This window comes from Equus asinus, chromosome 3 (genome assembly GCF_041296235.1).
Source record: "Equus asinus isolate D_3611 breed Donkey chromosome 3, EquAss-T2T_v2, whole genome shotgun sequence".
Classification (NCBI taxonomy): Eukaryota; Metazoa; Chordata; class Mammalia; order Perissodactyla; family Equidae; genus Equus; species Equus asinus.
The window spans coordinates 106,754,103-106,898,281 of NC_091792.1; the positions used below are offsets into that span (position 1 = coordinate 106,754,103).

The window sequence follows — 144,179 nt, forward strand, 5'->3', positions numbered from 1 at the left end:
TTGGATCCTAGGAAGGTTAGAACAACAACTTGCACTTTGCTCTACAAAAACTGCATATGGGCTTTTTAGTCTTTTTCCATTTCAGTTTTTCTTCCTGATGTAGTCAAATTTTTGAAAACATTTTATGGTTAACATTATGGTAACATTTGGAAAAAAATGTTCCTTCTCTCTTTTTTGGCTGCAACATTCTCTCTCTCTCTATTATCACATTTATTTGGTTGTTTAAATTCTATATTTCCTTACTTATTCTTTTTATACTGATTTGCTGAATCATGAAAATTGTGTGTTAAAGTCTCCCATTGTGAGTGTGGGTCTGACATTTTTTCTTGGTTATTTCTAGGAGTGCTTGTTTTATAGATTTCAGTAGTAGAGCTCAAATCTTGTTCTTAGGATTTGGGGGTTGCTGGCTCTTTGGGCCTGCCAGAAATTTTTACCGATAAATGTTTGGGTTGGTTTATGATGCCCCTTCCCATTTAAGTTAGTTCTCTGTTTACCCAGTGGCTGTTTTGGTTGTTTAGGGCTTTTCCGTACATTTATCTTTGCCTTTGCATTTGAGAACCTTACTTGTTTTGACTCAGTTGTATTAAAGTAGTATTTTTTATGGTCAGTTTGCTTTGCTATGGAAATTTTTATTGGCCTGGTTTGGTGCTCTTTGGTCATATTTTTATGAAATTTTGATTGCCCAGGTCTTTTCTGAAGCTCTTGTGTCATAGTTTGGCATAGGCCATTTCCCTTACCAGTTAGAGCTGAAGGTGATCTGGGTTGTTTTGAATTTTGCTGAACATTGGTTCTAGAGTAAGGGTTAGAATTCCTTGGTGTCTTTTTAGCCACTGGGACTGGATGTGGAAGTGGAAGTGAATGTGATCGTGGCAGAGGGAGTGGAGGCAGTTGTCGTGGATTGGGAGGCAATGGTGGAAAATAAATTTTTGTTGGTGGCATTTCATGATATGTGGGCAGCAGATATAGCCTTTGGGGCAGTTGATGAGGTAGTATGAATAGAGGATGTTAAAGTGTTGGTGAAGGGTATCCTGCAGTAATATGTTATTAATATCAAATAATATTAATAATAAATAATATAGATTATCAATATTAAATTATATATATCATGCAATCTTTAAAGGTAGCATACATCTAATAATGAAATATTTTTATTTATAAAAGTATAAAAGTAAGGATTCAGAATGACTTTTTCGTAAAATATTATTAATTGGGTTGTGGCAGAGGGAAACATATAGTGAATAAAAAGAGCATTTGAATTTACAGCATTTTGGAGAAAGTTACAAATACCAAGAAATATTGTAATAATTAAAATACATTCAAACCTAGATTCAGAGTTAGTCCTTTATCATTTTTAGAAAACATCTGCTTCATTATTCAAAATGAGAAAACCATGCTAATCACGTGAAAGAAAAATAGATATAACCTTAATTACCTTAAATTCTGATACTATTGTCATTCAAATATCAAATAAACTGCATTACAGAATGGACTATGTTCAACCTTGAATATTGAATTTTCTAAATCACTCTATCACTTCTAAGTGAATTATCAAGAATTGATAGTCAAAATAGATGGTAAAACTATATTTTCCATTGAACTGAAATTTTTTCATTTCATAAACTCTTCGAATGCTACAGACAGGAGGAATGTTACAAATTACCCTTTCTGATCTGTGTTCCCTGTAAGTTATAAGGACACTTTTATCTAGAATAGTCTTGATCTTGTCATATACATAGTCAACCACTCCTTGGGCCCTTAGTAGGTGTTTTAGATACATTACATATTCTCAGTTGTATTCATATTATTTGGCATTAAATGGTTTGGAAGGAAGGTCAGACATGGTCTTTCACATGAGCCATGGCTATTTAAGAAATAGTTGCCCCTTGAGGCCTAAATAAATGCTTTTCTCTGCTACATTTTCTGATAAATATTTGAAAATTGGAAATAACACAACAGCATTTTTATCCTGAAGCATATCTGGAACTGGTAAAATCAGAACGAATATTTCTTTAACTGCGAAAAATGGTAGAATCAAGGCCAGGGCCTGGATCTAAACACAACATAAATGAGTTGAGAATTTCTAAATACTTACATGGGATACTTCACAGTTTCTTTTAAACTTCTCGTCCAGTGGATTGTGGTAAACTCTCCTGTTTGGATATCTTCACAACACAGGGGTAGCTGCAGATAAAGGAAATAAGGAAGAAGGGTGGGAGGAAGAAGAGTTTTTTATTTATAGTTTGCCTTCTCTATTCATTGTGGGGATGGAAGGGAATGTCACATCTAGGTTACATGTTTTGTTCAAGAAAAGAACAGATAGTTGTCCCGATTGGAGTTTAAAGCTGTCCTTTGTGTAGCTGTTTCTGCCCAAGGAACTGCCTATTGTACCTCAGTGAGTCAGGTTCTCTGAATGTGTGAGTTGTGTTCTCTGACTACAGTAACTACATTAACTCTTTTGGACCACAAGTATAACTAGAACTGAGACTTCCTGGGGTCCTTAAAGAGAAAAAATCCGTTATAAAAGTAATGTGCTTTAGGATATAATAGAAACATTAACAAATTTTAGCTCATCGCTAGCATGCCTGAAAATTATAAATTTATAGGAATTTAGAACTAGAGGGAATTTTCTTCCTCTCTCCCTCTGTTCCTTCCTTCATGTTCATTTATTCATTCAGCATTTATTGAGCATCTATTATGTTGTTGTTCGTGTCCCTGAGTTGATTCTGACTCCTAGTGACCCTGTGTATAGCAGAGCGGAACAGTGCCCAATCTTTTTTGTGTCGTCCTTTCACCTTCCAGTGCTGTATTAGACAATGCTCTGCTACTATTCATAGGATTTTTATGGTTAATTTTTCTTGAAGTGGGTGGCCACTTCTAGTCTGTCTTAGTCTGGGAGTTCCACTGAAACCTGTCCACCATGGGGACCCTGCTGGAATTTGAAATACTGGTAGCATAGCTTTCAGCATCACAGCAACAGGCAGCCACCGCAATATGACAACTGACTGATGGGTGGTGTGGTTCCCTGACCAGGAAACAAACCTAGGCCGTGGTGGTGAGAGTGTATAGGTCAAGCTTCCTGGATCCACGCCCTTATGAAGCCATCCATCTCAGGATGTTCCTTTATAGTACCTCGTCCTCTCTTATGTATGAATTTATACTCTGTTTAATTAGGACTAAACAATATTTACCTTTGTTTTTCTTTAGTGTGTTTTGTTTTTGGCACTGGTATCTTGTCTCTTAGACTTGTTTCCCAATTTAAGGAAGAGTGTCTACATGAAACTCTCTCTTTTTCTTCTGAAAGAACTCTCCATTTTAGCAAAACGTGGGTATGGAAGTTTTGCAAAGTTAGCAAATTGGTTTGGAATTATCTTTTGTACTTCTTAATTAAGATGCATTATATATTAGTTAAAATTGTCATAAACAAAAAGGAGATTTTTATAATCTAATTGCTGGGTGATGTAGGGAGATGAGAAGTTTTATGTTGGGTTAACAATAGAATTTTCTGAGAGTAAAAAAAATCCATAAAGTTGATTCTGTCTTCAAGTTGATATCCTTAAGAGTGCTGATCAGAAGAAGGTTAGAGAAACAGTTTGTACTTAGCAGTAAAAGCCTCATTTGATATTTTAATTCCTTCTCTTCTTCTCTTTCAATTAACCTCACAGACAGTTGACATCACCCGTGTCCATGAGAGTTGAAAACCTCTGAATTGACATGTTCCAAGAATGAATTGGGCAATTTTGTTTTTCTTTCTGGATTGCTTTATTCTTTGGAACGTGACATTTGAAATTATTTTAGTGGTTTCTTTCTTGTTTGGAATTGGCAGGCCTTTGCACACTGATCTTCAAGGCTCACAAAGTCTTGTCGCTCAATTGAAGTAGTTTCCTGTTTTTTAGCGGAAGCACCTGGTTAGTACGAGAGCTGAAGGCTGTGCTGTGTTCTGTGGCAGCATCTTGTTTTCCAGCTGAAGGACAGAATGCCTTTCAAATTGTCCTCTGCTTCTTGGCCTTTCAACATATTGTCTCTGTTAGTGTATTCACTGCATTTTTTTCTTGACTTTGGATTGATCACCAAGTATTTTGGAAAAGGACATGAGTGCTTCATCTTTCACTGTGTTTCCTTTCAGGAGTTGTTTGTGGTAGCTGAATAATAGAGATTAGTTCCTTGTCTCTAGACCTCTGGGAATCCAAGACTGGGCTTGGGAAAAACCTAGAAGAGTACCTGATAGCAGTGGTCTCTATGGATTGGGCGATTACATCACTATCTATACAAGGTAATACATTTCCTCTTCACTAGAGCACACAGAGACAAAGGGATTGCCTAGGTAGGTCCTCTCTCTCTGTCAGTTTTAGTCTGTGATGGTCAAAAATAATAACAGAAGAGTTAAGATGGCCACAGTCATCCTGGCATGGTGAGTCATATAAAGAAATCAGTCAACAGATATAGCACAAAATAAAAAACAACAACCTGAATCATGAGATAAAGATCAAAGTTGGGATTGGATCAGGTGGCAAACTGGAGTCAGAAAGGTGGAGACCAGGATCCTGCACACAGACATCAAAGTGTCATAATAGTAGCCAGAAGGTGGGAATCAGGTTGATCAGGAAAAGTTAGAAATGCAAAGGAACAGAGTCAGAGTTGCAAATGAATGTGAAAGTGCAAAATGTCCATTTCATAAAAGAAAGGAGGAATAGAAATTCCATGTCATAGGCCAGAGCAGGGTAGTGTTGGAGGCGTGTATCACAGACAGGGAAGAATGTGTCTGCAGCTGGCTACTCCCTGTGACCTTGATGTTCACTTTTGCTTGGGAACCCAGGTATCCTGGTGTCCTGGCCACTGCAGTGGGTATGCATGTTTACAAAGTGTCAAGTGTCTTCTCTATTAATCCACCAAACTGGATTCTCAAAGTTTAACATACTGGAAAATGGTCCCACTATAATTGATATTTCTGGTATTATGCAGTTTTCACTGGCATCTAACATGGACAATCTTATATTTTGATAAGTAATACTATAACAGATCTTTTCATTGTTTACATCATGTGGAAGGAATATCTGACTCATGAAATAAGTTTGTTCTAAGGAGCAGCTCATTTTATAACAAAGTCTTGCTCTTGAAAAGTTTGTGTGAGTTGAATTTTCTGTAGATTAATTTCTTGGAAATAATGACACTTTTATGGAGGGATATAGAAATTCTTAAGTGTAGAGCTACCTGCTTATTTCATATGCTTTTGAAAATATGAATTTTTGTACATCAGCCTTGCTCAAATCAGAGTGGAAGTTTTAGAGAGAAAATCTGAAGCTAATAAAGGTTAAACTTCAGAGCTGGTCACTTGCACAGATTTCTTCTCACTTCTTGGGAATGACCCCCACTCACCCTTCCACCCGCCCAACTAGTTTGGATGTCAAGACTGATGACACCACACACACCAGGAGGATAGAAAAGGTTTGTTACTCACATAGTGAGGCTTTCTGGGGAGATCAATGCAGGTGCAAGCTGGTCCAGGTGACTTGAGGCAAGCAGAGTGAGTTGGGCCTTTATGGTGGTTAGGGGTGGATCTGGGGAAGAGTTCATGGTGGGCTTGGGGTTTGTGAAGTTTGAACTGCCCTCAGGCTCCAAAAGATGTGGCATATGCATTGGCCTCCTTATCTTAGTTGCCCAGATATGGGATAGGGAGGGAGGAGGATTGGGATTTAAATGCTGTCAATGGTCAAACATCAAAAATGGAGTCAGTCTCTTTATTACAGGAGCATACCTAGCAGCGTGGTCATATGCTTTTGCAATATTTACAGAAATAAAGTATTTAACCATGGTTGCTTAAGACCACTGTCTTTTTCCTCTTCAATTTCCCCTCTGTCTCACTTCTGTCTGTGTCTGGAGATGATGTTGCAGGTATTTTAGAGAACAGTTTATGACGAATTTAATGTGGGAATATATTTAGTTTGGATATAGGAGGATGTATTTATGGGGGTCACAGTCACTTTTAGGTATAGTTAAGTTATTGCTAGCCTTCCCAGTGTGAGAGGCTTCTAGAAACAATTCTATTGCCCACTGTGCAAGTTATCTGGCATTGTGATTAAGGTACCTAGCACCAAAAGAGGAAGAGAAACATGGTTTGAAATGTACAGAGCCAGACGTGAGTCTGTGCAAAATTCTTCACTCATCAAATATGTACAATTGTAAACAGAAGATTTGGTTCTTGTTGATGTCTAGTCAAAATGGAAACCCTTGCCTTGATTATGCAGCATATACAGTTATATAATAGATATTGTGTTATATACAATAGTTACAATACAATTATTATTATACAATATACAATTATAAACTCTCTCATCTCTTTATCTGTGTATCTCAGGAATATCATGAAATAGAATTTTCAGATGTTTTATTTTTATAGCGCGCGAACCAAGCTATTCACACAGTGTGTACATCTGTGTTAAGCCGCATGTTTTATTCATATGGAAATGCTAACATTGTCAAAGATACTATAAAACTCATACTATATCACTACAATTGAGGACATCATCAATAAACTGCCATCATTTCAAAAGGTGTTTAAGATAAGTCACTTTTACAAGAAAACTTGAAATACTCTAAACTCTTACAGCTTATATATGAAAAAAACTTGGTAAAAGTTTTCCAATATTTGACATTAAAAAATATGAAAAATTTACGTCTTTTTCAGCAGTGAGTTATAAAACTTAAATGAAATTGCTAAACTTTCGATATAAAAAGATGTTTTAATCAGCCATGCCAAAGGAAACCTGAATTATTATTTTTGCTTTTTATAGAAAAGATAAAGTCATTTCATTTGAAGAAGTGATCAAAGAAGATACAAAAAAATGCAGGATAACAAGAATTATAGACCACCCCTTAGGTGGTTAGTTTTTAAAAATGTTATTTTTAGGGGATTTTGTCAGCTTTATGAAATTTGTAAATTGTTGGGATTTCTTATATTTTTCTAAATAGATCCTCAATATTGTATATAACTTAGAATTAATAATTTTGTATTCTTTTCCTTAAGAAAACCACCCAAATTGTATAAGACTCAGGCCCCACAAAACCTAGATCTGGCCTTCAGTCACAGCATAGGGTTCTGAAGTCAGTCATCATTTCTCTCTCTTTATGGGTAGACTGCATCATAATGTAACCAAGCACTAAAGATGTGTAAGTGTGGTTACCACTGTTACTATCTTTACTAACAAACAAAAACATAGAAACAAAGAAACTGGTCTTGTTTATCTAATGGTTATTTGTGGGAGGTATGTGAGATTCCATGAGAGAGAGAGTGTGTGTATGTTTGAGTAAGTATGCGTAAATGTAAGATGTTTGGCTCAATTAATTGCTTTGTTGAGATTAGTAACATAGAAAGTGGGCATTTCATAGTTTTAATATTCATAAGTTTATGGCCTATCAAAAGTTTAGATAAAATATGTGACTGCCTAAATCTTGGCTCTGACACTTTTAGGCTGTGTAATGGGGGATAATAATAGTTTTGAGGATTAATTGAGTTAATATTTGCAAATTTCTTAGTGTTCGGCAGTACCATGCAAGTGTTAAATAAGACAAATTGTGCCGCTGGTGGCGCTTGTAGGTTTTCTTTGTTCCATTGGTCAGCACCAAGTTCAGTGGCACCAAGTTTTCTCTGTGTTGGGGGGTGAGGCTCCCAGGTTTCCAAGGCTAAATACAGACAGAGCTTTTTTTTGGTCATTTTTTAATTATTAATTTTTATCAAGGTAATATACTTTAGCTGTCCCCAGTCCTACCCCTCATATCCCAGTTTGTTCTCCAGAGGCAGCTGCTTCCAACTCTTCTAGCTGTTTCTTCTAGTATTTACGTCCATATTTTAGAATCATAAGCTTAACAGCTATTTTAAAAATTGGTAGTCTTTTAAGAAGGTATAACATACTTTCAGTAAAGTATATGCATCTTAACCTTTCCATATGGTGTGGCATATCTTGAATGTTTATGTATGTTACATATGTATATGTCTGTGTGCCCGGAGACCAGATCAAGGTAGAAAAGATTTCCAGCTCCCCAGGGGCTCCCTTTGCCCCTTCCTAGGCAGAACCCTTTCAGCATAACTAATCTGTCACCTTAGATCAGAGTTTCTCAACATCAGCACTAGTGACATTTGTGGGTGGGCACTGTATGTAGGATGTTTAGCAGCATCCCTGCCCTTTACCAATTAGGGTAGGCAGAATAACGCTCTCCCATCCTCAGAGATGTCCATGCCCTAAATCCCTGAAATGTGTGAATATTTGTGTTGCATGGCAAGGGGGAATTAAGATGGCAGATGAAATTAAGGTTGCTAATCAGCTGACCTTAATATAAGCAGATTCTCCTGAATTATCCAGGTGGGCCCAATGGAATCACAAGATTCTTAAGTGTAGAAGAGAGAGGCAAAGTCAGAGAAGGAGATGTGACAACGGAAACAGAGGTGGGAGTGATGCACTTTGAAGATGGAGGAAGAGGCCGTGAACCATGGAATTCTGGGAGCCTCTGTAAGTGGAAAAGGGAAGGAAATGGATGCTCCTCTAGAGTTTCCCGAAGGAACAACCCTCCTGACACTTAGATTTTAGCCCAGTAAGATCCATTTTGGACTTCTGAAGAGACAGAGTTTTCTGGGTGATCCATAATGTTTTTTATTTGGAACTTGAAATTAAAAATTATTTGAGTAAATTATTCTCTGTTCTGGGCTAACAGCTGCTTAGCGAATTTCACCTAGAATAGGTTATTTCCTTTCTATTTGGTCACACAGCTCCCTGCAGTTCCTCTTTTGTAAAACATTTGCAAAAATTTCTTTAATGTGTCCTTCCAGCCAAATATCAAGGTCTGTGAGGACAGCAGCCCTGTATATTGCTGCAACTCAAGCACCAAGCACAGTGCCTGGCACATCGTAGACATTTGCTGAAGTGAATTACATTGAATTGCGTGAAGCATCTTAGGTGAAGCACTTTTCACGTTCTCCCACAACTCTGTGTCGTGGTGACTCCTGAGTTGCATGTATCAAACCTGATGTGTCCGGCCATTGCAGCACAGCTGGTGCAGCTGTAGCTATTTTATTTGACAGAGCTTCCTGTCCCAGGAACCATGCCACCCTGTATCTCACCCTCTCCCCGACCCAGCCAAGTGCATAAGACTCGTGATACACAGGCTCACACTCCATCTGGCGATGCCCTGAAGTGGTTAGGAACTCTGACCAAATTGATAAGGCATTCTCAGTCAACCTATGACTCTCCCGTGTGCTTAAAGAGAAATTTGGAAAATAAGAAAGCTCTTTTATTGTATTTTCTTTTAAATGGAATTGAATGTGTATGCAACATTTCAAGACTTCCTGGACGTATAGTTTAGTCAGTCTCAGAAGGCATGGATAGTCATGATTCAAGAAGACTTTGTGTTCTGTCTCTAGGGGAAATTGCCAACTTTGCAACAAGTCCCATTTCAGCTGCCAGGCTAGGCTGGCCACCTAGCAAAACAACTTTGATAAGGGAGGATACCTGTCCATTCTTCTCCTCTCCCTGGTTTGTGCAGTTCACTATTCAAAGGAAGTTCAGAATCTAGGGACATTTTCTTTTAGTAGAACAAGGACTCCAAATGGCATGGTGGAAGTGTCTTGGTATTTACTAGATAGAGGAATGATGGTCTGGGGAAAAGTTGGGCAGACCTACTGGGTCTGGGTATGGTGCAGCTGGTGAGCAGTACCCCTCCTAGAGAGGTACAGTCTACAACCTGCACAATATAAGGGGCAGCTCAGGAAGCATGAGTGAGGGGGAACAGGCTGTGGGGAGGGCTCTGAGGCTTGGGCGGAAGTTGATTGAGAGAAAATTTAATAATATGCTGAATGTGAAATGAAGCTAATGGCAGACTTGCAAAACGGATGAGCCTCTATGTTCCATTGGACTGCCAGTGTGATGTGACTCAGCAAATTAATTTTACCAAGGGCTCATGGGGAAGTTGGGGGGGAATGGGCAGGTATCCTTCCTTATGGAAATTGTCCCTCCAGGTGGCCAGCCTAGCCTGGCAATTGAAATAGGGCTCATTGCAGAGATGGGAAGGGTTGCCCCCATTAAAAACTTTCTGGGGAAATGAGATGATGGCTGCCAAAACTGAAAGGGATAAAGAGCTCTTTGATGGCAGGAAATATGTTTTTGACTATGTTGGCACACAGGTAATAGTAAAGTGCCTAATAGTATTTATTAACTAAATGAGCATCAAATTGAGCATTAACGTGGAGTTGGCATGAATCTGTTCAGTTGTTGCTAGCAGGAGCAGGAGAGGCAGCATAGAACTGGATAGTACAGAGACTCTGATGGCCTCATGGTGGAAAATTAGTGGGGTGTGGCTTTATCTGTAAGGCTCAAGCTGCATAGAGGTTTGGAAACCAGATTTTGGTATTAAGAACTGACAAGGAGATCGAGGAAATCTGGCATTTAGTACTCTAAAGTAGGAGTTCAGAGCTGTTCTTTTTTTTTTTTCTTTTTGGAGGAAGATTAGCCCTGAGCTAACTGCTGCCAATCCTCCTCTTTTTGCTGAGGAAGACTGGCCCTGAGCTAACATCTGTGCCAATCTTCCTCTTTTTTTTTTTCCCACCCCAAAGCCCCAGTGCATAGTTGTATATCCTAGTTGTGAGTCATTCTAGTTTTTCTATGTGGGATGCCACCACTGCATGGCTCGATGAGTGGTGTGTAGGTCTGCATCCAGGATCCAAACCAGCAAACCCCAGGCTACCAAAGCAGAGCACACGAACCTAACCCCTCAGCCATGGGGCAGGCCTTTGATATAATTTTATAATTTATCTTGCTGCCATCTCTTCCCTTTACTATGCAGGGAGTCAGGAACGCTCAAATTTTTCCTTGACTGCTTATTTGGCTTCAAGGTGTGCTGTTAGTTCCTTATTAGCAATTTACCCTTCTCTGCTTAGCTCTCCACCCTGGGAGGATGACCATACAAACTCCGTCACATGGGTTCCCTTGCCTGTGAGATTTTGGTGGGAGTCCACTGATGAAAGCAATAGGAGAAGGACAGAGGAAGGGGTGTTATCCTGCTCTCTCCCTGCTGTGGGCTGCATTGTCTGGCAGTAGTTACGTCCCTCCATAGAAATAGGTTCCATGGGGTGGCCTTTCCCTCCACTGTCTCAACTCTCATTCAGGCTCTGGTATGGCTATTTGATCCCTTTGCCCCATTAAGCCTAGGCACATTACCCCTCCACTGTGGCTAGACCCTGACTACCTCAACATCCCTTCTTGGTTCATTTAATCCTGCCCAGTCTCTTTAAGAAGATCCTTTATTAAATGCCTTTTTTTCATAAAGGGTGTCTGTTTCCTTCTGGGAAGTAGACTTATCAGCTGTTGGTAGGTAATAAAATATAGGATAGAGTGGGAGTTATCATGACAGTTATCATGGCAGTAGGTGCATGTTATTGCTCAAATACTTTATTTGTTTTGTGTACTGATTACACGGTTGGTTCCATTGAAATAACTGAAGTTCATTTCTCCTAAGAACTCACAGTGGTTTGGAAAATATCATTTCTCATATCTTCCAATGAAAAATGGCAAAGGATTTATTCCAAAAACTCTTAAAAGTTATATTTTTTGATGTAGTTTTGTTGTGGTTGTATTTTTTGCTGGAGTGGTGAATTAATGGTAGTTGTAATTTGAGTAGTAGCTGTAGTAGATGCTGCAGTGGTGGTTGCTGTTGATGTGGTGGTGCTGGGTTCTGTTGCTGAATAAGTCGGTACTGTTGAGGAAGTGGTGGCTTCTGTTGTGGTGACAATGGGTTCTATGGAAGTGCTGGTGGTGGGTGCTGTGGTGGTGGGTTCAGTGGAAGTGATGGCTGCTGGGGTGGTGGAAGGTTCAGTGCAAGTGGTGGTGGTTGCTGTTGTGGTAGTGAGTTCTGTGGAAGTAGTGGTTTCTTTTGTGGTGGTGGTGGGATCTGTAACGGTAGTGCTTGTGGTTGTAGCTGTGGTGGTTGTTTCACATAGGGTTGTAGGGGTGGGGCAAGGAGGGCAAAAAGGAATAAAGGGAAGTTGGCCTTTTGGCACCTGAGGAGGTCCTGGAGGGTAAGGTCTTTGTTGGAATGGTGGTTCTGGGTAACCTGGAAAGGGTTTAGCTTGTTTAATGGGTCCCTGTGGAAGGGGTTGAAATGGAATGCGCCCTGGGCCAAAGGGAGGAGGAGGAGGAATGCGCCCTGGTGGACCAGGAGGAGGAGGTAGCGGAATAAGTCCTGGGCCACGGTGAGGAGGAAGGCGTGATGGATCCCATCCTCGGTAGGGTTGAAGAGCCTGTGGCAGCTGGCCAGGTGGATATGGTCTCCTGGGCACTTTTTGACTCTCACTGGGCTGTGGAGATAAAAACCAAACAAAAACAAAAAACAAGGTTTCTAAATTTGATCATTTAAAGTTCAAACATTAGTTTATATACTTTTAAAAGTCATCTAGTCATATATTTCACTGAGAAAGTGAGTTAGAAAAAAAAGAGAGAATTTCTCTTCCCTTCCTGAAGTCTGGGCACTCAAGGAGAACTGGGATAGTATTAAATGTAAAACAAAAGACAACTTTCTTCTCTGACCTACAGATTTTAGAGGAGGCCAAAGCGCCTTGATTGCCTAATAGAAGAGACCTCCTTTGGAAGTAGTTTCAAGTGGAGATAAATGGAACTATCTGGGAAAATTCTTTCCTACTCCCCATACCAAGAATTCAGTGTGATTCCTGGCTCTGAACCATTGATTAATTGTGGAAGTATTTATTGAGAAACTGTAACATGTAACACACTTTTTTAGGGGCTAAGGAAAACAGAATTAAGGCATGAACCCTTTCTACATTGGTCTGAAATCTAGTAGAAATTATAACCCCCCAAAGTACAATGTAAGACAATACAATAAACAATCTATGGGAAGTACTATATGTAGTGTGTTGGTTAAGATGAAGACACTAGAGTCTGATTGCTGGAGCCAATCCTTCTACTTTTGCATGCTAACTGAGGTGCTACACTCTCTCTGCTTCTGTTTTCTCATTTTTAAAATGGTTCTAGAAATTGTTCCTACCTTATATAGTGGTTGATAGGACTGTATTTAATGTATGTAAAGTGCTTAGACACAGTAAAGTATGGTAAGGACTCAATATAAATTTGAGCTATTTTGTACTCTGTGATTATCAGGCATGGTGGCTGGTATATATGGTAGCAGTTCAAGAAAGAATTGATAAATAGTGCAAAAAAATTCTAGATGCAATAGCAGTTTGGGGGGAAAGTTTAATTTTGGCTAAAGGAAGAGGATTATGGATTGCCTTGTAGAAAAGATAACATTTGAAATAAGGCTTAAATAATAGAGTTGAAACAGGGAGGAGGAATTCAAATTAAAAGAATGTTGTAAGCAAATGAACAGGGTGAGGAAAATACAAACCCTATTCTTGGGACAGTCAGAAGACCAGTTTGTCTGGAACAGAAGTTTCAGGAAGGCGCAAGACTCTAGTCACAACCTTTGACTCCTTGCCTCTGTCTTTCTGCCATATTGCCCTAAGAAACATCTTACTTTGGGATCGATTCTACACAGACTACCTTCTCTATTTCTACTTCCAGGCTGGTGAACATTGCTGGGGAATGCCACAAATCCCTAAATATTAGAAACACTAGGGATTCATAGTATCCACCCTCATCTGGCTCCTCAGCAACGCTAACCCATTCTCCCCAGCTTCCCCAAAAAAGCTATCTTCGCAGCATCTACATTCTTTTCTATGCCTTCTTCCCTCCCACCCCCAAAAGAAGATGATCTTGCCTTCTATTTCACAAAATTGAGGCCATCACATGGAGAATTTGGCTGTTCTGCCCACATACGTATAAAGCTCACTTATATACGGCTGTTCCCACTTTCTGTTTATGACCTTCCTTTTCTCCTGTATTCTGTGTCTATCTCCTACACGAGCTAATGATAAGCAAAATTTTCACTTAACCTGATTCCAGTCTGCTAGTTACTTCCTTGAACAAGGCAAAGAGCACAGGCTCTTCCCCTGAAGATGTTTGCAGGGAACAAAGCCGGAAGAAGTTCTCAGTCTGTTCTCAGCTTGGTTCTATGGCCTCTGCTGCTCAGAGCCTTGCTATTCAAAATGTTACTTGCTGACCAGCAGTATCAGCGTCACCTGAGAGCTTGTTAAAAACGTAGATTCCTGGGCCCCAGGCAGACCTATTGGATCAGAATCTGCGTCTCTGCAAAATCCTCAGGTGATTTGTATGCCTATTAGAGTTTCCAGAGTTTTGAGAAATATTAGCTGGCCTAACTTATTTAATAACTGCTTATGATCAGTTTAGTTCACACAAAGGCTTTTGGTTTATTTTTGATAATTCTTTTTACCATAGTCCATTTCTGTATACTATTTTATTTATATTACCTTTTTTTTTTTTTTTTACTTTTACTCTTTTTGCTTCCTTCAACTTCTGCTTCTTGTACTTAGGGGTTGGAAACTGCCAGACTGACAGCTTAACCAGAGCAGCATGGAGAGTAGATTGTGCTGCAGACAAAGGATTGTGCTGTGTGGAGGATGGCAGATCCTGGCTAAAGTGCTGCCCTTAGCCATCCTGTGTGCCTGGCAGACATCCTCATCAATCATGCACCCTTTGTCATGGAGTTTAGACTTGGCCCATAATCCATCCCTGAGCCATACTTCAGATATCCTGTAAAATGGCATGAGTTAGCAGGTAGGAGTCAGAAACCTATTTGTTTTTCCTGGGAGTCAACTACACCGATGCCCATTCACTCATTCTGTCATTCAGCTAATACTTAATGAGGCCTTACCTCATATCCAGCAAGGTTTAGTTTTAATACAAGAAAATCCATATACTAAGTTCCAGTTTTTTAAGACATGGAATCCTCTGCTTCTTATATAAATGGGATTCTATGATCTTTAAACTAGAAAAAAGTGTGTCTCAAGTTGCATTAATCTTGCAGTCAGGCCTCTGGAATAAAAATGTGCCATTAATTCATAAGAATCTTCAAGATTGATGCTTTGTATAATGTTCCTCAGAAGTTGCCTCTACTCAATATGAAACAGAGGGTTGTAGGAAGGGGAGCAAAGATAGCATTTTCTCTATTATTGTCTTTGAAAAGTACTGTAGTAACAAAGTCATATTTAATTTTACCCAACTTTCCCAAGTTCATTTGTCTAGGGAACTTCCTTTGTTTTTGAAAAATCTTAACCAGAGTTTATCAGTGTGGCGAGAGAAGTCATATTTGTCACAATGCTTCAAAAACATGGTTTATTCTAGCATGATAAATTTGATAATTAATTATAATCACTGGCTTAAGACTTTTTCATTTGATATATTGATTTCAGTTGAATTTACCTTACAAGCTTTGCTGGTATACCTTTATGTAACTATAACACAATGGTATGAGAAATTAATTTTAAAAAAAAAACTATTTGAGTAGTCTCAAACTTCAGCATGCATATGAATTCTCTGGAATGCAAGTTCCAAGACCCCAAAGCCAGATAGGCTTTTTTCCCTCACGCTTGGGATAAGCCCTGGAGATAAACATTCTTAGTAATTGGCTCAGGTGTTTCTGATACAGAAATCCCTTGGAATAAAACATTGTTCTACTTGAACTTCATATTGTAGATGAGAGTCTGAGCTCAGTGAAAATAATTGAGCTCAGATTCTCAATTATTGTCCAAGAATATTTATGCAAACGTCTTTAAATGTATCAGAATAGTAATTCTGCTCTATCTGCTTGTATTATTGCTAGAGCTTGCTGACATATATTTGTTCATTGTGTAACGTAGACTGATTCCTAAATAGTTTCCTTCAGGTAAATACTGTGAAATGAAGGCCCAATCCATGAAGGTCCCAATTTTGAATTCAACGTTGGTTCTTTCTGTGTCATCCAGCACTGGACTCAGCGCACAGTGGATTGCCAGCAAGTATTAAGAAGTGAAACATACTCTGAGCCCTCTCTCTCCTCTCTAACTCCCACCTCAATGTCAACATACCCTAGGGTAACTGTTCTTTCTCTGAGGTTCATATTATTCTATTGAGGTTTATGGCTATGGAATTTATCATTTGCTACTTCTGCATGATTCTTTTTGGATGTTCTATAGAACCTAATCAAATGCTTTTCAAAAGTTTGAATTGTCACAAGTGTTTCTTGAGTGAATAACTTTTCTTTTTCTATTTTTATTTTTGCTTAAGTGAAAAAGTAGAGAGTGGAATAAAGTAGGACTTTACTTACTCTCCAGTCAATTAAGGGGAATGTTTCAGCTGTAACCAATGTGTTTTTAGACATCAGAAAGGTTTTCTAACTTTAAGGTCTTTACAGATATTTTCAATAAAAACTATTGTATAAACAGTGATCTGTGCGTTGATGCATTATGTTGTCCTTTTAGAAAATTTACCTTGAATCTCCAACTTTATCATGTTTTCCCATTTCCTGTAGCCTTAAAACATTTAGTAAGTTTAAATTATGTTTTTCTGACAGGTTGATTATAGTTTTTTGAAAGAAAAAAAAAGGGAAGAGACGTTCTTAGATCTTTCCCAGATTCTGCCTGCCCTCTGTCTCTTCATGCCCATAACTACTGACCAGATAATCATATGTAAAAGAGAAACAGAAAGGAACATAAGAACAAGTCTATAATGATTGACATCTTGACACTATATTATATAAAGGACAACATCATTGACATCAAAACTTTTGTTGAAGTTATAGTTAATAAGAAATACATAAAAAATATTTAGAACTAGGAGAACTTACCGTGGAACATGCAATAAGAGCCAACAGGCTGAAGATGGAAGTTAGTTTTTCCATTCTTTAATGTTGCTCTTGAAAGCAGGTCAGTGGTTGTCCATGGTTAGTCAAATTGATCAACATTATTTTTCTTAATTTAAAATCAAACTTTAGAAAGGATTCTAGTGCATGTTATGTAATATGACAAAGAAAAGCACTACAGCCTTTTAAAGATAGGCTTGCCATTTTGGGGAAAGGGAGCAGCATATATGTACAGTAATATTGTTATGTTTGTGATATTTGATAACAAAGTGATGGGACTTGTATTTTATGAAAGGTAATTCCCAGATAATTGTTCAAATACATTTAGAAAATAAAAGCATTTTTGGAAAGTCCCTGTTGCCTCTGGTGGTGATTACTTTGGAAAGACATAACTTATTTGGGTATACTTTTGATAATCTTTGTTAAAATTAGTCAAAACTTAAAGATTTCTGTATCTGTAGACTCATGACCTGGATAGTGTTAATGTGACTGGACTATTGTAAAAAATAACTTAATACAATCATTTTTTAAAAACAAAAAAGTTACTCTGTTAGATTTATCTGAAGGGAAAAGAATTGTGCAATGTGTATCTTTCCTTCAACATCACTCTACTAAGGTATCATTGCCTTGATATGTTTTTTTCCCAAGTGATTCCCAAAAACCAATTATTATCCATCAATGTCTGAATAGAAAAAGAGGTTCTGTCCTTAATCTGATTATAGTTTTCAGCAATATATCACAATTACATGGCAACCTATGTTCTGGGAGGGCAAAGTTCAAGCACTGTCATGATGACAGGTTGCCTTGGGGTCTGTCATCTGTAGTAGCTTTAAAAAGGACATAGGAAGAGAGGTCCACAAATTCTACAGTTGTATATCCCTTTTAACATTGCTTTCTCTAATAAGCTGTATTTTTTTTTTTATTGGCACCTGAGCTAACATCTGTTGCCAATCTTCTTTTTTTCTTCTTCTTCTTCTTTTCCTCAAAGCCTCCCAGTACATAGTTGTATGTTCTAGTTGTTAGTGCCTCTGGTTGTGCTATGTGGGATGCTGCCTCAGCATGGCCAGATGAGCGGTGCCATGTCCGCACCCAGGATCTGAACCGGTGAGGCTCTGGGCCACCAAGGTGGAGCACACGAACTTAACCACTTGGCCACGGGGCCGGCCTCTCTAATAAGCTCTCTTTAAAGGCAGTTTAAAAACACATAAAAAGCCAAACTCAAACAAAAACAACAGAAATGCAAATCTATCCTTATATGTCTGTACCACTCCTACTCATGATTGACTTTAGAGACCATTAAAATATATCAGCAGAAAAGAGTCAATGGATTGTGAAATTGGATATAAACTGCAACCAGTCAACATGAATGTTCTTCTTAACAGATTCTTTCAGAGATTATAAAGATTTGGTGAGCTTTACCACTGGCATTAATTTTCCTTAAAATACGTCTGAGTATTTTAGGTAGCATGACTATTTTTATTTTTTCTTCAGCTTTATTGAGGTGTAATTGGCACATAAAATTATAAAATATTTTAAAGTGTACACATGATGATTTGATATATGTATACAATGTGGAAGGATTCTTCTCATCAAGTTAATTAATACAACCATCATCTCACATGTTGATCCTCTCTTTTTGTTTGTGAGAACATTTAAAGACTACTGTCTTAGCAAATTTCAATTATACACTACAATGTTGTCAACTATAGTAGTCATGTTATACATTAGATCCTCAGACCTTATTCATCTTAAATTGAAAATTTGTACCCTTTTACCCTCCTCTCCCTATCCGCCCCCCCTCCCCCCCGCCCCCCCCCCCCCGCCCTGAGTCCCTGGCAACCACCATTCTACTCTCTGTTTCTGTAAGTTTGGCTTTTTTTTTTAGATTTCACATATAAGCGATACTGTGAAGTATTTGTCTTTTTCTGTCTGGCTTATTTCACTTAGCAGGATGCCCTCCAGCTTCATCCATATTGTTGCAAATGACAAGATTTCCTTCTTTTTTTTTTTTTTAAAGGCTGAATAATAATCCATTGTATATATTTACCATACCAGGAGAATGATATGCTCAAGAATATGAGCAATGGTTAGAATTCCAAGAATCCAAATCCTCCCCTCTGTGTTTTTAAGTACCTACCTTGGCAGGAGATGCTTCTTTGGAACAACCGAACTGTTGATTAATCTTACTTTTTGCAAGATACTCAGTTTAGGTTGCTGCAATTTGAAAATTCAAGAAGTAAACTAACTTCCACAGAAAAATCTGCCTTCTTAAATACCTCTCTCTGGATTTCTATTGGAGTTGAGAAAAACGTTGAGGAAAGGTCATCTTCCGAGGTGGTTTTCTGTACTCAAACAAAGAAATGTTGTGGTTGCCAGTTTGGCAGCTTCATCCATAGAACTGTGATCCAGTCACTAACAGACCCTGGAGAAATATGCAAAATACTCTAATACAGTGGTTTTCAAACTTGACGGCACATTAAAATTACCTAGGGAGCTTTAAAAAAATTCCCAATTCACAGACCTTATCCCAGACCAATTTATCAGAATGTATGGGGCAGGAAAACAGGCAAAAAAGGTATTTTTAAAACTCCCCTGCAGTGATTACAAAGTGAAATCTTGTTTGAGAATCACTGCTGTAAGATGGTCTGGATTCTGGAGTTTCCGCATGTTTAGACGTATATATCGGAAGTGCCGTGTATACAGGAAGAGTTGTGGATTTGGGAAGAAGGATTTTGAAGAGTGGGAAAAGGAGGCAGTTGACATAAATGCCGTCTCTCAGTTTTGGAAGAGGAAAGATCTAGTAGTGGGAGGGGGAGAACTAGGAAATAGTCTTTATAGTTTCTTGATCCTAATTTGATATTTCTTTCCTAGATGTGTAATTTTAAGTTACTGTCAATAGGCATTTGAGCTACTTCAAATATCAAACATATGAAAATTGCCTAATAAATTTTCCTGTAGCTAATGAATAGCTGGATACTTAAAGGGTAAGAAAATACTCCAGGATATATTGGGTTCTGTAAGTATGTGGTGTTATCACCATTATCTGAACAATATGAATGGATATAATAGCAAAGATGATAGGTGTCGGAAAGTTACATGATCTATTTTTAATTGATGGCAAGTGGATATAGTAAGTTCAACAATTTTATGATTAAGATGAATCTAGGTACTGAGAAGTTTACCCATATGAGATAACGTTTATTCAGTTGAGAAAAAATTATCCCATGCTAGAAGATATTATACTTTATTCTCTAACAGCTATAATTTGTTGAGTCCTTACCGCATCCTAGACTGTATACTAACCGCTTCACATGGATTAGAGCATTTAATCCTCACAATAACTCCTTGCAGTTTACATTGTTATGGCCAGATTGCTGATTAGAAAATGACTCATAGGAAAGTCAAGTAACGTGCTCAAGTTCACACAAATTTTGAAGATAGGCGTTGATCTTAAATTTGACACATTTCAGAGCTTGAATATTTTTCCACTGTACTATTTGGTTCCCCAAATCCAATTGATTTCCAACCACTTAACTAATTAACATACTTTTTATAACAGCACTTATTGAAGTGTGGATGCAACCCATTAGTACTCTGTGATATCAATTTAGAGAGTAGTAAACAGAACTTAAAGAACGGATAGAACAGAATAGAAAAAAATAGATTAAATTACATGTGTCTTTTCAAGAAATAGTTTATGGTTATACATGTGGGTGCATATTGGGTTATTACATAAGTTTTATGTCTTTGAGTTGCAGTCAGAAAAAATGTGAAAGTCTTTGTTAGAGGGTAGTTAAGTGGTGTGTGTGGGATGAAGTCACTTAGCCTGATTGAAATCCCAACTCTCCTCCTGTGTTGAGCTGTGTTGTATGGCCAGTGACTTAATCATATGTGTCTCAACGTCGTCATCTACAAAATAAGGTAGTACAAATCTATTTCATAGAATTGTTCTGAACTTTGAATGAGGTTGGACATATAAAAGTTCTGACCCATGTGATTAGTAAATGTTAGTCTTTTTTTTTTTAGGAAGATTAGTCCTCAGCTAACATCTGCTGCCAATCCTCCTCTTTTTGCTGAGGTAGACTGGCCCTAAGCTCACATCTGTGCCCATCTTCCTCCATTTTATGTGTGGGACACCTGGAACAGCATGGCATGATAAACAGTGTGTAGGTCCACGCCTGGGATCCAAACTGGTGAACCCCAGGCTGTTGAAGCAGAGCATGCAAACTTAACTGCTGTGCCACCAGGCTGGCCCCAATGTTGGTCTTTCAGTAGGAATGTCTTTCTTATTTCATTCAATTTTTAAAATATCCTAGTATGATGAGTTTCTAGGAATTGAGGAGTAATGCATATTTAAATTTTAAAGGTGATTTAAAAGCTTTTGGTGGTGATGGGAGAATTGAGTTGAAATTCATCTTAAGCTACCAAGTTTTCTTTGCCTTGTCATTTCTTTGTTAATGATTTTGTGTAATTGACAATTAGAACTCATGCACAATCTGTTAATTTGCTAATTATTCTTGACACAATTCCATTGCTGTACATTTATATGATCCAGCAAATCTTCTAAGTTTATGCTGAATACTTTATGAATTGTTACCTTTTCTAGTCACATACTCTATGAAAAAGATTACTTTAGTTTCTCCTTGGTGCTGTAAATTGTTTTGATGCCAAGATACTTTTTCAGCCAAGTGTTTTACATATAAGATGTGATTTGCAATCCTAATGGAACATTGGCTATGAAGGATCTAGGATGAACATCATCAAAACTGAAACAATTTCCGCATGGTTCACAGCCAACAAAGGACAAGAGCATTTGAAGTAGGTGGAAGCACACTTCCTTTATAAACAAAAACTGTTTACTGAAGTGAAATTTTAATTAAAACCTGACTTTAAAAGATCTTGACTAGAGACTTTCTAGAACAATACCTAAAATAGCAACTGTCTTTTGAAACAGGAAATTCAAGTTGTGGGTGGAGTCTCGTTGTTAGTGAATAAAATTATTTAATAAAATTTTTTTCTAAAGAAATCTGTATTTAGCAGAATTACATTCAGTGATTTATGTTTGCTCCCTGTTATAATAACACTTTTCTTCCTTTAGTTCTGTCAGTTCTTGCGTCATATACTTAGAGGCATGTTTTAAAACAAATTTAAAATTGTTAACTTATTGTTGAATTGATCCTTTTGTGTTAGGAAATGTGCCTTCTTATCTCTAGTAATACTTCTGGTCTTTAAATTTATTTTATCTGCTGTTAGGATAGCTACACCAGCTTCCTTTTCAATAGTGTTTTGCATGGTATACTTTTTTTCCCTTGATTCTCAGTGTCTCTAGTTTAAGGGGAATAGCATGCAGACAGTATAACATTTTTAAAAATCAGGTCTGGCCATCTTTGTCCTTTAGTTAGATAATCTAGTTCACTTACATTAAATGTTAAGTACTGGTGTCTTCATTTTTAAATTTATTTTCTTACTATTTGTTTTCTATGTGTCCTATTTGTTATGTTTTCTTTTTTTGCCCTCTTTAGGATTAATCAGGTAAATTGTTCTTGTCTCACTTTCCTTCTATTCGTTTCTTAGCAATAAATTCTTTTATTATTATTTTAGTGACTATCCTAGAGATTAAAGCATGCATCTTTGATTTTTTAACGTCCATTTTAAATTAGTACTTTTATTACTTCCCAGACAATGCAAGATTCTTACAAAAATTTAGCTCAATTTACTTACTTTCAACTTTTATGCTATTATTATAATGAATTCTAATTCTACATATAAAATGCATGACGTTAATATTTTTAAAGTATTATTTATTTAGATATACCCATATGATTATCCTTTCCAGTTTCTTTTATTTCTTCCTGCATTTCATATTTCGATCTGAGATCATACTCCTTATGCTTGAATATCTCCCTTTAGAATTTTTTTTATTGTGAGTCAACCAGTGACACATTCAGTTTTATTTTCTGAAAATCTCTTTATTTTGCTTCATTTTTGAAATACATTTTTACTGGGTATAGAAGTCTAGGTTTCTAGTTACTTTTTTCCAGCACTTTGAAAATGTTGTTCCCTGTTTTCTGGCACAGTGCTTGTTAGGGCTTTTTGGATTTTGGAGACAACATATACCACATTTGAGTGAGCTACCCCTGATCTCAATTTACCGAGTACACATCAAGCTACCAGTTTTGAGTGGGGACCAAAGCAACAGGAGGCTCTACAGCACATCTGGGGTGCCATACCAGCTGCTCTTCGGCTTGCACCTTTTAAGACTCGACTCAGCAGATCTGATGATAAAGTCTGTGTGGCAAATGGAGATGCTGTATAGATCCTCTGGCAAGAAAAAATAGCAGCATTACAGTGAGACTTAGAATTTTGAAGGAAATTCATTCCTTCTTCTGCAAATAACCAATGTCCTTTTGCGAAACATCTCCTGGACACCTGATGTTCAGTTGATTAAATTGTACCCCACCCATCATAGAAGGGGAAGAGATTTGCCTGCACTGGAATAGACATCTCCCCTGAATACGGATTTGCCTTTCTATCCATGATACTTCTGCTATAATGACAACATATGGACTTACAAAATGCTGTGTTCTCTGTTGGTATTCTACCACAACGTCTTTCGGATCAAGAAACTCGTTTCACAGCAAGAGTGTGGAATGAGCTCCTGCACGTGGAATTCACTCTTCTTACTACAAACTCCTTCACATAGAAGCAGGTAGCCTGATAGGACAGTGGAATGGCCTATTGAAACCTTTATGATGCCAGTTGAGAGTACATACCCTCCAAAGATGGGGCTCTATTTTACAGGATGAATATATGCTTTGAATCAGTGACCAACATATGCATCCGTCTCTTCCATGGCCAGAATTCATGATATCAGTGATCAAGGTACAGCAGATAGTGGCTCTTATCACTATTATATGTAGTAGCCCACTCACAGAATTTTTGCTTCCTGTCCCTGCAATTTTGAGCTATGCTGGTTTGGAGGTCTTCGTGTCTACCAGGCCCTTTTGGTCTCATGACACTGAAAAAAGACAAATAAGGGGGTTACCCTAACGGCTAGATTGGTTGATCCTGATTTCTAAGGGAAAAATTGGGTTGCTGATGAAAAACAGGAACAGAAAGGCCTATGGAATTCAGGGGATTCTCTCAGGAACTGCTTACTACGTTCATGTTCAATAGCTAAATTTAAAGGGAAACTGTAGGACCCCTGAGGATTTGGGTCAACCCATTAGGAAAAGAACCTTGGTCAGCTGTTAAACTCAGTTTGCAGTTTTCCCAACACTTAGAGAAACAGCCTCACTAAATCATCTCAGAAATGCCAGGACCAGCCTTCCAGCATCCCTCCATACCAGACAGGGTCTTGGACCAAAAGGATCGTTCCTCTAAACTCAGAGACACCAGCACCAGCCAAGAAGTTCTGCTTTTTCATTGGTTTGCGTTTCACACTGCAGGACCCTTCTTGCAAGCTTCTAAGTTTTTATAATTCCGAACACTGCCTTTCTTCCCTTAGCCCTAGGAGTGTTAGCTTCTTTCTGCAGTTGGTATTTCTGTGATACCTTAGTGTTCTCATTTTGCCTTTCAGTGACTCTGTTAACAAGTCGTAACACCTAGTTAATGATACTTGATATTAAATTCTCTCTATTAAAAATAATTCACGTTGTTTGTATCTCCTGACAGGACCACGACTGATGCAGTGACTCAATAGCTGCAACACACACTCTGCTTGACTAGCCGCAGTGGTCTTGGGTTCAGGAGGATGTTCAAACTCACAAGACAAAATATTCCTCACCATGTTCAAGTTTACTTAGCATTCACTTAGAAAGTATACAAAACAGGTAACAGAACAGCATACTTGGCAATAGCGTGGTGGAGATTTTGTGAGTTTTAGGCTTCCTTTCCAGTCACACCGAACCTGAGATGTGCATGGTCATGAGAAACAAGTCTGGATGTGAAGGGAATACCTAAGTTCAGAGAAGCCTTAATGCTTATTGATTGCAGGAGAATCTGATGTAGTTAAAGAGCCGTGGCTGGGTCTTCTGGAAGCTCAGGCTAGAGGGATATTTTTGTGTGAATACTATGGCCCACTTAAACTATGCCAACATCTCACTCATAAATATGGTCTCTTTTGTTACTGCCTTATAACCAGAATGCCCAGAATCAAAGCTAGAATGTCGTATTTGGAAAATATTGCTATTTCAGCCTCTTACATAGCACATGTTCCTGTGAAGCTAATTTTGTTCAATTCTGCATACTGACTTTCTGCTCATTGTAGTCACCCCTTCTCATTTCTTTTGTCAAAGCTATTGTTACTTGGCTAAAATCATCCTGGATGACTTAAATATTCAACTGGGTGTCCCATCCATCCAGTGTCCTCTTGCCTGTGACTTTCTCATTTCCAATGACCTTTCTCTTCTCTACTTCAGCTGTTCATTGCCACAGTCAGACTTTCAATTGTTACCATAATGGATTTCACTTCTAAATCTCTCATTCAGGCATCTCACTCAGGGATCAGAACCGCCTTCCTTTTAAGCTTAGATGTTCAACTCTTCCCACTTACATCTCACCTGGAACACCAGTCCACTGACCCTTTGACTCTTTTGCAATCTGTCAGCAATCTTTGTTTGTCCTTCCCCTCTTTAGTCAGCATAGATTAATGGTAGGACATTAAAGTAACCTTCTTTCTAATATCTTAAGTCAGTATTTAAAAAATTTATCATCATGAATAGCAGTAAGAAATACATGGAACAATATGGCCGAGGATGCATATACATGCACGTATTTAACAAAACAAGGGGTTATGAAGTGCAATGCACTGTGTTCCATCCCATTCCATTCCATCCCAGATTATCTATCTTATCCAATTATATTTCATCAAAATTCCTTTCCATCCTAGATGGAGAACATATTCTCTGATCTAGGATAAAGAGTAAAACCCCTAGACGTTTTCATAATCTGCTTTAGTGTGCAGAAAGTAAAACGATCACTTATTATTTCTTTAGTTATGATTATCTACTAAATACCAAGGAGGATTCAGAAAATAATATATGTATGTATCTCAGAGTCTATCATCTAGGAAGTTACAACATATTTAGAAAAGACTTTATGAAAAAGTAAAATATAAGAAAAACACATTTAAAGAATAAATTATGTGACAGTATAAATGTTGCAAAGGAGGTGGGGAAAGAAAACTCTGGTCTTTTCTACTTGTTACCATGCACAGGGCATGATCTACATGCTGCAAGGCAAAAGCCAATTGTCAAGAGGTAGGATTGTGGCAGAGAAAGGGCATTTATTAAGTGATAAGCCAGCAAATCAGAAGATGGGGGAACTAGTGTCCTAGGGACACCATCTTAAGGGGGGCACAGAATCTTGAAGCAGTTATGTAAGCCAGTGGGTTATAGGGGAGGGAGTTAGGAATGTTGACCCTCTGGTGTTACGGACTGGGAGTCGCCACACTGGATCTTTCAGTTGTCATTGACGATGGCTTTCAACATAGACTCTTTGTCCAGGGGTCATCACATTCCTAAGGAACTCGACATCGCAGCCGAGAGGTACGTACACAAGCAGGGGCCATAACATCTACAGAGCATGTATATCTCTGGAGGGTGCATTTCCAGCTGGGTTAGTTAATCAGAGGTCCATTCAAAGTTACAATATAGTTTATTTTCTACAATATGGCTTCCCTTATGTCAATCTTGTGTTGAGCCAGTATCACAACCACTTCCCTAAAGTTGTAGACTCAGTACGCATATGAATGGTCTGTCTTCCAGGTTATTGCAAGTTACAGTTTTACCTAAATTTTGTCACTGCATTATATGCTCTCATTCTTTTCATCCTATTAATTCCATATCCCCACTACCCACTAACTGATTGTTAAAACATTTCTTAGTCTCTTTTTCTAATTTCTCTTTTGTTAGTGCAGCACCCTACTTCAAAATTTCTCTGTTACCATTTTCTTTTTGTTAGAGTAGGCAAGACTTCAGGAACAAATATACCCAAAACATAACAGCTCGATACAGCAGAACTTAATTTCTTGCTCATATAACTTTCTATTGACATCATAAGTTGTCACAGTTAAGATTGGGGAGGCTTGTTTACACAGAGTCATTGAGAGTACAAGGATGGTGGCAGCTCTGTTATCTTCAACATGTGATTTTAAAGATTTCCCTGGGGATCGTTGTTCCAACAGTAGGAAGGGGGAAAGATCATGAGGGAACACATAGGAAGGACTTGTGGCTGGGTTTAGAAGTGACTCATCACTTTCTGCTCCCATTCCATTCCTTAACTGGCTGAAGTTAAGGCACATGGTCACACCTAATTGCAAGGAAGCTTGGGAAATGTAATCTAGCTGTATGTCCAGAAAGAAGAGGGAAATGGATTTTTCTCTGACACCTTAGGGTTCCTGCTATAATCCAAATTTCTTTGGCGTTTAGACTCCTCTCCTCACTTTAGGAGTTCTCTGAGAGACTTGACATTCCTTCAGAATGACTCTTTGGAATAAATATTTCCAGAGAGGTCCCTTTGATATATATATATGAAGGACTTCCTAGATATTTGTGGATTTCTTAAGCCCACTATTTAATGATACGTTTCTTCAATAGAAACTTGAGATTGTTGGGCCTATGAGGATATTCTGAAGCCTCATCCATCTTGGTGTTGCTACATCCATATTGTTTCTAATTGGCAGTGATGGATGACATCACAGTAGAACATAACTCCATGTGGAGAAGCACACTTGGAAGGCTTCCATTATGAAGTAAACATTACCCAGCAGAACTGTCAGTCGTGAAATAAGGAATACCTAACAGGAACCAAGGTGAGATGATTTTTCATCCTTATGAGTGGACTCAGCAAGGTCCTGTGTACTCAGCTAGGATAAGAGGAATGGGTATATACATGGTGTCTTCTTTATATTGTCATTTCATCCTGGCTCAAGATGTAATTTTATTTTCATTTACAAAATAGTTGAGATTTTAATTCCCATATTTATAAAGATGAATGATCTGTACTTTTTCTCTTGGGATGCTCGCAAGATGAGGGAGTAGATAAAATGGACTTATTGAAGTAAATGGCAGGAATGTGTAGCCTGTCCAGACAGCATAGATTTGTGATGTCCCTCAGCAAGGTTCATTGACTTAGGAGTAGGAGCAGAGAAAGTAGACAGTGGGAGTTGCTCATAACATAGAACTCTAAATGGGAAGGCTAGAAATTGTAAGCATTGTGTAAAGAATGTGGGTATCAGAATTAGATCTGCCTGAGTTGGAGTCCTGGCTCTGCAGTGAATGAGATGCTTGTTCTTAGCCAAGTTATTTTAACTCTCTGAGCCTCATCTGAAGAAGGAAAACACTAGAACATGTCTTGTAGAACACTATAAATACAAATATAAAATCTATTTTTATCTATCAGTATCTATACTTTGCATAGTCAGTTTCAAGCTATAATTAGTTTACAATACTTTACTTGGTAGTTATTGTTATTAAATGTCATGGCCAATTTATTATTCACTCAAAAATATTTACTGAGTGCCATCTATAACTATAATTTTTTCAACATTAGGATCCAGACAGAAAGTGGAAACAAGTGAACTCCAAATGGCAGTCGTCTACTGAGAAAGCAGGAGGACTTAAAGAGCCTAGTGGGACTGAAGGGGATATTTAATAAAGTGGGAGGAAGGGCAATTTAGAAAGACAGGAAACTGGGCCAGAGAATAGGGTTCTAGAGTCCCAGGTTTGAGATGCAAGAATCTTATGGATGTCTCTATCTAAGAGAATGGTCTTCTGGTGATTGGCTTAAGTGATGTTGGCAGGTCATGGAAAGTGATGTGGTGGGAAGCTATGAAACTAGGAATCAACTGGGGTGAAAACAAGGGGGTTAACATGGTGCAGGATGGGATGGGGTGGAGCAGCGTGGAGGAAAATGGAGCAGGGTCTAAAACTCACTGAGGAAGCTGGGAGCATGTTCTAGAGGTTAGTTTGTGTCTTAGGTGAGGAAATGGAGGTGATACATGATGGTTGAAAGAGGAGACATTATTAAATAAGGACAGTAGTAAAAGAATCTGGGTGTGGCTGAGGGCAGCAAGAAAAATTTCCTGCAGACATATAGTTTATAGGGAGTGGGATAAAGAGTATTTTTTTGTAGCAAAGATTGTATGTGCTGTCATGAGGAAGAAGCCAGTTTTAGTTAGTTTATGATTCAAGGGAAAACCCTAAGACAGAAGGAGATTTGCTCGTAATAAGCACTCTGTTGAGATGGTGGAAGGGGCTGATACTATATTGAACAGAGAGTGGTCTGCTATCTGTTGATTTTATCACCTACTCCTTGTTTTCTAGCTTTCTTTTCTACTGGTCAGGGTTTTATCCCTTTCAAGTAGGAAGGGAGTCCACACAGATAACCACAGTTTACAAAGCATTGGAAAGAATGATTGAAGGTATGGAAGTCAGGGGGCTTCCACTGCCTATTGGCTTTAAGGCTGTATGGTTATAGTTGTGATTCAGAGTCGTGATACAAAGCTGTTTCTGCTGCTACTGCTGTAACCGAATTGCCTCATGCCCATGAAGCAGCAGTCACCTGCCTCCATGCATCTCTTTCCTCTTGCTTGCTAGTAGCCAAAGCAGCAAGAAGATGGCTTCCACCTTACTTCTGCCTTCTACATTGCCTGTGAATGTATCCCACTGGATTGAATTCAATCACATTCAGAATACTAGCTGTGCCTTGGAAATATAATTTTTTGTTTTTCCCCTTCTGACATATAAGAAATTACTTATAAGTTATCAGGAATTAAAGACAAACAGCAATAAAGCATATTAAATACACTCATGTATTAATGTCTTTTTTTGTTGTTGTTATCTAGCTTAGATTATATAGCCTGTTCCTATAATCTTTTCCTTATATCCTCTCATAGGCCACATCCATGCTTAGTGCTCAGAAACCTTGATTTGACTTCGTGGCACATTAAGAACTAAAATATGAAAAATAGGCTAAATAACTGGTTCAGCAAGAAATTCCTTAAAAGTCAGTGTAGTGGACCTTTCAGTGCTGACACACCCCTCCCTACCCGTGCCTAAAACAGTTTAAAGGTCAGTTCTGGGTTCTGTGTTCTGGCAGATTCTTCAGTCTACGTTAGCTGAGACGTCTAAAATTTGGGTGTACCTACATGGGGAAGAAAGGAAGTAACAGGAAGTAACAGGAAGCCACACGAAGCCACACCAGTCGCTCACTCACACCACGGTTTCTTGGTCTCTGCATATCATTATTCCTGCTCATTCACATGTTTGATGATAACACGAAGTGAAAGTATGCTTAGCCAAGTCCGAGTTGTCATTATATCCAGTTTGTAGGCCTGCATCAACCTTTGTGGTATGGCTTAGCTCATATAGAACCACAATTCCTTGAGCAGCTCCTCTTCCTCATCTCTGTTTCTGTCGTTCTCTCCTGGCAAATCCGGGATCCTAGTTAAACTCAGTCTTCCCATTTATTCCGCTCTCGCATATATCCTGCCTATTCAGTATCTTTACTTGGAAGTTGTTGTAGGCAGATTTCTAAGAATGTCCTCCTCAAGATTTCCATCCCCTAGTTAGTTAATCAAACACTGATCTAGGTACTGCTGCAAAGGGACTTTCCAGATGTTATTAAGATATAGATGTTTAAATAGATTATCCTGGATCATTTCAGTAGGCCTAATCCAATCATTTGAGCTCCTAAAAGCTGGTATGTTTCTCCTAGTGGAGTCAGAGAGATGTGGCAGAAGAGTCAGACAGAAGAGATGTGTAGGAGAGGTGAAGAGGCCTGGAAACATTCTCCCCCAGAGCCTCCAAAGAGGAACGCAGCCCTGCCAATACCTTGAGTTCAGCCTTGTGAGCCTCTAAGCAGAGGAACTAGCTGAGCTGTGCTATTGTGTGGACTTCTGATCCGTAGAACTGTGAGGTGATGCATTTGTGTTGTTTTAACATGCTAAGTTTGTGGTAATATGTTATGGCGGTAATAAAAAATAATGCAGAAGTTCAAGACCTCAAACTTAACATATCCAATGCAGAACTTAGGATATTCCAAATCCTTCCACATTGGTTCTTCTCTGGTCTTTCCTCTCTCACTAAATGACACTATTATTCACACACTTGCTTGGGCCCAAAATATCAGAGATATTGTTAGATTATTTCTTTTCCTTTAAAACCCAGATCCAACACTTCACCAAATATTTTTGAATATTTTTCATCTGTTTCTATATCTGACCACCTACAATAAAGTTTAATTTATAAATTAGGCACAGTAAGAGATTAATAATGACTACTAATAAAATAGAACAATTATAACTATACTGTAATAAAAGTTACCGTAAATCTTAGAAATCAGTATATGATTTTTTTTCTTTCCTTATTAAGTTGAGAACTTTCAGCTTTTCACTTAAAGGAAGAAGTTTGTGGCTTCTGTTTGTCATATCCAAATTGCCAGCATCACACCTCTTGTGCTTCAGTTCCATTATTAAGTAAAATACGAGTTATATCAACACAAGCACTGCGATCCTGCCACAGTTGATAACCCAGACAGCTACTAAGTGACTGATGGGCAGGTAGCATATACAGCATGGACATGCTGGTCAAAGGGATGATTCATATCCCGGGCAGGATGGAGCAGGGTGGTGTGAGATTTCATTATGCTACTCAGAATGGCTCACAATTTAAAACTTTAAAACCTATTATTTATTTCTGGAAGTTTCCACTTATTTTCAGACTGAGGTTGACTGTGGGTAACTGAAAGCGTGGAAAGGGAAACCTCAGATGAGGGGGCACCAATGTAAACAAATTTAGGCATCTTTGAGAAGTTTCGATTCATATATGTTTGATGACAATGTAGTTAGCTGTATCCTGAAAGAAAAATGCAGTTCTATACTTTGTCAAAAATTTATGAAAGGTAGAGCTCTCATGGTATAATGAGGCCGTTTCCCAAATAGTCATATTATACTTCTGATTAAAACCTTAACTAATAGTTGTAAGCAATGGAAACTTGGAAATGTTGACCATCAGCCTTTTATTATTGTTATCTGAAACCATCATCTGTCTCTTCCTTAGGTTTGAAAATGATTTTTTTATAGCAAATTCCAAGACTTGTGCGTCATATTTCATTTAGATATTTAGATTTCCTAGAAAGACATTTCTACTTTGGAATTGACTAGATCATATAAAAGCCTTTTTTTTTTTTTTGTGAAGAAGATTTGCCCTGAGCTAACATCTGTTGCCAACCCTCCTCTTTTTTTGCTCGAGGGACATGAGCCCTGAGCTAACATCTGTGGCAGTCTTCCTCTACTTTGTATGTGGAATGCCTCCATAGCATGACTGATGAGTAGAGTAGGTCCATTCCCAGGATCCGAACCCGCAAACCCTAAGCTGCCAAAGTGGAGCATGTGGACCTTTAACCACTCGGCCATGGGGCCAGCCCCTGTAAAAGCATTTTTATAAGTGATAATCAGGGTGGTTCTCAGAAATTTTTCAGGGTGCATGCTGTGGGGAAAGCTAAGATTATTTAATTTTGATATTTATTAACATGTTATTTTGTGTTTTGTAGTTGTATGATGGATTGTGGTACTCAAGAGGGCATCCCGTTGCTTCCTCTTCTAGCTTCGTCATCCTAAGTACGAGTCCAGCTATCTTGCTATATTTTTCCCTAATTACCTTTTTTGGCCTCATGGTACAAGGCCAGACTTCTGGCAGCAGTATCTTCATTTGAGTGGCATAAGTGGGGACAAACTGTTGGCTCTTATGACAACACTAGAGGTTTCATATTGTTGCTCAACTTTTTATTTTCACTTTCTTGGCGTAATGTTTGTGTGAGTTGTTTTACAATTTCTTTCTAAGATTGTTTCTCCCCAAAGCTCAGAGCTTTTGGAACATTTCATCTTCATCCCAAAATGGAAAGGATTTTATCTAAAAGGCTCTGATAATTTTCAGTTTGGGTCGTAGAAGCAGTTGTGTATTCTGAGTAGTAGAAGCAGTAGTTGTGGGAGAAGTGGGGTCCATTGTGGTTGTAGTGGAGACCATTGTAGGAGTTAATATTTGAAGTGCTGAATTAAAGAAGGGAGGATAAATCGAAGGCTATGCAGGGAACAGTGGAGGTCCAGGTGGATAAGGTCTTGGTTAGAAAGGTGGATATGGATAACCTGAGCCGTAAGGAGGAGGGGGTGGTGGAATTCTTCCTGGACCATTGGGTGGAGGAGGGGGTGGAACAAGTTCTGGGCCAAAAGGAACAGGTGGTGGAGGAGGAGGTGGAGGTGGCTGTGGTCCAGGTGGATATGGTCCCCTGAGGCCTCTTTGACTCTCACCAGGCTAAAGGAAAGAAGAAATAAAGAATTTTAAATTAGATATTTCAAACTCAAGTATAAGAAGGTATACTGTCTGTGGCAGGCAGAATTCTAAGTTGGCTCCCGTGATTCCTTCTCCCTCCTGGTGCATGCTGGCCTGACCTTGTCGAGTCAGCCCTTTAAAAATAGGTTCTACAGGTCAGAGACAGAAGAAATTAGAGAGATGTGAAGCTGCAGCGAATGCTTTTCTATTGGCTTTGAAGCAATGAGTCATGTTGTAGAGAGGACCACATGGAAGTAAATAGCAGATGGGCAGTAGGAGCTGGGAGTGGCCCTGGCTCATAGCCCATGAGAAAGTAAGGACCTCAGTCCTACAAACAAGGAAATGAATTCTGCCAACAACCATGCAAACTTGAAACAAGAACATCCTGAGCTCCAGAAGGGAACACAGGCCTGGGAACCCCTTTACAGCCTTTTGAGACCCTGAGCAGAGAATCTAGTCAAGCCAAGGCTAGAGTTCTGACCAAAGAAAGTATGAGATAATAAATGACTTCTTTAAGCTAGTAATTTGTTATGCAGCAATAGAAAACTATTACATGTATCTAAGTCACACAGTCTGAAAATCTATATCAGAGAAAAGGAAGAGTTTCTCCTTTGTCCTCTGAATGCCTAGGCTCTCAATGAAAGCTGACGTAGCATTGAATGGAAAAAAAAAAGATTGTGGGTAAAATTACATCCTTTCCTTATAGTAGAGCCTGTCGTTGGAATCAATTCCAAATGGGGAAAATGCCTCTTTATATCTCATTCAAGAGTTCAGAATTGTTCGAGGCTTTCAACACTAATGTCAAACATGTTATTGAGCACCTGTTTTGTGCAATATGCTGAAGTAGGAGCTGTGGGGATACAAACACCCCTTTTGTTAGTCTACAGACTGAGTAGCTACAATATAAGGCAGTACAAAAATGGCCCAAAGGGGAGGCAGGATGATAGTCTCTGGAGTTTCATGGTGCCACATAGTTCATTTAGATATTTAGGGCTTGAATTCTGTCTCTGCTACTTAGAGATTGTGTGAATGTGGAATCCTTTTTGAACTCTTTTACCTCATCTGGAAAATGACGTTCATAAAATTACTCAGCTCCTAAGGTCATTGTCAGATTTGTTGTGAAATACCACCTGTAAAGTGCCTAGGGCAGTGCTCGGCTCAGGTATAGTACTCAATAAATGTTATGGTCTACTGTTATGTTCACACCTAATATAGTGCTTGCAATTTTTGGAAATGCAATTTTTGGAAATAAAACTAGCTGAAAGTGGTGCAGGAAGCAAATACATTAGGGATTTAGAGTGATTAGTTTTGGATAGAGGAAAGATTAAGGATTGTCTCATTGAGACGGCAGCCCTTGAAAGGAGGCTTAAATAATATAAAATGGGGAGAGGGCGTGCCAAACGGAGGGAAAATATGTGCATGCTCTTGGGTATGGAAGGACAAGTCTTGCTCTGCTGAGGGTTTATATGGGACACACAACTGCATTCCCTTCTGGCTCTCCTCAGACCCTTCCCTTATTTGTTTGTCTGACACTTTGTCCTTGCTAATTCCAAACAGTAGGGTTATCCTAAATCATCTGTCTCCTTAATTCCTAATTGCAGGTTCTTGAACAGTAGTGGCAGAGGTCAGAAGCCCTGTGCCATCACAAGTTTACGGTCCTTCAGCACTGCCCTGCAGTCCTTTCTTGTGTCTTAGATTTGCTCAACCCCGTTCCCCAGAGGCTTATAATTTTCCAAGTTGATGCCAGTTTTGTTAAAGTTCTCCACCTCTTCCTGAGCCCTCATCCGCACCAGCAGGATGGCTTTCCTCCTACTTCTCCAAAATAATGCAAGCAGTTAGAAATGAACTTCACTGATTTACTGGCCACACAATTGTTAAGTCACTGATATCTAGATATTTCCTTTCTTTTTACAAATGTTGTCTCACGGCTCTGTCATTTTTCCCTCTTCCCTCCTGCACTTCAATATGTGCCTTTCAACTGGCTTGTTTTCCTCAGAAAACAAGGATCACTTATGTTCAATTTATGTTGTTTGAAAAAGGTCCACTTTCAACTGTGCATCCCCTTGCTGTTACCACTCTCTCTTCACCTGTTTCCTTGATTGCAAAGCTCTCTGAAAGGGTCGTCTAGGTTTGCTAACCCTACTTCTCACTTCTAAGTAACTCTTCAACCTAGCTGCTTCCCCGACATGCCAGCAAAACTCTTTTATGGGGATCACCAATGAAACAAGAAAGGCCAAAGCACTTCCGTGGAAGAGTACTCAAGTTTGCCCTCTCCACCCAGTGACAGGCTATTGGCTTATGGATGGCCTTCGACCAAGGGCTTACAATCCAAAGGCTAGGCAGGGTGTTTGAAAAGTTCAGGACTTGACTTTTAATTGGCAAAAAAATCAAATCCTTAGTTTGAGAAAGTATTTCACATTATTTTCATTGTTGAGACAAAGAATTAGCTAAAAGTATCCTTGTCTTCTAAGGATATCCTGAAATCGAGCTAAAAGTATAGTTCATGAAAAAAATCTTAGTAGTAAATATCTGTTCTTTTCCTATTCTCTTAACCCAATCACAGTGATTAGCTTCCTTTCCACAACTGGACAAAGGTAATGAACTTGGTGAAAATGATGAAAATACTATGACAGAAAGAAAAACCAGCCTCTCAATAGGCTCTAATTGGAGCTAAGGAGCATTTCCTGGTTTGGGAACAGTCCAGCTAAGACATGGATACTTTGAATCTAAATTTATTTACATTTTAATGGGATTAATAGTAGTCCCTTTGTCAGATTTGCTTTGAGGGTTAAATGAGATAATGTCTGTAAAGCATTTGGAAAATTACCTATAACGGAATGAACACTCAAAGGACTACAAGTGGAATATTACTCGTTATCCTGCCCATACGCAAAGGATGTTCTACCCTTTCCATTTCTTTTTTATTTATATTTTATTTTAATTTTTATTGCAGTATCATTGGATTATAACATTATATAGCTTTCATATGTACATCATAATATATTTAAAACTCTGTGTGGATTACCTCATGTTCACCACCCAAAGACTAATTATAATCCATCACCACACATGTGCCTAATCACCCCTTTACCCTTTGCATTTCTAACATTCAGTAGTTATTAATCATCATGAATCTCATATGATTAAGTTGGAGAAAAGCTTATTTCTACTTAAACTACTTATACTAGACTGCTTGTATTATTGAAACTCTTGAATTTATTTTGCAAAAACAAAAAAATCATTGTTTAGATAATCAAAGCCTGATGCTTTAAGAAAGTGTTTTTTATCTTATGTTCTGAGGTTAATAAAGCATTGAAAATCATCTTTAAGAGCAGGTCAATAAGACATAATATGACCTTTTAAATATGTCCATATATTTTATTGGCTTATCAAAAATTACGTCACATCTATAATGCACTTAGTAATGTGGCCAAGGTCAGGTTGCCGGACTGCTCTATCAACTAACCTGCTTCTATTCAAGTTTCTGAGAGTAGGCAGAAGAAGCATTATTTCATGTTTCAGAAGGATGTAATTTTACGTTACCTGCTTTGTGGAAGTCAGAGTCTTCTGAAAAACAGTTTTTCTCTTTTTCCATTTGATATAATAGATTTTGCAGTTCTTTGGTAAAATTACTCTGGAATTAATTTCCTCTTCCAAATACTGGAATTAATCTATCCCTACTTCGAGACTCATTATCATTCCACTACTTTCAAAAGAAACTTGGGTCGGCCTGGTGGCTTAGTGATTAAGTTCGTACACCCTGCTTTGGTGCCCCGGGGTTCTCAGGTTTGGATCCCAGGCATGGACCTAGCCCCGCTCATCAAGCCACACTGTGGTGGCATCCCACATAAAATAGGGGAAGATTGGCACAGATGTTAGCTCAGGGACAATTTGCCTCACAAAAAACCCCACTAAAAAACAAAAGCTAAAAACTTGTGGCTTTTTTTTTTGTCTTTTGCAACTTTGAATATTTAGTAGCTTTCATAGTGCTTAACCTGGTCCTTCACATGTGGTTAATATAAATGTTTATTGTTTCTCAAAAGTTAGCATGCAAAGATTCTCCTGAGTCTTTGGAAAAATGCATATTTCCAGGTCTTATTCTGAGACATTCTTATTCATTCTGGGATGAAGGCTGGAATACTGTGTGTTTTTTTGTTTGTTTTTCTGTGGGTTTTTTTGGTGAGGAAGATTGTCTCTGAACTAACACCTGTGCCACTCCTTCTTCACTTTTTATATGTGGGATACCACTGTAGCGTGGCTTGATGAGCAGTGTGTAGGTCTGCACCTGGGATCCAAACCTGCGAACCCTGGGCCATCAAAGTGGAGCATATGAACCCAACTACTATGCCACCAGGCTGGCCCTGGAATACTGTGATTTTAATAAGTAAGTCACAATGCTCTGAAGTAGAGGATCCATGAACTCTATGTTGAGAAAAACTTTCTTAACTATCCCATTTTATAGATGAGGGAACAGAGTCCAATCAAATTAAAAAACATATTCAAGGATATTTAAATACTGTCTTTAAGTATATTGGATCAAAAATTTGCACTTAATTTGTTTTACCTACCTGTGAAATTGCTACTGTACAGGGACCTGCATTTATATGTGTCTGTATAATGCAGTCTGATGTTATAGATCTAAACTGTCCAATACAGTAGCCATGAGCCATGTGTGGCTTTTTTTCAATTAAATTAGATTTTAAATTTAAATTTAAATTAAAGCACTAGATGCATCAATGTCTGATAGCTACTAATATATAAGGAAGGGTAACATCATTAATGTGAAAAGAAATCTGAAGTAATAATAGTGAGAAAATGTGAAGACATGATTAATGAGACTTACCGAGAAACATGCTACAAAAGCTAAAAGGCCCAAGACCAAGCACAGTGGTTTCATCCTTATGGTTCTCCCTGAAAATAAGCACAGTGGCTGATCAGCACTCCTTTTCTTTTCTTTTTTGTTGAAATAATTTTTGGGAAGTGTCCCAACCCTTGGTATATGAAGTAGTGCAGGAATAGTACTGAGGCATTTTAAGGAATTTGCCTAATGTTATTTTGGACTTAGATTAATGTGGAACAATATTGGTAGGCTTATACCATTTAACTATAAAATGGTGGAACTAGTTTTCACTTTCGACTTGTGAACTAACACTGAAGACAATGGCAAGAGTTGTTCATAAAGTGTTTTAGACAATAGAAGCTTTTATGAGTAAGATTTTTGATTTCAGAAGTAACAACTTTGAAATGGACAGTTATTTGGATTTGAACATCTTGGTATTTTTAAAGAGTGGTTAAATTATTTTATAGATTACTGCAGACTTGTATTTGAGATGGTATGTTTTAACTAGATCATATGTGTATGTATATATATATATATATATTTTTTTTTTTTTTTGCTGAGGATGATTCACTCTGAGCTAACATCTGTGCCAGTCTTCCTCTATTTTGTATGTGGCTTGCTGCCGTAGCATGGCTACCGACCAGTGGTGTATGTCCATGCCTGGGAACCGAACCTGGGTCATCAAAGTGGAGTATGCCGAACTAGGCCATGGGGCTGGCCCTAGATCATATATTTTAAATTCAATTTCTTGGGACATCTCAAAAATAAGAAAAGAAAAAAAATCACTCTCCTAGATATAGTTTAAAGAAAAATTGTCACATAACGTATATCCTAGTTTTAACAACATTCTATTAAGTTATCGTGTCTGTGATAAGCAGTCTCAAACTACTTCAAAAAAATCCATGTATAGTACATCAAAGACCAGGGCAGAGAAAAGAGAGATGTCTAGATATTTTACTCTTAATTGGCTCAAAATTTACAATATATTTCAAGTCATGATAGCCTGAGTTTTGCGAAAGCAACTCCATGCACCTTTGTGCAGACCGGTTTTCTGACAGTCAGCTCTGCCCATCAGTTGATTGTGTTGGCTGAACAATTCAAGTCTTGAGAGACTAGGAACAAAATTTCACTGAATATTCAATTGCACACCATATGGTTATTTCTTTAAGCATCACTTTTCCTATGACAAATTCTTATAAAAAGTTTTTAAAAACAAAGGCAGACCTAATAATAAAAATACTCTGTAGAACAGTTTTCCCAGAATACATCTGAGAGTATTCTGGGCATTATGAAACTCAAAAAGCATTAAGTACACCAAGGAGAAAAGTTGATTGAGTCTATATTTGGATGGATTAATTGTCCCAGCTGCCCAGCATGAATGCTTTACTCTGACAGAATTTCTCAAAATTTAGTGTGTTTTATAGCTTACCAAATTTCATGTAAGGCACATTTTATTCTCTTGGTGCAAATGAATGTTCTATAAAGAGCCCATGAAAATGGTATCTTTGAATATCAGAAAAATTTAGTATTCAAAGTAAAAATCCTTCAGTTCATTTTTCCGTGTACCTACCGTTCTCAGGGCTGATTATTCTGCTGGTGCAAATGACTCCTGCTGGTTAGCTTTTGAAAGATGACAAATGAAGGTGAGCAAGAACCAGAAATGTCAGCTCTTATATATATTGTAATGGATTTCTATTGGAAAGAAGGAAAAGGCCAGTCAGAAGATCAAATCACTTCTGGGTTGATGTTCTTTAAACAAAGATAGGAAATTCATTGTTGCCAATTTGGCAATCTTTTTCTGCATGTTTTCTTTTCATTTCTGAGGAGCTTTGAGCCATTCTATATTTGGTGTTTCCTGAGGAAACATATTTTATACAGTGAATTATAATGTCCTTTGTCTCAATGAAATAATCTGGAGCTTGCGGTGCTCTATTGCCTCTTTATTTTAAAGAAAAAACATAAACTATTCTATTTCAAATAGTTTTAAGGGGTCATCTTTTGTCATGTATTACTATCACCATATACCCTATTTTATCTAAAAGTTAACTAATGTGGGAGATAAAAAATCAAATTATTTTAAAATTGACCTCTAACACAATCTAGGGAGAATTGGGGAGAAAAACTTAGAATTAAAATTAGAAGTTACAATTTAATGGATGTTGCTAAATACCACACACACGGTACCATGGCCAGTTATGTACAGAGGATCTAACTACATTGCCCGCCTGTTTAGACCACTGTGCCATATCTTGTGGGTTTCATGTTTCCATTCTTTTTTCAGTTGAAATAATGAAATTGTATTACTGTTTTATACTTGGGCATTTCCACATATCTGATCCTATGTATATTTCTCCCATTTATGTAACATTGGCTTAGTTGAGTAAATATTTTTGAAGGATGAGAAAAATGAGTGTTAGGATTAAGATTTTCATCTAAATTTTGGAAACGGAAAAAAGAGAAAACTTCCACCCTTTTAGTGGTGGAAGAGGGAGAATAGAAGATTCCTGGAGTTTCTCCATCTTTGCTATATTTTAATTCTCTCTGTATGTATTATTTCAAGATGTTTAGATTATTGAAAAGGGGGCCGGCCCCATGGCCAAGTGGTTAAGTTTGCAACATGCTCCAGCCCAGGGTTTTGCCAGTTTGGATCCTGGGCACGGACCTAGCACCACTCAATAAGCCACGCTGAGGCGGCGTCCCACATGCCACAACTAGAAAGCCCCACACCAAAAATATACAACTATGTACTGGGGGTTTTTGGGAGAAGAAGGAAAAAAACTTATGAAAAATTATGAAAGATCCTTAAATGGACATTTTTAGGAAGTTTCCTTTTGCCAATGAAGAGCTAAAACAGTAGTCTGAGCTCATGTTTTAAAAAGTCACATGTTGCTGGCCATTGTTAATTTGAGAAATTGAAACAAAAATATAATGACATATAAAGTTTTTGATTATGGGGAAATTATACAGAGATATGTCCACTCTGAAGTGGATATCTATGAGGAAGTCACTGTTTTATATTTTTGATAAACCCAGGCTTTGAGAAAAAGTTTTCCTCTCCTAGATTATTCTATAATCTCTACTTTTTACAAATTATTGTGTAATCATAATAGCTATTATTTATTAAGCCTTTACTGTATACCATGTGGCAGGATGAAATGAATTCTACGATCATTCTGTTTTACACATAGATACGAATGAACCTGTCTGCTCACTTCAAGGCCTGAGTACTAAGTTAACCAGTATTCCATGTTGCCTCCCAAATGTAAATAACCTTCATAATCTTAACTAACGTTATCTGTACATTGCAGAGATTTATCAATTATGGTCAGGTCATTTTACTTCAAAGCCCAATACCAGCATTTATTTGCTGGTGCTATCAGACAACCTATTTCACCTCATTGTGCCTCAACTTTTTCATTTGAAAAATGTGGATGTTTATAATTTCTGTGCCATGGCGTTTAGTTATTCCTTTGTTCATTTTTTTCAATCGTTCAACATTTATCGAATACCTACTGGGTATTAGACATAGTGCTAGTTGTTAAAGTCACAGAATATTTAAATATTTAGTGTTTAAAAAACTTTTTGGGAGTCATATGTGGTATAGGAAAAAGAAGCCACACTTTGAGAATTGATCTTAGTTTTAAATTATCGTACTTAATTTCATTTGCTTTGTTGCAATTTCATTGCCTTAAAAAAATTCTCATGACAAAATCAAGTGTAATAAACTCTACTGTTTTGCTAGTCTGAACCCTCGTCAGTTATTGAACAATTACACGCCCAAACAGTGAAGTTCCGTTTCTAAGTTAACATGGAAAGTTCAATAAACCACTTTCTTCTCTAACAATAATTGTTCGTCAAAGATGAATATCTTTTTTTTCTTGTTTTGATGCCAATGTATTTATCAGCCAAGTGTTTTAAATCCAGGTATGATCTACACTGTAATGGTTTGTTGGCTCTGAAGGACTTAAGAGGGACGCTGGCAAAACTGAAAGACACTTTCTGTGTGGTTTGTGACCAGCAAAGAACTAGAGCAATACGAGCCAGCGGAAGCACACAGCTGTTAAAAAAACCAATCACTCAACTTAATCTTTAATTAATTCATGGCTTTAAAAGATCATGAATGAATACTTTCCAGAATAGTACCTAAATGAGCTCTGGTCACAGGAAATTCAAGGTGACAGTAGAGTCACACTATTGTTAGTGCAGAAACGTGTGTGACAGATGAAAAATATTTTCCCAATATAATTAGATTTAGCAGGATTAAACTCAGTCATGCAGCAGTCTGTTTAAAGTCTGCTGCCCAACTGTGCAGCAGTAATGACTCTCTTTCTTTGGCCCTGTGGAAAGCATATGAATGTGTTTTTCCTAGATTATTTAGAAACAGATTATTTGGCCTCTGGGTTAATAACACCTTAAATTGCATCATGCTTTTGAATTTACAAATTTCTTTAAAAAATTTGTATGGAAATATTCGTTGTATGTGGTTAGTCAATGATGCCATTGGGCCCTGAGAGAAAACTTATTCTACTGGACTGAAGAAATCTAGCATGATGAGATATGATTAATAATACGGCTTGCAGATTGAAGAAAAGCTATAGCTCTAACTTGTACAGCATGGATATTGCGTCAGACTGAGACCAGAAAGTTCTGTAACTTTCTGGAAGTTGGTTACACATTTTTCCCTGTGCTTTCAACTAGCCAAAGTTAAAAGAAAAATTCAATCAGATAAAAAAAAATTTCACAATGTCCATAAAATAAAATCACAGTAATGCTATTGTGCTTTTCCACTCAGTACCATGAGAAAATTTTTCATTTGTTTTCAAGCAGGAAGTGAATTATTCTATAGTAAACATGAAAGTGATCTTCACAGTATAACCTGAATGTCTCCAGTCCAGGAATGTAAATAAGTATACAGTTGCCCTTTAATCAGAATTTTGCTAGATTGATAACTCTGATCATATAACCAAATTTAGCTCCCCTTTCAAGATTTCTCTTGAGCTATATTCCTGTCTTTATCTTAATACCCAAAATATATTTCCTTTGTCACGATTTTATTTTGTTTTTCAAAAATCTGGTTGTATACAAGTTTTCTCTGTAAAATAGATCAAATACTTCTAAAAATTTAAACTGTAAATGTAACATATTTGTTAGTAGACAAGTCATGTTATATTTATTTTCCCATTTAATATGTAAAATAACTCTAAGGCATGGGAAGAAACTAACATCCTACTTTTGTAAATGAAGAAAGGGCTGAGCGGCAGAGTTAGTACTAAGACCATATCAGGCTTGTTTAATAAGGTTTAGTCCTTAAAAAAAATTATTCATAGTCTACTGGTAAGAATTTGTTACTTAAAAAATAATGAACGACTCTAAAAAATAAAGTCTATTAAAAAGTAATGAAGGCTATACATGTCATCTCTTAAAAGCTAGTACAAATACCTTAAATAACAACTTTATATTTTGGGGAAAATGGTGAATTGTTTTCTGAAATGGAAGTCAAAGGACATCCATTCCAGAATTGACTTTGCCACCTGTGAATAGTACGGCATTGGGAGAAATTTCATTAACCTCTCAGGGCTTTATTTTCTTCCTTTAAAATGATAAAGTTAAACTGAAAGCTCCCTGTCATCACCATTGCAGGTAGATCTAGGTTTTGAGGGGCCTAAAGCTTATATAATTTTGGGAGCCGACTATAAAAAAAAGAATACGAAGTCATAATTACAAAATACCTGCAGCCACTCCAAGGCCTTATAGGAGAGACTGAATACACAATGGTCTGAGCCATCCAAAGTCCACCTGTTATGAGGAGAGATGTGCCCAAGGATAAGTCGGAATAGTCAGAGAAGGCAGTGTTAACCAATAGTAGTTTAAATATCTTACTTTTGCAAGTTAAAGAAAAAAACCTGTGACTTTTGAACGTGTTGCTGTAGCCCCTTAGAGGACCTTAGAAGAATCTCAGCAAGGAGGTTGTTCAGCTTCAGTTTCATTCGCATTGTCATTAATCTCCTTCTGGGCTCTTCAAGTTCTCACGCATTTGTTCTAAAACTTAATGTGCATTATAGCCACCTGGAGGTTGGTGATAGCTAAAAATTCAGGGACCCAGTGGCTGAGGTTCTGATTTATTAGGTTTGGTGTGGGGTCCAGGAAACACATTGTTAGTAGATACCATAGATAATTCTGACACAGATGTTTCTTTTTTAAAGATTGGCAACTGAGCTAACAACTGTTGCCAATCTTTTTTTTTTGTTTTTCTTCTTTCCCCTAAAGCCCCCCAGTGCATAGGTGTATATTCTAGTTGTTAGTGCCTCTGGTTGTGCTATGTGGGACGCTGCCTCAGCATGGCCTGATGAGCGGTGCCGTGTATGCGCCCAGGATCCAAATGAGCAAACCCACGGGCTGTCAAAGTGGAGTGTGCAAACTTAACCACTCAGTCATGGAGCCGGCCCCCGGATGTTTCTTAAAGTATACTTTGAGGAGCACTTCTCCAATAGAATCCAACCTAAAGGCTGGAAAGAGACAATAAAATCACCTTTTCCGTTTTAACTGAAAGCTGTTATTGGGAGCAACTGATGCTTTGGGAAAAAGATAACGAAAGGCTATTAAAGGCTAGTTGTGAAGGTCAGAAGGCCTCCCTCACAGTGTGTAAAGAAGCTCTGATCTCCTGTAGTTAGAAAGGCAGAAAAATTTGAGGCCCAGGCCCAAGCCTTAATTATCAGAACGGTAGACTTCCAGGGAAGGCTGAACTCGCAACCTAGGCAGATCTGCAAAACCTAGTTTGGGGCCTTGATTGGGGAAGGATGGGAACCAGAGATAAGATTGATCTTAGGTCTCTTGGTCTATCAGTTAGCTGTTTCTGTGTAATCAACCACTGCAAAACTTGTTGGCTTCACAAAACAGCTGTTTAATATTTCTTATAAGTCTGTATGTTTGCTTGCATGTTTTCCTGGTCTTGCTAGGCTTGGTTGATCTTAGTTGGGCTTGCTTATGTGTCTGTGTTTCTCTGGTGAATTGACTGGGGGTGGTTGGTCTACAGTGGCCTTGGCTGGGACAGCTCAGCTTTTCCACATGTCTCTCAAATCCCTCAAAGAGTCTGGCATGCTCTCCTGGTAATGTGAGAGATTCAAAAGAAAAAAGCAGAAATGTGTAAATATTTTTTTCAAAGATTTGCTTTTTTTTCAAGTTTTATTGATACAGTGTTGTCCCACTGGCCAAAATATGCTAATGGTCAAGCCCAGATACAGTGCAAAAAGGTATGGCCAATGGGCTTGCATAAAGGGAGATGTGAAAAATTGGTGTCATTAATTCAATAAATCTACCACACTTGATGTCCCCCACTTTCTGCCCCAGTTCCTAATTTTAGAGAATCTAAAATTGGGCTTAGTAGTCTACAGGAGGGTTTCTCAATTTTGACACTTGATATTTTGAGCCATATAATTCTTTGCTATGGGGACTGTATTGTGCATCCCTGGCTTCTACCCAGTAGAAGCAGTAGCCAATAGCATCCTTCTCACTGTAATGACCAAAAATGGTCCAGACATTGTCAAATGTCCCTTCGGGGGCAAAACCACCCCTGGTAGAGAACCAGTAATCTAGATGAAGGAATAAATGCTGTTTCCAGCACCTGGTTGACTTACTCAGGTTTAGTTCACTGAAGGGTATTTCTGATTTTGCCTACTTTTCCTGTTAGAAAGTCTTTACACTTGTCCAGATGAACTGGTGTAGTGGCAATGGGACCACCAAGAAGAGGACAGAATCAAGAGATATTCAAGGGATGTAATCAGCAGCTCTTTTTGAGGGACTGGCTATAGGGGGTGAAGGAGAGAATGATGTCCAGGATGATGCCCATGAATCAGGTAAAATTATGGGAAGAAGTTGGTAATTGAGACAAGAGGATTGAACTTGATTAAGAGATATGGAGATAATTGGCAGTCTGTTTCAGGACAATAGAGACATATGAGCCAAGATGATGAAGAGAAGGAGGGGCAGTATGTTGTTAAGATTTAACCCAGGCTGGAGGATATAACAGTAGTATGGGTGAATAACAAAAACAGGGTTTCTGGGGGAAACCTGGAAAGATAGCAACAGATGGAACTTCTGCTGTAAAAAAAGAAAAAAAGAACAAGAATTGTCATGAATGTTTAACTTTAGGTGAGATGGGTTTGAGTCTGTAGCTTTGTTACATGGAGAATACTTGTAATGGACAAAATGGAGAATCAGAGGAGAAACCTAGGGAAACACAGTAGGATTGCCGGGCAGATCCGAGGGCACTGTTGAGCTTGGGGGCCTTGAATTTTAGTGGTGTCTTTCTCTCAAGTTGTGTATTTTTCCTCAATAGCACTGGGTAGATTTTGTATATATTCAGAGGAAATAATTGTTTCTATTAATCGAAGATTGGGATCTTACCAGATTGATGAGCTATTAGAAAAAAAATAAAAAGAAAGTTGAAGATATTTGCAGGCTAGTGTTTGAATTGGTGGACTATAAAATCTAAGCTAGATTCGAAAGAAAATTGAAGGGGGACTCTGGCAAGGTGGTAACTCGTCAAGGAACTGGAGATCCTATTGAGTTTAAAGAGTTGCTAGAGTGAGAAGAAACGCAATATCTGGGAGTATGGGAAATTTTGATCAAAGACGTTTTGATCAGTCTATGTTGATATATGACTTTATAGGTGGGGTCGATCTGTGTGAGGACAAGGTCCAGGTTACTTGTGTAAGGGAAGGGAAATAAAGATCATTCAAGATGAGGGGGCCAAGGAATGGAGTAATCTGGGTTTTAATGGATTGTCAATGTGGACTGTGACATTTCCCAGAACTGTGGTGGCACTTGGGATAAAGGTTGTCAATCCAAAGTTCTGCAGAGAGCATGAGTGGTGACTGAGAGCCTGATTGATAACAGCAGTAAAAAAGAGGAGAAGGAGGAATGCTGAATGGCACAGACTTCATTTAAGTGGGACTTGTTAAGAAGATTGAAGGAGGAACAGTCTCTGTGTTGGTTGGCTTTACTGTAGTAACAAGAACAGCAACAAAAGCCTCAATGGTTAACAAAAACAAAAATTTATTTATCTCTTGTCACATGTTGGCAACTGTTGTCGGCATGTTTCCGCAGCTCTATCATGTGTCTCTTCTCATTCTAGGACCCAGGTTGAAGAAACAGTCTCTGTTAAGGATGTGTAGCTCTTGCAGAATAAAGGAAAAACAGCAAGAGAGCAGGAGTGATGGAATTCCTGTTTTCAATTTTCCTACTGTGACTTGAGCTCATATTTCAATGCCAAAGCAAGTCACAGTGCCAAGCCTGATGATGAGACAGGGAGGTATACTCTGCATAGAGCGAGGGATGCCTTGCAAGCCTTAAGGCAACCAGTGGAAATGTGGACTCCTCTTGTTATAAGGGAGATGGGAGTAAATGATTGAGAGCACTAGTACCATCTACCACAGCTGGGACAATATGAATTACATTAGTGTGGAGTTTGTACAGTCCTGGTTCAATGAAACTTTTCCCTGTAAAACTCCAGGATAAGCAGGACACAAAGCTGACTGGACCATCACAATCGATTCCTAATTTGTTTCTCCATTCCAGATGTCCTGGGCATTTTTGGTGGGAGAAGTGAAGAGCACACAGGCTACACTACCCAGGTTTGAATGCCTGCCCTTCATTCACCTACTGTGTGTCCTTGGGAAGTTGATGAACCTTTGTGTGCCTCAGTTTCCCTATTTCTAGAGTGTCAGTAATACTGGGAATTATCTTATAGGATTGTGGCAAGTATTAAATAGTTATTTGCCAAGCCTTTAGAACAGAGTTTGTCACATGTAAGAAATCAAATGTTTTTTATTATTCATAAGGTATATTTTCTATAATAATCATCTGTGGTGAAACCTTTATTGATTTTCCCTTTTCTATAGAATTACTCCAAACTCCTAATCCTGGTCCTTGATAATATCATTATAACTTCCTGTTCTGATATCCATTTTTCTTAGGTATGTCCTATATTCAGAGCTGACTTCTGTTTCATGGGATTAGGAGCAATTTAACAGTATGGTATGTATTTTATCCATCCTTATATTCCCAGAATCACAGTCCTGGCAAGTTGTGTACAGGCCATAAATGTTTGAAGGGTGTGGATGTGAATGCCGTTTGCTCTCTGAACCCCTTCATCTGCTGTTTTTATCCAGCAGCGGGCCTCCTCCCTTTGTCCTGCCTGTTGAAATCATTCTTTCCCTTTTCATCTCTTCCATGAAAACTTTTTTTTGGTATCTCCTCACTGAAATTCCATACTGCATTCTGGGGGTCATTTTTTTATGACCCTAATCATAGTTATGTGTATTCTTGACCTTTACTTCCTACTCTCTCAGGACTACGTTGTGTCTCATTAGCTGTTGAAGTCACTTTCAACCCTTTGATACCAAGATTTTATGATTATCTTTGTCTCCTATAATAGTTTATCCATTATAGTTTTTCCATAAGTGTTTGCTCCCCCTAAAAAAGAATAAATATCTTCTTCTCCTGTTTGCTCATTATTGTTTGCGCGTTTGCATATAATATTTACTACAGATTCCTTATGTGGTCATTTAAAGTTTATCGCCTTGTTTCTATCTTTGCTGCTTGAATCTCTGAGGAGTAGTGATTGAGTTACTTATATTTGTATTCTTCTGTTCCTTGACCTAGATCGAGGTGAATTTTACAAAATCACTTGGATGAATTAATTTATCAACTAGATATTGATCTAATATATTTTTGAATGAAATGATTCATGGAATGGTGCAAAGTTTCAGCTGAGTAATCTCTAGAGAAAATACCTCTTTAGATGAAGGAATAAGTGTTTGAGATATTCAGATCTGCAGAAATTTAACTTTTTTATTCTTTATATGCTTTTTGAAAATATGTCCTACCAGACCTTGATCGCTTCCAAGGTAGAATTTTATTGTACCTCTTCTTTGTAGCTTTTATCATAGTTGTAATTTTATATATATGTATATATAGGATTACCTTTTACATAAATTATTTTATGTAATTATTTGGTTTTGAATAAATGCACTGAAGTTATATCACAAAGAAAAGTCATTTCTAAACTTTATTATATTTTAACATGATGTTATATGGGGTAACTTCAAAGGATTATGGGTTTTTTCAGCCTGTGAAGCATTTACATTTTTTTCCTGGACACACTTTGTGTGTTATAGTGCCATCTGAAAGAGTGAAGGTGCTGGTAAGACTCCTATCGCTCTACAGAGAAATAAAGAAGAGACAACACATGTGATCAAATGCATAAATCAAGTTATCTTTGAAGATTTTTACAGCTAGAAAAGCTAAAGAAGAAGAAGTAAGAACCTACATCCATTTATTTTTGTATATTTTCTTATATTTTTGTTAAAGCTAAAATGATGAGAGAAGGTGATCACAAATATATCAATATTCAGTTTTTCAGGATCTGTAAAAACAAAACAAAACGAAATACCACAAGCCATTAATTAAAAGTACATAAACTCTTTCTTCTTGAATTATTTAAAAATGGCCGAATGCTGGGTAGGACAGAAGCTGAGACTCTGGAGTTAAATGGATTTGAGTTTGAAGACTCTGCCGTTTATACTTTGTGGTCTTTGGAAAATCACATAAATTCTCATAGCCTCAGTTTTTTATCTTTAAAAAGGAGCCATTGATATCTACTTTACAGTTTTGCTGAGTATTCAGTGAGATTCAGTGCAAGAAGTATTTAGTGCAATAACAGCGTCAGAACTATTCTGTGTTCCACAATTGGCATCTGTCATTGTGATTTTTATATAATGAGATAATTCTCACTTATATTCATAATCAGGAGGACATATATTCAGAATAGGAGCAATATGCGATATTCTCTTATTTCTTCAGTATTCTTTCTTAAGGATCATCTTATATCATGAGGTGTGTATTTCAGTCAAGGCTTATAGCAAGTGGGCTCTTTTATGGGTTGTGATTTAGTTTATATTTCTATTCTCAAGCTAATTGTAATATTTGCCAAATTATATCATCCTTTTTTGCTTTGTTAGAGTTAGTAGGTCCTGAGAGAGTGAGGAGAGCATTCCTCTATGTCAAAAGCACACTTTGTGAGATTTAGTAAACTTTGAAGTATAAACTAGCTTTTATTTGCTAAGGCCCTAATTAAAAGTGATTATTTCAGGAAAATTAAACACACTGGGAGCAGAAGGTCAAAATACATACACATTAGGTGAACCTTTAAATGATTTCTTTCTCTTGTAGGAATATGCCAGCACTGGGTTTATAGATATAACCTATCCACTCAAGGAGACCAAATTTAGGTTTTGAAATAAGAGAGGAATAAGAGCTGCTAATCCACATGGCAGAGTTGGAAACTATTTATCTTTCTCTTTGACGTGACAAAAAAAACACCTGGTATTATTTAGACGCATCTCAAAGTCACTCATTTAGATAGAAAATATTTTGGAAAATATTGTTTACCTTAGTTTGCCTTTGTCTTCTTGTGGTTTGGTACATTTGTAATCTTAAGATGGGAGTAGAATTTACTAAAGCCGTTGTTGCTAGTTGGCAGCTGTAGTCTCCTGGGCACAGGTAGTAATAGCTGCTGCAGGAGGGGTAGTGTTAGCCACTGGGGCATTGGGGGTGGACTCAGCCCGGAGCTGTGGTGCTGGACACACCAGCACCTGTAGTGTTGTTGGCAGAGGCAGCGGAAGTGGCAGTGGTGTCAGCAGCAGCGATGGTGGTGGTAATTACAGCAGAAAGAGTATTAGAAGTGGCTGGTGGTGCTTGAGGACTAGAGTTCACTATTCCCCGGTGGTGTAGGTCTGGCTGATGGGCTGAGTGGGCGGTGGGGGTTGTAGAGATGGTGGGGGAGGTGGGGATGATAGAGGAGGTAGGGCTCATAGGGGAGGTAGGGATGATATGGGAGGTGGGGATAGTACAAGTGGCGACCTCTGTAGGGTTCCAGAAGACCATGGTGACCACGTGGACTTCCAGGAAGTTGTTCAAGTTTTGCAAAATATTTTCTCGACTGCTCAGAATGTATTTGTTTAAGTGGTTTAAAATGGCCTTTGGGCCTTTCACCAGACTTAAAAGAGAAAATACAAAATACGGTTGATTTCATATAGATGAGATGCATGAACTAGCCTGAAATCAGGCTTTAGATATATATCTATATTATCATTTGAATTCATGTAAATATTCTAACTTTATTCTACAAGTAATTTGACGGGCATGCCAACCAAGTAAAGGGTTTTGAATTATGACCTTTGGCGAAATATAAAGTAAACTGTATCTCTGCTCTTCTCAAAGCCTAATAGTTTTATTACAGATTTTCCCAAAATGTGTTCCATAATAGGTGCTATTTTGAAAAGATTTTGGTGGTCAAATAACTATGGAAAACATTTCTTTACTACAAGACTTATTGGAGTTGTCAATATAATACACCAATGAATATTTGGCATATCCAAGGATATGTGATATGTCCCACACTTACTTCACCATGGAAATGTCACGTGTGTGTGTTTGCATGTGTAGCATTTCCTCATACTAGTGTTTTAGCATTTCATGGAGAATCTTTGGGACATATTGTTTTAATTTCATTCCTGGAAAAGAGTGTAATGCATTTTACTGCTCTGAATAAAAGGAGACTATAGAAGCTTTGCATGGCTCTCTGTTCATAGACCCAAATACGAGATTCATAGAGCATTCCATGAATCTATGTGGCTGACTCATTTGCACAGAATCACAGATATTAAAAGCTAGAAGTGCCTTAGATCAGTCAGCATATATCTACCCAGTGAAAGTCTCATTTCAGCAATGCCGTGAGCAGTTTTAATTGGCTTTAGTTACATGGACTTTTAAGAAGACATTCTCCTAGGATTTTCATTTTGGCCCTGGTCTCTCATTTTCTCTTCACTGGCAGACGTTAATCCTTGGGATTCTAAGTATGAGAATCCTCCTGCCTCTTCATGAAACATTAGTCTCAAACTAGATAAATTCTAAGGAAGAGATACCTGACTTTAAGAAGAAAAAATAAGTTGTCAAAATTATCATAAACTTTCCAGTTAGGTTTGGAATTATTTTTTTTTTTCTAAATATCAGCACAATTTGGGTCACTAAACCTAGATAACATCTACTCCACAGCATTAGAAGCAAGATAACTTTTTTGTTTTGAAGAATTCATTTAGAGTACTTGTCTTGGAGTGGGGAAAAAAGAGAGCCAGGGGATGTGACAGGATGATGGGACAGATATTTTCAGGTAACACATCCTACTGTGAAGCTCACCTCCATTCTGACATGGTGTGGGGATTATGAAAATTAGAAATGGCAGGGTAGAAACAGGGATTTATAATTTTGAAAAGTCTCTCCAGACAATTCTGAATTTTCTCTCCTTTTCCATTGAAAACTGCTAATATTGAGAAAAGAAACTAGTTTTTGTATTTTGTGGGATCAAAGGAAATGTGCTTTATTAAAAAGCCATCAATATTTATAAGGAAAAAGACATTTACACTGAACAAACAAATGTAGATAGTTTTTGGTACTGAAGGCTGGATAAACTCTGCTTTTCGTGTGCTAAGCTGTCCTATTTCCATTAATTTAGATTAACACATATCTGAGAGGCAGGCAACTGGAAGCAAAGTTTTGGTGCTCACAGAACTGTTCCTACTGGTTGACTCTGGCTCTCTCAGTATGGGCTTAGGTTGAGAATAAAAGAAAATATTTGTACCTTATCAACTCCTTAGACATAACTGACTTTTGCTTATGAATGAAAATTTCAAAAGATAACCAGAAATATAAATAAAACTTACTTCTCTGTGACTTTTTCGTTTATGTGCACCAGCAGGCTAAAATGAGGTAGAGAAGACAAACATATGTAGAAAAAATTAGACCCAGAGCATATATGGCATTTTAAGGACATTGATTATAAATTATTTATGGATTAAATGTAGTTGGGTTAGGATTAATGGAATGGAATACAATTTTAGAATTTTAAGTGTCATCATTAAATGTGAGGGACCCTTTAACAGTTTAAAGGTACACTGTTCATAAGATAAAGGTGATGAGTTTTTCTGAAGGTCTTCAAGCAGAACCGTCCTCTCCTTCCACATTCTCATGAGTGTGTTGCCAGCCAGTCTCCAGTTTCCAGGTAGTGCTAGATTTGGCTCCTTTTGTCATAATAACTACCATTCGCTCAGGTGCCAAGCCTGGAGACCATTATGGAACCAACATCTTTATGAACTTGGTATAAGGAAAAATCAGCTTGTCTTCTGTAGGAGAGAAAAATGGGTGATCAAAGAGCTCTGGAATAGGTTTTTCACTGGATAGGAAATCCTCCTTGCTACATTTTAGCATGGGACAATAGGAGAAGAGGCATTTCCCATAGTTAGCAGTGCCCAAAGACACTGGTTGTTCATGAAATGATTCTGAATTATGTTTGCAGCAATAAGTTACATTAGACAATGTAATTTACCCTTTAGATAAGGTAACTTAGGTGTAGGCATTAGGTTGATAAATCTAAAAATGTTAGAGGGCACCAAGCACATGCTCTTGATTGGAAGTTATATATCATGTCTAGAATTTCTTAATTTATTTGATCCTTGTGAAATCTTTTATGTGGTTGCAAATTTGTAGTGTTCCTTATAATCACTTTTCTTCTTCACACGTCTTTCTTTTTGGAGAGCCTACCAAAGACTAAATGTTATCTAGGAGTGCTACTGCAGAAGTACAATCAGAATACACAATTTAAAATCATGACACTACAGCATCTTACTTATCACATCTTGGGAATTCTAGAGACTACCAAACTGTGTGGGAAAAAAATAAAAATATTGATTGCATCCCAAGGTCAACAAAAGATCACAGAGAAAGTTAAATGAAGTTCTTAGGCAGAAATAAAATTAAAACAAAGTGTGTGTAGTACACATTCATGTTGATGTAAAACAGTGAATTGAATGTACACTTTATGATTAAGAACTAAATAAGAAAATAAATGTGTAAGATACTCAATATTTACCGAGAAGTAAGCAGTGAAAGTCAAGATGACAGCAATCAAAATGAGTGTCTTCATCTCGTCTTAAGTTCTTCTAGAAGAAGGTGGGAAGAGATGCTTCATTGGTAGTGGGAAAATAAAAGAAATGCCCTTTTGTTTTTGCTAAATTTTAACCAAAAGAAAAACATTTATGCATGTTATAGCACATCTATGGCATATATTCTATCTATGACATAATAAAACTTTTCAAATTTATAAGAAAAATATTGAGTCCTATAGATATGTGCAAAGGTTAAGAATGAATTGACACCAGGCTCAACAAATCTGTCTGGGCCAAAGGAATAAGGAATGTCCCATACCATATCCGTGTGCAGTTGTCCAGAAAACTAATGAGGATGAAGATTCACCAAGTAAACTCTATATGTTGGTTACCTATGTACCTGTCACCACCTTCAAAAATCTACAGTCAATCTGGATGAGAAGTAACTGCTGATTGTCAAATACAGTTATAAAACTGCCAAAAAAAAAAAGAACAATCAATTCCAGTTTGCAGATGGCATGATTTTATATATAGAAAACCCTAAAGAATCCATCAGAAAACTATTAGAAGTCATTAACAGCTACAGTAAAGTTGCAGGGTACAAAATCAACTTAAAAAAATCAGTTGCATTTCTGTACTCTAATAATGAGCTTACAGAAAGAGAACTCAAGAATACAATTCCATTTACAATCGCAACAAAAAGAGTAAAGTACCCAGGAATAAATTTAACTAAGGAGGTGAAGGACTTATACAATGAAAACTATAAGACATTATTGAAAGAAATAGATAATGACATAAAGAGATGGAAAGAGATTCCATGCACACGGATTGGAAGGATAAACATAATTAAAATGCCCATACTATCCCAAATAAGCTACAGATTCAATGCAATCACAATCAGAATCCCAATGACATTCTTCACAGAAATAGAACAAAGAATCCTAAAATTCATATGGGACAACCAAAGACCCCAAGTTACTAAAGCAATACTGAGAAAAAAGAACAAAGCTGGAGGCATCACAATCCCTGACTTTAAAATGTACTACAAAGCCATAGTGATCGAAATAGCATGGTACTGGTACAGAAACAGACACACAGATCAATGGAACAGAACTGAAAGCCCATAAATAAAACCACACATATATGGACAGCTAATCTTCGACAAAGGAGCCAAGAACATACAGTGAAGAAAAGATAGTCTCTTCAATAAATGGTGTTGGGAAAACTGGACAGCCACATGCAAAAGAATGAAAGTAGACCATTATCTCATGCCATACACAAAAATAAACTCAAAATGCGTCAAAGACTTGAAGATAAGTCCTGAAACTGTAAAACTCCTGGAAGATAATAGGTAGTACACTCTTTGACATCGAACGTAAAAGGTTCTTTTCAAATACCATGTCTTCTCAAACAAGGGAAACAAAAGAAAAAATAAACAAGAGGGACTTCATTAGACTAAAGAGCTTCTGCAAGGCAAAAGAAACTAGAATCAGAACAAAAGGACAACTCACCAATTGGGAGAAAATATTTGCAAATCATATATCTGATAAGGGGTTAATCTCCATAATATATAAGGAACTCACACAACTGAACAACAAAGAAACAAACAGCCTGATCAAAAAATAGGCAGAGGATATGAAGAGACATTTTTCCAAAGAAGATATACAGATGGCCAATAAACACATGAAAAGATGTTCAACATCACTAATCATCAGGGAAATGCAAATCAAAACTACATTAAGATACCACGTTATGCCTGTTAAAATGGCTATAATCTCCATGACTAAAATAACAAATGTTGGAGAGAGTGTGGAGAAAAAGACACCCTCATACACTGCTGGTGAGAATGCAAAGTGGTGCAGCTACTATGGAAAACAGTATGGAGATTCCTCAAAAAACGAAAAATAGAATTACCATGTCACCCAGCTATCCCACTACTGGGTATCTACCCAAACTTGAAATCAACAATCCAAAGTAACATATGTACCCCTGTGTTTATTGCAGCACTATCCACAATAGCCAAGATACGGAAACAATCCAAGTGCCCATCGACTGATGAGTGGATAAGGAAGATGTGGTATGTATATACAGTGGAATACTACTCAGCCATAAAAAAGACAAAATCATCCCATTTGCAACAACATAGACGGACCTGGAGGAAATTATGCTAAGTGAAATAAGCCAGACTGAAATAGACAATCACCAGATGGTTTCACTTGTTATGTGGAATATAAACAAACACATGGACAAAGAAAACAGTTCAGTGGTTACCAGGGGAAAGGGGGTGGGAGGTGGGCACAGAGGGTGAAGGGGAGCACTTATGTGGTGACAGACAAGAAATAACGTACCACTATTGTGATGTAAACTATTGTGAACTCAAAGAAAAAAAGAATAATGAATTCCAATAACATTATAAATAGTAGATAAAAATGTAGACAAAAGTTAGTCCTTGTTTTATTAATATGAAAACATATAGAATTTCTTTTTGAGCTACTACTTTATAATTACTAAAGAGTTATTTAAGAAGGTAAAACCAAAATTTGATCCAGATTGTGGTGAAGTTTCTATCTTTACATGTAGCCATTGGTTATATTAATTGAGATAATTCTTTGAAAAGCAATATGACAATATGCAAAAGAAACATGAAAATGTTCATACTTCTCACTTAAAGAATCTCAGTATTTAGAATTATTCTTGATAAAGTAGCTAACCAATAGAAAACAAACAAGAAATGTTCATTCCAGTGTTACTTATAATTAAAAAATATGGATACCGATAATCATGAAAATTTTGTAGAAATTTGAAAATGCTTATGTTATAATGATAAGTGAAAAATTTAAATACCATACTGTATGTAAATTATCCAAATAAACAAGGCCAAGAAAATGTAAGCAAAAATTAAAATGTGTGGTATGATGGTTTAACTTATATGTGTTATTAAAAAAGTATTGTCTTTTGTTGATTTTGTAATTTAAACACATAAAAGAAATCAAGAAATTGCCACTAAAATGGTCTTCTGGCTCTGACTTTTACATTGCATATTTAAGATGCTAGACAAAAAATTTTAAAGATTAACTTATAATTAAAAAATTTAGTTAGAAATATGAAATATTTATATTAATCTTGTCATGAGTATTATTTTTATTATGTATGAGTAACTTTTCGAAATTTGACATTTCTGCTAAACTTTTCTTAATATGGTCATTATTGCTAGATTCTCTTATCAAAAGGAAATGGAAAAAACAAACAACAAAACCTAAGCCTCTCCAATTGCAGATCTTTGAGGGCTATTATAAAATTATCCTTTCTCATAATTCTGCATTCATATATCGTACTTCAGTAATGAATCAATGTTTTTGTCACTATTTGCGTAACTAATTCCACTTCTGAAGAAGAAAAGTGAGGAGTTCATGGCTAATTGTTTATGCTTACAAAATCTCAGCTTCAAATGTGACTGCTCTTCTAATCTTTAAGTTACAACATTAAAAACATGATAGCCACAACAAAATTGATGGAGAATTACTGTCTTTTAACAATGACTTTATTCAATAGGGCATCTCCTTGTGATTTTATGCGAAAGACTGCTGAATCAATAGTCATGAGAGTTGAACTTTATTTGACAAACCTGATCACGTTAATTAAGCGATCTGAAGCCCATTTTTCTAATTTTAAAATGAAGTGATTAATTTATTTGATGAAATTGTCACATCCTAATACTCCAAGAATAAGAATAGAAAACTAAATCAATAAGTGTATCTCCATGATGTAAAACAGTCACAATCTCAAGCGAAATACAAGACACATTTAGATATTTATATGCCCTTCCCTTTTAATAAAAGAGATAAATAGAATGGAAATATTCAGTTAATAAAAAATTAGGCCCAGTGATTTTTGGCCTACCTTAGCAAAACAGTTAGATGTTTCTGCAACTGAAAACATTTTCATTTTTATAGACACAAAACTAAAATATTGACTCATCTCTAAAGAGGGCCATTTGAAATTACTCAGGATTCCAGAGGATAAGCTATTTTTATTATCATGTTTACTGACATTATTAACATTTTACTAATAAGAGTAGATTGAATTTATAAGCTGATGAATTTGTTAAAGCATTTCCATTTTTTTCCTATGTGATATTTCCTTTCAAATGCATTGTCTATTACAACTCTGTGGAAACACAGTTTGAGATCTCCCAATAATTGCACTAATTAGAAACTGGATATAATCAAAGTCTAAAGGAAATTGGTTTAAGTCTTTGAAATTTTAAAAATGATCCCGTAATAAGGGATCCTCTCTCTGCTTGTCCAGGAATGTCAGTCTTGCGTCAGCTTCTGGAGTCTGGAAACTCAGAGAAAGAATACAGATGATTCACGTCTTATAAAAGATGTTTTCCTCTCTCCTTTATCTTTTCTAATTAGTGCTTATTGCTAAGCAAAATATTATTATTATTTTAACATGTGCTTCTGGGCTGATCCAAACTATTTCCTGAAACAAAAAAGTGGTGTTATAATCTTCAAAAGTTGACATTTGTCCTTTTCATTTTTCTTAGAAACATCATGGCTAATTATCTGTGCGTCAGAAGTGAAGGTTTATTATTTATAGTTTAAAGATAATACTTTGATTCTATTTCTTTCCTTTATCTTGGATATTTTCTTAAATAACTTGACATTTTGGTAACAAAGCAATAATTATTGAAATTTGACTCCAAACCCTACATCTAAGGAACATTTTCATAAATAAGAATACTCTGCTATTTACAATATTTGCCTTTCTACTATGTGATAATGTCGTGGACTCTGAGCTGGCAGAAAGGATTTGAAGATGATAGCCTCTTTTGTGTTCATCTTTAGCTTTTTATTACAGATAAAGTACTTCATTCCTGAAAGTTAATTTTTAGAGAATATAAAATAAATTCAATTTAAGCATTCATAGTTGGAGGGCAGCTGCAACATTGCGTTCGTTTCTTGCCTTTTCTGGACATAAAAATGAAAAAAAAGATGACTAACAAATCATTTTGATATCCTTTGATATGCTTTTTGCTGCTAGGCCAATAATAATTCTATAATTATATTGTAACGAAAGACATGTTGTGCACCATAGTAATTATCTCGCTCAGAAGAAATGTGCCAGTTATTGAACAATACAAAATGTAAGCATTGTAGTAGTTTGACATTTGCTTTGATGTCAGTAAGTTTTATTTTCCCTGAAAATGTCTCTCATTGCCAGAAAGATCAAAAACATCATGTACTTACACTTGAGGGTCTACTGACCATAATAGGATTTGTGACGCTTTTCTTCCAAGTTAGCTCTCAACAACGGGCTATCTTCTTGGCAGTAATTCATCCAGTGATGAATTGAAGATCAGATGGGGACCCCCAGACTTTTATCCGACAGGTGAATTTGAGGTCACTGGATCCAGTGTCTCCTTGGTTATTGGTTTTTCAATTTGTTCATATCCTTTTTTTTTTTCAAGATAACTTATTGCAATGAGAGCAACCTAAAATCTAAGTCAAGATGCAGACTTAGATCCATTTGCTTTTACATAGAAAGTAATTTTGTACATGAAGTGACAGGGACTTGAGAAAATAAGTGACTAGCTCACAGTTTTGAGAGAGGGTATTTTAACCCAAATTTGTTTATCTCCACAGCTTTTTCTTTCCCCTACTCCAAGACACATTTTAAGTATGTTTCACTTCTGCTAAAAGAACTTTTGATTACTTACTATAGTGAGTAAGCTGTAAACAGAAAAACTCTGTCTTGGGCATTTTTATATCTCTTTCAAGTAGAAGATTTCCTGGCATAAATTTAGATGATAAATAATGCTTTTGACGAAGTAGATATAGATGAACTTCCTTTCCTTTTCTGACTTCGTTGTAAATTATCAAATTTACAAATAAAAATTTACAAAATTACAAATGTAAAAATCCAAACTTCAAGAGAATGAGAGAAATGTGGGGATTTCAACTCACAAGATCCTTGCCCTCATTAAAGAGAGGCAGCCAATTTGGTTCAGAACAACTACCGCTCAGGCTGATACTGGAGCTTTCAGATTTCTACATAAAATTTCCCTGTCAAGGAATCCATGTCATTAAGCTTTTGCTTATTTTATTATCATTCTGGTTAATAGTGTAAATGGAATATACTGACATATATTGGAATATATTGATAATTATTCTTATTGATTCCTGCTAAAATTTCTTGTGTCTCTTCCTCTTGCTTCTTCTTTCATTCTCAATCCAACTTTTACTTGTTCACCAAAATGATCTGTATATAACATAATCAATATATTAACCCCTTGCTTAAAACTTTTGATGCTGGGGCTGGCCCACTGGCGTAGTGGTTAAGTTCACGTGCTTTGCTTCGGTGGCCCAGGGTTCGCAGGTTTGGATCCCAGGTGCGGATGTACACACTGCTCATCAAGCCATGCTGTAGTGGCATCCCACATGTGAAACAGAGGAAGACTGGCTCAGATGTTAGCTCAAGGACAATCTCCCTCAAGCAAAAAGGAAGATTAGCAACAGATGTTAGCTCAGGGACAGTCCTCACCAAAACAAAAAAAATTTTTGATGCCTCCCATTGTCTACATCAGCATTTCCCAAACCATGTTATACAGAGCACTAGTTCCTAGAGATGTTTACTGGAGCTCTATGAAAATAGAGCTCCATGAACACTTGGTATACATATCCTCATGTAAAGACTCCAGGAAATTCGCCCCAATATTTTATCAATGCATTTTACCCTGAAATTCTTTTTGGTTCCTACAAAAAAACCCTTATTAATTCCAGTGAAACTAGCTTAGGAAATATGAGCTGTTAGTTATGTGAAATTTTAACCCTAAATTGCTACACATGGTGCAATGGTTACTTTTATGTGTTAAAATGGGTAGGTTATAGTGCCTAGTTTGGTCAAACACTAGTCTAGATGTTTCTATGAAGGTATTTTATAGATGTGATTAACATTTAACATTGGTTGACTTTGAGTGAAGCAGAGTTCTTTCTGTAAGGTATAATCTAATCAGTTGAAGGCTTTAGGAACAAAGACTAAAGTTTCCTAAAAAAGAAGGAATTCTGCCTCGAAACTGAAACATAGAAATCCTGTCTGAGTTTCCAGCCTGCTGACTTGCTTATGGATTTTGGGCTCAAGACCGCAATATCGAGTCTTAACTGAATTTCCAGCCTGCCAAATTGTGCTGTGGATTTTGAACTTCCCAGTCTTCACAATTACATGAGCCAATTTCTTAAGATAAATCTCTCTCATCTATCTATCTCTCTATCTATCATCATCTATTATCTATCTATCTATCAGTCATTGATTCCGTTTCTCTGGAGAACCCTGCCTAATATACATGGTCTGGCACAATTTGATTATTTTTGCTTTTGTAAGGCTATAATGTCAGTTATAATTTAGTATATCTGTTACCATTCTTACCCAAATCCACTCTACTCTAACCTTACTTCAGTGTTACTGAGCACACCAAGTACTTTTATGCTTCTGGATCTTTGCCCTTGCCCTTCCCTCAGCTTAAAACCAGTGATCCCCTTCTTGTCCTGGTAAACTCATATTCATTTCTAAGTATCCAGTTCATACCATCCTTCCTCTGAGGACATTCATAACCTACTAAAATGAACTCATCATTCGTGGTTTCATTTAATTCATGCATTTAACAGATGTTTGCTGGGCATCTGCTGTGTTCAAAGCTCTCAGAATTGAGCAGTGGACAAAGGGGCTGTGATCTCTTCCCTTAGGATGGAATGACCAGCTCTTTTTACTCAGGACACTCTAGTTTACGTCTGTTGTCTTGGAGTCATCACTAATAGTTCCTCCTTTCAGTCTCAAAAGTGTTCTGGTTTGGGTGATGAATTATGTGATATTCTTAGTTATCAAGTATATAATCCAGTAGGGAGGATAAATATTAAACAGGTGTTATGGGTTAAGTTGTATCTTTTCCCTTACCCCAAAATACATTGGAGTTCTAACTCCCAGTACCTGTGAATGCTACCTTATTCAGACATGGGGTCTTTGCAGATGTAACCAATTTAAGATGAGGTCATACCGGATTGAGGAGCCTAACTCAATGACTGATGGCCCTGTAAACAGAGAGAAATTTGGTCGCATAGAAGCACAAAGAGAATACCATGTGATGAGGGAGGCAGAGATTGTAGTGCTGTGTCTTAAACCCGAAGAATGTCAAGGATTGCCAGCAACTAATAGAAGCTAGGAAAGATCCTCCCCTGGAAGCTTCAGAGAGAGCATGGCCCTGCTCACACCTTGATTTCAGACTTATATCCTTCAGAACTGTGAGAGGATAAATTTCTGTTGTTTTAAGCCATCCAATTTTTAGTAATTTGTTACAGCAGTCCTAGGAAATTAATGCAACAAGCAATTTAAAAATTTTGAGTGTTACATAAAGCAAGATATTGTGTACCATGGGACAATGTAATGGGAGAATACAGGTGCCTACATGGTTGGAGGAGATGACATTTAGGGGAGTTCAAGAATGACTCAGGGTGAGTATAGCATATTCAGTTATCCTGAGACAAGACATAGCTTCATGCTCTAAAGAAACCAAAAGAAGATCTATATAGTTGAGATTTAAGAATAAAAAATAACAGTAGCGTATCCTGGCTGTGTCCTGATTGTGGAGAACCTGACAAATATCATGAAGATTTTGGACTTTATCCTAACATGGATGGAAAGTCATCAAAGCATTTTGAGTATGGTGATGAAAGTTGCATAATCAATTTGTGCTATAAAATGTCAGTCTTGCTTGATAAAACTTGGGATAAAGAAGTGGCAGTGCGAATGGGGGCAAGTGGATTCCTGAGGGCCCAGAAGTGAAAACTTTGGGGTTTTTTTTTGCGGGAGGATGAGAGAGAGAGAGATGTGAAGGAAGAGTCCCAGTTTCTGGCTTTGACAACTATGCAGATGACATCTCTTTCTGAGATGGAGAATATTAGAAGAAGAGAAATTTGAGAGAAAGGAGAATTCTAATTTCAATTTACACTTCTATTATCTTTGAGGTGTATGTGAGAAATCCAAAAGAACATACCAGTACTGTTGTGGAAATAACTGCAGGCTCAAATTAATTCGTGTATAATTTACTCCTGATCTGCAACAGGTAGAAGAATTGGGCAACACACACACCACACACATACTGCTCCAATTCCCCAGTCTTCTTGGTACTTTGAACTTACAAATGTTCTTTAATGCATCCTCACATAGAGCGTCTCTTTGGGAGAACTGCTTTTCTTTGTAGTTAAGAGTTGTTTCATATTAAAACTGTTCTCTCTCTCTGTCATATGGTGGTCAGGAATTCCTTATGACGTAGAAGAGAGTTTTATGTCTGAGGGTAGGGGTAGCTGTGGGTAAGGGATACAGTGCAGATTGTGAACAGGAATTACCTTAGGACAGAGGCATCTTGTGTCAGAGGGAACTATGGACAGGATTATCTTGTGACTCAGAAGTATCTTTAATCAAATAAATACAATAAAGTATTACAAGTGATGTTATTAAAGAATGTATATGGTGAGTGGAGTGCACAACAGGTTGTCATACCTGGGGATGGTTAGAGAAGATAACACTTGAGGTGAGTCTTGAAAGATGACTAAATGTTTACCGCCTGAGACTGCAAAGATTTCTAGGGACAGGGAATATGATGAAGGAAGACACAGGGACTTGAAATAGCTTGGGTCCTTGGCTATTAGTAAACTTTGATTTCAGCCAATGGAAAACTCAACTCAAACTCATTTAACTAGAAGAGAAAATGTATTGCCTCATGTAAACAAGCAGGCCAGGTAAGTCTTGATGTACGATGTGACGAGAACTCAGTTCTTTCTATTTCTTGGCTCTTATCTTCTCCGTGTTGGTTCTATCCTCAGCTCTCTGCCCCCTTGTGGTCCCTAGATAGCTCCAGAAGCTCCTGGCACTACATCTTTCCAGACTGAGGTTTCTGTCAGAATCTTATTTCCCAGAAATATGTCCTCTTTGCCCTGACTGGTTTATGTGCTTATTCTTGAATGACTGTGACAAGATGTATGGGAAACAGAGTGACTAGTTCATTGCTAAAGTTGGGGGTGGGGTCTATCTCACCTAAATCACACGTGTGAAAATGGAGGAATAGTAATACAAAGAAAATCTAGTTGTATTACAAAGAAAATTTTATGGTAGGTGGGCTTGGAAGCTAAATTAAAAACAGTAGATGTTAACCACATTAAGGAAACTTAAATTCCTCTCATTTCTTCATTCATAAACATTTGCTATCTACTACCTACTAGGTACTCTCTAGCTCAATAGTCATGGGTCCCAGCTCTCAGGGAGCTTACATTTCTCCTTCATGTAGACAGAGTGTAGTGTAGTGTATGAAGGGAGGGCAGGAAGAGTAAACGTGGGTAGTGGGCAGAGTAAGAACATGCAGGGGCTTGTGCGCCTTGCTGAAGAGTTTGGACTTTATCATAAAGACAGTAGGGAGCAAGTGAAGGGCTTTAGAGAGAGGTGAGTACTTAGGGGCATAATTAATTGGTGGGATGCAAGACCAGAGGTGGAATGGCCAGTTACAAGACTGCAGGCAAGCTTAAACAATGGAGTGGCAGAGGAAATGGAGAAAGGGTCAGGGTTATGATAAGTAGGTAGAATGATTCATTGTTCAACAGTTCACACAAAGTGGTGTGACTTTGAACTTGGGCTTTGGTCTCATGTACATCTGGAGAGCTGAGCTTTGCCACTTGCTGGCTTGCTTATCTTGGTCCAATGACTTTTCTCTGCTCTCACTTTGGTCATCTGTAAAATGAGACTATTACAAGTGTCCACCCACTGTAAGCCCCAGACTCCTCTCTCGGGTCATGACTGTTTAGTATATTTGGGAATAAAGACTCTTTCTCACATCCATTGTTTACTTCCATATCTTAGCTGTTTCTCCTTAGGCCCACCAATTCATTTATTTCCTCCAGAATTGCGTATTCAAGACCTTGCTTCTTTCAGATGTTTAATGAAATTTCAGGATAAGGAGAAACTTGACTTTGAAATTGCACTATTTAACATTGATTATTAGGCATCCACTCTGTGAAAAGCCTGATGTCCACTGGCTGCCAATAATCTCATTGGCCACTCTTCTTTCTGGACTCTAGCCAGTTGCCAGTGTCCTCTGTTCCTCTTATCTTTGACCAGCTGCAAATTCCCATTTCTTGTGTTATAGAGCATGTTATCTTTTCAATTGTTTAACTATTCCAGTCCAGTTTATGCCTCAGGGCCTCATCTCCCTCACTCAAAGGGTACTATCAAGATATTTTTCTAAGTAAAGGCCCAGAAAAGAACTATGGTTGCAGTTGATAAAATGACACTTTTCACCTTGCCACCTATCTCAGTACTAAGGTGGTTTTGAGGATAAAATAAGTAAAACGTTTAGTAGCTTTCAAATATATTCTGAATGAGATTGAGAATGCTCAACAAGCACCACATGATTTGTCTCCTGTCTACTTTTCCAGTTTCAACGTGTCATTTTCCAACTGATGACACGTTCTAACGACATGGTATGTTCATTTCCTTCAAACACTTGAGTCGTTTCTAGCCTCAGGGCTTTGGGCATGTTGTGTCCTCAGCTCTCCACATTTTTCAATCTTTAGCTTAAATCTCACTTTCTCAGAGAAAACTTCACTGGACTTAAATTTTTGTGAAGTCATAAACTGTAGTCTTTTATTGGTTTTGTTTGTAATACCCATCAGAACCTGTAGTTAGGCATTTCTTTATGATTATTGAGATTATTTAATATTTATCTTTTCCAGTGGATTAATTTCCATGAAGGCAAGGGCTGTGTCATGTGGTTCACTACAGTGTCAACAGAGGCTCTTATGGTTCTTGGAACAGAGTAGGTGCACAATAAATATTTTATAAATGAAAATGAATACAGTACTTAGTGTCTGACATATAGGAACACTCAATAACTACTAGCTGATATTTTTATTAGGTGTGTAGAAGATATAAATTGACTCTCAAGTTTTCCCTGGCTGATGGTGTTGACAATTATTCTTCCCCTTGGTGTACACTTTATATTCTGGATTTCATGCATTTGTACATGAAAGCACAGAGAAGGAAACAAAATCACCGGAAGTGGCTTCCTAGAGATAGTCTCTGTTAAGGGATTGTTATATGTATGTATCTATCTATATATGGCATACATATTACTGTATAAATTTTGTTTAGGAGTTTCATGTGAAGATTTCCCTAAAAACTCTTTTATAGACCATTTAAAAAGATACACACTATTGCTTCATATGGGTAAATAGCAAATTCTATGTCATGAGAATTTTAATTGCTCTTAGTGTTTCTCCTTTATAAACATATAAAATCACATTCTTGAATGTCTTTGGCAACCTCCTTGTATTTAAAACTGTGAGAGCCAGTACAGCATAGCGATTAAGACAGCATGAGCTCTGGAGGAAGAGTGCCTGGTCTGCAGCCTTCTTTATTACATATTAATTATGAGGCTTGGGCATGTTACATAGATTTTCTGACAGTTCCTTTCTCTGTAAAATGGGTGTAATAATATTCTTTCTTATAGTGTTGTTATGAAGAGCAAATGTTATTCTAAATGCAAATACAGCAAAACCTGTAGTAAGAGCTAAGTAACTCTTAGCTACTTTCATGACCTCTAATTCTTAAGAAAATTCTTAGGTGTAAAATAGCTAGGCCAAAAACTTTAACTATTTTTAATGCTTGCTTTATATATTGCCAAATTGCCTCCCAAAAAGGTTGGAGGAATTTTCATTAGTCAACAATGAATATTTAGAATGATCATTGTCACTTGTCAAATGGATAAAAATATATGTATAATATATAATACATCTAATAGTTTTACTTTTTTTGAATACTATGATCATTGAATATGTTTCACGTTTGCTGGAAATTTGCATTTCATGAATTATCTGTTTATCTCTTCTGCCCATTTAAAATGCTCTCTCTGTAGGATCTCTTCATAAAGATAGGAATCCTTTCACTGCTTTATATAATGCAGTTATTTTTCCCTAGTTATCATTTGCTTTTTAATTTTACATTAATTTTCTTTTGTATTTTTTTTTTTTTTTGGTAAAGAAGATTGGCCCTGAGGTAACATCTGTTGCCAATCTTCCTCTTTTTTTGCTTGAGGAAGATTGGCCCTGAGCTAACATCTGTGCCAATCTTCCTGTATTTTGTATGTGGGATTCTGCCACAGCATGGCTTGATGAGCGGTGTGTAGGTCTGTGCCCGGGATCCGAACCTGTAAGCCCTGGACTGCAGAAGCAGAGTGCACAAACCTAACCACTATGCTACTGGGCTGGCCCATTTCTACAGAATTTTAACTATTCGTGGTATCAAATCCATCAATCTTTTTTGCCATTTCTTATCTGCTTAGATAGATTTCTCATCTCCATTTGGATAGATATACGCTATGTTTTCTTCTAAGTTTTTGCATGATTTTATTTTGAAATTTTTGATCCGTGTAGAATTTATTTTAGAGTATGGTCTTAAATGGCAGTCTAGCTTAATTTTTTCCCAGATACTCAATTGTCAAAGCAGGATTAATTAACCATCATACCGCATGGTTTTGAGGTCCACTTTACCATCTACTAAATTTTTATGTTAAAATGTGTTTCTGGGTTTTAACATGCCAACACAGTTATTCTTATCTATAGTCTATCTAATGGTGTAACTCCTTACCCCTCCTCCCTTCCCTCCCCCTCATCTGTACCATTTACTATTTCCAGTGTTTTGTTTTTTTAAATATAATAAAATTATGAGTCTCGGTAGAACAATTCTATTCTTGGTGTCCAGAGTTAAGTTATTCTTTAAACAAGCAATGGATTTTCATTTTACTTCTCTCTCTCCTAATTTGATAATTTTGTACTAGAATATCAAACACATCCATACGCAGTAAATCAGTTGCCATCAAAAAGATTTATTGAAGAAAAATCAGCAAAGTGAAAACAGACCCATTTTAAAAGCCTGTGTCAGCAAAGAATGAAGATCTATGTCCTTGAATTGTTAACCAAAAGCATAAGAAGAGTGCGATATCAGTGCTTAAGACCTGAAAAAAATGGACAAAAATTCAAGAAAGAAATTTTAAAGAAAGAAAATCACATTTTTCATATGTTTACCCATAATATTCTTTTGGACAAATGCACATGTTTGTAAAATATCATTTTGCCTTAGTCTGCATCCAACATGAGCCAGGAATATTTCTTATAGGTGGGTGCTAAACAATTACTGAATAGCCTTAATTCTTACGTATGTTTTTTAATAGAAGAGAACCATCAGTTGAATACTAATGAAAAAAATCTGTTTAGAATAAACATTTCAGATATTTTAATACTACAACAATTTTTTTGAGATATGTTAATTTCATTCTCTCCATCGCTTTAACTCATACTAACATATGCTATTGAGAATTAACTAAAATAACATACACCATTAAATGTAGCAAGAAGTGAGCTTTCTTTATTGCTCTCTCTTCATATCCCTAAAGCTGGGATTAGAAGGTTTTATATTAGGATAAGTAATTATTGGATAACAATTAAACTTTGTGATACTAGGGGAACTGTTGTATTGCTGAGTTTTCTAAGTTTCCATAAATATATTCTGCTGTATGAGCTCTATTTCTAAGCATCCACATTTTCTAAGTCTAATACTTGCCTTAAAAGCCCACATTCTCTAATTTATTGAGATTTTTGCTTGTTCAACAAACTTCTCAGATGTTTAAGCTAGCTGTCTAGGCTATTGTACAATTCTACTTGACATCTCCTTTGTTGCTTTAAATCAGGAACTCATCTGGTTCTTCTTTCAGTAGTTTAAAGACACCCGTTTCAGTTGTACAGTTGTCTTCTGTTTGGTTTGGGACATCTAAATCGGGAGTAGTTCCTGAAAATGCCTCAGTGTCCTTACTTACAGATTCCATTCTATTATTTTCAGACAAATCTTCTTTTGTCATAGTAGATGAATCTTCCTTGATGTTCGTCGCTACAGATGCAGGGACAATGAAGTCATATCTGGATTCAACAGCACTTAGCAAAACAGGATATTTCTCTGCTTCATTTGCAATCTCTCTTTCTGTCCAAACATTGACTTCCTCCATAGACTCTTCATCAGTCAGCGGAATATCTTCTGGGTTGTCTTTGTCTCTTTCAACAGTGGTAGTGAGTTCAAACACAGTGATGAACTTTTCCTCATCAGAGTCAGTTAGTTTAGGCACAATGTTAGGGTCACCCTCTGGAAGAATTAAGTCAATTTCAGTTATTTTCTCTTCTGTAACGGTGGTTATGTCTGGAATAGTGGTGACGTTTTTTTCAGTAGCTGGAGAGATTTCAGCCTCAGGAATAGAGGAGTCAGTGATCTGGACAGCCTCATCAGCAGCGACATTGGATTTAGCTGAGGAGCTATCATTGTTAGCTGGAAGGGCAGGGGTGTCAGCAGTGTTGGTGGTGCTGTCTTTTAGTGTGCCAGAGACTTCAGAAGTTGTTGAGGCATCTTCATCCCCTGAGCCAATAGTATCCAAGAAAACATCTTCTTTTGCCCTGTTAGTGGAAAAATCTATTAAAGACACAGTAGCAACAGGTGATGAGATATTACCAATTTTCATTGAAATGAAATCTTCAGTAATACAGTCACTAGCCATGGAGTTTGTAGTGCCTGTCAGAGTGGTAATTTCTTTCTCCAGATGAGTTGATGATTTAAGAATATGGGATTCAGCATCATCTTCTGATTTTAGTCTTTCCTTTAGAGATGTAAGCTTGTTGTATGTAGTTGTCGAAAAATCACTTTCTTGCATATGGTCATTTACTGAAGTAATGTGGTCTCCTTCTGAAGTAATAGTTGTTTCTGATCTAGGAATAGTGTTTTCAGCCCCAAAGAAAATGGTTGCTTCCGTTGTTGTTTTACTGCTTTCTGTTGGAGGATGAGAATAAATTTTTGGCACACCATCTTCAGCCATGGGACGAAGTGGCACTATGCACACTCAGAGGTCTTTCCCTGGGCCCAGTGATATCCCTAGGCAGGAGAGTAGTATTCATTATAGTGATGGAAGCACTGGTCATCAAGGTGATTGTTACATCAACCACAGGGCCAATGGCATTGGCTCTCTGTGGAGGTTGTTTCTGTGCTCTGATTGGGCACCTGGTTGCAAGAGTATTGATATTAGATAAAAAGACAATAGAGTCCTCTCTGGTTATGTAATCAAAATTCACAGCTGAATATCAATTGCAAAGAACTTGGGATTTAACATATTTCTGAATATAAAGGATGTGCCTTCCAATATGGGGCTTGTGTCACTTGAAACAGACATAACAGCGTCTGCCAGTGTCAATGGAGGAAACTCCAAGAGCCACAAGATTATCAGCATCATCTCCAAGTTGCCTGTCCTTCAAGTTAAGTAACAATATCTTTTTTGAGGTGTTTGAGGTGAAGCATCTTCTCTTGAGATTCATGGTATTTAAATGTCTAAAAAACTTCATGGCCCTTTCAGCAGTGAATGTGGCTGCAGAAAGTGCTCAGGGAGCAGGGATTGTAGTTAGTTCTCTTCTTCAGGGAGGAAATTCTCCCTTTTTCAGTAGGGATAATAAAAAATATGTTACTGACCTGTTAGAGTCTTTGTAGTTTTCTTCTTCCCTGTAATTCTTACTTTTTCTTGAATTAACTTGAATAACAGTGAGAGTGTCAGGTTTTGTAGGTTTAATTTCTTTAGAAATGTTTTCCTGTAGAGAGTGCTATTTCAACCTGAAAAGAATTTTCTGGCAGGAAGTTGGTGGTAAATGTCAAAATTCACCCAGAAACAAGATCAGGCTGTGGAATAACTGTATTAGCCTTAAGAATTATATCCTCAATTTCAGAGGGAATATTTTGTCTAATGATGTTAGTTACATCAGTCATTATTATTTTGTTATCATCTTAAGATTTAGCTAATTAGATAAAAGAAGATTGTAGTCTGGTACTACTCTTTTCCTAGGGTCATTAGAAGAAAGAGAACTTTCAGACTCAGACAAAACTAAATCTGAAAAAGGGCAGCAGTTTCGCCTAGAGTAGTGGTTTCCATCTCAAGGGCAAATGCTTATTCTTCATTAGATATGGACTCAACCTCAAAGTTTACAGTGTCTTTTCTTAGTTGATTCACCTGGTACAGATATATCACCACTCTCTGTAGAAATATCAGACAGGTTATAAGATGAACATTTTTCATTTTAAAGATATGGGCAGCTTCTCCAGAAATGTTTTTGCTTCAAGGGGCCGTCACTATCATGGGCTCCCATGTCTCACTGCTCCAGGGAATGCTGTCAGCATCAGAGACAGGGAAGGAAGTCTCAAGTTAATGATAGGCACAGTTTCTTTATTTCTAAATAAAAATACTCTCGGTTCTAGTGACAGTAAAGGAAATCACAGGGTAAAGCCATTCTCTGGGCTGGCTAACTTAATGGGCAGTTTTTAACCTCTACATTTTTCCTCATAATCTAGTGTTTGTGAAGCTTAATTCAGGACAAGGCATGCTATAAACCAAAGACTTGGTGTCCTTTTGGGGGAATTTTTTTGTGTACAAAAAGGGGAAAAAAAGATGGAAGTATTAGCTATGTAACTGCTGGAAGTTATCTTGGAGTACTTGGTATCTGTTATGGTGAATAGAGTTAGAATATGGAGGAAAATTTTCATTTTTATGACTATTTTTTTTAAAGATTGGCACCTGACATAACATCTGTTGCCGATCTTCTTTTTTTTTTTTTCTTCTCCCTAAAGCCCCCAAGTACATAGTTGTGTATTCTAGTTGTAGGTTCTTCTGGTTGTGCTATGTGGGATTCCACCTCAGCATGGCTTGATCGGTGCCATGTCTGTGCCCAGGATCCAAACCGCTGAAACCCTGGGCCACTGAAGCAGAGTGCAGGAACTTAACCTCTCGACCATGGGACCAATCCCCATTTTTATGAGTATTTAATCTGCACTTAGAAATGTCAGGTGAAATGATGATATCATCTTCATAGATACTAATTTGTCAAATAGTCTTTAATTTCAGGGTTTACTTTTGTGGTCTCACCAACTTTGCTTCTAGTAATATAGCTATGAAGTGGATTCACATTGATTATAGCATAATAAAGCTTTTTTCTCCTATGGAGAATATTATTACCATTATTGTGTTTTTTAAACCATTGGGCTCAAAAAGGACACTTCAGATGGAGAGTGTGTGTCATCCATCAAAGAGCAGGAAGCACACGGTGAAAATCCTGATGGGACTTCTGGAACTTTAGCAATCTTGAGGGTGGAACTGGAGTCATCTGCTCTAGGGAATATAGTATATTCTTATCTGACCGATAATTACCATTAAAAATATTATCTGTCTTAATCTCTGTATGACTCCACTCATATGTGGATGTTAAACATGTAGACAAAGAGGACAGGTTAGTGGTTACCAGGGGAAAGGGGAGGTGGGGTGGGCAAAGGGTGAAGTGGTGCACTTACAACACGACTGACAAATAATAATGTACAACTGAAATTTCACAAGGTTGTAAACCATCATAATCTCAATAAAAAGTTAAAAAAATATTATCTGTCTTAAGGACAGAAGATCAGATTCTATAGATAAGTTTCATTTTATCAGAATTGTAGTTTCTTCCGTTGTTGTGGTATCTATCAATCTAATGAGAACATTTTGTCTTTTCTCAGGAAAGTATCAAGTTTATATCCATTGACATGTCTTTTAGAGTATATAGCTTCCTTATTTTGGTAGCTGTAGCAGGAGTTTTCTTGGGTTACATTTCGTACTTGCTCTAAATTTTGAGGTGTTTGACTCAGTGATTATGCCTTCAAGTAGCAATTTCTTCAGCTTCATGATGAACAGCTGTTTTTTTTAAATGAAAAAGTGGAAACTGCCACCAAAAAGGGGAGATTTCTCAGTAAGGCCCCAGGAAGGTCATTTGGCACATTTATGATTTTCAGGGATACTTGACTAAGAAGAGTCCTCAGAATCAGACTTTGAAAGTGCCGATGTCATAGTGATGTCCACCATTGAGACTTTCTTTGTATGGTGCATATCTTAAGATTTATCAGAAGAAATGTCAAGTGCAATTTAGAAAGAATCAACTGAGACGAGTGGTATCTCCTATAGAAACTAGAATTCCTATTTTAGAGAGAGTCTATGTGTCTTCAGATTTTATAAATTTATTGGAGAAAATAGAATTTAAACCTTAATTGAGTTGATTATAATTATTACTAGAATGTAGTTGGTGAGGAAGTTTTCAGGTGCAATATCTCCATTCACAAAAGAGTTCCCACCTTTATAAACAGTGAAGGAAGTGAGAGGAGCAATTACATTTTGATATTTGGTTATAACAACATCCACATTTTTGTCCTCTTTTCCTCCAGTGATTAGAACGTTGGGTGCATGAGTAAGGAAGTTGTAATTGAAAGATGTGTTGGCCTCTGGGGTCACTATTGTTTTGTCTTCAAGAAAGATGGCATTTACATCTGCTTTGTTGTTTGTGACTGAGGAGTATCAGCCCTAAAAAAGTGTTTACTTCAACAACCTTTTTAGCTTGTGGTATAATAGAAATTTCTTGAAACATAGGTATTATTTTTGCTATTCCAGCAATGGATTCATGTGTACCGTTTGTACTTTCTGAAGTTTAAAATTCAGTATTTGTTGTTTTGAGATTGGCTACATTAAATTCCAACAGAGAATTTCCTTCTAACTCAGAAGTTATCTCCGTGTAAAAATGAAGATTTTTCATCAGTAGGAATAATGGTATTTACTTCCGTGAGCAAGTTTGAGTTCTCAGCCATGAAGTGGGTTTCTGAGGAGCAGATCCTTCTGGGAGGAAATCCTTGGGTATATGAAAGCTTGAATAAGCTGCTACAAGGACACTGTAATAATCCTTACTGACTGACTTATTACCAGGATTGACATTTTTATTCACAAGATAAGGCTTTTCAGCATCTTTTAGAGAATTTGTTTCCACCTGGATAACTGGATCGTTTCCTATTTCATTATTTACATCTGTAAGGTGATTCACTTCAAATTCAGTAGCTATGTCTTTCATGGTAGAAGCATTATTTTCCTTGTAGAAGCTTGGTTTACTATATTCATTAGGAAAACGAATAGAAAACGTTGTTGTTGTTTTCTTGGGTTCTGAATTTTGATCACCAGAGGCATCATTATCAAAAATTTTGTTCTTGGTGACAACAGTAGAAGATGTGTTAGGTTTGACTTTGGCCATATTGTCTGAAGAACCAGTGGAATCAGCTTGGAGAACAGTATAAACCAAGGGGAAAGCCTTTAGGACTCTTTGGCTTTTAGTATTTTGTCTTTCTGAGACAATGCCTTCATTGAAGTAAGGTGAGTCTACAGACACAGGCTCTGATGCAGCTGATATTAACACTGTTGGGTAAGATAGGTTTGGACCTTTTACAAGTCTGGGGCCTGCAGTTTCTTTAGAAGGAAGATTAGAAGTTAGGATGAGAGTTTCAGGTAGTCCCATAGATGTAAGTCTTAGAGACATGACACTTTTTGATGATGGAAAGTTATAATGGCCAATGTTATTTTTGTTCTTAGTGGAGATAGCAGGAGCATATGGCATAATGGCAGAAATCTTTTTCAAAGGATTAAAGGATGTAAGAGCTGTGTTGATTGCACCTTCTGTGTTTTCATTAACATTGGACATGTCCTCACTGGAAAGGTGAGCTAAAGAAAAGCTGCTGAACCTTGGATCAGATACTGCAGCTCTACCTGTTTGATCTTCGGTAAAATCAGAAATACTGGATGTGGTAGTATCTGCTCTTTTGGGTGTAGATGTCTTATAAAAGGCAGGTGATATGTTTTTCCTGAGGAAATTGTCACTATTTTTTAAAGCATGATTAGTAGTATCAGTTGTGAATATCCTGCTGTCAACTACGGGTTTTGTGTCTGGAAAAAGGAAATGCTCAATTATTTTATTTTCTGAGTCAAAGCCTTCCGAGAGAACTATGGTATCACCATCATCACTGATGGTGTTTTTTCCCACAGATGTATTGTCAGAAAAATTAGAAGGAAAATTCTTACTTGCATCAATTAGGAAGTGAGTTGTGGGTCTATGAGCTTTGGTATTGACATTGACATTGGAATCTTTGAGAGCGATGGAATTGGTGTCTAAGTTCTTGTTTTCCTGTCTAGGAATCATAGCTTGGTAATTCTCTTTAGTGTTGAACTCTGGGGGTGTTGTTTTAGATAGACTGTCTGAAGCAGCAACTGTGGTATATGCTGCATGAGACACATGTGTCTTGGGGGCATATATGAATGTACTCCATTTTGCAGGGGGATTATTTGATCTATCCTCTACATCAAAGGCATGCTTATCTGAGACATATTCAGAACCACTATCGTCAGACTTAATAATTATGTAGTCTACATATGCTGGAGTGATTTTGCAGGCAGAAGAAATGTCATCCACCCTTTCTGCAACGTCTTCTGTAAAATAAATAGATTCATATTTAGGAGTCGTCTCTCTAAGATCTTTGTGGTCAAATATGTTCCTTTTAAAAGTACTTGCCATGTCTTTTTCAGAGGTAATTATAATAGGTAAAATAACTTCATCAGATGGAATAATTAGTTCCTCAGGTAGAATGTTATAATCAATCTTTTTGGTGGTATCTTTTCCCATAGTAGTAACAGGAACAAGTTCAGAATATTCGGAAGTTCCCATGGATGTTGTGAATTCAGAAGGAGGAAAAGTTGACCTCGGTTGTAGGCCATATAATTCAGTCAGGGTGTTTGTGATAGACCTTCCGATGTTAGTGACTTTATTGTGAGAGGCAGGCCTAGATGCTTCTGGAAGAGTTAATGTGGAATCGGCTAAAAAGATTCCTTTTAAATTGGGAAGTGTTTGAGGTTTGAAGGAAGCAGGATCAAATTTAGCAGTGAAAGAATCACCCATATTGTTGTCACTCTTGGAGAGAAGATTGGGCTCAGTTGCTGATGGCAGGATTTTCCCTGTAGCTGGGATGAAAACTGTTGTATTTGTAAAATGACTTAATTCCACTTTAGCAGCTGGATCTTCTTGATTGAAAATATTAATCATTTTCCTTCTCTTGTAGTCACTATTTTGAGAATCTTCTCTAGGAGAAAAGGCTTTCATCATTACTCTTTGAGATTTGGAATATATTTTGTCAGTCTTAGTTTTATAATTATCAGGTGTATCTCTATTCAGAGAGAGAAATGAATTAACTTCACTATCTGTGATACTATCTGAAAAAGTAGTTGATCAGTTGGAGGAACATTCCAGGCCAAAGGATAGGAATGGATGTCAGCTTGAGTTGTTATGACCTGCCTCTCCGGAATATCACCTCTGTTAATGACATCAGCATATTCAGTTGCTGTCTCTAACTCTTCTGATCTAGTTATTAAAGATTCAGACAAAGAGTTATCTGTCATTAGGCCAGAGGTTTCAGGATTTTCAGGTAAGGAATTAGGAATAAACGTGGCAGATGTTAATAGAGATGAGAATCCTCTAGATTTAACATTATCTTCTTCAGGTAACATAGAATCATTTTCTTCATAACTACCTTCAGTGGAAAGAACAATGGAATCAGCTACAGTGCTGGCTGCCTTATTCAGAGATGAAGAAAAGATGGAAGCTCTGTTGTTTATTTTGTCAGTATTTTTACTGATGAAAGAAAGATCATTATCAGGAATGACACTGAACTCAGCCAAAGGAATAATGTCCTGTGAATGGGGCGTATCTGCTAAGTTTGGTTTATGTTCATTTGCATCAAATCTGGATAATATGATGGTTTTTGCTTCATCTGGGGCAGCATTAGTATAAAAGCAGATGAGACACCTCTCCTGCTGAATTCGTCTTTGTATTCTAGAGGATTGGTGATTCCAGCAGGATCAGTGGAATGAGTCGTGAATACCCTGCTCTCTTCCATTCTTGTCATTAATTCTGGGTCTAGAACAAGTGGGTACTCTATTCTTTTGTGTTTAGGGAGAATGATGATGATGTTATCTCCAATTAGAGAACTATTTTTCACAATTGTTTCATCTAGAAACTCAGGTAAAAAATCCAACCTGAATTAGTAAGAGAATAAATCATGGATCTGGGAGCGTTGGTGTTAAAATTGACAGGGGTTGAGGGAAGCGTTTTCTCCAAAGTTGGAATGAGGACTGTTGCATTTGTAATGTGACTTAAATCAAATTTTGCAGCTGTGTCTTCCTCAGCAGAGAGTTTAGCCGTTTTCCTTATTTCAGAAGAGAAAGGGCTTATTCGTCTAGGTGAAAGGACTTCCATCGTTGTACCCAGAGATTGAACACCTTTCTTAGCTTTAGAAATGTTAACGGTTTCTCTCTTCACAGTGGATGATGAATCAGCCTTATTATCTGTAGAATTCCTGGTAAAAGTTATTGAATTAATAGAAGGAATACTTGAGTCCAAGGAGTGGGGCTGAAGGTCTGTTTGAATTTTAATGTCCTGATTTTCAGAAATATCATTTCCATGAATGAAACCAAGGCATTCACTCACTGTCTCTGATATCACTGATACTGACTTTGAGGAGTCAGTCAAGGAGTTATTACTCATTGGGACAGAATCCTCAGTTAAGACTTTAGGCATGAGAATGATACTTTCAGTTGTTGGTAGAAATGGGAATTTTCTAGGCCTGACATTGTTTTCATCAGGTTGCATGGAATCACCCCCTTCATAACTGTTCTCAAGGGAAGGAGCAGTAGTGTCAGCCATAGGGTGAATTGTCTTCATAGATGAAGAAGAAGTTGATGCCCTGCTTTTAGTATTCTCAAAATCTTCATCAAAAAAGGAAAGTTCATTATCAAGGTTGACTTTGAATGTAGCTGAAGGAACAGTGGCATCCTGTGAATGGTAACTCTCTGCCTTGAAAATTTTGTCTTGATTATATTCTGACATAGGTGACATAGTGGGTTTCCTCTGGTCATAAAGACCAGTGAACGTGACCTTTGTCCTGTAGAGTGGGCCTTTGCTTGTTATTGGAGTGGTGCTCAGGGTGAGTTCTGTGATTTCATCTGGGAATGTCCTGCTTGCTCCCACAGTTTCCGTTGATTCTGGGTCTGGAGCATTGATATGGTCAATCCCTTTGCCTTCTGGAAGAATGATGATATCATTTCCACTTAGGGTGCCTCTTCTCAGAGTTAAATCATCTGGAAACTTGGGGGAAAATTTTCTGTTTCCATCTGTTAGGGAGTGAGTCACGGTGCTAGGTGACTTACTTCTGAACTTGGCAGTATAATCTTTGAGAAAAGGGCCATCTTTGTCGGAATCAGGGTTTCCTTTTCTGGGGATCAGCATTTGGTATTTTTGTTTGGTTTTGAGATCTATAGGATTTTCATTCAAGAGACTTTTAGTGACATGTGCAGTGGGGAAGGAAGCATGAGACCCAAATCTATGGAGCCCTTGAATGAAGGTAGCTGTTTTTGTTGTGGGGCTTTTTCCTTTTTGTCCAACATAAAAGGTATTTTCCTCTGACACATATTTAATAGTACTGTCATCAAGTGCAATGGTCATTAGATGCATATTATTTGGATTGTTTTCCCCTGCCAGGAAAACCACATCTGACTCTGCTGAAAAGTCCTTTGTAAAAGGAATTACTTCATATTGAGTTTCATGATATTTTTCTGCAGAATCTACATATATTTTTCCGTTTATAATGTTCCTTGTGTTGTCAATAGAGATAATACTGTCAGGTGAAATGATTTCTTTGTCAGGTAGGACAATTATATCATCAGATGTAATAGACTCATCAATCATTTTTATGTCACTCTCTTCTATACTGAGTGCTGGATCAAATTCAGAATTATGGGTTTTAATAAAGTCAGCAACAAAATCAGTAGGAGAAAGAGGGGGTAGATGATATAATGTATTATAAGAGTTTGTAGTAGACCTCTCTGAGTTTTCATTATCAAGAGAAAATGAGCCCTTAGCCCTGGGCTTTGTCAGCTTTGTTGTGCTCGTTGTGGAATCAGGGTAAAATGTTTCTTTTAAAGTTTCATGTGCTTTCTGTTCATCAGGCAAAACATCAGGCTTAAGAATGAAAGGATCAATGTTCACTGAATTTACCTCTCTTAAGTTCACTGGAATTTCCGCTTCAGAAATGTAGGATTCATCCTCTACAATAGCCTTATCTTTACTGAGGAATGCATTAGCCTCAGTTCCTGAGGTAGTGATTTCTTTTGCAGGTGGGTTGATAACTGTTTTACTTACATGATGACTTGCAGCATAGTCAGAAGTTTTATCTTTCTGCCCTTTTTTGTGGATTACAGGTTGAATGGCTATATTAGGTGCCAAGACCATGGCATCAGTTTTATCATTAATGCCCCCATTTTCAGTGTTAGGTGTGTCAGTGGCAACATTTATGGGATTCTCTGAAAAAGTACAATCTTCCAGAGGAACAGAAGAGACCATGGAGAAAGGCTGAGGGTCATTTTGGACCTTGGTGACTTCCCAGTTTTGGTCAATGATAGTAGAGTGTTCACCCAATGGCTCTGATACCTCTAAGATCACTGATTTCTCAGGTCAAGAATCATCATTCTCACTAAGAGCACCTGCAGTTCTAAGTCTCTTCTGACTGGAAATTAATAGAGATTTAAATTTTTTGGACAGGACACCATCTACCTCAGGCACGATCGAGTCACCATTTTCATTGCTCTTCTTAGAGTCAAAAGCAAAGACATTAGGTAAAACGGTGATGGCATTTGTTGGCATTTTGGTGACATTAACAGGATTAGAAGTTACTGAGGCTATTTTGATTATACCCTTAGTAACTTCACCAACATAGGATATATTCTCAGCTTGGGAGGCAATGTCCTGAGCCAAAGTGTTAATGTGATCCTCTGTAGGCATCACTTCAGCTGAATGCATTTTGTTTTCACTGACTTTTGATTTTTCTGATGTAATGGTGTCTGCCAACTTCAGGGCAGCTGTGTTATGAACGTTGGATGAAATACCTCTCTGGTAGAAATGACCTTGTGTTTTTATGGGAGTGGTGATCACAGCATGATCAGTGGGGACAGTGCCAAATTTTCTGCTCTTTTCCACAGTAACAATTGTTTCTGTATGTGGTACAGCGAAATTCTTGATTTTTTTATTTCCCAAATCAGAAATTTCAGGGAGAAGGATAATGGTGTCATCTTTACTTTGAGCCTCCTTTCCTGCAGATGATCTTTCTGGAAACTCAGGGGAAAAAGTCTCACCTCTATCATTTAGGGAGTGCCCCATGGTTTTCAGATGCTGAGAGTTGAAATTTTTGGTGTAATCTTTGAAAGAAGTGGTGACAATATCAGAGTCAGAATTTTCTTTGAGAATAATAGTTTCAAACTCAGGGTGAGTCATCCTATACAGAAGACTCTTGGAGACCTCATTTTTAAAGGAGGGTGTATGAGATACAAACCCATTGGGTCCATGTGTAAATTGAATAGGTTTTTTATAGGGCTATTTTCTTTCTTCTTTAATTCAAAGCCAAGCTTATTTGAAATATACTCAGAATCACTTTGATCAGGTTCAGAGATGATCAAGTCCATAGCATCTAGATTATTTTCCTTTGCCAGAGTAGTCCCAGGCCTAAGACTAAAGGAATCATCTCTCAATGTATTTGTATATTCCAGTGATAGAGGAGTACCTATTCCAGACACAGGATAATAATTTTCCACATTTATTTCTTCAGAGGAGACAGGAAGGGAGTAGGTCACAGGTATAACACCTGAAGGAGAATTTGTTATGCTACCTGTAGCAGTTTGGTCTTTGTCTGCCCATGGATCAGTTTGCTCATCAGTATAGGTTGCATAGTTTTTGCTGAAAGTTCCTTTATCTAACAATGCAGTCCTTTCCAGAGCAAAGTTTATATTATCTTTCATTGGAATCCTAAAATCTGGTGTTGTCAAGGTAGATCTTCTTTCAGGCAAAAAGATATATCCTTTTGGGACATTTTCTTTCATCATCAGAGGAAGAATATCACCACCAAAGAATGCATTATGTTCAGCACCACTATTACTTTGTTGTATCATCATCATTTTTCCTTGAAACTCAGGAGTAAATTTTCCAAGTGGAGGTTTTGAGACTTCAGCCATATAGGATGATGTAGGATTCTCAAATTCAAGTTGTTCAATTGTGATTTTGGGTGTTCCTTTGATTCTGTTGGAGTTATGTGCATCAGAGTTAAGAAAATAATGTTTAGCTGCCAAACTGTTTCCCTTAGGAACGTTATCACCTGCAATAGGTATGCCATAAATATGATCCCTCCTATTGTCTTCAAGTACATCTTCCTCTGCCGTAATGCCAGTGTCTTTTGGGGTGTCTGCTTCATAGTGTTTTCAGATTCGTGTCTTGGGATATAAAACATGGTATCACCTTCTCCTTGAGGATCAGTGGTGTCAGCTACTGGCAAGCTGCTGGGATAGACTTATAATGAAAAGTTTTTAGTATTATAATATCTGCCAAAGAGGTCTTTTTTACAGGGTTTGTTGCTTGGGGATGATTGAAAGAGGCAAGAGACTTCATAAAGGTAGAGTAATCAGCTACTAATTGAGTGCCATCATCTCTAGACACATTGGGATCATCTCTGGAAATGGCAAAGTCATCTCCTAGTTTATTAGGTTTACTGTTAAGAGTATTAACTTCATTCATGGTCAGAATGCCTTTCTTTCTGGGCGAGATGGCAGCTATGGAAGTCAAGTCTGTTACAACTTCAGTGTTTTTATGCTCATAGGAAATATCATCAGCCACAGTAGTAATCCCAAGAGGGACATGTGTCATTTCAGTCTCAGCCCTTTCGCCTTTATTGGCCAGTCTCTTAGCACTGTTTGAAGCGATGGCAGCAGGGGTTTGATAGCCACTTCTGTGGTCAGTAAGATCTGCATCCTCCATTGTGGAGAGTGATAGTCTATGTTTCCTGATGTTCTGAGGAACATTTGGGTTCTTTTTGGTGATAGTAAGTAGATTATCAGTGATTACATTGTAGTATAAATTAGGGTTTATATGGTCATCCATTCTTCCAGTTTGGAGGAAAGAATTGCTAAGTGGAAGGAGTTCAGTGCTGTCTGCTGCTTCTACGTTCTGTTTCACAGCTTCACTTTCATGCAAACCATCAACTATTGTTTTGGTGGCCATTGTCTTAAAATGTGTTTTGTCATTTGCAGATTTAGTGACATCATATAGAACATCAACATTTTTTTCCCCAGGAATGGTAAGGCCTCTGTCAGTTATCGTTACTTCAGCAGAAGGTATACTACTACTTAATTGGAAGAGAGACTTTGTGTTATCAATAGCCACAAGTGCGTTCCTTTCAAAGCCACTGTCTCTTGATTCAAAGTACTTGATATTATGTGCGGGTGGAAGGTTTTCTTTTATCTTAAAAACATCACCTTCTTCCACTAGCCGAAGAGCTGATTCTTCTTCATTAGCCATTCCTTTGTCTATCAAATTTCCAAATCTTTTTCTTGGTGTAAGAATACTAATTGCCTTTGCAGGCAGGAAGATAATAGCTACAGTAGGCCTTCCTTCTGGCATGGTGGCCTTGTTAATCATCTGTTCAGAGCTGTCAGTCATATTTTTGGTCCCCTTACTTGCACTGGGAGTGGTATTGTATTCATCATTGGGAGAGGTGACATCAGCTGTAAGGAAAGTAGATGCCAATGGAATGTTCAAAGGATCTGCTGATACTTTATTGATTTTCCATTTTTGTGTAATGGCATCATTAACAAGACGAGGATTTTCAGCCACAGGATCTGATACCCAAGCACCAGTCAAGGAATTGCCTTTAATTAGCAGGGAGTTTTGAGCTTGATTATTTTGGGCATTGGGCTTAGGGTAGATGATTTAGCTACTGAGAGGAGAATATATTCTTTGTTCATAGGAAAATCTGTTTCAGAGTTGAGACCTGCACCACCATCAGCATGGTTGTCATTAGTAGAGAGACTAATGACTTCATCCACAGAGTCAGTAGATTTTTCTGAAGGGGTGATACTGACCTTTGAAGCTGAGGTCTTGTCAGCTACACTGTCTTCCCTGAAATGGACAGATCCAACAGTTACCGGGTGGCCAATGGAAACCACAGGGGTGATATTGCTCTGGAAAGTGGCTGTTTTAAACACAGTAGCTCTTTCAACATCCATTTTGGCTTTGGCATCATTTGCAGTAATTGTGGTGGGGGTTCTCTGGTCACCTCTGTTGTTAATGAGGTTTGTGCTGTCCATTGTGAAGGGTTTTATTTTATATTTGAATAGGGGGTTGAATATAACAGGGGTGTAAGAAGAGAGGATGATTTTGTTTCCTGCTGTTTGGGCATAATCTGCATCAGGGCTGAGAGAGTAAGCTTTTCTTTCACTTTCTATTGTGGAAGTGTCTGGATGAATGAAGATGACTTCCTTTGCAATTCCATCATCTTGGTCTATATTTGCGATTTCTTGGACCACAGGAATAACATTCTCAATTCCATCAGTGTTCACAGACTTAAAATTGTTCCTATCGGTTTTGAGATGTTCATTGGCAGGAATGTTAGAAAGGTACTTAATTATTGAATTGTCTACTTTAGATCCAATTGCGTCAGCGATATTGTTATTGTTGGTTGTTGTGATATTCTCCATCTGAATAATGTGTCTGCCTTCTGTTATTGCACCTTCCTTTGAAGGCTGAGTTATTTTAAAGTTAATGTTAGAGGTAGTCATTGGCTCTATGGGGTTAGGGTTAGCATAATGCTTTGTAGAATTGATGTGATTTGTTTTGGAAATAGTTAAATCCTCCACATGCATAGTATTTTTAGCTATATCTAAATTGTTTTGGTATCATTGGAATTACTAATAGCATTATTGCTTTTCTTATACATTATATAATTAAGAAAAGAATTTGTGGTGTTAATGGGATTGATATTGGAAATAGTTTCATCAATGTTACTGGCAATCGTGATAGATTTGGTATCAGCCTTGTTGTAAGTACTCAGATTAGGAATAGATCGAAAGTCATTGCTGTTTTTTGCAGAGGAAATGTTAGTTTTTTGAGCATTAACTGTAGTTCTGCCGTGATTCTTCATGTCTGTGGCATTGATTATAATAGAATTGTCTTTCTGTGGAAGATCAGGAGCATTGCCCACAGTTTTGCCATATCTTTCCAGATAAGTAGTATTAGTTAAAATTATGTGTTTGTCCTTCATGTCAGGAACATCAAGCAGAGTTGTATAATCTTCTAGAATGTCTGTGGCATCAGTTTTTGCTGTACTGTCTTCTTTCATAAGGGTTGTACCGGTAAACGATATATTCTCTGGTCCTGCTTCTTCCTCATGAGTAGTGGTATAAGTTTCAAAGAGTTTGCTTGCATTTGATTTAGTAATGGCACTCTCATCTGCAGAGGCACTGAATTCATTCTTAGTGTTTTGGATGTATGCAGCAGGATTTAGGGCAAAGAATAGTTTAGATCTTCCAGTGGATGGGAAGAAGTGTTCAAGATTCTGAGTTTCTTTGGAGTCTGTCTGAAAGTGGGGAATAGCAATGGAATCAGACTTATACTGGTTTGTGGTCATGGGTAGAGGTGCTAATATGTTATTTTCCCCAGAAATAGTCATCCTGCTCTGTATTAATCTGGAGTTGGGTACAAATCTGGAAATTGTGGTACTGACAGCAGGAGTATCTTGAATAACAGCAGATGAAGGTGAGGCATTGCTCTTTGGTGCCTCTGCCTGAGTAGAGTTGTCTCCTGTACCCTCATCATAAGCAAAGTTAGCTGAAGTCTGATTAGTCGAAAGGTTACATGGTCCATAATCCCCAAATGAAAGAAAGTTATATATTCTAGCTTGAAGAGTCTCTGAGTAGTTTCTCTCTGAAAAAGGTCCAGAGAGCCTTGTTACTCTATCAAGAGACTCAGGGCGGTTATTTGAAGTGTCTGCAGGTGCAGAATTTTCTTTTGTTCTTAGGATGCATGAGAGTGACTTGCTATGCAGCTGTCTCATGAGGACAAAGGTGGATTGGCAGACTAATGTTGATTTGCCCAACTATGTATTTCCTGGCTCCCATTAAACTAAAGGGAAAGAAGTTACAACATTTTTGTGAGGTTCCCCTTACAGATTATATTTTACTAAAAAGCCTGAAATCAATAGTCACAGCATTAAATTTATCAAATAAAGCAACATTCTGAAGGTCTCTGCTTTCCTCTTTATTGATAGGTTGTTAAGTTAATCAAGTTAGAAATACACAATATCGATGTGAAAAGGAGCAGCTAATATGTTAGGGTTAAGTGCCCTCTGTAAGTATAAACCCAGAGGTCCCATGGCAAACTTTCAGAAAGGAATCTTTTACAGTATAAGAAGTATAGAGAAGCCCCTTCAAATTCTATACTGTCATGCATTATAACTTCTGTTATCTTTACTTCATTATGTATATGATTAATTTTAAATGAAAGAAGTTTGTAAATAGAAAATAGAATAATTAAAACATGATGATGGCTTTTTGGGTTTTTTTTTTGAGGAAGATTAGCTCTGAGCTAACATCCACCACCAATCCTCCTCTTTTTGCTGAGGAAGATGGGCCCTGGGCTAATATCTGTGTCTATCTTCCTCTATTTTATATGTGGGCACCTGCCACAGCATGGCTTGATAAGCAGTGCATAGGTCCTCACCAGGGATCAGAACTGGTGATCCCTGGGCTGCTGAAGCAGAGCACACAAACCCAACCACTATGCCACTGGGCGATCCAAGAAACACGATGATGTTTTGTTTAGCATTTGTTTGTTTATGTTATCCTGCATTAAACATATCCTGGTGATCTAAATCCATTTTTTTCCCTCCATGTAATTTTTAGTTCCATTATGATATGGTTATCCAAAATACTGAAACTTACCGGGAAGTAAGAGACAAAATTCAAGATGGCCACAGTCAGGATTAGGATCTTCATCTTCTCCTACTTATTCCCTGCAACTGAGGTACAAGATTGTCCTATGTTATATTAACTCATTGACAATTTAAATGACAGACATCAGAAATAATCTATTATATTGGAACATTATTGACATTAACTAAAATGGTGGGGTTTAATTAATAAGATAAAGACAGTGCCCAAATAATTCTAGTGCATTATTCGAAATGATAATATGCAGGATAGAATACTCTGTTTGCTAAGGTCAATACCATTTTAATCAATCAGTGAGAAGTGGAAGAATTTTGGCTGTTTTCTTTAGCTTATAGAGAATCAAGGAGTAAACAATCTAAGTAGTAAATACATTTTGAACAGAATATTTCAGTGAGGACTTCATCATATAAATTCACCCTTATTCTCACATTAACAATTATCTATTTGTTGCATTTTTTTCATGGACTATTTAGAGAAAAGTTAATTTATTGAATCTATATTCAGCCAGAGTTTAAAATCTTAGTAGATCCCTTATACAAAAGGATTATAAGAAAGAGTAGGTATTTGAAGAAGGAAAGAATGGCACCAAACCTTCTGATTTATTCAGGCATTTACCTTGAGAAGAAATCTTTCCATTCAGCCACTTTCTGACTTTAACTTGAGCAAATCAGCCTGGTTCAGCAAAGCAGGAAGATGAAATCCATGCTGAGAAAGTCTAAATCTAAAAACGAAACACAACTGCTCACTCTCCCTCCTTCTTTATTTCAATGGGGAGAGAAAAAAGTTCACATATAAAGGATTGCTTCTGAGCTAATCCCAAAACAAAAGAAGGGAGAGGAAGTGTCCACTGGCTTTTGTGCATGCATCTCTCAGGCATAGACTGAACCTTTTAGCTTATCTTCAAATTGAAAGAGGCAAAGCTTATATTTTAAATGTTATTAAGCCTTTTAGAAATTAACTCTCTAGCTTACAGTGCCATTTCCTCCCTATTCTCCTGTTATTTTTTTTTAATTGTTCCTTCCTCTGCTTCCACAGCAAAATTTTGATTCACTATAATAGCATTTAACATGTATTGCCATTTATTAGTTTACATTGGGATTCACTCTATGAATTTGTGGGTTTTATAAGGACAAATTGTGTTTGGTTGAGTGTTTGAAAAATATGTTTTATAATTTAGGAGAAGAAGAAACTAGAAAAAAATAACATGCCCATAATAGTCTTTTTTTTCTTTCTATTCTACATGATTTATATAGATACCATGCTGATCTCTCAGGAATCCACTTCCTTTGGTAAACTCAACACTGGCTGATATAGCAGTTAATGCCAGTTTCTGAAGCTAATTGTCTATTTACGTGGAATCCACCAAAATGTATCATCCCTATTGTATCACTTGCTGAGGCGATTCATTAGTATATATTTCAAAACCTCCATAAAAATCTGAATTTGAATTGTTACTGACTTTCAGTTCATGCTGTGCAAAGCATGGTGCAACAGTACGTTATCAGACAATACGGAGACTTGATCTGAACTTAATTGGCTTGCTATCTCTTCTCACTTGAAAACACCTAAAAATTTACTTACTGGTGATTACAACTCTTTTTTTCTTTTTACCTTGGATACTTCTTTTATTTTGTGTAACCCTAAAATTCAGTAATGATCATGATGTATGGTTCTTGCTGTGTAGAAAGACAAGCAAAGTCAAACTTTTTGTAGTTTTTTTCTTCAGGCTTCCTCAATTTTTTTATCCTCTGGCTCATCTTAATACTTTTCTATAGCTGACATTCTTTTATTGGAACAAGTTATTGGAACAAATATTGAATCCCCAAAGTTTTGTCCAAGACTGTCACTGGATTGTTCTTTTAATCAGGCAGAGTATTGACGTACAAAGCATCTATGTACATGATTATTGCCTTTAGATCAAAAGCAGTGTGTCATGAGTTGAACAATTATAATGTTATCACTTTAGTAGTTTGGAAATATCATTCCCATGACATTAAATATTGCTCTTCAAGGCAATGGAAGTAATTGTTGGAAAGCTAGTGCAATAATACATACTTAAGAGTGGAATGTTCGTTCGGTTAGAGATGATATTTTCAGGTCTTTTCATTTCAAGTAAGCTGGCAGATTCAGAATCAGAATCCCTGGCTGGCACTAATTCATCTTTATGAGATCCAAGATAGGTAAGATTTCCGCCTCATGGTTTCCAAAGTTGAACCTGGGACAATAAAATCAAGGCTTTGTCTGTTAAGAAACTTCATCTTTGAAATTCTTTTTTTTGTAGCCCAAGAAGTCCTGATCCATTGTCCCCCTTCATCGAGGTGAATAGTTCATTTATTTTTCCACATGCCTTCCAGTTTATGATCTAGTCACAATTTCTGGAAGTTGCTTTCTATGTGTAATTAGGCTAACACCAGTGTTTTCCAATATACGAAAATGATCATATTGAAGGAGGAGCTACAGATTAGAAAATAGGTTATTGGTGTCTCCATGTAGCTATGAGTCTTACGTGGCAAAGGTGAACCCTATAGGCATAACCCTAATTGATTTTCAGTGCTTGAAATTGAAATGCTGCAGATGCTTGTTTTACTTTATTGAATCTCCAAACTTATCAGCACCATGTGCTTAATGGATGAGAATATATATCAATTCAACAAGAACTTATTGAATGTCTGTGAAAGACACTGGTGGAAAAACAGGAGTGGAAGATAAAACACTCTCAAAGAATTTATATTCTATTCTAGGAGGAAAGGAATATAAATGATAGCTGTGTTCATTGCTATTTATTTATTTATTCATTCAAGTATTAATTGAGTGCCTGTTAACTTAGGTTCAGCTCCAGGATCTGAGTGACGTAGGAGGAGCAAGATAGGCAAAATCTGACCTATACGTTACATAATCAAAGAATTATGAAGAAATAATTTTTTTGAGAGATTCTTGGCTTTCAATTTTGGGTAAGTTTTAAGACTGGAGTTGAGTTAGGGGGAATTGTTATGTGTAGGAAAAATCATAAACAGGGGCACAGAAACAAGAATTGTCAGGGCTGATGGGGATTAAGAAGAGGGAACATATGATCTCTATACATCTCCCTAGCATCCATGGCCTGGGACAAGAGTATGATCAGTAGACATCTAGAGGAAGCTCTAGGAGCTCCAAAGTCAGCAAACCCTCCCTTCCCCATGTCACTACACTTGCTGGGGTCAGGATGGAATCTCATACACCTGGAATAATATTGGCCTTCAGTTTTGGGGCCTTCAAGTCTCAATATATAGGAGTGAATTCAAGGCCCCAAGACTTCAAAGCCTTCCTGGCCCCAAACTCAGCACCATTATATGCCTTGAGACTATGAAGACTAATCTTATTGTGCCTTTTATTCCTTATGATGTTCAAAACTTAGCTCCCCCAAGCTGAAGATATGGATTTATCTATAATTGTTTTAAGTTTTGCCTCTTTTCTTTTCTATACCCCTTGTACCTTTGAACCTGGAGGTCAGTTAAGAATCTCCCTTGCTCATTATTGATGCTTCAGATCATTTTGTGTCTCTCTCCAAACTTTCGTCAGTGTGGACTTTTGTGTCATAATATACCTCCCACTACATGTCCAATTAGTCATCTAGTGTCGCTCAAATTACTCCCCCTCCTCATGTAAAGATTTTATATTAGTCAGGGTTCTCCAGAGAAACAGAACCAATAGGTTATATATATAGGAAGAGATCTATTATGAGGAATTGGTTCATGTGGTTATGGAGGCTGAAAAGTCTTATGATCTGCCATCTGCAAGATGGTGATCCAGGACAGCTGGCGGTGTAATTCCAATCCAAGTCTGAAGGCTAAGAACCCAGTAGCTAATGGTGTGAATCCTGGTCCAAAGGCAGCAGAAAATTGATGTCTCAACTCAAGCAGGCAGGTAGGTAGCAAAAGGAGGCAAATTCCTCCTTTTTCCATCTTTATTCTTCTATTCAGGTCCTCAAAGGATTGGATAATGCACACCCACATTGGGGAGGGGGATCTGCTTTACCAAATTCAATAATTCAAATGGTAATCTCATCCAGAAACACCTTCACAGACACAAGCAGAAATAATGTTTAATCTGGGTATGCCTTAGCCCAGTCAAGTTGACACATAAAATTAATCATCACAGATTTTATCCTCTGGCCCACTTTACGTTTTTTCAAACCACTGCTTTCTCAATTCTTGGTGATTTCAATGTCCACATAGAAGACCCTTTCTATGTCTTGTCCTCTCACTTCCTTGACTCCGTTTTTCCTATATGCTTATCCTGTACTCTGTTTTAGCTACGCATTCCCATGGCCACAGATAAAATATACTATTACTAATAATCCGTATTACAAACAACTCACCTTCCAACCTCCCTCTGCTACCCTGATTCTAACAATTATTTAACCTCATGAACACCTATAGTCTACTGATCCTACTAACTTTGAACCCTTCCCAACTCCCTATGAGTTCTTACTGTCCTCTTATCCAGCTCACATTCTGTGAACAATTATTATAATCTCTCTTTTCATACACCATTAGCTCTCTCGTCCTGCCCTTGCTTTAGTGTACCTTTCTTGGAAAAACATCAATTCAGAGTAAATATAACTCTCCATCCACTTTGTTCTTACATCCAGAGAAAGCCATACTTGATCACAACTTCTAGGTGCCTGTTATTGTTGACTGGTAATCATAATAAAGTTCTTTAATTCATTCACCTTCTCAATCTTCTTATAGCTTCTCCTCCCTCTTCAAATTTCCAAGACTTCCTGCCCATTCTCACTCAGTTGATGACCTTGCTCCTTATTTCATGAAAAAATAGATAGATAAAATCAAAAGAGAACATTCACAAGTTCCACTACCAAATTTCCTTGTCTACTATAGTTTGAATTCATGTATGCTGTCTTCCTTCCAATTACTATAGATGAGTTCTCTGAAATTAGGCCTAAGGCCACCTCCTCCATTTTAGACTAGATCTCATGCTCTTGCCTATTCAAAGACTTTATTTTAGTAACTCCCTCTCTCCTGTATTATTTTACCCCTCTTTGTTGGCTCACTATCATCAACCTACAGACATGATGTTTTTTCTTCCACCATAAAACAAAAAATAAAAATGGATCTTTTTTTTCTCTTCACTTCCCTCTCCAGATACTGCCCCATTTCTCTGCTTTTCTTGTAACAAAACCACTAAAAAAACTTGTCTTCAGTTCCTCTGTTCTTTTCAACCTACTTCAGAAGGCTTTTGCCTCTGCTACTCTACCTAAACTGCTCTGGTAGTTCACTCTTTCAAACTGCTCATGCCTTCATGTTGTTGAATCAAGTTTTCCATTTCAATACCTTATTTTACTTGACTTCTCAGTGCATTTGACACAGTTGATCATGCTTTCCTCCGAGAATCACTTTCTTCCCTTGGTTTCCAGCGTACCACATGCTCTTCTTCTTCTTTCTTCTTCTTCTTCACTAGTCTCTCCTTTTTTGTTTGTCTGTTGATTCTTCCCCATCTCCCCAACTATTTGGGGTACTCCATGGCTCATTCTTTGAATGTCTGCCCTTCTTTATGGATACTCGCTCCTTTGGTGGTTTCATTTAGTCAGATACCTCTAAATACCATCAAAATGATAACAAGTATCAAATTAATATCTCTTGCTCAGACATTTAGCCTAAATTCCAGACTACTATTTCCAAGTTCTTATTTAACAGAGCCAATTGGATGTCAATAGACATGTCATGGCCAAACAAAACTTTTGATATACTCCAAATAACACCTAACAAAAAAACTTCCATGGTGTTTCCCATCCTGTTTGTTGACAACTGTTATGAACTGAATTGTGTCCCCCACAAGATTTGTATGTTGAAACCCTAACCCTCAATGTGGCTGTATTTGATATACAGCCTTTTAGAGATAATTAAGGTTAAATGAGGAAGTAAGGGTGGGGCCCTAACCTGATAGGTCTGGCCGCCTTATAAGAAGAAAGAAAGATCATTTTCCCTCCATGTGCATGCTCAGAGGTAAGGCCATGTAAAGACTTAGTGAGAAGGCAGGCATCACAAGCCATAAAGAGAGTTGTCACCAAGAATGGAATTGGCTGGTGTCTTGATCTTAGACTTCTAGTTTCCAGAACTGTGAGAAAATAAAGTTCTGTTGTTTAAGCCACCCAGTCTACAGTATTTTGTTATGACAGCCTAGGCAGGCTAATAGAGCAACTCAATCCTTCCAACTGCTCTGGTCAAAAATTTTGGAGACATCTTTGACTATTCATTCTGTTTTATACCCAACATCCAATTCTTGATCAAATATTATGGTTCTGCCTTAAAAATATATCGAGGACCTGATGACTTTTCACCAGCTGTACCACTACCACCTTGATCCAAGCTTTCATCAACTGCCACCTTGATTACTGCTTTCATATTTTAACTAGTTTCCTGCTTCCACTTCCCATTATCATTAGAGGCAGTTATAGTGTTCATTTTAAATATTAGTCAGATCGTGCCACTTTTCTGCTCAAAGCCTCCTGTGACTGTTTATCTTACTAAAAATAAAGCTAAAGTCTTAAAGGCCCTACTGAATATTGTCCTCCATTACCTCCCAGAGCTCATTTTCTGCTTTCTCTATAGCTTACTCTGTTCCAGCCATGTTACCTTGTGGTGGTACCTTGAATATTCCACTTGTTCTTGGCCTTAACAATGAGGAAGAGGAATGAGAGTAATTAGAAGCAGGGAGACTAGTTTGCAGACTATTAACCCCAGTCTAGATCAGAGGTCATAAGGCTCTGTAAAGTATAAGGATGTGTGAAAGAAAGTATCACTTACAAAGAGACAACAAAATAAACGGGACAGAGCCAATAGGATACGGTAAGGATTAAGAAGAGTTGAAGATAATATTAAGATTTGTAACTTGGGCAACTGGTGGATGATAAATGATAACAGAGATGAAGACCATAGGGAGAGAAGGCTGGGGAGGCAAAGATAACATATTCATTTGAGATACTTCCATGGTATCTAGACAGATATTTTCAGTTCACAAAGCAATTGGAAGTGGGAATCCGCAGCTCAAGAATGAAGTGATGAATGTCAGAAATGGGGGTTACCTTTTTGTCAAGGACAATGACTAGAAGGGAGCATGTGGGAGACTTTGGTGTGCTTATTATGTCGTATTTCTTCATCTAGGTAGTGGTGGGTTACATGGTATGCTCCCTTTCAAAAATCAATTGGATTGGCTCTTGTGGTTGTGCCTCCTTTTTTAAATGTCCCTGCCAACAAGGGCTAGATGTGAATTTCTATAATTCAGGAATGAGTGTTACAACATGTTCCTTTTCATGTGTGATTTAGATGGGAACTTAATAGAAATAATTCCTGCATGTTTAAATACTAGAAAAGGAGTACTGTTGCCTTCTGTTATACTGAATAGGTCCTGGGGTCAGATGATCTCCCTTCAGAACCCTGGGGATTGATATTGATATTCCCAAAGACAGTCATCTAAGTTTATCAGATTTTCAGGAAATGGGATTTCTAAGTAAAATTTCCTAATGCTGTTTCATTTTTTCCTGAAGCACTTTCTTTTACATTCAGCTGTCTTTTTTAGGCCTTTGGTGGAAGGAAAATATCCAATGTTCAGTATAATCCTCTGAGCCATGCTGCCATGGATTATGGAATGAAAATACCTTAGTTTATAGGCTTATTTCTTTCAGTGGATTTCCAACTTCTTCTCATGCTCTGAGCCAGCTTTTCTATGCCAAAGATGCTACCTGCAATTAAATTAGTCGTGTGTTAACTCATTTATTTTATGTTACTTCTAGATGGAATTTTGTAAATGTGAGATCTATTGCTTTCTGGCTCTTTGACTTTGAGCAAAACACTTAACCTGCCCAAGCCTCATTTTTCTTGTCTCTAAAAAGGATCTAACAATAGAACCAAATTCACAGGGTTGTTACTAAGATTTAATGGGACTCAATGAACATATAAAGTGCTTAGCACGTATTAGCACTCAGTAATTGTCAGCTATTATTATTGGTACTGTTTTGGAATATAAATGCTAACCTTGAGAGTACTTTAGATATGCAGACAAGCTGGGCAATACTTCAGCCTCCAGGGTGTCCATATTATTCCTGTGATGTTGATTTATTTGTGAAGAGGGTGTCCCTGGGTCAGGCTTGGTCCAGTGGCTTCAACAGTGTGATTAATACTTAAATCCTGCTCAGTGGGAAGATCAGCTCAAGATTCATGAAGGTTCCTTTATAAAAATTGTCTACATGTTTGTTATTTTAATAAAAATGTGAATAATATGACTTGTTCTTGGTCCTTATGCCTTTGAGTATCACCTCTGTTCCTTTGTCTTTATTATTTTATTTGAAGGGAAAAGGCATTCTCAGTCTATGCCCCATGTCTCTTAAATTCTTTTTAATCTTTCGGACTCAAATGAATATAGCACATTGTTTCTCGTTTCCCTTTGCCTGTGATCAAAATTTTTTGAGTCCGTGGCTTTCTGAGAGTCCCAGGTTCATGTGGAGAGAGACTGTTCCAACTGTTTGTCTGGAATGGGCTCAATGCCTATTTTTCTGTCTTCATATAGGTTTTAAAATTCAAGCTCCCGGATTACCGAGACCAACTACATCCTTCAGGGCAGCCTCAGAATTGAAACACGTCTTCCCCTCCCTGGATTTCATTTCCATTTTATTTTTGAATTGTGGGGGTTTCCCTTAGTTTTTTTTTCCTTCCGAAGTCTGCTATACACTTAAAAGTATATTTATTATACTTAATTTAGAATTTCTCCATCTCAAAAATTTAATATATATTTTCCATGGTCTTAAAAGTTGGCAAAATGGGAAGGACGTTTCAAATTACAGTCATGCACCACATAATGATGTTTCAGTCAATGACAGACGGCATATATGATGGAGGTCCCATAAGATTAATGCTGTATAGCCTAGCTGTGTAGTAGGCTATACCATCTAGCTTTGCCTAAGTACACTATGATGTTCACACAATGATGAAATCGCTTAATGACTCATTTCTTGGTAAGTTGTGTTAAGTGGTGCATGACTGTGTGTTAGTGAGGATGACCCTCTGTTTTCATTCCTTTGACATTTTCTTATGTCTTGGCTGATGGGAGTTTTAACCCACCCTTTATTTATTTATAATTTCTGCATTCCACACCTTGTCAAAGCAAAAACTTGCAGGACAAAGTTAAACAGGCAAGGAAGACTTCATTCAAGACTATTGTAATAGTCAACTCTGCTAAAACAAAAGGTGAGAGGTTTTCTGTGCTGGGGCATGCTAGTGGAAAAGTACTGGAGGATGTTACGGGGATGCTGATCAATAGGATGTGTTGAGCGCATTGGGTAATTCTTGAGTTCATAGATGTTTTTCTCTGTGATCAGACCATCTGTTGTTTGCTAATTTGTGTTTACCCAGGTTAGGTTCCTCCCCTCCCACAGAAACTGGGAGAAAGGGGTACTATCTTCCTTGGCACCCAGATCTTTAATAAAGACATTCCTGGGTTGTAAAGTTGGAGAGAGGCTTTTAGATTTACATCTCAAAGGGGTAGAGAAAGAATTTACAACTGTAAATTTTCTAAACAAGTGTTCTAAGATGCCAGGAGCCTAGATTCAGGAAGAAACCTGTTCAAAGTTAAGTCAAGAGTAGGGGAACATTAAGGTCTAGGTCAACCTTGTATTTAAGTATTACTTATTATTAGGAGCTTTTTAGAAGGCTAAGCATATTAATTTTTAAATTCATTTCCAAATGTATCACAGTGATAGAAATGGATGCAGGGAACAAATGGTTTTCAAAATGATTTATTGAACAAAAGCTGAAGAAGTAAAAATGAACACTTCTAAGAAGTGAGAGAATGAAAGAAGCAGAATTTCTAGAATAGTCTCATTTCTGATGTGCTATTGCAATCAATTCTTGAGGCAGTATTGGAAAGTTAAGGTGAGAAGTTTAATATTGTAAATTAGGACCTAGGAAAAATGTTGAGAAATATAAAATTAATTCCTACAGTCCTATAAATATCACCTACTTGTTTTAAAATTGCTATTTTCTATTTCTTATATGAAATTAATTCCGTTCTATATGCCCTCCACCTGCCCCCAGAACCACTCTTTTATTTTCCTGACAGCTCATAATTCTATTTTAGAGTAAAATGTGTCCAGTTAGATGTATTGTTTAGAGTAAAGCATAGCTAGCCAGATATGTTTAAGCAAGCAGGCTTTTTATTCTGCCTACATATTGGAACAACTCCAATCCAGTTCGATAATGTGTTTATTGTCAATGTAATTCTTGTCTTACAGGATGGCAATCTCTCTAGCGTTTGACAAGGAGTCCTTCCCTCTTTGCTTGGCTTTTGTGAAACCACCTTATCCTGGATCTCTTCATACCTCTCTGAAGTTCTTTTTTAGGTTCGTTCATGGGTTTTCTTCCTTCTCTACCCACATTAGGTTTCTGGCGTCATCACTATTTTTCCCTCACTCTGTAGCAATGTCCCTGTGTGATCTCCTGCATCTCCTTGGAAACGGCATTCACCTGTAAGCTGACTTCTAAGTTTATCGATCAAGACCCTTATATCCAGCTCTTTTGTGGACATCTCCGCTTGGTTGTTAGCATGGCACGTTTAACTCAGCCTGTCCAAAGTTGAACTCATTAGTGCCCCCTGGCCACTTCTTGATTAAGAAACTAGGTGTTAATAGAAAAAAGATGATTCTGGAGTAAAAGTGCCCTGGAAATATCGTCATTATCCACACAATTACCTTGAGAAGGGTGTCTCCTTTGGATCTTGGTCAGGACTTTCTTCTTCTTGACCCGGCCAGTGCCTCTATGACTTCATACCTGCAGATGTAAAGAGAACTAGTTGAATGGTTCTTCCATCTAATAGCCAACTGTGCCTTCCTTTTGTACCTCCTACTTTTTGTCTATTGGATGTGGTAGGGAATGGGTGCTAGGGAAAAAAATTGCATATGTAGGATTATTTCGGTTTAATCTTTAAACATTTGCCCTTTGGATTTTTCTGTCCCTGGAGCATTGAGAACTCTATCATATCTTTTACTTGCAAGGGTAATGATAAAATCTGATGGTTAAAAAATTAACAAATTAGTACTTTTCTTTCTATGTATATCACTCACTTTTAAAAAACTATAGTTGTGTCTTATTTGCAGTTATAGAATAGTTTATAGATTATCAAATGTTCCCAAATTCTTGGAATTTGATTAACTTCATTTTTATAGTTTGCTTCAATCTTTCAAAGTTTAATAGAATTGAAGATAAATGTCTGAAAGAATGTAATAAGAGGACATAAATAATCTTTCCTCCATTGAGCTAAGACACATTTAGGCACATAAACTCAGTGTCCATGTTATGGAAATTTGTGAAATATGTCTGTCCCACCACATCCCCCTCAAATCTTTGGACTTAGAATTCCCCAAATTTTGGAAAGCTCACATTAAATTATCTAGTAATCTACTTTCTGAATACTTTTTTAGTTGTTATGACTATGCAATGAGAAATGTAGATAATTTTCATTTGGCATACTTTTTAAAATTAATTTTATACCGATTTATTTACGGTTTTTACATATTCATCTATGTTAAATCACATACCAGAACAAATGGCAGATGTGCTGATTCTGAACGAATACAGCTGTAAGAAATCACCAGTGTATTTGGGAAAAAAATGCAAAAATGTTTTAAAGGCAATTCTAGAATGGTAAAAAGAGCACTGAACTTGGAATCAGAAGGCCTAGGGTTAACTCCTAGCTCTGTCATTCTTTTACTAGATGAGCTTGGTAAACTTATTTGTAAATGCCATTTTCTCATCTATAAAATGAGAATCATCTCTGTTCTATTTAACTGAGTGAGTTAGAATTAAATTGGAATATTCATTTACTTTGTAAACTCTGTAGGACTCTGTGACAATATTGTTCACAGTTTAACTTATTTGTGTATTGAATTTTCCTAATGACTTATTATTGATAGATATATTTAATATAAATTTTAATCTCAGCATTATTGGATTTGAAAGAACAGCTTTGATTTATTCATTCATTCAAACGATACTTAATGGACATCCTCTCTATAGAAGGCACTGTGAATTCAGCAGGAACAAGACAGGCCCAGTTCCTGCCTTCAGTGGCTACAGATTTATTGGAAAGAGATACAACACAAACAGAAAAGAGTGTTGATCCACTGATATGTGGTTAACAGAGCAAGTGAACTTCCACTCAACTTTCTTTTGGACAAACTTTCTTCATTCACCTGTTCTCCCAAGAAGCTCGTGAAGATCAGAAGTCAAGATTTGGCTGCACTTGAATCACTGGTGCCTACGTGGTAATTAGTATCATAATAAAGGCTGTGCAATAATAATACACAATATTGTCTTATCTGAGAACTGAGATAATCACTTTAAAGTCAATAAAATTATAAATACTTAGGACTGATGTGGTGATTTGATAATAAGACTTGCCTCCTTTCTCTTTTATGTTTGTCATTACTGTGAAACACTAATCGTAACACTCTCCTTTATGAAGTCAATATTATTTTAGGTGTTCCAATTTATGGCTTTTATTTGATTGAATATTAAAATATAGTAGAAAGGACTTTCAAGGCTAAGGACTTTGCATATTCCCTAAATTTGAGTTTATACTTAACAATTTTGTAAGGAAGATCCTTATATGAAAATTTTATCATGTAATATTATAATCTCTATGTTTATGTAAAAATTATTCATGCCTTCTCCAATGTGAACTCAAGGATATTCAGGAAGTTTTAGAAAAGTAGACTAAGCTTCTGTGATCATCAATAAAATGAATTACACAGTTAACATGTTATTGATATGGAGGAAAGAGATTATTAATCATTTCACATTTAAATGCTTATTGAAATTAAATAAAATATTAAATACTTGGACATATGACTATCAAATTCTTGGGTATTAACATGATCTTAGATATATTTATGTTGGATTGTCTTGAAAAAAGTAGGAGAATAATGGCTGACACATGGTTCACATCCAGTAATTGGAGAAGGGAGTTTCAGACCAACTTGCCCATCTGTCTTAAAATAGAATGTTTAGAAAATCAAGGTAGTGTAAAATTATTGCCTAGCAGAAAATTTGAAAGGAAAATAAATATGTCGTATATATTTTTGAAAGAAGGATAAGAGTGGTTGAATAAATAGAAATTGTATTCTTAGATTAATTCCAAATAGCAGCAATTCAGAAATAGGTGAGAATTTGCAGATATTGTGTCATTTGAGGAATAATAAAATGTATTAAATAGATATATCTTTATTATGATATGTGCATATAAAAATTCTAGAAAAATATTTTTATTTCAATTAATTTCAGTGTGCGATGTTTTTCATCTTTTGCATTTGTAATTATCTGATAATGCTTATGTTTCTTTGCTTACAGTTACCACCATTCAACTCTGCATTATCACCAAGATCAACCTCAAAATGATGGCATTTTCAAGAACTGATCAAACATGATTCCCCCCAATAGTTTACAATTTAAGCAAGTAAATGTTTGTTGAATGAATAAATAAGTTAGAGTTCAAACATGTATACTTTTACTCTCAATATGGTACTTTTTCTGAAATACTAAAACACCATATTTCAGTTATAGATTTTTGGAATTATTTGGGCTCTTAATTCAACAATATTGAAGTAAAGTTGAATTTATTGATAGTAAAGTAAAATTTACTTTAAATTTTAGTAAATAAAAAAATCCATTATTTTGCCAAAATCCGTGACTTTATGTATAATGACAATAATAGTATAGAGATTTTTTTAAAGATAAATCTAGAGTTCATTTTATTAACTCCTGTATGGTTACATTTCTCTTGACAGAAGAATTGTGTAGCAGTAACTGGTTCTATGTTAATATGTTTTTCCAATACATACTCTTTTCTTGTCCTGTCCTCTTTACCTAGGTAATCATCCATTCACCCATTCTTATTTCATCTCCAAACTCATGAGATAATCAGGGAGTGAGTTCCTCCCTTAATTCCATGCTAGTGCTTGCTAATTAGCTGAATCCAACAAGAAGTAAGAAGGCAAGGAGTGTAGTGAGTCACTTCACACAGTGAGCATCCCAGGGAAGAGAGCAGAGAGCAGAAGGTGGAGAGTGGGTCTGGAGGCACTGATAAGAGATTCAGCAAAAGCCAGCAAAGCCCGGTGAGGGCCCTGCAAATTTCCAGTGCATTCTAATGTACATACAATTCCATGACACACAGAATAATTATTTCCCTACTTTTATTTGAATAAATACTAGTTTACCAAGAATCAAAATGCCTGTGGGCCGTTTGTGGCTAAGGGGAACCAGTGCTCTTGCTTTCAACACTAGTCTGGAGAACCCAAACAAGAAATCGCTACTTAGAGCATCCAGTAATCAGGCGATCCACAGCTCGGGCACACAAGAGAACACTGGAGATTTTAAAGTAGGAGGAGTCTGAGACCTAGATGAATTTGAATTAGAAAACAAATCTAATCAACAACAGCAGCAGACTAGACTTTGGAGATCACTGAAAAAATTTTGTCTTGATGTTCTCTAACATAGGCCCAGGCACATTTTGTAAAGACTAATAATCTTTATAAAGAGTGCTGTTTTCTAGAGATGCTACTTTTTAAAATAGATACAGGTAGGATGGTTAACTCAACTAAAATTTCAGAATTATCTAGGCAGATCTCTCTATCCTGTCCTGGGCCTTAAAAACTGGGTTTCTCATCCACCCATCTCATTGGGACTATTAGCTTAAAATTTAACTGCAAACAGTAATGGCTGTTTAAGGCTGGTGCTTCAGTCCATTCTCCCTTTACGCATGAATGATTGTTCTGTCTTCTTCAGGTCAAGCTGGCAATGTTTTGCTAATATACTTTTCTCAAAAATTTTATGAGTCTCTTGTGAATCTCATTAGGATTCACTCTTTTAAGTAAGAGTATCACCCACAAAGTCTTTAAGATAAGCCAACCCTACTTTGATTTCCTGCTGAGACGGCTGAGGGACAACACCCTTAAGCTTCCTAGAGGTCTTATTGTTTGATTGAGAAGATCTGTGAGACACACACTTAATCTTTTAAAAGGCTCTTTGTGTGAGTGAACAGTGTTTCGCAGTACTTTTGTGCTTTCTGAGGTCTCAGTAAAAATTTTAGAGTTCTACCCTTGGCTTTTTACCTAGACATATTTTCCTGACAGTGCCTTGTCTTTAACTTTGCTTGGAAGCCATTTCATAAGTTTAGCATATCTTGCTGTCTGAAGAGGCTGAGAATTTTCCAAACAACCAAATCCTGTCTTCTTTTAACAGTCTGTCCTTCAATTCATAATGTATTTCCGTCCTTTTGCATTTTATTGTAAGCAGCAAGAGGAAACTAGGCATTCTTTTAAGTTTTTTGGGAAATTTTCTTAGCTGGATCATCCAGTTCATTATGCACATTTTATGTTTTCCCAATGGCATCAGGAGACAAAGATACCTTCCTTTAGTTTCCAGTAACTTGGTCCTCACGTCCTTCTGACCCATCACCGGTAGTGTCCTTAAAGTCTATATTTCTACCAAGAGTCTGTTCAAGGCAATTTAGAATTTCTCTAACATGCTTCTTAATATCCTGTAAGCCTCGGTTCACTGCCTTGTTCCAAAGCTACATTTTTATGTATTTGTTACAGCAGCACCCCATTTCCAGGTACCAAAACGTGTCTTATTTATCTATTGCTGTGTAACAATAGGTGCCTGATCACTGCTTCTACACAATATTATACTTGACGTCCTAGCCAGGGCAGTAAGGAATGAAAAAAGAAATACAAGACTGGAAAGAAAGAAAGAAAACTATTTGCAGACAAACATGTTTTTCCACAAAACACTTATCAAATCTAATGATAGGTTCTAGGTCTGCACTGAAAACTATAAAGCTGTATTGTAATTGCTTTCTATTCTGCTATAACAAATTACTGTAAACTCAGTGGTTTAAAAAAATTATTATATTATAGTTTTTAAAGTCAGAAATCTGGTACATGTCTCACCAGACTAAAACCAAGGTGTCAAGGCTTCATTCCTTTCTTAAGTCTCTAGAGGAAAATCTGTTTCCTGCTCATTTGGGTTGTTGGTAGAATTTAGTTCCTTGTGGTTCTAAGACTGAGGGGCCCATTTTCTTTTGGCTGTAAACCAAGAGCTGTTGCTAGCTTTTCAAGTCTGCCACTTTCTTTGGTTCATGGCCCCCTTCCTCCATGTTCAAAACCATAGAGTCCTTTTGGTGTCATATCTCTCTGGCCCACTGTTCTGCCCTCCTCTTTTACTTTTCAGGATTATGTAATTAAATTTGGCTCACCTGGATAATCCATGATAAACTCACCATTTTAAGGTCCTTAATCTCAATCACATATGCAAAGTCTCTTTTGCTACAAAGGATAACATATTTTTAGGCTCTGGGGTTTAAGGCAGAGATATTTTTGGGGGTTGTCGTTCTGCCTATCACAATTATTAAGCAAAATTAAAAATGACCTAGTAAAACAGAGAGATCTACCATACTCATGAATTGGAAGACAATAGTCTAAAAATGTGAATTCATTTTTATTGTGAGCCAAAGCCTTGTGTGAGGCTTAAAATGTTGTGGAAATAATTCTCTAAGAAATGAAGAAAGCAAACAAGTTTGAGGTGTCCACCCCCTCCTGATGTAGACTTCAGAGAACCTCACCACCCATACGTGCGTTTGAGATGGGAGGATACAGAAATGGAAGGGAAGCACGGGCATTGCTAATCTGTTTCATAAATTTAATTCCTCCTAACCTGCTTGGAGAATTTCCCAAATCTTCTCAATGCTTTCTCTCCTGCTTTTCCTTTGAATTCTCTATTTTCTCATCCTTGATTCTTACTTTTAATCCTCCTCTTTTTCTAGTTACGTATATCACTGCAGATATGCATAAACCTGTTTCTCTTTACTCAGATTTCACTCATTATGATGAATAATTAAACTTGTTGTGGGTGATCTTTTAAATTATATAATATCTGCTTCATTCATGGTTTTATATTGTCAGCATTTAAACGTATTGAAAACCTTCCCTGTCTCCAACCTACATTCTACCTGTATTTACTGTCTCATCTCTCTCCTTTGCTTCATAGTCCATCTGCTTGGAAGATATCAGACAATAATCTCAATTTCTAACCTCTTCTTCCTCAACCCACTATAATCTGGCTTCTGCCCTCACCACTTCACTGAAATTACTTGTCAGATTTGAAATTCCTTGTCAAGTTTGTCAGTGACATCTTTATTTCTAATACTAATGGATATTTTTTAGTTTATGTTTTACTTCACCATTTTGCAATAATTGATGTTTTGACCAGATCTTCTCTTCCCTTTTATCCTCTGTTAAATCCCCCCTTCCTGGCTTTTCTCTTAGTTCTCAGCCACCTTCTTGGTTCCATTCCCTTCTTGGTTGGTGTTATATAGGATCTACCTCATTTCTCCTACATTCTCCTGTAGAATTCCTGCATTTAGTCATACACCCCCTTGGTATCTGCACCTTCTATATCTCATGTCTTCCAGATTTATGTGAAGGATTCAACAGCTTAATGAACTGATTCTATTGTATTTATCATAGCTGCTCAAACCCACTATGCCCCCAATTGACCTCTTCGCTTTTCCATGCCTCTTTTCCTCCTGTGAGGAATTGGTAGAGAAGTTAATAAAGAGAGCTGAAGTAGGAATGCCCTAGAGCTAGGGTTATCCAACTGGATACCTTGGTAGGGGTGCTTTCCCTGGATCCTGATCAAAACATTGATTGGGTTCCCTTTTTAAGCCTGAACGAAGTGCCCAAATGCCTTAATGCCTTTGGATGATTATAGAGGACTAATTGAATGATTCTTCATTTGATAAGTAATTTTGTTTTTCTATATCCCTGCTACTTTTCTTGGGTAGGGGAATGGTAGTGTTGAGGGTAGAGGAAAACATTTCCTGTAGATAGGATTGCTCCAGGTTAATCTTGAAACAACAGCAACCAAATAAATAGGTATTTCCTGAAAAGGAGAATTTTTTACTTTTCATATTCTCTTTCAAGACCAAATGACTCTTTACATTTGTTCAATACAGAATGTGATAATTAATAGTATTCTTAAGAATCTATGTTTGATTTCTAGGCTATCATTCCTTTTTGAAAAACTTTGTCAATGGAAAACTTTATTTAGTATCTTAGTATTAATCATAAAGTAATTAATATATTGCCATGTATTCCTACAATTTTGGGACCTCAATTATCTCTATTTTTGCATAATTTACTTCCATCTTATTTTAGTAGAATGGAAATAATGTATGAAAATATTCAAGGAGAAAATATCAATCAAAATTCTTCCAATTGCTTAAAATGTGTTGAAACATTTTCTTAAATAATTTTATTTGGAAAAATATGAGGAACATCTTTCTTGTCAACCTGTTTGAAAGCGAATATCAGAATTACTTTATTTACAAGTACTTTAGAGGTTTCTGAGTGTATTCTTAATTACATATGAAGTTTACTTTGCCTGAATCTTTGTTATTTTATTCTCAGTCATTTACCATTTTTCACATGTAAATATATGTTACAGCACAAGCCAGGACAGATGGTAAAAATTCTGTGCCTGGGGAAATGCAGATGTGAGAATTGATCAGTGTATTTGAAAATTCATTCAAGTAATTATGATCAGATTGTTCTCGTATGGTAAATGGAGTTGTCTTTGGAATTAGAAGCTCTATATTTAAATCCTAGCTGTCACTTAGCAATTTGACCATAGAGAAACCTCATCTGTGGAAAAAGGATAATATGTTCCTCACTCTCATTGTAAGATGTTCTTAGATTTAAATGAGAACTTTTATTAATGCATATATTAATGCATAAAATGCATTGTCAAGTTACTTGTCAGTCTTCTTAACAAATTAAAACCTAACATTTATACACTGAATTGAATTCACAGCTGTTTACCTTAATTGACTTGTAAGTAAAAATATTACTTTAAATCTCCTATTTAAAGCATTCATTATAATAAATTTCATTTATTCATTCATTAAAAATTATTAAACAGCTATATATTCTTAGCCTCTGTGGTTGGTACTGAGAATCAATTAATAATAATAATAATAATAATAATAATAATAATAATGGTACTAATGACAGATCAAATGGAGAAGAATGTCGTTCTTTTTCCAAGGACCTCCTTTAGTAGATCCAACATATTTCAACTGGGCAATTTCTCTACAGTTAGAGGAATGTGTCTTCTAATTCACCTTTGCTTCAAGGAGCCTCTTGAGTTGACCGTCTGCTAGATAATCAGCAATATAGTAATGTGCCAATAACAGAACAATACGTAATGCTGTCTTTTCATGAGATTTGAGGTCATCGATTTCAAACCAGAAAGGCCACATACACTTAAGAGTGTTACACTGATTTGACTCATAATGAGATTTTCTTTCTTTCACATATGTTTTCCATTTGCCTCAGAACACTAACACTATATATCCCTTCATGAAGTTCAAAATTATAGTTTTGTTAGCCAGATGGTGGGACATAGCCAAAAGAGTGTTTTAAGTGGAAAGATTCTTGTCCTCAGACATCAGGAACTATATTCCATTTTGTTTAACAACTTTCTAAGGGAAAGATCTTGATCTTTGCTTTAGATGTTCCCTCTGGGGAGAATGCTTTCCCTTACCTGGTGTCCACTCGGCTAATGTTTTTTGGGAAAAAATTTCTTGTATTAATGTTATATGTTTATGTTTGTTTAAACATTTTTATATCTTCCCTAATATTAACACAAGGAGATTCAGAAATTTAATCAAAGAGAACATATTCAGTTTTATTATTAATAAAAATAACTAAAATGATAACTTCTGGTTTTATTTAGAAGCTCCTTGATGTTGAGGTGCCGCAGGGCTTGGTGTTTGACTCTTCTCTTTCTTATCGACAACTACTCCCTTAGTGAGCTCATCTGGTCTCATGCTTGTAAATGCCATCTCTTTGGTAGTAGCTCCTAGATGTATAATCTTGCTGTTCCTGACCTCTCTCTTATACTTCGGACTTGAATATCCAACTGTACTTGATATTGCCATTTAGATCACTAACAGACATCTCAAATTCAATGTTTTTGAAATGGAACTCCTGATTGTCCTTACACTGAAACCAATACCTGCTATATTGTAGCGTTTGCCATCTTTTCCGTTTTTCGGGCCAAAAATTTTGGAATCATGTGACCGTCTTTATCTCACCCCTCACATGTAGTCTATCAGGTAATCCGTGAAAGAATATCTATGGTCCTACTTCCTTTTGCCTCCCTCATCCAAGCCACCATCGTCTCTCCCCTGGCTTATATTAATGGTCTTCTAATTGGTCTCTACCACACCAAGTCTCACAGCAAGGTGTGATGGTTTTAGGTCAAACCATTTCACTGCTTACATTTGGCACTAGCCCTTTACAACTTTCCCGAAATTAGCAGTTGGCATATAAAATGTTTTGTAAAGTCTCTGTAGACAAGTGTCTGTGTGTGTAATGATGTACTGCCTTCAGTTAGTTCATGTCTAGGAATTTATCCCATAGAAGTAGTTGTGGATCTCAGCAATGTGTATCACAGAGCTGTTTGTAAAAGAAAAAAGGACCCCGTGGCCGAGTGGTTAAGTTCGCGCGCTCCGCTGCCGGCAGCCCAGTGTTTTGTTGGTTCGAATCCTAGGCACGGACATGGCACTGCTCATCAGACCATGCTGAAGCAGCATCCCACATGCCACAACTAGAAGGACCCACAACGAAGAATATACAACTATGTACCGGGGGGCTTTGGGGAGAAAAAGGAAAAACATAAAAAAACCTAAAAAAAAAAAAAAGAATAGAATTATTAAAAAAAAAAAAGGAGATAATGTATGTTTAAAAATAGAGAATTGGTTACATAAATTTTGATAAAATAATAATGAGAATTTTATGTGTGATACTGTTCAGTGAAATTGCCCCTATATGTAGAGAAAATATCCTATAACACTGTGAGATGTATACATCTGGATTAGAAGGCCATTTCTCCTCCCTCTGAGTAGGAGGATAATTGTGTTTTGGTTTTTTTTCTATTTTCTCAAATTTCAAAATAAATTTAGATCACTATTCTAATAATATTAAAAATTAAAATATAAATGACATAAAATATTAATGTTAGTTTAATCCAGTCACTTAAAATTTTTTAACTCAAGATTGATTTGCTTTCAGAAAGTTTTATTGAAAAGTAACGACTACTCTTGCGAACCTTGAAAGTACATTGACAAGATGCAGGGGACAGGTTCACGGTCCTAAAAATATATAACATTCAATTAAAGACAGGTGCTACTGAATCTCTGAGAAAAATTTATCAAATAGCAGAAATGCTTGATTGAGTGTGAACAAGACCTGAAAGAAAAGATAGAAAAAAATCATTTATAAATAAAATTGGAAATATTTCCTTATGCTTTATATTGCTTATGTAAGTTCTTTTAAAGATTCCAATATTGATAGTCTTTTTCTCCCCTCTTGTTATAATGTATGATTTTAAGATATTTAGATAAAGATTACAAGATCTTTAAATGCATAGCTTACTATAGCATATCTATAAATTAGGAGATACTAGTAAATTTTCTTAACCTAAAATTACTACAGGTTCTTTTACTTCCACATCTGAAAAAACAAACAACTCAGAATATGCATTTCTTTTTATATCTTTTCACCCTCACTACTTTCTTCTTGCCTGCCTCAAACTAATTTATAAAATGTTTTAATGTTCTCTCAACAATTTCCAATTCTGTTGAATAACTTGCAACTTTCTAATGATAATAGATTTTTCTAATGCAGAAAGTTTCACATCTCTCATTATTTATCCAATGTTGCCTACTATTTTATTATTCAATATTTTTATTCTGAAAGCATTCTCTGGGTTACATAAAAGAATCATGGAAAGCTCAACCAATTTGCCTTTTTCCCCAGTACATAGTTTATGATACAATTGCACTCAATTGAAAGAAATTTTGTTTACAGCTTATATCTCTATAAAATGTAAAGAGTATTCAAAACCTGAACTGATATCAGAATGTGAATATTTTCAATTCGATATTTAGGTTCAGTGGCTGTGCAGGGCAGTGGTGAGACACACAGACTACGGAGCCAGACCTACTTGAATTCAATCCTTAGCTGCTCTACTTAGTAGCAGTGTGTTCTTGGGCAAATGGCTTACTTTCTCCATGCCTCAGTTTCCTCTGTAAAGTGAGAATAATGATAATTCTTATTCCATAGGATTGATGTAAGGATTAAATGAATTAACGTATGTGAAATATTTACAACAGTGCCTAGCCCATAGTAAGAACTACAGAGGTCTTAGTTATTATTATTACTGTTGTTGATAGTAGTAGTAGTAGTAACAGAAGCAGCAGCTGCTGTATGTTCATATGTTCTATCAGTAGGGAGTTGGAGAACAACAAAACTTTGGAATAATGGCCCCCAAATCGAAAAGCACATTGGCAGATGAAATTGGAGATCAATGTAGATTTTACTAGCTACTCCAAATCAGTATATGCTTGAAGTTTTATAGTATCTCCTCCAATAATTCATCTATCAAGTATTTTTTTAAAAAATAAGATTGAAATTATTGCTAAGTACAGCAATAGAAAATTACAGTAAATTATTTTGCATGACATTTAATCAACATAAAGCTCAAAATGAAAGCTTATTTCTTAATTAATTGCTATGGTGCTACATATTTGTTTCTGTAGCTTGGTCCTTCACATACATTCATGCATACCTTTTTTCAAGTTTTGATTATTCACTGCATCTAATATATTGAGATATCTTCATCATCAGGATTGTCACCATTTGGAGAAGTAGCAATTGTTTCTTTTTCAAAAGTTGTGTCAACTTTAAAGATGGTGTCAAAATCCATTTGATCATCAACACCATGAGTGCTGAGCTTATTAAGTTTCAGGGAAGTTCCAAATTTGCTACATTTCTCATTATCCAAAGAAGTCTTAGGTGCAACTTTTTGTCTCATACCCAGTTTGTCTGTAGATCCATTAAACTTAGCCTCAATTTTGTTGATTGATGCTAATGTTATAATGACCCACGTTCTATAAGAAGGAGACATGGTGGGTACCTTTAGCAGCATCTTGGTGATGGTTCTCGCTCATGTAGTCCTGGTGGAGATGGTAGGTTTGGGAGCTTGCTGGGGAGTGATAGCAGCCGTGGGGCTTCAGAAGGGGGTGATATGTGCTATATTCTTGGAAGTAGTGTAACGATAGTATTTGTGCTTAGAGAAATGACAGAAATTAGCAGATTGTGAGTGGCAAAGGTGCAAGTACCAGCTATTATACCTGAAAAAAAGGTTCATTCGAAATTCTGTGATTTGAAACTTAACTCCCTTTTCTAATCTTATTTTTCTCTCCTTACTTTCTACATGAACCATATGCTCTGGATTATGTAAACCACATTCTGTTTCCCTTAAAGGTCTTTTACTTTTCTGATACTGTTCAATCTGTCTGGAATGCCCAGCCTTGTAAGCTAAGGATCTACTTGACCCACATGTCCAGATCCAGTATCTTCACCTCTCGGAAGCCTTCCTATATGCCCAGTGTGAAGCAGCTTTTCCTCCACTGAAACCTCATAGCACTGTATATATTCTTTGATAAAATTTACCACTCTTATTTTTACATAAAACATGTAGCTGGCTAATATTCAAGGGTGAATTCTTAAATTCCTTGATGTTGTAGTCAATATCTACTTTATTTTCTTTTATGATCTTTTCATTTAGTGTTATACAACATTTCTAATATATTTTTCTTAAAAAAACGTTGATTCATGAGAGATGTGAATTCAAATCCAGAGCAGCCATGACCCAGCCTTGTGACTTTGACAAATTTCTTAATATCTTTGAGTTTCCCCATTTACATAGTAGCAAAAATAACAGGTTAGAGTGAAGATCAGAAAAATAGCATTTTTGTTCAATTCTAGTATAAAGGATGAAGGAAACTTCCCTATATTTCTAAGTTTTTCTGGCTGGTCTAAGAATTAAATTGACATGTGACAGGATGACAGGAAAAAATCAAACAAATTTAATGATGTGTATACATGAGAGAAACCCAGGAAAATTGAGTAACTTGCTACAATGGCCAAAGCCACCACTTTAAATATTGTCTTCAGCCAAATGCAAAAGAGGATGTTAGTGGTGGTGGTTTGGGACCTCAAAGGGCAGGAAGGCAATTCACATGGAGATGGAAAAGCAAATGTTTGGTAAACAAATGTTTGCCATGCCTTGCAGGCACAATGGGATGTGGAGAAGACTCAGGTCAAATAGGTCTTGCTAGCTGCCTCCCTGTCTCCCACACCCAGTTCATAGTAGATATAGAATAGTATGAAAATGGGCCTTCTGTCCTTATATTCTTTTAGGCAGTTAGAGAGAAGATCAAAGGTTTTTTTCTGAGTCTTTTGTTCTTAAAAATAATCAAGCCAAAGAGACATATTTTGGGGTGGCAAATTCTGCTCACCTTTATTTCTGCCTTTCAAACTTCTCCAAGAAGTTTCACTGTCCAGATGCTGAGTTGACAGATTGTTCCATCTCATTGAATCAGTCTCTTGGTACTGACAATAGGTCAGTCCAGTTAAATTCATTTCAGGAGGAGGTGATGCAAGTGGGCTCCCAAAGTTAGGCCTACATTGTGTAAGTAAGCAATCATGTATTTAATGAAGGATTTCTATGGAAACAAGAAAAATAAAGGTTAGTTATTGGAGCAAATTATAAGCCAGTTTCTAAGCTCAGGGGACAGCCCATCAAGATTTCTCAATGTCAGTATTGAAGTATCTTTTGCAGTTTGAAATGTCTCTGATGACATCATGGGGTGTTCAGGTATCTTTCTGAGTGGCTTGCATAGCAATAGGCCTGAAGATTGTCTAAAAATGGGCTATTGTGGTGATCTCTCTTAAGTTTATATCAAATTTTTCAGCTTCAGTTTATAGGGCTTCAGGAAAAAGGGTGGTTTCAGTTCTCAATGATTCCAAATAAAAAAGATGGGAAAAAATTGAAAATAATAGTTTGAAGATTTGTAGCCAGATATCTGAGGAAATTAAAAGCATTTAGAATCCAGTCCAGTTAACAGGTAGAAAACAAAACCTCAAAGACATTAGCAGAACTAGAATCTACTATCCACAAATGTGTGTTATGGTTTCTATAGAAATATAATTTATCTCTAAAATCACCCTCATTTCTACCAAGGAGAGCCAAATTGAGACCAATTTGTTTCCAAAATGTCTAGTTTAAATAAACTTTTCCTGTTTATTACATAAATGCAGCAAGAATGGCAATTAATTATAAAGGTTCTTTTAAATCTACTTTGCTGGAACTTTCCATAAGGAATCTCGGATTAAACTTTTAAAGGCCTCTTGAAGCCAAGAAAGCTAAGCCAAAGACTTGTCATCAGACTCCACCTGCGATACCTATAGATTTGGGTGAATTCCTCTCTTCTCAAGGTCCCCCAAATATCCTGAGTTTCTTGCACCTGCCAGGCAGTGACCTTCTTTACTTCACCTTGTAAGCTCATTGGGAACTGTCCTCTTATAGGGAGTATGGATTCTTATTGAACTTATGTAAACAACTATTTTGCCATGAAAATAAGAATACTCAATAAGAGTTTCCAAATTCTAGAGGAATCAGGTAGGGAGAAAAAGATGAATATTTCCATCCCACTTACAAAGGTATAATGTATCAAATTGCTATAAATCATAGTTTAAGAGAAAACGAAGCTTAAACCGAGTTTAAGTTTAACTACATTTAAGGTTATAAATCAGCCTAAGAGAAAAAGCTTTCCTTAAATCTAGAAAAGCAAAACATTAAGAAAAGCAATATTTCAAACAAAAAGTCATAAGAATTTTGATCATCCTCATTAGTTCATTCAGTCTTACATAATCAATTCTTGATCTTTTGTTAGCAGTTTTATGAAGCCATCAGTTTTTCCATTAGAATTTTGTAATTTCTTACTCAGTTCAGTTTTATGATCTGAGAGTTTACCAGAAACCTGTATTCTAGAGTAAGCATTACTCTTCAGTAAGAGTTAGTAAGAGAGATTTCATCAATCTTTCTGAAGATGAAATGCATTTCCAAAAGCATCTGACTAAGGTAACAACAGTCTGTAAATGAAAAAAGACTTAAAATGGCATGACTAAAGATCTGATTACAATACAATCAACAAAGAAATTCAGTTATTTCTGTAATACACATTTTAAGATAACCACTAGAATTATACCATGACCTATCAGGTTTTTAAGAGTTTTACATAATTTTTAGAACATTTACATTAACATTTACTCATGCAATATAACTTCAGGAGGTTTATCATCACTTATTTGACAATGCTCTCCATGCAATTTAACATACCAAATAAGCCTAATTAGTTTAATATCTCCCATTTTATAGGAAGAGAGAACAAATTCTTTGAGAAGTCCCAGGGGCCCACTGAAAATTCTCAGTTACTTTCAGGTCAAAAACAAAGAAGACTTCATTCAGGATTTGAATTTTTGGAGTTTTGTCAAAAGTAAGAAAAAACGTTTAAACGTTTGGTTAAACAGCATCACATGTCCACTGGGAAACAATGCTTAGTCATCCATTTATCCAAAGTGACAATAAAATAGGGTAAAGGCAAACACAATGAGTTAAACAGTTAAAAAAAGAAAAAACCATGGCTCTCAATAGGAAGACCAACTTTTTTGAACATAAGAAATGATTTTGACAAAACATAGAATCCTTGCCTTTTAGGTAGATTTCCTCAAAAATAAGGAAAAACTTTTCATAACTTCTTCATCAGGAGTAGATTAAAAGTCCAAGAAAACTATCCTTTTAGGAGAGAGAAAACCAAATTCTAATTTTGTACCAGCTTACTTTTGATATTAAAACTCATTTACTGAATTAAATTCGTTTCAATCTTAGCCAACTTGACCGTGCACAAAACTCTTTTCTCAGGGTTCCTCTTCCACTCACCTTCTATAACTTTCTTTCTTACACTCAGAATTTGTCCCATGCCTTCTCTCCTTCTTAGCCTCTCCTTAGGACAAAAATTACCTTTATTCTCCTTGACAAAGAATCAATCTCCATTCCTCACATCTTCCTTTACTGAAAGCATGGACCTTACTTTCCCTGCATACAGAGATCTTTCCCTCATTAATTTTTAGTATCTTTAATCACATGTATTAATTAGAAATCCTAACCTTTAGAAACTTTAATTTTTAGTGAAAACTAAGAAGTAAGCAATTATGAACAGTCTTTTACATTAGCATTCTGTGGAATGGCAGACTTATAAATACTTTCTAGAAACATGTGCTTTCTCACAGAAAATTTTTGTGTGGCACAAAATCTGTTATTAATTAACCCAAACATGTTTAGTTTCTCTGTAATAAGAAGACAAAAGTAGGTAAACTTAGACTTGTTTAGCAAATAACATTTCTGTATTTTACCCTATTTGAAAATGATCTAGATATTCAATGAATTTTCCATCATTTAATTTAACTTAGCAAAACTCTGAGATTTCAAGTTACCAAAGAGATTTGTGCAAATTATTTTAAGTCCACATGACCTTAAATATAACTTTTCTAAAATATTTATCTATAAACTCTTACTTCACTTACATTCAACATAAATCACTTGCTTCCAACAATTGTGTTTAGGGTACCAATGAAAACTTCAAGAGACATCAGACAAAATTCGCTATCATTCTAAGTTACTATTTTTGTTGACAAATTTTGTAACAGAGATGACATGAGCTTATTTGACTAATAAGCCCAGGTAGAAAAATGGCTGCATGTCTGTATCATATACAATGCTGATAACTCTGAGAACATAACCTGTCTCAATGAAACCAAGCAAGTGAAATGTTTTTATTTAGAAATGGTTATTCTATATCATGATAATTTGAAAAACATTTGGGTTAGTTTCTATTACATTAGAAATGATTTATATAAATGCTTACTTTAAGCCAATTAAATGAAGCTCTTAATTTTGGCCATGCCATCTTGAAGTAAAAAAAATCTCCCATTTATAACATATATATATGTATATATTTATATACACATATGTGAACACACTGACATAGAGACCTTATAGTTTCAGTTAAATTTTTGCTATGAATTAGGTACAATACCACACTCATTAATTTATAAAAGAATAGTTGAATCCAAATTTTGTTTTAGCAGTTGGAAAGGGTTAAGTTGACCTGCTAAATGTTCTTGCTAACATTTGTGGAGAGGATATTTAAGATTTGTTTTTGCCAAATTTCCAAATACTTTCTCCTTTTGTTTTTTTAATAGTTTCTACCAATTGAGCTAATCAGGATCAGTTTCAGGAAATCTGTCGGCTGCATTTACATTTCTGATTTGGTAGAAATTTGCAAGACAAAGATACTTGCTATCAATTTCTCAAATACTTGGGTTGTAGCCTGAATGATATGAAAAGGCTGATCTGCTCATCCAACTACATTTTCTTCAATTTGCTTCATTATGTTAGGGAGATTTTTAGCTAAGAAGCACATTGAAAGATTTTTGTGTTCTAAAACTTCAGGACAGTGTATGACACTGCACAAAGCCTTTAACTGAGGCTCTCTTTCTGAGTGCATAATTCAACCCTAGACTAATTCACCTTTTGGAGGGGGAACTTCCAGTATCCTTTCTATTAGCCCTTGAATATCATCCTCCAGTTTCCATCTTACACTGTGTGGACTCAGGCAACCCTCTTGACCCCCTTATCATGTTTAACTAATGGTGCCTGAAGGGCAGATTAATATGCTCTCCATTTTACAATATCAGGCAAGGGAAATATTCCCCAGTGAGACACAATATCCATCCCCGTCATACAACCCATAATACAATCAGGCAAAAGAGATGTAATCACTTCACATAAAGCCCATTCAAATACACCAATTCTCCCACAAAATTTCATCTTAATTTCATCAATTCTTAAACCTATAACCACAGCTTCCATTAGGACCTTATGGAGAAGTCTCAATCTTATAATTTTGGGCAGGGGAAGCGTTCCTGGCCAGACATATCATCCATTCCTTTAAAATATTCAGGAAAAGTTGACATAACCTCTTCATATGATACTAGCTCAAACATTCCAAACTTTATAATTCTATCAACCCTTATACTTTTACATTTTCTCAATCTAATTGTAGCCTGAATCAGAGTCCCATGAATGGGTCTTGGTACCACAGCTCATGGGATTCCTGAATCAAAGAATCTTGGAAATTTCTCTTCTCCATCTCCTGGTCATTTCATCCATTCTGCCATGAGAGGTCGAGCCAGGGGACTCTGGCCCTATTGTCAGTCTTTAAGATGATTAACTTGTCTAACTGCTACCTCAAGTGATTGTTGGTGAGGTTTCTCATTGTGATCTCTGCCTTCTGGCTTTTAAAATTTCTCCAAGCTGGGCTAAATAGAGAAGACTTGTTTGGAGCCCTTTAATATTGGGAGGGCCAGTAGGGAGCCCCTTTTGCCCACCCAACATTGGGTAGTGCTTTATGTAAACTCTTGTTTTAACTTCATCAATGTCTGTTCTATTCATCTCATTTTTAAATAATCATCTAAAGATTTCCATGCTATTGGGAGGAGTCTCATGACTCTTCCCTTTCTGATTCCTCTTTTGCCTCACTTTAATATTTGCTTTATTTACCTTGTTTCCTAATAACTATTTGAAACATTTCAACCTTGTTGAGAAGAGTCCCTTGACTTTCCCTTTGGTTTCTTCCCATTCTCTTGTTAATGAACTAAATGTTTTGTTAGCATCTGTAAGACCATGAGAGGAAGCTGAGACCCAAATTAGATTAAGTTCTTAAGGCTAGTTGTTATTTCTATGTCCACCCCTTTAATTTGGTCTTTTCATAGATATTAATAAAACAGCAGTTTATAAGGAGAGCTCTCAAAAAAAGTTTCCAATTTAGAAGATTTTCCAATTTAGAGGACCCATCATCTGGCCGTTGATGAGTAGGATTTTAATAGTCACCTAAATCAATAAGCCTTTATGGCATAAACATGGACCTAAGTGGCATCCTCAAAAGAGAGTGCAAAAGAAACAGCCCTTACAAGATCCAGAAAGTTTGCTCCCCAAAATAATCTAAGAAAGCAAAGGCCTTCATTGCACAGATAGTAAGGATGGTGTAGTGAAAACAGTCTCTCTGGTGTCCCACATTCCTGTCACAAACCTACTAATCTTTGACAACATGCAGGCTACTGCAATGGGATTTTTCCAGCACTAACAAGCAATGAAGGTTAAGATTATAAGGGCCTCTTATGGGCTGGGACCCCTTATGACAAACTCCCCTGAGAGCTGACACAGTTGGACAAAGAGTGCGTCTCAGAACCTCAGTCTATTTGCCTGGCTGCCAAGATGCACACCAGTACATGCATCCTCTGGATGGCAGGGAGGATATCCTCACTGGTCACAAAGCCAAGCTATCAAAACACAGAACAAGACAAAAGGAAAACCTCATGTAGGTTTTTTTGTTTGTTTTAATGTGCACATTAATAGCTGTAGCTAAGCCTTGGGTCTCTTGGGGTCAAACTAATACCTGAGAGGGATTTGCCACAGAATTGGGGATTGTGTACTGTTTTTACAGTGTACCTCTTTGCAGGAAAGTTTTATTGAGGTTGTCAGGTGACCTGTCTCCATCTAACCTCTTCTGTGACCAACTTATCCTATCACAGGAGACCTCTTGGGATGGTGAGCACCCTAATGGCTCTTAAATGCTGGACTTGTGCCCACCAATTTTACAGCTTGGCTTCCAAGATGTCCCTTAGTAACAGCTTTTACCTCGTGTGCTCATTAACTCACAGCAAGGTTTGTCACCAGACTGTAGGGCCAGTCCAGACAACAGGCTGTCAACGAAAATAATCCATAACCAATCTATAAATGAAAATTTGGGTGAGATTATTCTGAGCTTAAATCTGAGGATTATAACCCGGGGCCTTTCTTCCTGAAGGAAGAAAGGGCACCAAAGAAGTGGGGTGCACAGAGTGGTTATGTACCCCCAGAGAGGATGTTTCACATAGGATTGAAATGTCCCTTTTACAATAGTCGCGAGACTGCTCTGTTGGCACAGCGATCGATGGAAACAGCAGGTAGGTCTTCTGTCTCAGTGAACACAGCAGGGTGGCACTCTGTTGTCTCCAGCTGAGGTCACAGGTGAGCTGGGTGGTCAAAGGTGAGTGCAGCAATCAGTTCCTAGCCTAAGGAAAAATGCTTATCCCTAAGGAAATGCTAATGTGGGGGGGAAGTTGCACCTTTATCTCAAGGGCCTTTGTTCTGGCCATAGGAAATGTCTAAGCAGATATGCAATGCGTGCTCAATAGCCACTGTCAGGCCCTTTTGGAAAAAACAAAGTCAGGCTGAATTAGGTTTATACCAAATGGCTTCCTCATATGCTCCAATATATCCTATTGCTTGCCATTTTTATTTGTCAAGGCTTATAGGGCCCATGCCTGTGTCCTGCCCTATGGTTTTTCATTTTGATGACATACAGCACAAAAGACAGAGATAGGGAAAAACAGTGACCATCTCTGGGAGGAGAAGGACCAGTAAAAACCAAAGAGTGCTCTACCAAAATTCCCAGAGTCCCTGAGTCCAGGAAGCTAGTTTCACAAATATTTTCCCTGGCTAATTTAAATTTAGAAGAGGAAAAAACTCACCACTCTTTCTTCCGCTGGACCCTGCAGGCAGAGATCTGGGACACGGACATGGTAAGAACTCTTAGCTGCTGCCAGCTCTTGTCAGAGGTCCAGGATCTGTCAGCTGCAGTAGTCCCAGAACAAGCAGCGTCCAGCCAGTTAAGTTTTATCCCATCCTCATCCTCAACTGGAGGGGAGAAAGGAATTTCCCCCTACCTGTCTATGTTCTTCTGGCTGCTCTAAGAAATTGACATGAGACAGGATGACAGGAGAAAATCAAACAAATTTAATGATGTGTATATATGGGAGAATCCCAGGAAAATTGAGTAACTTGCTACAATGGCTAAAGCCACCACTTTAAATATTGCCTTCAGCCAAAGAGGATGTTGGGGATAGTGGTTTGGGACCTCAAAGGGCAGGAAGGCAATTCACATGGAGATGGAAAAGCAAATGTTTGGTAAACAAATGTTTGCCATGCCTTGCAGGCACAATAGGATATGGAGAGGACTTAGATCAAATAGGTCTTGCTAGCTGCCTCCCTGTCTCCCACACCCAGTTCATATTATAGTATAGTAGGAAAACAGGCCTTCTATCCTTACATTCTTTTAGGCAGTTAGGGAGAAGATCAAAGTTTTTTTTCTGAGTCTTTTGTTCTTAAAAATAATCAAGCCAAAGAGACACATTTTGGGGTGGCAAATTATGCTGCCCTGCATTAAGATGTCAACATTATATCAAGAACCATTGAGTAAATAAGAGACTATTTGTCGATAAAAAATATCATTGACATGAAGGAAATCATTAATTGTAAAGCAATTCAGTTTAAGAAACTTTAATGTATAGAACGCTGTGCAACTGAGAATTAAAAGATTATAACTATATAAAACTTAGACTCTAATATACAGAATGTAGGATTTTAGACAGGAGATGGACTACTTTTGTACTGTAAAAAAATAATCCTCTAAATAAATCATTTAAAGAATATTGCAAAGTAGACACAACTATTTTACCTTTGTGAGTAAATAGTTTGCAAGTAGTATGAAATTATTTTCATGTGTGAAATTATTTCATGTTGCATCCTCTTCACACTGTTACTTATGCGCTCTCCTAAGTGCTGCTGCTGAAATTCTTTGAATCAAGACTTCATGTGGTTAGTGGACGGGTAGTGAGTCAGAGTCCAGTTGCTGTCAAAATGTCATGAGGCTCATATTCAAATATTTAACATGAGAAATACCCTCCTATCTTTTTCTTCTTCACCCATTGTCTCAACTTCAGTAAAGAAAAGGAGTGTGATTGACAGTCTCTTCCAGCTCCAGTTGCCCATTATGTTTGGAGTATGGAAATCAACAGGGAAACCAAATTCATGACTCTCTCCTTAAATACTTCCTAATTTACATTCTTTCTATAGCTACATGCGTAGATGCTGTCACCTATATTTTTGAAAAGAGTGATTTTGAACTTGGAGTACTACCCACAATAAATTCTTGGAATGATTTAAAATGATTTATTTTATTCTAGGAAATTTAAGAGAGAAATCAATTTAGCAAATCAGATCTCATTGGGCAGGTTTCTTTTTTATTGGACCTGCGGCAGCAAATTTAGCTTAAAGATCTCCTCTCAAATTCTGATAAGGCTAACCAAATAATTAATTACAAAATTTTAAATGTTTATAATAGCAAAAGTGATTTTGTGTCAAATATTGATTCAATAATTTTATATTTTGTGTGCTTTATAAACCTTTATGCTGCATTGAACTCCATGTATAATCAATGTATTTAACAATCTTATTTTATTTTTTAAAAATGTGAATTCATAACTATAGTGTTGAGAAATTCTGAGAGGATAAGGCACAAACCTATTTATACAGGCTGGATGTGTTAATGGAAGGATGTTGGAAGATTTTACACAAAAGAATAGTCCCCTTTACTTCACAGCTAAATTCTCAAGGTTTTCAGATCATCCATAAGCAACTTAACTGTTTTGATGACCCTGCCCAACTTACCCAAGTGGGAGCCTGTCTATGCTGACCCCTTTGTGAAGCAAGTTGCTAATTTACCTCCAAAATGTAAAAACATGATTTGCTGTGTCCAGACTGCATTTTTTTCTCTCTTCTTTCTCGTCATAATTCTCATTTTTCCCTTCGTTTGCCGAAAACAGTTTCTCCATTTACATGCAAATAACTAAAAATCTTGCAATTATTCTTTGTCAACTTTTTCACAATTTTTAGAGCTATGTATTTCTTCCGGCTTTGGTTTTTGTTCATATGAATTTATTGGTGCTGAGTTATTTGTTGAAAATATGAGCTGCAGGATAATTTTTCCTTTGGGAAATATGATTTCAATTGTGAACATCAGCTTCACTATATGGTTTCAAAGAAGGCTGTGGATTATAGTTTAAAATAATTTATGAGCTCCACGTGGTGTAAGAGGCCTCTTTAGTTTACCAATTTAATAAAGTAATTTCTCACTTATTTGAACAAGACCCCCAAATAGCTCCTGGTAATCGGTAGGACATCATTAAAAAATACCAGTGCTATAAGTCTCACTTTTTACTTGTTTGATGTCTATTTTCAGTTGTTTTTAATTAATAAATTTTACATATTTCTAAGGTTTTTTATTTTGAGCCTTAAAGTAAAATTAAAAAATAAAAATTTGAAAGAAAAAATTTTTAATTAATTTTGATTTTCTTAAAAAAGTTAGTAGGTTAATTGTATTCAATTTTTAACAGTGACTATGTGAAATAATTCTGTATCATAATTTTTGACACCCAAAATATTATATAGGCATTCAATTTAATTGAAAACTCTTTATAAACATAATTTTAATGACTTTTATAATTCCACCATAAAGATATTTCACAGGTTCTTATCTATTCTTTAATAGATTTTTCAATTTATTGCTATTATAAATCTATTAAGATAAATATATTATTCATGAACATTTTTCCTTATTTCCTTTACTTCTATTTAGTACTAAGCAATTATATCTTCCATTTATTTCATTCTCTTTATTCTCATTCATTATTATGACATTAGTTTGTAATGTCACTATATTGGTTTCTCTCTCTCTTTTGCTTCTTTGCTGAGTAAGTTGTGTTGAAGTAACTGTGGATGGGCATAAGGTGAATTGTTACCACCCACAAATCTGAAACCTTTGAGATAATTAAAGAACTTCGGAATCAAACAGGCAGCCATCTTGTTTACTTTGTGTTTAAAATCTCCTGCGGAGGGAGCTCTGAGTCTGATGATTTTCTCATGACTCTTCAGTGAGAGGGAAGCAAATGAAATTATTTGATATTTTAAAATGAGCATCTGAAATCTAGCATTTCTGATCTATAGTATTGCAGATATGTAATTTCTGAGAGAACAGAAAAGAGTAAATGATGAGTCTACCTGTTAGAATTCTAAGGCAAAGATGACTAAATTGGATAAAATTGCACTCCAAATGTTTGTTATTCATCCTTGCTAGTTAAAAAGTAAACTCCCTTTATTTATAGACTATAAATGTTTATAATTTCAAATACATTACGTACATTAAAAATGTAACATAAAGGAGAAATTTGAAGAATAGTATAAAAAGAAATTTAAGGTCTAATACTTTCTTCTTGTATCCCACTTATTCTTGTGGGGACCTTGGCATGTCTCTTTTACCCCATTTTGAGATAAGTGAGTTGAAGACAACTAAATGATGCCAAAGTATGAGCTAATAATATTATGCTGTCAGACTATCTCTGTCTCAAATGTATGCAATTGTTTCATCAAGTGTTAGAAGATATTTTCCCCATGAAGCACTGAAAATTCCTAGGACAACTCTGAGTTATATTTATGTGTAAAACAATTTATATCATATATCTCTAGAGAGATGTGTAAAGCCCTGAAGTATAAACCTAGCCAACTTATAATGGATCAAGAAGTGTTAGAAGCCAAAAGCAGAACAAAAGAGATATAAATACCTCTGCAATAGAATCAAGTATTGCGGGAAATGGAGGCAAATGAGTCAGTAGTCTAAACGTCCTCAAAATGATTAACTTTTCGTAATAATTCAAGTGAAAGAGACTTTCTGTAATAACTGCAGTTTGTTTTTATGTATCTAGTACGTCCATAAATGTTTACAAACATTTTTGTGTATGCCTAGGTACATATGCCTGCATATTTAAATGCTGTAATAGCTGCTCTTGATTCTACTCTGGGAGCATTTCTTCAGAATCAAGGTTGGATATCAACACAATAATGGGAGAAAACACTAACCTTACCAATATGTGTTGGGGAACAAGTGAACAACTCTTATGATGAGAAATTCTGTCAGCTGCTAGGCCTAAAACATAAACATCAAAGTAATCCTGAGTAAATATATTATACCCCCCTCAAATTAAGTTTTAGTAAAAGCAAATATTATTATTTAAATAACTATTCTGATGATAATCAAAGATTAATTTTCACCCAGACAAGTATTTTCATCATGATTTTGCTGATATAAACAAAATTCCATTGAAGGCTCTGATTTTAGGGGGAAAACACCCTTAATTAAGGGTAGTGCTTAAATTAAGAGATCAAGATTATTCTTGAGCAAAAATTTTTTGAATATTAAATCTTAACCAGGTTAACTTCACATGCTAATTTATGCAATCAAAATGTCTTGACTTTATATCAAATATATATCACAGATGTTTTAACATGTGCCTGGAAGAGAAAGAATCATAAATCTATTAAAAGGGGCCATTTCTGAAGACTCTGGTGTTCCCTGCACACATGACGTGTTGGGATGTTCAGAGTCCTAGGAATGACTCAGTGATTCCTGACTTTATTGAGAAGTTAGCTTAATCTGAATCTAATGAGAAAATCAAGAATATGTTCTCTTCTACTTTTATTCTCCTAGGAAGAGGGAGAAACGAACAATTACATGATTACTTGTGTTTTAGTTCTCAGTACTTCCTGAAGGAAAAGTAAAGTGACACTTGTTTGATAAACATGTATTCTTTATATGTGGTTCTCTCAATAATGTACAAACCTTTACCTTGGAATTGGAAGAGATGGCAATAGAATGTGATATTTTGTAGGGCCACTCAACTAAGTAGTTTACACAGCCTGTTCTACATCCTATAGCTATTTTAAATTGAAAAAAAATGACAACATTGATTTATATCCTTTACTCCTAACTGACTGGTAGCAGTTGGTGGTCTAGCAGCCATTTTGCAGACCACACTTTTAGTAGTGCTGCTATCATCGGCAGTTGTCATGCAAGACTGCATGCCCATGGCACCAAATCTTTCATGCTTTTGGGAAAAATCTGGATTTTTATAGGAGATTTCCTATTTTTTTAAATGTTTATCTATTGGCAACTAATTCAGTTGTTAAAAGTACTGTTCAAGTCAGAAAAATTGAGAAAATTGGATGTTCTTTAATATCCAATTTAAATATCACCTCTCTCTTAACACTTCTCTTTTTCCATGATCACTGCCCTGGTCTCTCAGTCTCTAAGAAATCTTCTCTTCTGTTTTGGATTGTGCCATGATCATTTATGTACGTGTGTTATATTCCCCCCTTTGCTGTGAGCGCCCTCAATCACAATCATTGTTCGGGTCTTTTTGTACTGTCTCATGGCACTTAGCACAGAGACTTGCTATTGGTAGATGCTCAAAATATATATTGAATGTGTTAATTTAATATTTCTAGTTATCTGAAATTAAAAGTTGCTTATACAATAAAGAACCTTAGACAAATTTTAGGTGTGAAAAAATTCATAAATGTCTAAGAATAAGCAGAGAAGTTGGAAGAAATGTTTTAGACATGTACGTGTGTGGAGCTATGGAGCAGATTCAAATTTATGCCTGTGCTTAGCAGATCCTTACAGTATTTCTCACCTACAATTAAAATATCCTCAAAGGCTATAAAAAGAAGAGAAATCTTGCCCACTAATTTGGTTTGAGTTTATGATATCAATCTATTCTAGTCTAATGTGTCCATCAAATAGCATGAATACATTGATTTTAAAATCTTCTGTGGGGTAGACTTGAGGAAAAATATTTTAAGATAAAAGCGGATCAACCTAAAAGTATCTCTGTTTTTTTCTTTTACAATTCCAAGTCACTGTTTTATGTATGCTATTGACTCCACTCGGTAGCAGAGAAGAAGGAATTTGTGATGAGAAATGGAAATAATAAATATGAGTGCAGCCTTTCAGGTGAGATCCACAGGCAAGTCTCTCTCTCTCTCTCTCCCTTTCTCTCTCTTCCTCCCCTCCTCCTCTTATCTTCTCTTTGTCTCTCTCACATACACAGGCCCTATAAAATCAGATCAAGAACAGTACTCATTTCTCAGAGGATATAGAGGTTTTAAGGAAGAGTGATGGTCACGGAGAGAAGGAACAGGGGTAGGACTTCTCAGTTTAGTTCCCCTTGGGTCCCAGCCTATGACTGTGTGGTTATAGTAGTAAGGAGAGGGCAGGTCCTAAAGATGCCAGTGACATTTTCCATGCAAGACAGGATCTTACTGGATCTAAGAAGGTCGTTTCTTACTCTTCAAGTGCTTTATAACACATGAATAATTTAAATATTCTTTTCCAGACTTCTGGGGCCCTCTTAGTATTTACCAGGGCCCAATTTTCATTCAGAGGAAGAAGGCATGTTTAGTTCCTAGATTCTCTGAATAATATCTTTGCCTCTAGTTTTACAGTATCCTAGAAAGCTCATATCCTACATATGAGATTCCTGTTATTCTATAGGTAACACCTTTAAGCGTTTATTTCCTTTTATAAGGATGAAATTCACCAAGGCAATTAATTATCCTTCTACATTATGAGACAAATTTTTGTTGAATAATTTAATCAAGGTCAGTGAATGAGAAACTTCAGTGCTTAAGAGGGGAATTAAGAGAATTTAGGTAATCTTGCTCTTAGGAGATCAAGGACTTTTTAGAGTGCAGTGAGAGTAAATGACAAATTCCACTTTGATGTCGAGTACTGAGGCCTGTGAAATGAATTCAGTCATCATAATAAAATACAATGACAATTCTTTTTATGGTACTTCAAATATGTGATGTGATATGTTAGCAACAGACAAAGAAGAAAGACTAGAAACTCTAAATACTGTATGCTTAAAGAAATGCTGCATTTTCACTGCTAAAATTTTCAGTTTTCATCTTATACTTTTGATTTTTGGTTGGAGTGTTCACTCAATATTCAAGGGCTTTGTATAGTAACTATCACCTTAGTGATATCAGTTATCAGTAGTAGTGTTGTCAGTTGTGGGTTCTCAGGCATTTTGTATAGGAGTAGTGGCTGCTGGAGCTGAAGGAGTGATAGGGCTTATGGCATTAGATTCTGGAATTGTGGTGGAATCTTCATTAAGCTCTGGGTCATATTCATATTCAGAGGCTGAATCATAATCTTCAGTGCCATAAGCATACTCTTCAGCGTTGGTGACATCTTCAGGCACAGTGTCAACAGTTGTATTGGTAGCAGTGGTGGCATTGTCTAGAGCAGTGGTGGCATCAGGGAGAGCAGAAGCCACTGTTTAGGCATAGCAGTTTTCTTCCTTTTTATGCCAGTCTTGGCGGGAGGTCACTGTTTGGATTTGGACTTGTCAGCTTAGGTCACTTTGTGTGCAGACTTGTGGATTAAGTTCTGCTTTATTGAAGTTGATTTTGGTTGAGGCTGTTTCTGTGCAACCTTGTTAGCTAGAAATTGCTTTTTGTTAGAAGTAGACTTCTTTGCTGTATCTTGGGAAGACAATGAATGCTTGGGTGTAGACTTGGAAGTTGAAGATCTTTTAGATTTAGATGCTAGAGATTGGTTTGGTAAAACTGATATAGATGATTTTGGTTCGTCCCGGTAAGTGAAGCCTGACTTGATAACTGCTTTGATGTCTGGGCTCATCTTACTGCAGCCTGGGCATGTGAGGACTTTGGTTTTCGTATTTTGGAAGGTGAATTTAGCCTTGATGGCTTTTGTCTTGACTAGTCATGAGTTTTAAGACTCTCACTTGTCTGCAAATAAAAAACATATAAGTAAGGTACTAAATATGTGTGGCTTCAAGTCACAGTGGGCGTATTTAAAAATATTCACCAGTAAAAATTTTCAAAAAATTAATTTTTTCCAGATTTGATTTTCATTTTTTCTTTTCTTTTCTTTCCTCTTCTTTCTTTCTTCCTTTCTCTCTTTCTCTTTCTCTATCTCCCCCTCCCTCCCTTCCTTTCTTTTTTTCTTTCCTTCCTTCCTTCGTTTCCCTCTCTCCCTCCCTCTCTTTCTCTCTCTCTCTCCCCCTCCCTCCTTCCTTTCTTTTTTTTTAAAAAGACTATTCTATGAAACAGTTTTGGGTTCACAGCAAAATTGAGTGGAAGGTACAGAGAGTTCCTGTATACTCCCTGCCTTCACACACACACAGTTTCCCCACTATCAATATCCTGCACCAGAGTGGTACATTTATTACAGTCAATGAACATACATGAACACATCATTATCACTCAAAGTTTACATTAGAGTTCACTCTTGGTGTTGTACATTCTCTGAGTTTTGTCAAATGGATAATGACGTGTATTCACCATTACAGTAACATGCAGACTAGTTTCACTACCCTAAAAATTCTCTGTGCTCTGCCTGTTCATCTCTCCTAATCCCTGGCAATCACTGATCCCTAAAGGGAGTAAACTCTCTCCATAGTTTTGCTTTTTACAAAATGTGATAGAGGTGGAACCATACAATATGTGGCCTTTTCAGATTGGCTTCTTTCACTTAGTAATGTGCATTTAAGTTTCCTCCATGTCTTTTTATGGTTTAATAGCTCTTTTTTTTTTTTTTAGCACTGAATAATACTTAATTATTTGAATAGTACACACTTTATTTATCCACTCACTATGGAAGGACATCTTGGTTGCTTCCAAGTTTTGGCATTTCTGAATGGAGCTACTGTAAACATCTGTGTGCATGTTTTTGTGTGAACATAAGTTTCTGACTGGTGTTTTATAATATTCCCATTATGTGAATATACGGAAAGGGATATAGTCAAAGTTCATGGTAAAATTTTTTTAAAGCAATGAAGCATGTGTTATCCTGGTTACAAACATAATGATGTTTTACTCTGAGATGTTTTGTGACATATGATCAATATGAACATCTTTATCTTTTTCTAAATGAGAAGAAAATTGCCTGTTGATGAGTATTGAAAACTTACCAAGAAGAATGTAGTGAGACTCAAGATCATCATAGATAAGATGAGGACTTTCATCTTTTCTTTATGGACCCTAGCAAGAAAAAAAAAGAATAAAGAGAATGTGTGCTTAATAATATAGTGATAAATAAGCTATTCAAATTCACAGTTATTTTAGTAAATTATGATATTAAGACTTCTCAGGAAGCAATACTATGACTAAATAATTTGCTGATTACTCAAGGGCTTTCTGCACCTTTTATAAAGGTCTAATAATAGAGTAATTTAGAGTAAGTGGGGTTAACAACTTAATGCTTGTTCAAATATGAGTAAACACATTATTTAAGTAAAAATTATTTAAAATTGTTTTAAATGTATTTAATGTATTTAAATGTATTTTAAATGTGTTTAAAAATGTTTTTAGTTTAAACATTGTAATTTGTACATGTACGATGAAAAGTCAATGCTTCCATAGAGGCTTGGAAGGATTAAAGCAAGAATTGGAGTCAGCACCCACTTTATTACCAGGAAGTGCCTTAGACAGAGTGAGGCATTGGTATTACAGCAACTTTTACTCAATGAAGACAACTTTGTGTTATGATTTTTTACTTAAATCACATTTTCTCAAAGCTGCTATTCAGCCACAGAACCTGAATAATTCATAGGAATAGGCTTTGATTAAACTGCAAAGATAGTGAAAGTGAATGGGACTCTAGCCTTTGAATGGGTATGACCAGTTCCCATGGGTAATTAGTATAATAATTTTAGAAACAAGTTCGATTTGTCTGAGTTAGCAGATCATTTCAATTATTAGTTTATTTAGCTATTACAGTTGTGTCCAAACTGTGGAAAGTTCAGAGCCTAAAATAAAAATCTGTGTCCCAAACTCTTATCTGCACGGATACTTTGGGAGTTTCCTCTCTGTGTTCTGGTCAGATTTTATCTTCTCTTAACCAAGCTGACTCTTCTCTGGTAGTCATTGTCTCCAAATGAACACTAGTGAGTACCTTTTGAATAAATAAACCCTTTATTCCTGGATGTCCCTCCTACTTGTTTCCTGTTGGGGAGGGACTGAGAAAATTAATATGATTACTGTTGGCAAGGGTTAATACTGATTAAAAGAAAGTCAAGTCTGTTGGCAAAATCAGTTGTTTGCGTGGATTCTTCTCATGGAAATATTATGTTTCACTGTTACATATTTATTTAAGAAAAAATAAAGAAGAATTTTACTCTTTACAAAATTTTCATTAGTTGTACTATTACTTGAAATCATTAGTTTAAAATTTATTGCTTTGATGGCACGAGGTACATCAAGGTTTTATTACTTAAGGTTCTTGACTTAACCAATTCAACAGTGGTTGTAGGTATTTTGTGATGAATGATTCAAAAGAATGATTTTTATATACGGGAAATAACTACATTAATGTCAAATATTAATTTCATAGGAATGTTTAGGAGTTTAGCCTCACTTTCAAGAGTTTCTGGGATTTCTCAGTATATTCCAATAAAATATACACATAAAAAGAATACACTTGATTTTCCAAGTCTGTTTCTGTTCATTAGCCTTGGCTATTAGGTTTATAGCCTTTTTTTCCAATATTATGGGCATCTGGTCACCACTACAGTGTATCACATTAGGAAGATTAAGAAGAGAACATGCCATCATCACCTTTTTCTAAATAGTACGCTAAAGTTAAGATAATACATAATATTGATATTGCAATTTTGATATCATTCTATTGACATTAAGCTTTCTTTCCTTGAAAACTGAGATTAAATTATAAAAGCATTCTCTCTTTACACTTTTATATTTCTGTGATTGGTAATATGATCTGCAGCAATTTTCTTTTGAGTTTAAAAGTAGCCTAACAATATGTCACTGACTTTGGTAGTTTGATTCGTTGTCACTATTCAACATTTTTTTCCTGGATTTTGGTAAGAAAAGTCTATCTTATTTAACCATATTAAACAGATATTTCAACTTTAGTCATTAACAACCCATTTATTCCTTTACTTACTCATTTGTTTAGCAAATATTTATTTAGCTCTATGCTGTATTAGGCCTTACCTTAGAGAGACAGTAGTGAGCAGAATATGGTTCCTATGCTCATAGGGGCTTACAGCCCAGCAGATGTGGACAGGCAGGTGTGACAGAGTTTGATGAGTACTAAGGGGGAAAGGAACCGTCAGGGGCAGGATGTTATGGTAACGTATTAGTGGAGCACTTGATCTTGGAAGTTCAGGAAACATTTTCTTAAGGATATGACATCTAAGCCAAGGAGTCAAATTTTGATTACGTGACACAAATTATCAAAAGGGCTTGAGCAACTTCATAAAAGTGCAGGTGATGGTGATGGCGCAGCTAAAGCAGTCACAGTTTTTGAGTGTCTGAGGTGTACGGTATGAAGATCTAATGGAGAGAGATGAGGTGGTAAGAGCAAGATCGTGAAAGCTGACTTTATCTTGTGGACAATGGATGTCTTTGGAAATGTCACTTAGGAAATTTAGGGATAAAAGAATGAACATTTACTGAATGCCCAGTTGATATAGGGTACATTAATGAACATCTCAGATTGAAGGTTGTATATCCTAGTAGTAAGATAACGAAGGCTGGTGGATTGACTTGCTAGGGTTCAGAGCTAAACTCTACCACTTACTATCTTTTTGATTTTGGGCAAATTACTTAATCTCTCTGAGTCTCAGTTTCCTCATTTATATTTGAGCATAATAATAGTACCTCTGTAAGAGAGTACTATGTGGAATAAATAAAGTAATACCTGTAAATTCTTTGTTATAGAACCTGACACATATATCAATAAATAAATATATATGTTAATTTCCATTCTATTTATAGCCCAAAGTCACACAGTTAAGCAATGTTGAGCTAAAACTTTAATCATATTCTCTGTAAATCTAAAGCCCATAAATTTTCATTATCTTAATGTTTAACCATTTTGAAATTGTTTTCACATACACAAAATGAAGATCAATAACAAATTACTCAGGAGGTTATTGATGAAGATTAAGTAGTAGATATATGTGAAAAAGCTTTTTATATTTTAAAGTGCTATATGAATGCTTATTGTATAATAACACTGGATTCTGGAAGACGTGAGAACTTTCATACAAGGCTGTTTTGCAGGACTGAACAATAAAATGTTTTTCTAAATCTCATTAGACTATGAAGTCCTAGAGGTGGGGAAGAAACACGCTATATTCACATAGTGGACACTTGGCAAATAATTGATGATTGAATGATTGAATCTCTGGATTTCTTTTCTGTGCTAAAGACCCAATTTCTCATTAGTTACAAACCACCTCCACTTAGATGGACCATCACATCTGAAAATAATTTAAGAAAATCCAAAATAGCCAGTTTATTAATGTATTGTCTTAACATATAAATGGTAGGTGAGGGATTTACTATGCAATATTAGGTATGCAGAGTACTTCACCTAGTTAATTCAACAGATACAAGTATGGGGTAACATCATACCAAGGAGGTAATTATTTAACTTAAAATCATACTTTTAACAAGTCTTATTATTAATGTTATTTAGCTAGATATATCATTATTATATTAACATGAGACAATATTAATACTTGACTGTTCTTCTTGTTTCAAATTATTCTGCTTCATATTCTTATTTCAACTACCAGACTGGAAATGCTTTTATAGTAGTGTTCACGTGATTAAGAGCATGAACTTTAAAGAAAAATTATCTGGGTTCAACTCTCACCTCCACTTGGGGAAGATTATTTCTCTTTCTAATAATAATGACAACAATATGTAGTCCATGAGTATGTATTAAATGAGTAAATACATGTAAACAAATAGACGATTGACCTGTAATATGTATTGTATAAGCATTTATTATTAAATATTATTATTGTTTTGTATCCCACAGTAATTTTAACAGTATCTTGTACATAGTAGATGATAAATGTTTAACTATTGAAGTAAATTCTACTTCTTCTATGTTTTTACTTTGTTTTTCAAGAAATTAATGTTATTAATGGTCATAACAAGTGAGGCCTGGCCATGCCATGTTCCTGAGCGTGCCTCTCTTCCAGACTCCAGCCTTAGACTGTGAGAGCAGGTAAAAGCCTGTAAGTCACTCCTAGTAAGAGCACATCTGTTGAGGTTACAGGAAAAGATTAGTTGGATGACCAGTAGGGCCTTCGTAAGGACTGAGTCATTTGTATTTTTCCTGGCATGATGTGTTAAATATGAAGCAAGCACATAAATGACCCGGTCATTTTCCTTGCAATATTTGTTTAGGGAAAAGATTATGTCATATTTTTGGACTTTGAGTATTCACCAGTTTTTGTAGACTGGAGACCTCAATTCCGGAAGCTTTCTCATGTGTGTGTGTGTGTGTGTGTGTCTGTGTTTGGACAGATATGAGATTGTAACTTCTAGTCTAGAGGAAACTGGTCACGCGGGTCTAGAATCTCTGTCAACTCTTGTAATTGTGCCACGTATTTATTTGTAGTTGTGGTCAACTGTAGCCTGCCTGTGCCCAGAATTTGCTCTTGGGAGTGATCTAGACCAGAGTTAGCAATGCATTTGGCACTTAGATTTAATGCTAACTCTAGAGTTCTATGACTCCCAAGAGTCACTTTGTGGTCCTCTGGATTGGAACATCATGGATCAGTTCCTCTCTGGTCCCAATGACTTAGCCATAAATTTAGATGTTCCAGTGTCATCCTGGAGAAGGCATTTTTAACCAGTGTTAGACCATGGACCCTGAGAATCAAATGAAATTATGGACTTTGTTCCCAGATCAGTTTGTGTACTCAGACTCACACTAAATTTGTCTTGGAATCTCAAGGTTTTGAAGATCCTTGGGGCGTAGCCACAGACTCCTCCCGAGTGAAGAGATCCAGTTGCATTCAATTGGTTTTATTGTGCAAGAATCAAAAAATTAAATGTGGCATGAATGTAAAATGTAAAGGGAGAAGAGAAAGAAGCAGAATCTGTGAAAATCACATTCTCTCTTGACTGAGGCAGACAAGCGGTCAAAGCAGAGTTTGAAGTAGTCATGTGGTTTCAGCAAGACCTATAAGAAATGATGACAGTTTAGGAATTGAGTTCATAACATGTCAACAGTTCTCATGATATGTAGACTTTTATTTAGCTTCCATGATTTGTCTTATATGTCTGTATTCAAAGAGTTTATCAAATAAAATATTTAAATTTAAATATTCAAAATTGACATATAGTGAGCTGAAAATAATTGACTTCACCTAATATATACAGAAAGATGCTCTCTTTTACCTGCATCCTTATAAGTGACATACAGTGATTTTAACTTAGAAATTTAGGTTCATGCATTTTGAACAAATGTAACTATTGAAATAATTATTATTCTATTAAAAACATAATTATGTAATAATATATTTTGGATCAATAAAATATATAACTACGTTAAATTACTTCCTTTCATGTTGTCTCCATTAATTTTCTCATTTTGTTTTCTAAATTTTAATAAGTCAAAAACTTATCCAGCTTAATAACTTCTTTTTCTTACTAGATGTTCTATTAAAAACCAATTAAATAATACAATTTACAGATATGCAGACCTAAGGAAACCATAGTGTATTTTCTGTTTTTCTGCAAATTCGACAGCCCATATGGAAATAGGTGGCATAATGATTAAGCCTCATTATCTGAAATCAAACAGATTTAGTGTGGCTCCTGGTCTGGAACTTTCTAGCTATAGTAACTTAACATCAACAGGCCTATTTTTTTTCACTTGTGAACTCAAGATAGTAATATAATCTGTTCCCTATGGTTGCTATAGGAATAAACTGAGATAATTATGTAAAGTTTTTGTCATTTAGTAAAGACTTGAGATGTTTGCTAAAAGTAAATTTTAGTATTTATTAATTTTACTTTATCTTTCCTAATGCATTACACTTTACAAATGGATCAACTTTTAAAATTCTTTCGTAATACGCATTCTCACTTGAATCCCATAGCAACCAAAATTATGAGAAAATGAAAATTCAGAGAGAGTAATGACTTGTAAGATGGAGTAAGATGGAAGAAGCAGCTTTCTCCGGTCTAAAGCTATTACCATCATATTACAGGTCACTGCGTTATATTTTAGGTCATAAAACACGTAGACAGTGTGATGCACTAAAAATATGAGTTGTAAAGACTCCCAAAATTTTGTAGCTGTCTCCCCAAATTATTTCACACCCTTTGGTCATTTTCTATTTATTAATCTTTCTCCTGTTTACCTTCTTCCTATAAGTTTCAAATTATTTTAGACTCTGCCATTATCTATTGATTCAAATAATACGTAGAAACAATTTGCATCACATTTAAGGTTCTGAAAGTATCCTTTTAATATGTATGTACTTTTCAAGTTAGAAATGAGAATTCTTCTATAGATTTGTCTTAGAATAGGAGAAATTTGAGGTGCTAAGTTCAGGGATTCTTTCAGAAATGATGTCTGAAATAAAGGAATGCATGGGAAACATATTATGCCTTTCATTCTCTTCCTACTAAAATTCGAGGGCAAGAACACTGTGAAACAATTAAAATGTATTTAAATTCACATCCTATAAAAATTGTTCTGAGAAAATTCATTTTTGAGACTAAAAAACCCGTGAGTTTAACATAGTACTTAACTCTATTGTCTTTGTGTGTGTGTAGCATTGAAATAAAGCTGATAGATTCTAGGAGTGTTCCAATTGTTGAAGAAAGGTTTGATAATAAAATCCCCATTTTTCCTTCATTTTGTAAAATAAGATTATTTTTCCTTTCTTGCTGGAATAGAGTCTAGTGTAATAATTGTATGGCACCATCAAATTAAAATTATAATTAGCCCATTTGCCTGCTCTCAATAGACTTAATCCCTTTATATTATTACAGATTTTATGATTGTATTGATAAATTCATGAATCTTGTCTATTGTTCATTTTTGTCTTTTGCTCACTTACCTTTGTTGTCTTCTTTGATGTTTCCTTAGAGTTTTTAGACCACAGGTGAAGTAACTGGAACTGTGGTAGTCTCAGGTGTGCTGGCGATGATGAATTCTGAGGAGGCGTCTGGAATGACTGCATTGTTCACTGTTGGTTCAGGGGTAGGAATAGGTGTAGGCTCAACAGTAGCAATAGTATTGATCTTAGGGATGACTGTTTTCTCCTGAAGTTTCTTTGGAGGAATGGCAATAAATGATGGATGCGGGCGTGGATGACGTACCACAGTGGATGGGTAGATATTTGGCAGGACTTGCCATTGAGGAATTTGGACATGTGGCCTAACTGCAGCTGGTCTTGCATAATATTGGTAAGGCATATGTTGATTATTAATTAGTACAGCTAGTCTATGTTGGTAGTAGATGGGTTCATTACGAGGAGAGCTATTCAGCACATAATAAACTGGGATATATTTGACTGTTTTCAGATCGAAAAACCTTTCATCATTCTTACGGCACTGCAAAAAGAATAAATTATGCAGAATGGCATTATTATAGGCGGGAACATTGAGATATCTTAAAGCAGAATTTTTTGAAATAATATTTTATAGCATTTGATGTTGAATACAGTATTGGAAGTAGTGAACCCAGCAACTATATTATTTTACAAGATATGGATTTGAACACTCCCACTTCTTGATTTTCAACAAATTTAAATATTAAATGTTAAAAATAATAGTAGTTTCAGACAAATTAGATGAGGTAATCCATAAATATAAACCACATTGCCCAGAGCTTGGCATATATGAACAGTACTCGGTAAATGTTGGGCATTATAATAAATACAACAGCAAGAAAGATCTCACAGAGAACTTTGACATACTATACATAAGCATACCACACACACAGACATATATATGTATATATATTTTTTCATATGTGTGCTTGTATGTGAATATGTTTTTTCACCACATATTTGTAATTGTTTACAAATTTTATTTATCTAGAGATTAGGCTGAGGACACATTTTTTTCTAAACTAATTATAGCAGAATAGTAAAATAATGTGATGTGGGAGCCTTCCTGGATCTAAACTTTAGATTCTTTTCAGCTTAATTTTATACATTAAAGATGAGGGAGTTTTCTATTTTTGTTTGCCTCTGTTTTATTGATTATGTGCAGTTATAAAAAGATGTCATTAGACCTTTTCATATGACTAGAAACAAATCAGCAAAATTGCACTGCAGAGCAAGCATTTCTCATGAAAAGAGACATATTTTAATGTGTTCATTCAAACATATTTGGGAAACAAAAGGAGAAAGTAAATACAGGCGTACGAGAAGTATTCAAAGATGGATCAGAGCAGGATCTTTCCCCAAGTCTTAAAATCTAGTCAATAGAGATATCGAGTTTTGCTTTTGTTGTCATTTTTTCCCAATATTAAATTCTGAGAGAGTTTTCTCACGTTACTAAATATACATGAAAACCAAAAGCACGTGACTTGGACTATGAAATGAAACCAAGATTTTCAGATGAACTGAGCTCAGTTCATATGATTGGTTGCTAAAGTGATGTTTTTTACAAAGATTATTAGATTATTTTGTGGAGTTTATTCATTTAGTTTTTAGACAGAAGGCATTTTAATGTCATTGAACTTTGCGGAATATTATACTTTAGAGTTCATATTTCTAACAGAAATAATTAAAATAAACTTACTGTTGGTTGTTCCTGGTTTTGCACCTCTGCACCCTGGGGAGATTCACGGAAGTAATAAGAAATTAAAAGTTAAAAAAAAGCAAGACAGAGTCTAGTTTTTTTATGGTTTTAAAAATTAAGAAGGCAAAACATTTTTTTTGTTTTTATTTTAATATTGTAAAATATTGTAAAGTATTTTCTATGATTGTTTAATCTATAAGACCTGTGAACCACTCAAGAAGTGTCAGCAGGGGCCATGGCCGAGAGGTTAAGTTTGCGCACTCGGCTTCAGTGGCCCAGGGTTTCACCGGTTTGGATCCTGGGCGCAGACATGGCACCGTTCATCAGGCCATGCTGAGGCGGCGTCCTGCATGCCACGACTAGAAGGACCTACAACTAAAAAAAATATACAACTATGTACTGGCAGATTTGGGGAGAAAAGGCAGAAAAAAAAAAGTGACAGCAATGTACTACTTAAATTAGTAATAATAAACTGCGTGGTTAAATTGTCTTTAAAAATCACCACCTAGGCAGAAAAATTCATGGTTGAAAATAATTTGATTATCTGAACACTGTGCCAACAAATGTACATAATATTTACTTGAATGAAAAATATGAATGATAAATTCAGTTTGTGTTGAATGTACATTCTTAAAAATAAGAGGAGCATTTAGCGTATTTTGTCTTTTTCTGCTCCCCTACTAAGATGATTTATGAGGTTTACTTAGAATTGCCTCTAGCATAACATCAATATATAAATGTTATATAGATAATAGTGTTTTTAAATCAACTTTCATTTATCTTTATGGTAGTTTTCTTAATTCTAGATTGCAACATGCATAGGGAATCAGTAGTGAAAAGACAATTTCCATAGGCACGTATATATAAAGCTTTAAAAACTCATGAAGATTTTGTAAACTTTTGGGATGAGGTCACTATATTAAATGTTTTTTAAAAGACAATTCTAGTTTAGGACTTTTCACACATATTTTTGGATATAAAAAGACTCTAGAAACTTTTTGGAAGGTGTAGGTACAGAAAATCAGAAATTTGATTAAATAATAAAATTCGGGGTGTGTTCAGACAGAGACTTTTCTCTAAATGTATTAAATCACTTTAATACACTTAAATCAGTTTAAAATTAAAAAATATGAATATTATAGAAAGTTTACCTACACAAAAATTCTGATAATCTAGACATCTTACTTTAATATCAATCTATATATGTATTCCTGGTATATGTTCATTTCAGTATCTGTATCTTGCTTTTTTTCAAGAAGCATGATCCCTCATTATTTTTCCATTTATCTCACTTTTTGTACTTACATATGTGTAGTTGAAAAATAAATAATCAGTGATTGTGTCATGAAATTTTTATTCTTTATGGTTAAGTATTGTCTTCTTTCAAAAAACTGTTTTATTATAATCAGATGAATAAGATCTGTATACCAATGGCCTTTTTAATAATTTTCATTTATTCCTTAAGACAGTTTTTCAAAGATGTGATCTTTGGGGGAACAAAAGTTATTTGCTAGTGTTGGGCCCTGGGGAGGCCACCACAAAATATCTCACAATAGCACATTGATTACTTGGAATTAAAGTTACTTGAGAAGCAGAAATGGCATTCTGACCCTCCTGTCTCTGTTCCCCCTGAAAGCAGAAATGAATCTCTCCTGTGAAAGGTCCTCTCCCTACAATCTTATCACCAGAACTAGGGAATTTGGGGCCAAGAAGCCTGCAGAAACAAACCTTTTTAATTTATTACCTCAAGCCTAAACTCTGCATTTAAGCAGAGTTAATCAATCCTCACTAATTATGTACCTCAAATATAAGTTTCTTTGTCCTGTCATTCCTCACAAATTTATTGTTTCCTTGTGTAAAAGATATAGGTACTGCCTGCTTTGTTCACTTTCTGAGCATCATTTCTCTATGATCTCCAGTACATACATATTAAATTGGGTTTCTCTGCTGTTAATCTGGTCTTGTGTCAGTTTTATTATTAATTCAGCCATAAGAGCACAAAAAGGGTAGAAAGGGGATTTTACCCCTCCTCAACAATAAAAATTATCAAATTGCTGTACAAAAAAGTGCCAACTTATAATGCCACCAATAGACTATAAGATTGTATAGTTCACTCATAATTGCTGGTAATAAATCTTATTTTATCTATTTTTATTTTGGAAAGAAGGGATAAATTAGCACTTAAAAGATGTTATCACATTGCTGTTTCAGTTGCATAATTTTGGCTACTCATAAGATTGAATGGTAAAGTGTAGACACTGTCGTTCTTCTTTTGAGTTATTTGTTCACGTCCAAGGGGCTTGAAGCCTCTGTGAAAATGGGAAGGAGTGGCTGGGGAGCTAGAGCAGGCTCAAGTAGCTCAAGAAGAGTTTGCCATAAGGCAGGCAATTGTGGATCATTTTCTGATTTAAACTTTAATGCCTGTCACTCAAAGAGAAAACCGAAGTTCTAAATGTGCAAGTGGCCACAATAGAATGGAATTTCAAAGAATAAATGAAAGAAAGTAAATGTGAAAGTCATTTACATTTTTAGAAAGTTTGACACCAAGAATTTACCTAATAAAACTGTTTAATAGATATTAACTTAAAAGCAAGTCTAAATTTAATAATGAATTATGAAACAAGGGCTGGAGCCTTGCAAAATTTTACAATCTAAGAGGAGGTCATATAGCATCATCTTGTATCTGCCTTCCTGCCTTGCTGTTGGCACATAAGTGCTTGGGATTCCCAAATCAGCATGAAAATCAAACTGAGCAAGAGCCAAAACGACAAAGCAAACAAGTCAAAAAAATTAAAAACAAAAAAAAGCATCTTTTTATCTTGATCCAGTAGCCTTAAAACACAGCATGTAATTCAAGAAAATGCCTGAAAACCATAGAGTTGTTTATGGATGTGATCCCTGGGAGGGACTCAGTCAGTTGACATAATGGGAAGAGTATAACAAAAGATGCCATAATGTTTGAATGTTAAAGATAGATGTGTCAAGGTTTTGAAACTGGTGGAAAAATTTAAGCAAACTCTTAATCTCTTAAGGTTTTAGTCCCTAAAGAGATTGGAATCTGTATGATATAGGAATTTCAAAGAATTCCTGATCCTGGACTATGATTTCTATATTTATCCTTTATGAATTATTTTTAGGGCATTCTATACTTTAAAAATATTTTCAGGGGCCAGCCCAGTGGTGCAGCAGTTAAGTTTGCACCTTCCGCTTTGGTGGCCCGGGGTTCGCTGGTTCGGATCCCAGGTGCAGACGTGGCACTGCTTGGCACGCCATGCTGTGGTAGGTGTCCCACATATAAAGTAGAGGAAGATGGGCAGGATGTTAGCTCAGGGCCAGTCTTCCTCAGCAAAAGAGGAGGACTGGCAGTAGTTAGCTCAGGGCCAATCTTCCTCAAAAAAAATATTTTCAGTATTGTTTTTTCCCCCAGAATGTGTTTTCTCTATAGTATGAGAATTGTAAAGGTTTACTATACATGATAAAGTGTAATTTCATAATTCCTAGGAACTAAAAGCATATCCAGAAGAACATGACTTTAATTTTATAATGTAAATGAATTCAAAAATAAATTACTTTTAAGAAAATATAGCTAGTATGCAGTTATTTTGTTCTATAAAGTACAACTATATTTAGAAATATGAAAAATTAGAGCTTTTAAATAAAATTTTCTTAAGGTCTTGATACAGATTGAATAGATGAACTTAACTCACCAAAAAAGGCAAAGTTAATGCCAGGATATTCACAACTAGGAAAAAACTCTTCATCGTTGCACCTGAAAATAAAAATTAAATTGAAAGGATTTGTTACTAACAATTTAGGAATGATTTAGAACAACTGTTTTTGGTTCAAGGAAAAAAAAGCAAACTGATTTATGGGTACATTTAGCCAATGTGGAAAATCTATTTTATCAAAAGCATTAGAAAACCAAACTTGGAGTAAATGTTTTTTGAACTTTAATTTTTGGCTGTATTACTGAAAGTATCATTACAAGGTTAATCATCTATTCATTTAACATATACTAAGAACCTATTAAGAACAAGGCATTATGCCAAATTGAGATTATCAAGGTGAATTGATCTTGTCAACAAGTAGCATCAATTTTAGGAAGAGAGTTGTAACATACACAAATCACTGTGAGAGGAAAGAAAGTGGAAAATGCCACAAAAGTGATTTTCTACAGATAGAAGGTTTCAGTCAGGAGAATCAACAAATTCTTTTTTTTTTTTTTTTTGAGGAAGATTAGCCCTGAGCTAACATCAGCTGCCAATCCTCCTCTTTTTGCTGAGGAAGTCTGGCCCTGAGCTAACATCCATGTCCATCTTCCTGTACTTTATATGTGGGATGCCTGCCACAGCATGGCTTGCCAAGCGGTACCACGTCCACCCCCTGGGATCTGAACCTGTGAACCCGGGGCCACCAAAGCAGAATGTGCGCACTTAACCACTGTGCCACTGGGCCAGCCCCTCAACAAATTCTTTATGTAGGAAATGGCATGTAGGTGGGACTTACCTATGTGGAGATTAATAGGGAGGGAATCTTTTCAAGTAGAGAGAAAGCCTTAGGACTATCAATGGACATTTTGAATGGAATGTTTTATGAGAAGGGTAAGATAAATTTGGAAAGAAAGTTTAGGGCAGAAAAAAGGAGAGCCTTTGAACGGCAGGTTAGAGTTAGGCATGGCTTTGTAGACATCAGAAATGAGGCTAGTGGCTTTCGAATAGAGACTGATGCGACTACACATTCCTTTGGAAGACTGAGTTCCGGCCCAGGGTTTACCTCCACTTGTGTAACTTTGGCCAAGTAATTTCTCTTGCCTGGGCCTCCCCTTTCTCACTTGTAAAATGAGTTTGAACTAAGTGATTTCTAAAATTCTGTAATTCCACAATCAATCTAACGGGAACATGCTGGATTGTGGGGGAGGGGTGGTCTGAAACAGCATTCTTCATCATCTGCTTCTCCAGGAATCATTAATGATATAATTAGCTCGATTGCTTTAATAAGAAATATAGATATGACAGTTACAGTGGCTTTGAATGAGATATTTAAAGAAATAAATTAGCCTTATCTTTCTAAAGGAGTGTACAGTTGTCACGTCTGCTTGATTCTTTTTTAATAAATCATATTTTTAGAAAGATATGTATAACACATCAAACTTTTAATATTTAAGTACATATTGTATTGGTGAAGTAAATACTAACTACATCTTGTTGCAACTATCGTTATTGTCAGACTTGTATAGACTTGAGTCCTACAGACTGAGTTTTACAAAAGAGGCCCACAGTAAAAGTCCAGGCTTGGGAAAGTGAAGCTCATCAGACTCCGTCTGCCTCCGATTGTCGGTAATCATGATTAGGAAGGCCGTCTACTAAACTGACTTCAGAGCCTCTGATAGCATGTTACAGGATGGAAAAGAACTCAGGTGGAATCAAATTCGAACAACTCACAGCAAACTGGTTTCACTGAAAGGGGCAGAGTTCTCTGTTAATTCTTCACTTGCCAATTAACTTTTTTTAAATTGAAACATAATTGACATATAACATTGTATAAATTTAAGGTGTAAAATATGTTGATTTGATACATTTATGTATTGTAATATGACTGCCATTGTACTGATAATTAGCCCCTTTATCATGTTATGTAATTATCATTTCTTTTTTGTGATTTGAGTAATTAAGACATAGTCTCTTAGCAAATTTGATGATTATAATATAATATAGTGAATATAGACAACAATATTATAGTTACCAGTTAACTTTTAAGATTATAAACTGAACAATAATATTTCCATGGTGAATCATAAGCTCCTTTTCAATTCTCACAAAAATATATAACACACACATAACCATTCTGTAAAATGTTAGTAATTCTTTCCTTTTAGCATAAACAGAAATCAGAGAGATAAGACCATACTTTACTTCTCCACTACTTAAACCAGTGAGTACTTGAATTTGCCTCGATCACTTGGTAAGACAGAAATAATTTGTGAAACAGTAGAACTGCTCAGCTTTCACGAGGATATAAAGGACATGTTTTAAAACAATAGTTAATACTATAACAAAATTATGACTCTTAGAAATAAAATTTGAAATTAATTAAGAAATCAATCTGGGTTATTATTACATATCCACTTTCCTGAGAACTTAGCCCTCCACATTTGTCTGTGGGAATAGTTCCATTGACTTGGACACTTTCTTTTTTTAGGATTTACATTGTCTTCAGTGGTTTAGCCAGTATTAAACCCTGACTTTAACCCAAAGTGAAGTTAAAAATAAATTTGTTCATAACACCATCTAGAATCTAAGATTTAGGTTAGAAACTACTTTAAAAATGATGTCAAAGCATATTCAAGCTTAACAAGAAAAGCTAAAAGGAAGAAAATGTGCTTCTAAAATAATTGGGTTGTGTTAGTACTACCTCCAGTGAAAAGGAATCATTCTCTCTGGACATTTCAATATGATTACCTTTTCTTTTGCAGGTCAGTCTTGCTTGGCAGCGGGTTGAGTTGACCTCTCAACTGTAGAGAAGACTCAAGGTAAATAACTGAAGACTAATTAAAGGCCTTAGTGTCTTGTGTCAGTAACTTATTTTCCTCCTACATTTTACCCAATAGGAAGATGGCAAAAAGGAAAGATTTGATGACAGCAGGGTCATCTTTGGGTCAGTCTTAGTTAATGAAATTCAGAGGGGGAAATAGAGTTGTCATCCACAAAGTCTGAAAAGAGGCTATTCACACATTTTAGAGAAAGAATTTTTATGTTTTATGAAGAGATATAGAGAAATTTTAAAAATATTAATTTCATTCTTAATCAACTAATCCCACCTGAATTTAAATTTGAATAGAAAGCTATTGTTAAAATGGAAAATAGCTTTTATATTTTAAGTGTTTCTTTTTAGTTTAAGAACCTGAATAGCAAGCAACTGTACTTATATTATAAGCTGTGGTTGGTATTCTTCCTTCCAGAATCGCAACTACTGCATTTTAAAAACTAGAAAACTGACCCATCTCTTACATACCCAAGAGCAGCTTTTTACAAGTCAAATCCAAATAGGAAATACTTTAATCAGCATAAAGAAAGGGGCCATTTGCATTTGAGCTGCAACATATATTCTTCAGTAAGCTCAACCTATAAGCATTTAATATATACTTGTTGATCGACTAACCTCTTATGAATCGAAGTTGTTTCTAGATTTTTAAATTTTAGTAATACGGGTGATCCATTCTGGGTGTACAAGCAAATTATTGAATTGGGCAATAATTGTTCTGTTTCAAGAACAGCTCATTCTGCCTTACAGAGTATATACCATAAAACTCCCAATATAGGGGATATTTTGGTAAAATACAGCTAAGCAAATAATTTGCCTAGATAATTCAGGAAAGAATATTTTCTTTTGCTTGCAGTTCTCTGGGAAAAATGTTAACTGTGACTTCACTTTAACTGTGAAGTCCTGACCAGGTTGAGGTATTTACAGGAATCAATGTAAGCCTGCCAGAATACAAACAAGAAATAATGTCAGCATTGTAGTTATTCTTGTATTCCTGTCTTTTTCTTAGAACTATTTCATGTCTTAGAAAGTTAGGAACAATGTTCAGAACCCTAGAAAGCTTATTCAGTTTGCACAGAGTAAGTTGAGATTTTTCATTTCTCAGAATAGTTGGCTTCTGCTGTTCAGAGAAAGATGGCAGAGTTTCAAAACTGAAAAACAAAAAAAGCTTTTAAAGTAATAAGACTAGCCATTCTATTTGGACTGTTTAGTCACACTGTTTTCCTTTGGTTGTCAGGTTCAGGTGAAAGTTGGAAGATTATGATCTGGTCAATCCCCAGATTCTGAAGGTGTTCTATTCCACACGGCAATATCTCAGCCATTCATTTAGAGCCATAGAATAGAATGACAATGATTTTCAGTTGAGTCTTTATTTATTTAATTCACAAGTTCCAGAGACCCAGAAGACCTTTAAAAACATTGTTTTAGCAGGAAAATATTTCACCTGGGAATGCTAGGAATCCTACCCCACAACCAAGAGAAAAACATTTCTACTGCGGGGTCACCCATCCACTTCAAACACTAATCTGGCTTTCTTGGGAGAGTTGCAAAATTGGTTATTCTTCTTCGAGCACTTAAATTATTTCAGGTACTGTTCCAGGCATTAGGGGTAAAGTAGTAACCAAAGCAGGCAGATCCTTGCCCTTGTGGAGCTCACAGGCTAGCATTTCCTTGAATACTAGTGACAGTGAACATTCCCCATATATACTGACCTAAGGCAATCGAACAGAGCTAAAGAGTTTTGTGTGAATATTGCAGAAAAACTAGGTAAACTCTGTATAGGAGCTACGCATAAACCCTGGTGCTTTCCAAAGAAAAGCAAAAGGAAGATCAGAACTCCCATAATATGAAATCCCAAGATGTTGGATGGTGCCGAACAAAGTCTCAAAACTTAAAGGATTTGTAACCTGGAATTGATTCACCAGCCGTGATCTAGTCATATATTCATGTTAGATGTCACGGCCTCCTCCTGAAACATCCCCGGCCTGTGGGAGGAGGACCAGCAGGTCTTCTCAGTCAAGCTATAGCTTCTTTTTGTTTAGGTCGTGATAATCAGCGTCTATTTACATAACTACTCACCCAGTGAAGTCAGGCAAGACGCTATTGTGTGTTCCTAAGTTCACATTTCAAACGCTGTGAAATAAACATTTAGTGATAAGTGAAATGATTATTATTGACTCATATGCATTCTTTTACCTGTAAAAACTTCCTATTGTTCTGTTAGCATGTCTTACATCTAATATGTACTTTATCTCTATTTTCTCTTCTTTTGATGGTATTCAAATGCATGTGGTTTTACTTTTTTCTGTCTCATTTTATTTCTTAGCTAATTCGTTAGTACCAGGCTGATCTCAAGTCTCTATCATGTGCTCGAAGTACAACGTTTGTGACAGTAGTTGCAATGTAAATAACTAACATAACTGTCTATATGATTAGTTCTTGAGGTATCAAAAAATTAACATTTTAGTGCAGAAATTT

General features: G+C 36.4%; 3 protein-coding genes and 2 long non-coding RNA genes across 5 annotated transcripts; 1 reads left to right on the plus strand and 4 right to left on the minus strand.

Moving 5' to 3' along the window:
* The first annotated feature begins 4,138 nt into the window (after nt 1-4,138).
* LOC123283794 (uncharacterized) lies at nt 4,139-99,275 on the plus strand. The gene is made up of 4 exons (XR_011502476.1): nt 4,139-4,270; nt 47,497-47,552; nt 47,895-47,955; nt 99,144-99,275. It is a non-coding gene; the product is annotated as an uncharacterized lncRNA (long non-coding RNA).
* LOC106835114 (opiorphin prepropeptide-like) lies at nt 11,576-17,016 on the minus strand. Its single transcript, XM_044766099.2, has 2 exons — nt 16,735-17,016; nt 11,576-12,337 (listed from the first exon to the last, which is right to left on the minus strand). The coding sequence occupies exons 1-2, from the start codon at nt 16,786-16,788 to the stop codon at nt 11,576-11,578; spliced, it is 816 nt and encodes a 271-aa protein (XP_044622034.2). The 5' UTR covers nt 16,789-17,016.
* On the minus strand, nt 32,630-39,626 carry LOC106835124 (uncharacterized). Its single transcript, XR_011502210.1, has 3 exons — nt 39,491-39,626; nt 37,924-37,991; nt 32,630-33,062 (listed from the first exon to the last, which is right to left on the minus strand). It is a non-coding gene; the product is annotated as an uncharacterized lncRNA (long non-coding RNA).
* CABS1 (calcium binding protein, spermatid associated 1) lies at nt 68,164-69,876 on the minus strand. Its single transcript, XM_014847265.3, has one exon. The coding sequence runs from the start codon at nt 69,874-69,876 to the stop codon at nt 68,701-68,703; it is 1,176 nt and encodes a 391-aa protein (XP_014702751.3). The 3' UTR covers nt 68,164-68,700.
* A 34,227-nt stretch (nt 99,276-133,502) lies between the features above and the next one.
* Nucleotides 133,503-138,922, minus strand: CSN3 (casein kappa). The gene is made up of 3 exons (XM_014847264.3): nt 138,869-138,922; nt 135,162-135,194; nt 133,503-133,964 (listed from the first exon to the last, which is right to left on the minus strand). The coding sequence occupies exons 1-3, from the start codon at nt 138,920-138,922 to the stop codon at nt 133,503-133,505; spliced, it is 549 nt and encodes a 182-aa protein (XP_014702750.2).
* Between the last annotated feature and the right edge of the window lie 5,257 nt (nt 138,923-144,179).

Bases quoted from the DNA above. Each gene is read 5' to 3' on its own strand.
- CABS1 (XM_014847265.3), bottom strand. From the start codon at position 69,876: ATGGCTGAAGATGGTGTGCCAAAAATTTATTCTCATCCTCCAACAGAA.
- LOC106835114 (XM_044766099.2), bottom strand. From the start codon at position 16,788: ATGGAAAAACTAACTTCCATCTTCAGCCTGTTGGCTCTTATTGCATGT. The intron at 12,338-16,734 runs GTAAGTTCTCCT...TTATCTCCACAG, and splicing joins CTCTTATTGCATGTTCCACG to CCCAGTGAGAGTCAAAAAGT.
- CSN3 (XM_014847264.3), bottom strand. From the start codon at position 138,922: ATGAAGAGTTTTTTCCTAGTTGTGAATATCCTGGCATTAACTTTGCCT. The intron at 135,195-138,868 runs GTGAGTTAAGTT...GAATCTCCCCAG, and splicing joins CATTAACTTTGCCTTTTTTG to GGTGCAGAGGTGCAAAACCA. The intron at 133,965-135,161 runs GTAAGTTTATTT...TTCTTTTTGCAG, and splicing joins AAAACCAGGAACAACCAACA to TGCCGTAAGAATGATGAAAG.